The sequence below is a fragment of the Miniopterus schreibersii genome, assembly GCF_964146895.1.
Source record: "Miniopterus schreibersii genome assembly, chromosome: 1".
Taxonomy (NCBI): domain Eukaryota; kingdom Metazoa; phylum Chordata; class Mammalia; order Chiroptera; family Miniopteridae; genus Miniopterus; species Miniopterus schreibersii.
The window spans coordinates 39,427,611-39,560,485 of NC_138101.1; the positions used below are offsets into that span (position 1 = coordinate 39,427,611).

Consider the following 132,875-nt stretch of genomic DNA (forward strand, 5'->3'; position numbering starts at 1 on the left):
GATGATAAATTATAGTTGCCACAAATATTATAGTTAAATGTCAAATGTTATTTAATATATGTTCATTTTCTCTGGGAGCCCAGGGGTTTTCTTTTTAATTGGCATAGGTATATGATAAAATAAAACTATTAATGTCTTTTCAGCAGTACAAATTTTTAAGAAAAAAAAAAATTCCTCACCTGAGTGGAATATAAGATTAAGCTATGAAAGATTACACTATAGGAGCAATTGGAATCAAAAACATTTGAGCCTGGTCGGCATGGCTCAGCAGGTGAGCATCCACCTATGATCCAGAAGATCGTGGTACAATTCCCGGTCAGGGCACATGCCCCTGCTGCAGGCTTGATCCCCAGTTGGGGGGGTTGAGGGGGCAGCCAATCAATGACTCATCATTGATGTTTCTCTCTCTCCCTCTCCCTTCCTCTCTCTGAAATCAATATATTTTTAAAAATAAATAAAATAAAAATGTATTATTTTTCTTTCCCTAATGTCATATACTTTCTGCAAAGAAATTGTCACTATTAATTTTAGCAACATATCAAAAATTCGACTTCCAATGGCCTACATTTGAAAGTGTCAAAATACTCTGAACCTATCATAGGAATGTCTGAAAACCTACACCCTGAATTATTCTATGATAGGGTTGTCCTTTCATACCTCTAGCCCTAGAAATAATTCTAAACACACGGTTAGCTAATTCTTCCCTTATTACCACCCTCTTCCTCAAATACTGTGTGCTGTTCATTTCTTGCATCCACACAGCGAAACACCCCGTGGGCAAGGTCTGGAAGCCGTTCACACGGAAGGGGAAAGGCCTGGTGGCAGCTGAGTGCGAGGAGCTGGCGCGGGAGCCCGGCCCCGGTTTCCGGGCCAGGTCTGCTAATGTAATCGCCCCGCGTCTCTGTTGCCCCATGTATAAAATAAAAGTACGTGGTTGGAATTCGGGATCCCTAGTCAGTCCAGCTCCGGTTAGCCCCCTCGGGGAAGTCTGCAGCCCTACGCAGCCCTCGTTCCCTCCGGGTCACGCACCGCCTGAGACAGACGGGTCATCAGACGCTGCGACTTCAGGGTTTATTCACTAAACCACCCCGGCGGGCCCGCCCTCGGCGCCAGGCGCGGCCGGGGGCTCGCACCGTCCACGTGCGCGGAGGCCTAGGTGACCCGCGGAGCCCAGGGAAGGCGGCTGCGGGGCCGAGGTCCGAGGTGGAGCGCAGGGCGCCTCCTCCACGCGGAGCGTCTCCCCGCGGGGCAGGGCGGGCCCCGTTCAGGAGGGAGGAGGGCACCCACGAGCGCAGCGGCCCGCGAGGGGAGGCGCCGCCCCCGCCCGCAGCCTCCGGGGCGCGCGCCGAGCACTCGGCCGAGGGCGCGCCTGCGCTACGACGTCCTTCCCGAGCGCCCTGAAGAGTGGGCGTCTCCCCTGGAAGAGAAAGGCGGTGCCTTCCTCGGGAAGGCCCAGCCCTAGGGCGGGCTCAGTCTTCCCAGCGCCCCCCCCCGGGACACCCCCCCCAGGAGCCGCCGAGCCGCGGGGGGTGGGCTGACGGCAGCCCCGCGCCCGGCGCTCTCGCCGGGATGAGCCAGCCCGGGGGCGCCAGGAAATGTACATGCACGTAGCGGCGAGAAAAACCACCTGACTGACTGCCACACAACAGGCGAAGGCGATGAAACGACTCCGGTACACGGGGGAACCTGCACACGCGCCGCTCGGGGCGGGGACGCCGGACTCTCCTGGGCGTAGGGGCAGAGCGCCCTCTACTGGGGCGGACGACCGCGCCTCGCGGTCCCGTCAGTAAGCCCGCCTCCGCCCCGCCCAGGCTCGCGAGACTGAGAACAGAGGTCGCCCGAAGGGGCTCTGCGGAACTAAACTTCCTACACCTCTTGTTCCTACACGGAAAGGTTTTAATTCACCTGAACCTACTGGCATCGAAGGGCTGAGCGAATAGCGAGGCGCTCTTAACGTGACTTGGCTCACGGGACCGAGCGGAAGTCCCGGTTCACACGCCGCACCGAGAGCATCCTGGGGCCCGGAAGTGGGTAGGAACTCCCGCAGTCGCCCCGAGCGCCGGCCGACTCGCGCGGTGGGGGAGCGCGTGGCCGTTTCTGGAGGCGGGCCGCAGGAGCGCGGGACTCGTGCGCGGAGGTCAGAGGTGGCGGACGGGTGGACCTCGGCGCAGAGCCCGAGACCGCGAGCTATGGTGGGGCGGTCCCGGCGGCGCGGCGCGGCCAGGTGGGCAGCGGTGCGCGCCAAGGCAGGTCGCGGCCCGGCGGACGAAGCGGAAGACGACCTAGCATTGCCACCCTCACCGGGGGACGCCAGCTACTACCAGGATAAGGTAGACGAGTTCCATGAGGCCCGGTCTCGGGCCGCCTTGGCCAAGGGCTGGAGCGAAGTAGAGAGCGGGGACGAGGAGGAGGATGGCGAGGAGGAGGAGGTGCTGGCCCTCGACATTGCCGACGAGGACGACGACGACGGGGAGAGCGAGGGGGATGAGGAGGACGACGAGGATGGCGGCAGCTCAGTGCAGAGTGAGGCTGAGGCCTCTCTGGATCCCAGCCTGTCGTGGGGTCAGAGGAAAAAGCTTTACTATGACACGGACTATGGTTCCAAGTCCCGAGGCCGGCAGAGTCAGCAAGAAGTAGAGGAGGAGGAGAGAGAGGAGGAGGAGGAGGCGCAGCTCATTCAGAGGCGCCTGACCCAGGCTCTACAAGAGGATGATTTTGGGGTTACCTGGGTGGAGGCCTTTGCCAAACCTCAGGTGCCTCAGGTAGATGAATCTGAGACACGGGTGGTGAAGGATTTGGCAAAAGTGTCGGTGAAAGAGAAGCTGAAGATGCTGAGGAAGGAATCACCAGAGCTCTTGGAGCTGATAGAAGACCTGAAAGTCAAGTTGACAGAAGTGAAAGATGAGCTGGAGCCATTGTTGCAGTTGGTGGAGCAAGGGATCATTCCACCTGGAAAAGGAAGCCAATACCTGAGGACCAAGTACAACCTGTATTTGAATTACTGTTCCAACATCAGTTTTTATTTGATCCTGAAAGCTAGGAGAGTCCCTGCACACGGACATCCTGTTATAGACAGGCTTGTTACCTACCGAACTCTGATCAACAAGCTGTCAGGTGTGGATCAGAAGCTATCCTCAGAGATTCGTCATCTACTCACACTTAAGGATAGTGCTGGAAAGAAAGAACTATATCCAAAAGCAAAATCCACCAAGGCCAAACCAAAATCTGTTTCAGAGACTGCTGCTGCAGCTGCCTCTGCTGTTGCAGATCTTTCTGATGATTCCAATTTTGATGAAGCTGCACTGAAATACTATAAAGAAATGGAAGACAGACAAAAGTTGAAGAGAAAGAAAGAAGAAAATAGTGCTGAAGAACAGGTTCTTGAAGATAAAAATGCAAAGAGAGCCATTACCTATCAGATTGCTAAAAATAAGGGACTTACGCCTAGGAGAAAGAAGATTGATCGCAATCCCAGAGTGAAACACCGAGAGAAGTTCAGAAGAGCCAAAATTCGCAGAAGAGGCCAGGTTCGTGAAGTTCGCAGAGAAGAGCAACGTTATAGTGGTGAACTATCTGGAATTCGTGCAGGAGTTAAAAAGAGCATTAAGCTTAAGTAAAGTGTTTGCTTTAAGTTTGGTTTTTGGTTTTTTGGCAAGTTTTAGACCAATAAATTTTAATTTTAACTAGTGAAGTGATTGTTTTAATATATAATACCTAACGTTACATTTTAAAAATTCTTATAAACAGGGAAATTGGTTTGGGTTATTGCTAAATGTATTTGTTCCTTTAATTTATATTAAGGTCATACTAAGAACTGTGGGAGCAAAATGTGAGGTTAATACCTAACCTTACATTTTAAAAATTCTTGTAAACAGGGAAATTAGTTTGGGTTACTGCTAAATGTATTTGTCCTTTAATTTATATTAAGGTCATACTACGAACTGTGGGAGCAATATTTAGATGCTTGAGAAAAGAGATGGTGTTGAAAAAAGTTCTCCAATATCCTGTCAAGTATTACCTAGGAAAATTTCACAGCTAGTTGTGGGGCAACAAACTTAGAATACTTTCATAATTTTTCACATAAACTGAAAGAATGCACCTTTGGCAATTCTTGAGCAGGACACTTGTTAATAAATAGGTTTAATGTTAGGGGTTTTGTACATTTTGTGTGGTAAAAGCTTAGGAGTGAGGAGTAACTTTGGTTAAAAGTAAAGAGATATTCCTTAATTACATTGTTACATTTTCTAATAGTCCTTAATGTGGTAAATAAGGTTAAAATTCCATTTCCCCTTCTTTACTGGTGACTTGCAGTCGTTGCTGTTTGTACACTTCATTTGCTGAAAATCTGGTATTGATTACCACTAGGTAAGTGCCAACTTCAAGTGGTAACAATTACATTTTTCTTTAGTTGCTCTGGTGTTTACAGTAGGAGAGAGAGATTGAGATGAACTTAGAAATATTTAGCATGATGCCAGGGAAGAAAATGAGAGGACTAGTGAAGGAAAGCACAGAAGATGTCTTAACTATGTCACTGGTTTTCATTCAACATTGTGCTACCTGCTAGAGATGCAGAGATGACCAGTGGTTAATATTCATTAAATACTTGCCATGTACCGGATGTGTATCACCTCATTTAATCTTTCCAAAAACTTTGCGAGGCAGTGCTGTTCTATGGGAGATGAGGATGCTGAAGTTCATGACAGTTAAGTTTCTAAATGCACGTGCTTGGGATTTGGGCCCATGCCAGCTTAAATTGAGCCTTCATTCTCTTAACCTCTGGCTTGTATGTTTCCTCAGAGTAGCACATATGTCAAATTAGTCTATCTTGTTTTCTTATAAAGAGGTAGGAAATAAAATTAATATTTACTGAGTGCTAAGGTACACTTTGCACTTAATTTCCTTTTTCCTCACAACTGTTGTGTGATAAATTCTATTACCCATATCATAAAGATGAAACTGTGACAAAGAATTAACTTTCTCAAAGTCATATAGCTATTAAGCGGCAGAGGTAGGATTTCATCCCAGCCTTTCTGGCTTCAGAGCCCTATCCTTTTCTGATATATAAAAACTGAAGGTTTGGAGCTAACTTACTAGGGTGGTTTTGAGCTAATTACTTGATCTGTCTCATTTTCTTCATCTGAATAGTACAGTTATTATACCTACCTTGAAGAAGAGAGTTAAGAGCTGTGAAATCCTAGAAAAAATATATATTTTGGTGTCTGCACCCCCAATTCCTCACACAGGGATCCTAAAACCCTTGTAAATTCCTAAGTGATAACACTCAGGAGCATCTTTTGTTCTAATGAGGTGACTCTGGAGGGCTCTTGAATGGCTCCTGGGTGGGGACTGGTCACCAGAAAGACCTAGCCATGATGAGAAGTTTGGAATTTTCAGCCCCACTCTCTATTCTCCAGAAAGGGGAGAAGGGCTGGAAATGGGGTTAGTGATAGATTATACCTATGTGAGGAAGTCTCCATAAAATCCCAATAGTGTGGGATTGGGAGATTTACAGGTTGGTGAACATATCCACTTTATGGGAGGGTGATGTACTCCAGTTCCACCAGAACAGAAGCTCCTGCGCTCAGGACCCTCCCAGACCTCATCCTGTGTATCTTTCTATCTCACTGTTTATCAGGATCCCTTATATCCTTCTAGTAAACTGATATATGTAAGTAAGTGATTCCATAAGTTCTGTGAGCAAGTTAATTGAACCCGAGAAGGGAGTCCTGGGGACTTCTGGTTTACAGGGGATCTGCCAGAAGCACGGTAGATAGGGTCAGAATTGAGTTAAATAGTAGGACACCCAGCTAGTATCACAGAGAATTGTTTAGTGGGGGAAAACCTCAATACACCTGCTGTCAGAAAGTGGTGTGAGTGTGAGAGTAAAGGAGACAGGTGAAAAACAGGTTTTCCAATTCTAGAGCAGACTAGACTACCCAGGTTCCTAATCCACCTATATCACTACCTATGATTCTGCTTAAGTTACTTTCTCTCTCTTCCTCGGTGTTTTCATCTACAGTAAGGAGGTGAGTAGTAGTACTTCCTAGAGTTATTGTGAGGATTAAGTCAATATATGTGAAGCACTTAAAACAATGCCTGTTATACAGTAATCACCCAATAAGCACTGGCTCTTACTACAGAGTTGTGAGAATTAACTTCTGGCACAAAGCTGCTCAGTGAATGGTTCCTATTCATTACAGGAATATAGAGAATAAAGTATAGTCATATATATAGAAATGCCTGAGAAATTAATATCCTAAGTTTGGAAGAAGAGGGGAGCATTGGATGAACACATGAAAAGCAGTAGAAAATCTAGGACGGGAAAAAGCAAGGAAATGAAGTTAGAGGTTGAAAGCATTTGATGTTCTGTGTCAAATCCCTGACACGTATAAAGTTGCAGTGAGGAAAAAAATGTTTTAAAAGAAAACCCTTCCATTTAGGAAAGTGGGAAATTGAAGCCTGTTATATATTGCTCTGAGTATATCAAGCATTCCTGTAGAGGCCTCTCAACACTTGACTAATTCATTCTTGAATAGCTAGGATATAGATGGTGCTATCCTATTTTATCAACATAAAAAGTGGCCTTGCCTGATGTGAATTAATAGCAAAAGAAGTAACAAATTGCTGGATTTATTATTTACATCATCCAAATTTTATATGTACTTAAACATTTAAAGAGCATGGGGGGAGGGGGGTGAAAGAAGGCATAGAGGGGATAAATGGTGATGGGGAAAAAAAATTTAAAAAATAATAAAGAGCACTAAGATGTGTGATAGGTACTGTCCTAACACATGAATAATAAATTATTAACTACTCAATGTTATCATTTTTCATAGAGACTCACATTGTGTACTCTGGAGAGTCTCATGGATAAGAGTTCCAATAAAGCAGATTACTGGTATCAGGCACCAATACAAAGCAACACCCTGTTTTGTGTCAGCATGTTAGGCTATGGGCAGCTATTGAAAATATAAAATACTCAAAATTCAAATAGAAGAAAATCCCAAACTAGTGAGCCTGTGACTTACTCTGTCACTAACCAGCTGACTGGCTTTGGGCTAGTCGGATTTCTCTAAGCAGTTTCTTATCTCTATTCTTAACTATAAGGAGTTAAGTAAACATCCCTTTAATTTTTGTGTAGAAATAAATTTAATTGCTTATCAGACCCATACAACTACCTTAATGACAGCTTTTGGTAAACTAGAAAATTTTTTGTGTAATCTTAAAAGCTAACTTAGATAACTTGAATAAGCTATTCACATCTGACACAGAATATTTGATATATCTAAGAAATGGCTCAATTTGCTTATTTTTCCTTGCTGGTTGTATGAAGTAAAAGAATTTTAAGTTAATATGTTAAAGTAATATATTACTTTAAAGTTAACATTACCAAAATAATTCATGAGAGGTGAATATCAGTATAATTTACATTCCAGGGATCACAGTGATGGACATGTACCTCTCTCTGAATAGATGATCCAACAAAATCATGTAAGATTCAACTAGAGTTCCAAATCATTCAAACTGATTACTGTTTCAGGTAACAAATCAGAGTTTTAAAAATGCTTTTAGATTTTCTTTTTAAAAATTTGAATTTTGCTATTGCAAATTTAAACACAGAAACAGTATAGAAAATTTACCACCACCCAAATCAACAAATGTTAACGTGTTTTAAATTCCAACTAGTATATTTTCTCATATTGAGCTTTTTTTTTAATGTATTGATTTTAGGGAGAGACAGACATTGATTTGTTGTTCCATTTATTTATGCACTCATTGGTTGATTCTTGTGTGCCCTGATCAGAGATCAAACCTGCAACCTTGGCATATCCCATGACACTCTAAATCAATTGAGCTACCCAGCCAGGGCTTAGCCATACGTTTCTAATCACATCACGCTTAACATTCACAAAAAGGGAAGTTAAGACCAAATAAGTTTATTAAAATTCATATTCAGTTCAATTTTCCTGAGTCACTTCTATTTAGGGTCCCTGATGGCCACAGAATCAAAGAATTTTGATAGGATTTTAGAAAGAAGACAGGGATTTTTAATAAAAAGGTGTGTAAGGAGGGCAGGGTGTGCTGAACTACTAGAGGAATAAATTGGTTGTGTGTTGTAAAAAGGAGAAACTCAAAGATACCAACTTTGGGAGTAGACAAATAAGAATAAAATGCAGATAAAGTTGAAAAGCACCCCTTGCTTTATATCACAAGAAAACAGAGCTTGATTCTTCCAATGGCTTGGATTTCGTCACTTTAAAACTATAGGAAGATGCTCTGTGCATTTTCAAAAGGGAGCAACGACTTCAGGCTTGTTTTTATAATCTTGGCTTCCCTAAATGTGTGCAGGAGCTGAATCAGCCCTTAATGTCACCAGAGGTTATGCAGAGCTATGATTACATCATTGATCCGAAAGCTAAAAGCATTAGGAACTTGGAGTACCATCCACCTTTAAAGAAAATGCTCATAAATAGCACTCCCTGTAAAATTGAAAGGACTCATATTTCAGTTGATTTTCTGTATTCATTACACTGCCACTTAATTAATGACATAAAGCATAAATAGAACTGTTTTTAAAGTAGAATGGGATTTAAAAACAATACAAGATTCCACAGCATGTCAATGCTTCTAATACCTATAGGTATCTTGGCTAACTAGAAATGAGAAAGCAATTTAGACTAAATAGCATTTCGTACTTTGTTAACTTGATGACTCCCTTGGCTGCTTACTGGCCTTTCTCAAGAGTGATCTGTGAGGACGCTGCTCTCTTCTACCTACAATGGCATAAGTGTATATTGTCAGATTCTTTACTGAAACATTGCAGGACATCTCTGTGAACTTGACAAGAATATACTACTACTTCAAAATGCAAAAACAAGGTAAAAGATCCTGTTAAGGGTGGTGGTAAAACCATATCATACAGGGTTGGAGGGCTGGGTGGAAAAGGTGAAGGGACTAAGTACGGATTGGTAGCTACAAAATAGTCACAGGGATGTAAAGTACAGCACAGGGAATATAGTCAGTAATACTGTAATAGCTGTGCATGGTGCCAGGTGGGCACTAGACTTATGGGGAATCACCTGTAAGTTATGTAAATGTCTAATCACTATGCTGTCCACCTGAAACATATAATGTTGAATATCAACTGTAATTGGAAAAAAAAATTTAGATGTTTTTAAAGAGAAAATTGGCACAGACAACAACCTTTTAGAACAAATTGTGGATTTTGTGTCAAGTTGCAATAACAAACCTGTCTTTACCTGTAGTTAAGTCTGGGGGCTAAAACAAAATGTGGCCCAGCCGGGCGTGGCTCAGCGGTTGAGCCTGGACCTAGGATCCAGGCAATCGGGGTTCGATTCCCGGTCAGGGCACATGCCCGGGCTGCAGGCTGCAGACGATCAATGACTCTCTCGTCGTTGATGTTTCTATCCCTCTCTCTCCCTCTCCTTTCCTCTCTCTGAAATCAATAAAGATATATTTAAATAAATAAATAAATAAAATAAAATGTGAATAATGTGAATAGTTCTCCCCAGAAAAAACAAGCAAATAAAAACGTAATGCATCGGGAATCTTTAATTTTTCTCTTCAAGGTATTATACAATTTGCACTTCCTAAAAGGCAAATATAGGTTTTTTTAATCAATACCAAGACTGAAATGAAAAGCCCAACAAACTTCCAAAATTTTAAAGATATGATGGCAAGGCTTTTCTTTTCTCAATTGAGTTTGTTCTTAAGTTATATGCTGTGTTGCCAAAATAATAAAATGTAGCTAATAATTATTTTATCCCGTGCCACACCCTGTTCTAAAGGCTTTACTTGTATTCCTTACTTAACCCCCACAACATATCTATGAATAAGCAATATGATCATTTTTACAGAAGAGGAATCTAGGCTCAGATGGCACAACTTTCGAGCGGGCAGCAGCGCTGGGACCTGCGGATCAGGGCAGCGCCAGGAAGGGAAAAGCTACTCAGAAGTTTTCTGACTGCTTAGTTAGCTTCTTGTAAGCATCTTTTAACATACTTCTTGTTTAAAAAATTTGCTGAAAGCCACATGGCAATTTCTTGGGGTAGTTTCAAGAGGGACTTTCAGAGCACAACAATAAAAAGGTTTACTTTTCCCTTTGGAGAAGTAACTTCCAGAGGGGAAAACAGACCAGAATAAGGGGGGAAGCAGGTGGGCAAAATGTCAGACAACAGTGACTTGAATTAGAGTCAACGCGGGTCGCACGCCAGCGTTTCCCAGCCCGAGCAGAGCCGCGCCGCGCCGCTGGGAGCCACGGGCGGGCGGGACCACGGCGGGCGCTCCCGGAGCCGGGCGCGGGCGGGGCCACGGCGGGCGGGACCACGGCGGGCGCTCCCGGAGCCGGGCGCGGGCGGGACCAGGGCGGGCGCTCCCGGGGCCGGGCGCGGGCGGGACCACGGCGGGCGCTCCCGGGGCCGGGCGCGGGCGGGACCACGGCGGGCGCTCCCGGGGCCGGGCGCGGGCGGGACCACGGCGGGCGCTCCCGGGGCCGGGCGCGGGCGGGACCACGGCGGGCGCTCCCGGGGCCGGGCGCGGGCGGGACCACGGCGGGCGCTCCCGGGGCCGGGCGCGGGCGGGACCACGGCGGGCGCTCCCGGGGCCGGGCGCGGGCGGGACCACGGCGGGCGCTCCCGGGGCCGGGCGCGGGCGGGACCACGGCGGGCGCTCCCGGGGCCGGGCGCGGGCGGGGCCACGGGCGGGCGCGCGCGGGGCGGGCGGACCACACGCTGCCCTTCCAGAGCGCCGCCTTGCGGGACCCACCGGCTCGGCGACAGCGCTTCAGGCGCTCCCCGCAGAGCCCGGCGGCATAACGCGGACACCGCCGGCCCGTGACCGGGCGGGTCGCAAAGCCCACGCTGTCTGCGGCGACATGGCCACGCGCGCGGGCACCGGGGCCAGGGCGCTAGTCAAAGCAAATTCGAGGCTTCTGCCGGGCGCGCGAGACGGGAACGAGAGGCGCCGCCTCTGGTTTCTCGCACTCAAAGCCGCGAGCCGGCCGTTCAAGTTCCAGTGTGCGCGGGGAATGGCGGAGTCTAACACGGCGGCGGTCCTTATAAAATTAGCTCTCGCTGCCCCGGCGCCGGTTAGGCGGCTGCACCCAAACTCGCCTCAGCGCCCCTCGCCGGGGCGCCCACCTCTCAGGCCCAGGGAGCACCCTCGCCGGACCGCGCAGGGGCCGGGCCTGGGCGGCTCCGCGCGGGGCGCCCGCCTCCCCCCCGGCGGCCGGAGCGCGGCGGAGCCGGAGCGGACACCGCCCCCTAGGGGAGCCGCGCGCGGGGGGGCCGGCGGGAGGGGCGCCGGGAGGAGGCCGCGCCGTCGGGCGGAGCCGCCCCTCCAGCTGGCTCGGACCCGGGCGGGGCGGGCCGTAGGCCGAGCGGCGGAGCCCAGACGCCGGCCCGCGGCCGAGGAGAAAGGCGGCGGCGGCGGCTCCGCGCCCTGACCCTCTGCCCCCTGCCCGGGCCCGGCGCGAGGCGGCGGCGGCGGCGCCGGAAGGAGCGAGCATGGCCGAGACCCCGCCACCGCCCTCCGCCGGCGCGGAAAGTTACCGCGAGGAGCCGCCGAGGGGCGGGGAGCAGCGGCTGGAGGCGCCGCGCGGCGCTCCCACCGGGGGCGCGGACCCGGAGGGCGAGGCGGGGCCGCCGCCCGCCTCCCCGGGCGCGCAGTCGGAGCCCGACTCGCCGGTGGCCGCCCCCTTCTTCCTGCTCTACCCGGGCGATGGAGGCGCCGGCTTCGCAGCGCGCCCGCCGCCGCAGCAGCGCGCCTGGAGGACCCCGCCGTCGCCGGGCTCCCCGCTGCCCTTCCTGCTGCTGAGCTACCCGAGCGGCGGCGGCGGCGGCAAGCACCGTGAGTGGCGGCGGGCGGCGGGCGGGCGGGGGCTCGGGGAAGCGCCGCGCCGGGCGCGCGGGTGTTTACCTCAGGGCGCCCCGGCCGCAGGCTCCCGCCGGCGCGGCCTCCCCTGCCGTGCTCTCCGGCTCCCGGGCTCGCCGGGCCGCAGACCCCGGCCCCGGCCCGCAGCCCTCCCGCGGCCGTCGCGGAGGGGGCGGCGCCCGGCCCGGCGGCTCCCGGCGCCGCAGCCGAGTAGGTGTGGCCGCTGCGCCGCCCCGCGGCCTCGGTGGTACCGGGGAACATTTCACGGGCTTCCGCTCCCCTGCCCGGGGAAGGATCGGGCGCGGGCGCGAGAGGACGGGGGCGGGCGCCGGGCGGGGAGAGGCCTGGCCTTAAAGCCGCCGCCCCGGCCGCCCGCCCGCGCCCCCGCCCTGTGCGCCCCGGGCGGCCCGAGCTCCCCGCCGCGCGCCGAGCGGGCCGAGCGGGCCGAGCGGGCGGCCTGGAGGGGTCGGCGCCCGCCGGGCAGACGGCCTCCCGGTGGCGGCGGGGCGGAGAGCTCCGGGCGCGGCGCGGAACGCGGAGCGCCTGCTGCCGGGGTCCGGACCGGAGAGAGACGCGCCCAGGGATGAGGGCGGGTCTCCGTCTCTCACACAGCTAGGGATTTGATTTTTTTTTTTTTTTTTACCACCAAGGCAAATCTTTTCACTGCTCTGCACTGCCAGGAAACTGACTGCTTTTTCTGCCGCCTGGCCCACCCCTAGGAGACTAACATTGACTCTTTCCTCTGTGCATGTCCGGTGATGATCACAGTCGACCCTCACGTCTCGGTGAGCCAAGCGCGACGCCACTGTCAGAGGAAGCCGAGGGTCAGTGTTAGTGATCTGTCCTCAGTAACAGCGAGAAGGAATGGAGTGGACCCAGACTCCTAGCCTCCCGGCCTCAGGCTCTGGAAGCCAACACCGCATGTCCGGAACTGGGGGCGCTGCTTCCCCCAGGTTGCGGGCCATTGGAAGTAGTCCGCTGTCATTTTTATTGCTTTCCTTTATTACTTTCTCTTTATTTCTTTGTCACTCACCTACAAAAAGGGCCAACAGTGACCACTGACTAAGGGTCTTGGTAAAACCATGCTTTGTGTGTTGCAGTGGCCAACACTAATCTCCAGGTTAGAATCCAGTCGAGGCAGAAATGAGTCCTCTTATAAGCAGAGTTCAGTAAGAATATTCTCAACACTGCTTTTCATTTTCTAAGGAGTCTGCTTCTACTTTGTTCTTTAAGCACAGCCTCTTTTTTTCTCCTTAAAATCTTGTATTTCTGTGTGACCTGTTTATTAACCACATCATTATAGAATGAAGAAGACACTCCTGTTAGTTCTTTATAACTCTGTGTAACAGTTGTGGTACAAGGTTTGAAGCAGAATTTTTCAACTGTTGGCCAGTATAACTAGTGGGGATTAATTTCTATTTCAGTTAATTTTTATTTTATTTCTCCCTACAGTAACAGCAGGCATGTGGCACAGCTTGTTAGCACATACAGTTCTAATAGCTCCTAATGGTCTTTATTTCTGAAATAATTTATTGGTGCGTAAGTGCTCAGAAAAATTACTGGGAAAATGCCAGAGTCCCACTTTCACTGTTTATTTAACCCTCCCCCAAGGATATGCTTTCTCATTGATTTTAGAAAGAGGAAAGGGGGGGGGGGAGAGAGAAACATTGATGAGTTGCCTCCTGCGTGCACCCCACCACTGGATTGAACCTGCAACCTGGGTATGTGCCCTGACCAGGAATCCAACCTACCACCTCTTGGTGTACCAGAGGACACATCAACCAACTGAGCCACACTGCCAGGGTTCACTTCCACTGTGTTTAAAGACCAGTCACTCACTAAGGACATTTCAAATTAGTAAAAGATTGATGGTACATACTTTATTCAAATATAAAATTGATATAAAGTAGTTCTTGTTTTAGACTGAGTTTTAATTTTCACCTGTTAATTTTATATGTGCTTTAGAACCCATGCATACTTGGAAAAAGGAATACTCTGTTTATTAATAAAAGTACTTTCTTGTCACTCCTTATAGAGTCAGTGCAATAGTGCTCTCTCTGATGTACCTGGATATCAGAACCCTAGCTTTCGTGACTGTCCATTTGAGCAACTGAGACCAAACAGTTTTTAAAAGACTTCTCATTTCAATTACCTGGACAGTACTTGCATGCTACCTAAATATCCAATGAATATTGTGCCTCTTCAACACTCAGTTTTTAACTCTGGCTAATCTATTTGCCAAAAGTGTATAATATATAATAACTTTGAGAGACTATACAGGGAGGAACAAAAGTAGGTTTACAGTTTGTATGAAAAATAATACGGTAATTAATAATAATGCAAGAATCAACTGTTCTGTGTACTCACAGCTGTAAACCTACTTTTGCCCCACCCTGCATATTAAGGCATTCTCTTTTTATTTTAGAAATCCAGACTGTACTCAGAGATTTTAAAGTTAACCTTTACATTTGAGTTCAGAAGCTTTGTTTTAAAAGACACTGATGAAGATATCGAAAATGTGTGCAAGAAGGGTAAAGTTTTCAGGGTTTGTGACATATGCTTTGTCAGTGTAAAATCTTGCAGGATATACTGTTTATGAAGTATTCAGCGTGCTTAAATGCAGTGTGAAAGAAGGCTTCCGATGTGCCTTGCTGAGTTACGTCCCTTTTTGAGTCTTTGAGGGCTGGTAATCTGCTAAATTTTTGTGCTTCTAGCTTTTAAATCCCATAAAAGTTTCTACCATGCCATTTTTATTGATTTATAAAAATTACAAGTAAGACATGGATCTATTCTCATTTTTAGATGTTTTATAATACACAAGTACATTGAGTACAAAGTGAGCTTTCCTCTCTGTGGGTCCCTACTCCCCCATCACCACCACCATTTATTATCTGAGGATACCACCTTTGAGTTTTGTGAGTTTTCTTTCAAAACTTTTGCATGCATTCACAGGCATGTAGGTGATGCTCATATTTAATGGGGTGTCTTTCTCCTTGGTATATGACCTTCCACACCAATTTCTCATCAACTAAGAAGGAGCTTGTTTGCATGCCATGGTCCAATACTTTTATGCCTTCCTTTTCCATTCTAACTTTAGAAGTCATCTTGTGGATGGACAGAGTGGACAAGGGATGGCTTCTTCGTGTTGGAGGGAAGAGGCACTGCTGCCATCTGCACCATTACCAGCTTCTATTGACAGTTACTCTTTTCTTCTTCCAACTGTCAGAGGTGCCGCAAACACTTGTGTTTAAGGCAATGCCATGCCAGTAACTCACATCTGTGCCCTTTGTGTTTTCTCACCCAAGTACAGCAATATACAAAAAAATTGTCCCACTCACAAAGAAGCAACTTTCTTTCTGTATTTGTATGTGCTGTTTTGAGATGGGAAGAGGACTAGGAGAGGAATAGAAAGAAGGGGGGAAGAAACCTTGGAAATGACTGGCAGAGTTACTATGACTACCCACTATGACTACCCACTTCAAAGCCAGTGTACCTAACAGTGAGTGCCTTGCTTGAGCCCTGGAAAGTGCAGAGTGAGGCTCCTGGAAGCATTTGACTTTTTCACAGATGCACTTTAAGAATCTCTGATTTGGGGAAGGACCTTTCTTATATATGAACCCAGGGATGAGTAAGGTGAGAAAATTACTTTTATGTTCACAGGTCCATACACAAACACACAATATAAAGATCTGTATATATATACGAATGCATTGATTTTAGGTTATCCTCGGTAGACATTTCTATTTGTGTGTGTGTCTGTCTGTCTGTCTGTCTGTAGTCTTTCATTGTTTAAGAGTACTCTAGGAAACAGTATACCTGGTCAGGAGATGAATACACATTAATCAGTTAAACTGCTATATGTTTTTTAAATTTTGGAAAGACAGACATAATTTATTCTATTAAATACTGAGACAACTGTCCCAAACTGGGAGATATGGGGGGAGGGTTGAACCATCAGAACCCAAGAGTTTTGAGCATTCACCTTCATGTTCAACATGAAGCTTGCTTTGTGACTTTTTTAAAGACAGGGTTTTGATATAATTAATGTAGAGAAGTGCCGTATTTACAATACTATGTTTCACAAACCTGTTCGCCTTCAGCTCTTTTCCAACTGTGTTAAGAATGCAGAAAGCCACTTTCTGATCCATTAAGGGCTGTTTTGTCAAATGGCAAATATAAGCAAGAACCCATAAAAAAACCTCAGAAATGTAACATCTTCAGACAATATGTAATTGTAAATTAGTGATAACTGGAGTTTAGGCCTTAAGAGTATTGAAATGCCGGTGGGTCACTTTCCACACACAGCTGAAATAACCAGGGACATCCTGAGCTTCTGAGGTACAGGGAGTTGGGCCATGCCCACATTTCCTGCCTCATGACTGAACAACCTGTCTGCTGCTAACCTGATTCGGCTGTTAATCACCACTGGTCCCTAAACTATCACAGTTTGTCTTCCCAGCCAATGTCTCCCTTCTCTTCTGCCTCCTTTCTTTTGTTTTACCTACCCTTCCGGCCTGGCATTACCAAAAAGTCAGATCACGCTTCTGATGGACAAAGCACCAGTTTCAGAATGTTAGATGTAATCTCTGAGCCTTTGACTTTGTTTTGGCTGCTCCCCTCTTAATACCATATGTTCATTCTTTATAAACAAGAGTTTTATCTTTTTTTATTTCTGATCTTTACTTCATCCTGGATACTAAAGGATCCTAAAAGGCTCTTCGTTAACTAGCAAAAGTTTTACTTTAGTTAGGCAACCCAAACAATTATGAATAAAGAATGTGACTGGTAAGATGATAATGTACTTAGTGGCTACCATTTACAGAATATTTTTATGTGCCCAGCAGGGAGCTAAAAACTTCAATGGTATCGACTTTTTTGTTATATTTATAAGAGATAGTTATTTAAATTTCCTATAGATAGAAGAGCCAATACATAAAAATACTTAGTTAATAAAAGCTGAAAAGAAAAAATGGGGAGGAGGAAGAGTCCATATAGACTTCGCAAAAGTAGATGGATGTAACATGTTTTTCATAAGAATATTTGATTCAGCCCTAGCCGTGTTGCTTAGTGGTTAGAGTGTCTGCCTGAGGACTGAAGGGTCTTGGGTTCGATTCCAGTCAAGGGCACGTACCTCAGTTCAGGCTCAGTTCTCGGCCCTGGTCAAGGCACGTTTGGGAGGTAACCAAGTGATGTGTCTCTCTCACATCAGTGTTTCTCCCTCCCCTTTTCCTCTCTCTGAAAAGCAACAGAAAAAATATCCTTGGGTGAGGACTTAAAATATATATATATATATATTTGATTCAGTGTGTCTAGAGGGACTTACCTAATTAATTATTATAAAATACAAAAATCCCGACAGTAACTTTGAATTTAGAAGATTATATTCTGGAGATACAGATTCTGTGGATTTAGGAAAGGTCTCATCTCAAATTTTAGCACTCATCAGAAACACCAACAGGTCTTGTTAACATAGATTTCTGGCCCTATCCCCAGAAGTGTGTTGTTTTGTCTTGTCTTGTTTGTTGTCTTTATTGAGGTATAATTGATATATAACATATTAGTTGCAGGTGTACAAGATAATGATTCAATATTTGCATATATGATAAACTTCTGACTCCAAAGCTCATGTTCTTAATCACTGTATGCTCCTCCACCACGGCCTTAAAGAAACCAATTTGGGTAGAGGGCAGAAAAGGTTGCTGCGTGGGAGAGAGAGCAGAGGAAAGATGACCCAAAAAAAGGCAACTTTTCAGACTAAAAGACTAGTACTGGCCTCAAAACAGACTCACCTAACTGTATTCTTTCTGTCTTGCATCGTTTCCCGTTTTGTTTGACTTCTAACAGAAAACTGTGTGTTAAAGAGGTACAGTCTTAACAAGAAGCTAAGAGAACATATTTTGCTAGTGTAGATGACAGGTAGTAAAAAGTCTAGGTAGGTGGTGATGAGAGTATGGCAAAATGAACTGGGTGAAATAGTATTTCCTGTTGGCTAGTATTTTTGAAAATTTCTTAAATAATTAAGAGAGTTGCCTAAAAGGCAGCTATCTTGTTCTATATCATTGCACCATAGGTAACCTGTAGCCATCATAAATAAAAGTAGAATCTCATTTTAATGAATTTTGCAGGATATCACAAATGTTATATTTCTACTCAAACTTTATTAACATTGAAACATCTTTCTATAGGTCAAAGTGGCTCAGGTCTGAACTTTAAAATCTACTTTGGGAAGTCAGTAGTGCACCATAAGCATTAAAGGATTGGCTTGAAATTATGTGAAAGGAAATGCTTTTAGAGTTACAAAGCAGTGGTATTTGAGAGGGTAAGTATCAATATGGCCATGCCCTACGCTGTAACTATTTGAGTAATTGTGAAAAGTTCATAGTCTTCTAAAACAGGAAGGACTGCTGGCCAACATGGTATTCTTCACAGAGCCCATCTTAGTGATTGTGTGGTTCTGTACTTGTTCCATACCAGTGAACATGACACTCGGCATGTGTCAGAGAGAGAGGCGTGAAGGGTAGGGCAGAGGCAGAAAAGTCTGAAACCTCATAATCCTAGGAAAGGAGAGATTGGCAGGCTCTGACAGCAAGAGGCACATGGCAAGCAAGAGAAATTGCTTCAGTGTGCTGGCTTTTAGAGTACGGTTCTTCTTACTCTAGGATCTGTTTAGGGACTCCCCACAGACATTCATCAGCTTCCCTTGCCTTTTTTATGAACTTAGAAAACCTGGTCACCTGATGCGAATGCTGGTAAAATTCTGGCCCATCTCTTCCTTCCTCAAAGCCCAAAATATTCCCCCGCCTACCCTTTGCTCAGATTTTCTTTCCTGTCTCAGTCCCATGAACATTCGTCTTTACTGATTTTCATTCCATGTGATGATAGGGTTTTTGCTTTTTTTCCCTTCCAGAACTCTTAAAGGCAGAAGCATTTACAATGATGATAATACTGACATTTACTGACTGCTAACTTTGTGCCAAGTACCATGCTAAGCATTTTACTTACATGGCTTCATTGAACTCTGAAGTCGTTCAAGTTATTATCCCCATTTCATCAGTGAAGAACCAGGCTCAGAAATAGGTCATTTGCCAGGGTTACTCAGCTTCTCAGTGGTGGATCTAGGATTCACTGGGCATTCCGACTCCAGAGTCCACATGCTCCTCAGCCTGCCTCACCGTAACTGAAATGACGTCCTAAAAAGAGGCTCCTTTTCAGGCAGCAGCAGCACTCTGCTTCCTTGTTCTATTCAGTAAAACCCCATTCGCATGAATGAATGAATGAATGAATGAATGAATGAATGAATGAATGAATGAATGAATGAATGAATGAGAAATTCACAAGTCACCAGTTTGGTAGAGAAAATAGTTAAGCATGTAAACAACCCTGAATAGCTGTCTGTGTGGCAGGACTTAGGAACTTCTGAAACACCTGTAATTGCCTTTTTCTTGTCTGCTGCCTTGTTCTTTCCTCATATCCCCAGTGGCTAGCATGTGATAGGTGCCCTGTTCAAGTTACATGGATGATTCTGTTAGGTACAGACAAATAAAGCCTGTGTTAGAATGACCTGTCTGTTGGGGCATAAATATAGCTTCATTTTATAGAACTTGGGGGGTTTAAGGTTGAAGTGAAACAGGAGGGTGGAAATACACCACTGTAAGAATATGGGGTACTTTAGAGTGATATATCCATACCAACAAGTATCTTTTGAGATTCTAGTATTTGGTAGATACTATTTTAAGCAAATGTTTAATGGTGTGCAAGGCAAAGTTCTTCTCATGGAGCCTACATCTTTGTGAAGCGAGTTATTTAGTTTCATTTTATAGCTAAGTAAATAGAGATAAGAGGATAACGTTCCCAAGATTATCTACTAAGTCATTGGTGGCTTGACATCTCTAAATCATTGTCTACTGACATTTAACCATGAAATCAGCTTTAGCCATTAAGGTAGGAGTTATTTCTAGTCTTATTCTGATTAATTTTAGCAACTAACAAGATTATGCATTGTAATACTCCTGGTGGTGTTTGTTTCTAACAAAATACTAACTCAGCTTCTCAGTTGTAATCACTTTAAAGTACTTATTGCCATCCTTGGTAAATATCTACAAACTAGTACTGAGTCTGCCAAGTGTATAAACTAAAATTGTAGAAATATTAGCAGCATCAGAGGTAAACACAATAGATTTTTGTCTGAAAGAGGGAAGGAAGTGAGAGGGAGGAGAGAGGGAGGAAGGGAGGACTAGAGCATGTAAACAAATCATGATCGAGCCATTGAATAATCTTATAATTTAGCAAAACATCCGGGGCTTTCCACCAATGTCATTATCACGATAGTTTATCAAGGAAACCCTTTTGTGCTAATAGCAACTAGTGGAAGGGGAGGAGGGGAAAATGAGGTTTTCTTCTTAGATTTTAAAACCGTGATCCAAGAAGCAATGGGAAATGTAACTTGTGAGATTTACAGACTGATTTAGTTGCACAGGTTGACAAATTTTAAGAAGCACCGTTGTGTGCAGAATAGGAGACGACTAACTACAAAAGAAATAAGTGAAATGGTCTCTTACCCTCAAACCTGTTAGGAAGAATGGGCATACCTGCAAGAAATCTATTTCTGAAAAGTATCTACATAATATCATTTAAAATGAAAAAATTAGAAATAACCCAAATACCAGCATGGAAATGGATCAGAAAATTGTTTTATAAGGTAATAACCTTGTAATACAGTAGTCAAAAAGATAAATACAGCCACCACACTACAGTGTGGATGAATCTTAGAAAACACAATATTGAGGGAAAGTCTTAGAAGGTTGTAAAGAGCATGAAACCCTTTCTATAAAAGAAAACTTAAGCTGAATCTATTGTTTAGGCATCTGTGTATTTGTGACAATATTTTAAAAATAAGACAACAATTTACACCATGTTCAGAAATGATTTCACACAGCAGGAGAAAATGCCCACTTATTTAAAGCCTGAGCTAAACGTATAAGGGTGACTAAGTGGACTATATGGTTTGTGAAGCATTAAGATGTAAAGTATAAAAGCTGATAGATGTGTCTTTTTCAAATCTTAAATTTGTTGAAATTCTTGTTTAGGAAATTTCATGAGGATGTTGCCTGCGGTTTTTTGTTTTGTTTTCTTTCTATTTTCCCTGAGTAAGATACAATCCTTGGGAGAGAGTGCTAAAGTTGCAAAGTATAGAAGAAAACATGGACTGTGGGCCGTCGACACAGAAGCAGCTTGCAATCCCAGATCTGCCACTCACTAATTGTGTGACCTTGGACTTGGCTTAACTTTGGTTTCCTTGTATGTAAAGGGGGCATATCAATATCTGCTTTGCAAGATTCTTGTGAGGACTTGATACGGTATTTATAAAGCCTCTTCCAGAAAGTAGAAGTTCAGTAAGTGATAGTTACCTTAAGTAGTAATTGTTTCACATTGGATAACGGGGACATTGGGCATAACATATCAGTCTTTATCTTATAATAGTAACTGAGTAAATATACTTTAAAAGGAATGTAACTTCTAAGTTTGAAATATGAATCTCATTTGCTTTGAATCAGCAATAATGTGGAAAATGTGAGTTGTGTAAGCAGCTAGAACATGAACGTCACATAGGCCTGTTAAGTCTATTTAGGGCCACAGACTACCACAGCCCTCCTCACAACTAGTTTACAAATATGTGCCTTTATTCACAAGTGGGGTTAAATGAGAAAATAGTTTATTACATCTTGTAATTAGTATGTTCATGAGAAAAAATTGAGAATATGAAAAAAAAAAGTTCAAGGTTTGTATGTCTTACTGATGACTTAATATTGCCTTTATATTCTAAGCTAATATGTGTACTCGGTAAAGACCCACGTGTAAAAACAGTACTGACCAATATTTAGAATTATTTTACTAGTCTTCAACAAATAGTGCTTGTTTTTGTAGTAAATTCATTGCTTACGAACAATAAGTAGCCGTTCATGCTGAAGACTCAAGGGTGTTTACCTGAGAACAGGTATAACGAGATAGTAGAAGTACAGGTTTTCCTGCTCGCCCACAGTTCTTATTTCTGAAATGGCTGCTAATACCTCCTCGAATTAATAGATCTGGGAAACTCAAGGAAAAATCAGTGTGGGCAGGTTTTTCTCTCCTTGGCAAAAGTTTTAGTTGCCTTGGACTTCCCTCCGTATGTTCTCTTAACTGAAGAGAAGGACATTTGGAAGAAAAGTTAACCAACTTTCTCTACTTATTAACCTAGATGTTCTTGTCCTGGTATGTTGTAATCAACCTGAATTTCCTATTCAGGGGTTAGTAAATGCTTAATTGGTTGGTTGGTAGAAATGTTGCTTGTCATGGTTTGTGACAGGCTGACTTGGGTTGTGGGTGGACCACAGGCAACCTCAAAGCATTCAGATTGATTTCTGTATTCACTGTCCTATATTTTAAGAATGTGTCAGTGACGTAGAGTCTTGATGTCATGTGTACAGATAACCAGGCCTGTTTGGCACTGTGGTTCCAGGAACTATTCAGTATAAATTTAACTTAAAAGGTTTTAATGAGCGCTTCCTATGTTTTGAAGTATTGCATGGCTTAAAGTGAAACTATAAGCTATCTATCCCCTTTCAGCTTTAATATGTAACATGGACATATGTCTAGCTAGAAAGGAATCAAGCTATAATTAAATGTGAATATGTTAAATGAAGGCTTGTGTTCAGTATTTGGATATGCAAACTCTGCCTCCTCGAAAAAGTGATCTTATCTTACTGTTGTGTGCCCAGTGCCTGATCACTGCTGGCGGTGTGGAGGCAGTACTCTCAGTGAATATTGAATGAATAGGATAAATGGCTCTGGGTCCAGATGTAGGATAATGTTGGGAGAGATTTAAATAGACATGAATAAAGTTGGAATATTTTCTCTTCCTTAGTAACTTAGTAATTTTGTTCCTAATTTTAAATATGTGCATATACTTATGTACATCCTTACATTGTACCAGTTTGCTTTCCTCTAACCATATGAACATGCCTGCTTACCTATAGAATCGGGTGTTAGCATTTTTTTTGTTGAGGTTAATCTCACATTAAGATGAAGCCTTTGTGAAATTTTAATACTATTCAAGGAGAATTTTTTTTAGTTTTCAGAAATTAGTAAATCAAGGTATCCTTCCAATGAGAAATCTCTAGAATGAAATAAATCATCTTGGGATACGTTTCCTGAAGTTTTATGTTTCTCTTTACAATTAGACCCTTAAGTAGAAAGAAAAAAACAACTTGTTTTCAATCATCTGGAACATTTTCAAAGAAGATCTTTATTATTCATCTCCTTGTTATTGATGCAGCTCCGAAAGCAAGGCATGAATGCTCCCTTGCATGATCTAGCCGTGCCTGGGGGGTGGGTGAGTTGGTTCCTGGTTTAAGAGAATATGAAACTCTGTCCTTAGGATGTGCCAGGGTGGAAGAATTTTTAAAATACAAGTTTTATCCTCTGATTAGAAACAATACACGCTTAATACAGAAACTAAGTAAATGCAGCAACATCAGTAGGGGGTGAAATTGGCATTAATTGGGAAGGATTTTACTTTTTTAACTTTCAGGGGTTTTGTCCTTGCATTTCTGTCAAGTCTGAAATGTCAGGTTTTTGTGACTTTGGAGAAGGAAATTACAGATGCCTGAGAGTGTAGTATTTAAATTGAAAACCTGCTCGGGGTTTTCTCTAAACGCCACCTTCAGCAGAGCGGAGAATTTGGTAGCTAGGTGTGCAAGGAGGAAGGACAGGTGAGCTACGCGCTGGCTGCGGACCGTCCTTGCCCGGGGCCCGCGCCCTGGGGCGTCCCCAGGCTCAGCCCCCCGCCCTGCTCCGTGGGGAGGCCGGGGCTCGAGGCGCCGCGCTGTCAGGTCTGCCCCGCTCGCCTCGCGCCGTCTGGAGGGGGCCGTGCCGCCTGGGGGGGTCGTGCCGTCTGGGGGCCGTGCCGTCTGGGGGGGTCGTGCTGTCTGGGGGCTGTGCCGTCTGGGGGGGTCGTGCTGTCTGGGGGCCGTGCCGTCTGGGAGGGATCGGGGGGCTCGTGCTGTCTGGGGGCTGTGCGTCTGGGGGGGTCGTGCTGTCTGGGGGCCGTGCCGTCTGGGGGGTCGTGCTGTCTGGGGGCTGTGCCGTCTGGGGGGGGTCGTGCTCTCTGGGGGCTGTGCTGTCTGGGAGGGATCGGGGGGCTCGTGCTGTCTGGGGGCTGTGCGTCTGGGGGGGTTGTGCTGTCTGGGGGCCTGCGCCGTCTGGGGGCCATGCCGTCTGGGGGGGTCGGGGGGTCGTGCTGTCTGGGGGCTGTGCGTCTTGGGGGGGGTCATGCTGTCTGGGGGCTGTGCGTCTGGGGGGGTCGTGCTGTCTGGGGGCTGTGCTGTCGGGGGAGCTGCGCCGTCTGGGGGCCGTGCCGCCGGGACCCGCCCAGTCGCTCCCCCGCGGCGGCGGCGGCGGCATCCCTGGAGCATCCTGGGAATCGCGGCGCCGGCGGGTCACGTGGCTGCGCGTTGGTCCAGCTCATTAGTCAGCCATTTTGGTCGACACCCTGCTCGGCGCAGCCAATCCCGTCGGCACTCGGCATCCCGGCTCCTCGCGGCAGGTCCTGCGAGTGCTCTCTGCGGCTCCGGCGTCTTCAAAGCGAAATTGAAAACCCTGGTTTATTTTTCGGTTCATTTTTTTCCTTTTGTATTTTTTCCCTGCACAAAGAAGGGGCGTCGTTCACTCCCGCATGCAGAAGCCAGCCTGTTAGGGCCCGCGGAGGCCGGCGGCGGCCGGGAGGGAGAGCCGCAGGGAAGGGAGGAGAGAGGAAGCTGGGAGGGGCAGCCTCGGGGTATTTTGCTGTGGTAGAAACTGTGTGAGAAAAGAGGGCGCAGAATTGTTCACCTTGAGCGGTGGATGCTCAGACCGTAGGGTACTTCCCCGTGGTGCTTCCCCGACATCCCGCGCCCGGGAGCTCTGCTGCGGGGCTTGGGGCTGGGAGTCCGCCGGGGGGTTGTTTATCTTGCCGGTGAGAGGGAGTGTGCGCGCGTGTCCCGGCCCCAGCTGAGTCATCATGTCCGCGCTGACGCCTCCAACCGACATGCCGACCCCCACCACTGACAAGATCACCCAGGCTGCCATGGAGACCATCTACCTCTGCAAATTCCGGGTGTCCATGGATGGAGAGTGGCTCTGCCTGCGGGAGCTGGATGACATCTCGCTGACGCCCGACCCGGAGCCCGCCCACGAAGGTACGGTCAGGCCGGGGCTCCCGGCACCTCGCCCGGGCCCGGCCGGGAGCCCGCTCTCCGCTCCCCGCCGCGCTGCGCGAGGCCGCCCTTCCCGGCCCCCACCCAGCTCCCTGCGGCGGTGCCGGGAACAGATGCCGCCCTGCCCCCGAGGCAGCCTGTCAGAGGATGCTGGCGCTTGCTGAGAGTTCTTTGTCTGCAAGCCTCTAAAGAGAACGTTTGAGGTCACGTATCACATCTGACCCTCCTTGATAAATGAAAAATCTATTAATATTTTTTAATTTTTAAATTTTATTTTTGTTTAAAATATTAGAGTTGTCCTTTTTCTCCCCAATGACCCGTTCCACCCCGTCCCCTCCCCCTCCCTAGCCCCCCTCCCCACCATTGTCCGTGTCCTTGGGTTGTGCATAGATGCATATAAATTCTTTGGTTACTCTCTCCCCTCCACCCACCCGCCCTCCTCCATCTCTCTGATATTCGTCAGTCTCATCTATGCTTCCATGTCATTGAATCTATTCTGTTCATCAGTTTATTAAGTTCTTTAGATTCCATGTATAAGCAAGATCATGTGATATTTGTCTTTCGCTGCCTGGCTTATTTCACTTAGCATATTTGTCTCCGGGTCCATCCACACTGCCCCAAAGGGTACGAGATTCTTCTTCTTTACAGCTGCATAGTATTCCATGGTGTGAATGCCCCACAGCTTTTTTTTATCCACTCATCTACTGATGGGCACTTGGGCTGTTTCCAGATCTTACTAATTTTGATTATATACTGTTACAGACATCACAGTGACTTAACAGAGTGAATTACAACAGCATGATTATAATTGTACATGCTACAGTCGAAACACTTGAGAGATATCCTGTCATCAGGATATAATGTTAAACAGACCATGGTATCTGGAAAAATATTTGGTCAGACATTATTGTTTTTTAATAATATGGATAATTAGGTTAGGTGAGAAAGCAGTTTTACAATGTGCTTATTTAATGAATATGGACTCAAAAAAAGCATAATGCCAGAAAAGGTTAAACATGATTAATAAGGTAACCCCTACCCGTGGAATCTCGTGGCCATGGCTTTTGCAGGTTATTTGTGTTCCCTGTCCTGGCCCATTTGAGATTTCCTCTCTCAGTGCCTTTGAGACCTTTGTGGTCTCTTGACTTGTGACTTTCTCCCAGAACCTTTTCAAAATTGTGAGAGGTTTTCAGCTTCTACCCCTTAATTCTCTTACTACCACAAGGAAGAGAATTCATTTGAGCCATAGCTCCAAATTGTCTTGTTCTTTATGTAGTAGTGGGCTCTTAGCGAGTGTTTATTCTGTACCCTTAAAATAATGAAGACAGAAATGCTCACAAATGAGAGAGATTCCTCATAAACACCTTCCTGATGTTTAGGCATATCAGCTGCCCGGCGGGGAGCAGAAGGCGAATTGCACATAGCAGACTGCATTAGGAAAAAGTGATTTCCTGCCCTTTGCCTTGCCTTGCCATCTTTCCATGACTCAGATTTCACCCGTTGTGTCGATAAACTTTTTTTTTTCCCCAGTTAGACTTAGCCTTGGGTAAGTACTAGAGAGGGTTAACATCACAGGACACAAAGCAGTCATTTGGGGTGTGTCTTTGAGGGCAGTGTTTAAGTAGTTTTTAAAGATACTCTGCTTCTTTGGTTTGTCAGTTGAACACTTCCTTTAGCGCTAAGTTACAGAATGCACAAGGTTAGAAGACATCAGCTGGAATTCCATACAGTGACAGTACTGTTTAAAACAGTCTTTAGGGATGAAAATGAAAAATACATTTTTAGCAGACTACCAAGAAGTCTTTTTAGCAAATGCCTCAATTTGCATATTTTGCTTTAAAAAATATTCCCATATGTGTTGAAAGTTATTCAATGTGAGATATTCCCTTAATTGTAAAATCCATTGTATCACTGTCTCGAAAATAGTTTTGAACAGTGTTAGTACTTTGAGTATATATTTGGTTTTTTGAGCAGAAGTGAGCTATTTGATTTTTGTAAGCATTTGTAACAAATCTGTGACAGAAACTGTATGAGGACTGCAACCTAAACTATAAGTGGCACATCTTTGATTATAGTAAACAAAAAAATGAGAAGTTCCCACCTCTTAGAATCAACTATAGAGGATGTGGAGGGAAATAGAAAAATGCTGACAATGAATTTTGCCTTAAATTTGGCAAGAGAGGCAAGAATTTCAAATGGTTAGGAATGGAAATAATAGAAGAAAGCCCAGGCCCAGGAAAGCATCTATAGGTTTGGTGACCTAGGAAACCATGTCGTTTTATTTCCTTGCTCCACTGGCCAGTTCTGGATGTACAGTCATTTGGACCTAAGAAATGTCTGCTTTAACATTAATACTAGTGACAGGTTTAATTCAGGTGTCAGCATTTAAGTGGTGGCCACCAGGCCAGTGATAAAGTGAATCTCACCTGTTGACAAAATGGAGCACCTGGTGCCTAGACACGCAGGAGTATTCATAGAGTGCTTCCCGGCTCGTCCATAGAGGGAAAGACATCTAACCACACAGGTCCTGCAGTGGGGACCCCTGACTCCACAAGAGAAAGTGGGCAAAAAGCATAATGTACCCTCTTAAAACAATAATATAGACAGTGTAGCCTCAGCAATAAAAGCTTCGTGGTTTCCAACTTCTGTTTTCTGAAAACAGAGTTCCTGCCCTTCACTGTGCAGCCCACAATGTAGGCCTGAACCTAGAGTTTCTGCCCAGCTTAACCCTTAAACACAAGAGAATAAAAACATTCACTTCATTATTTTAATGCTATTGATGGTCGGGGAGGTTATCTCTGTTTTTTTTAATACACTTTTTTTAAAAACCAGGAGCAAGTCTATAAATCTTTCATTGTAAGTAAATTTACCCTAAAGACAAAAACCTAGGATGATTCCACAGGGGAGGAAATGTCAGGAAAGGCTTCATCCAATAAATGAGACTTGGGCTGGTCCATGTGTAATAACTAGGTGATCAAGCAGATAGGACGAGCGCATTTCAAACAGTGCACAGTGAGCTGGCTGAGCTGGGGAGTAGCAAGTAGTTAGGAGTGGCACCTGCCTGAAAGTAAGTTAAGAAGGTTAAATGAGATAATTAATGGAAAGCATCCTATAAACATTAGTTATTTGTGTAATAGTTACTCATGGAGGAGGAGTTTGAATTGTAACAATTGAAGCCAGATTCCTAAATACACTACCATTTTAATGTCTATATCTGTCTTCATTCATTCATTCATTTACTTATTTATTTTTAAATATGTCTTTATTGATTTCAGAGAGAGGAAGGGAGAGGGGGAGAGAGAGAGAAAAAAACATCAACAATGAGAGTCATTGATTGACTGCCTCCTGCACACCTCCTGCTGGGGACGAGCCCTCAGCCCGGGCATTTGCCTTGACCAGGAATCAAACCTCGATGTCCCGGCTCATAGGTTGATGCTCAACCGCTGAGCCACACCAGGCAGGCTATTTCTGTCTTTGTATCTAACCTTCGGGAACAGTCTTAAGGTGAACATTAGTAGCTTAAGTTCATGTTTTAGCATTGTCTTTTCTTGGACCTCCATAAACAAGAAAATAATTGGTTAAAAATAAAACTCAGTTATCAAGAAATACTTGATTTTCATATTAACCTTCTTTTAAAGTTGGGGACTCTGATATTGAGAGGTGATGCAGGGTGATCAATTTAATACAGTAAAATATATCATTTGGTTACAAAGACAACTATAAGCTTTCAAATTACTTTTTTGACTTAGAAAACTTCTCAAATAATAAGAGACAGACTGAAGAAGTGATATATTGGCCTTGATGGTTTGGCTCTGGTTAAGAGCGTCAGCCCGCAGACTGAAGGGTCCCGGGTTTGATTCCAGCGAATGGCATATATCTCAGTTGCAGGCTTGATCCCTGACCCTGGTCTGGGTACGTGTGAGAAGCAACCAATTGATGTCTCTCTCTCTCTCTCTTTCTTTCTCTTTCTCCCTCTCCCACTCTCTCTGAAAAGCAGTGGAAAAAAGATTCTCGAGTGAGGATTAAAGAAAAAAGGAATGATCTATTGGACAGACACATTGAGAAGAGAACCTTTGCTCACGTCTTTTGCTTTAGGGTTAGTGTAGAGAACTACATGATGGCAGACTTCATACATGTTGTTGCACAACTCTGCAGTTTCCCGCTGGTAGTTGTGTTTTGTTTTACTGTTCTCTTAGGATATCTGACATTTATACTATAATGTGTAAAGAGAGAGCTTATATGAAACATCTGTGAGTATACACTACATACAAGGAATGTGTTTTGGTCTGTCAGTTGGTCAGGAGTATTTATTGGGCATCCCTTGATGCAAAGTCCAGTTCTAGGGACTCGAAAAACAGCCCTTGCCCTCTCAGTTCACCATCAAGGTAAAAAGATGAAACAAAAATGTCAGAGGCTGCTGAAAATATAAAGCAAGTGTGAACTACTTAGTTGCCAAAGGACAACCCTGTTTCTTAGGAACCGGGATGTGGAATTCAAAGCCAAACAGCACTTAGAGTGATAACATTTCCCAAAGGATAGGATGTGTGCAGGTTTTTCCACTCAGTAGGGAGTACTCTGCCCATAGGGTATAAGCAAGGAAAACCCCCGAAGATGAAACGGAGAGTGTTTGTTACTCAGTGACTGGGGAGTGAGTGGTGCTGAGGTAACTCCAGTAACCTTTACTAAGGCGCTTTTACTCACCAGTGTTACTGCATGCTAGTATAACCCCAGCCTGCCTGGGAACTGGGTGTGTGTCTGTGAAAAAAGTGCACATCCCAGTGGGCATTTTGGTAGGTGAAGCCAAATGGCTGTTTACCAAAAATTCACTACAGTCTGGTGCAGGGTTTTTGTTTTTTTAATCCTCACCTGAGGATATTTTTTCCATTGCTTTTCAGAGAGAGTGGAAGGGAGAGAGAGAAACATTGGTGGGAAAGAGACACATCAATTTGTTGCCTCCAGCACGTGCCCTGACCAGGGACTTGCCCCTGGCCGGAATCAAACCTGGGACCCTTCAGTCTGCAGGCTCACCCTCTAACCACTGAGCCAGACTGGCTAGGGCTGGTGCAGGGCTTTTAATCCTGGGATCCATGATCCTAAAATTATATGTAAAATCTTATATCTGTGTTTTGGGGGGTTTTTTTCTTGGGGGGAAAATCCTTAGTGTTCATTAGAACCCCCAAAGGAAAAAAAGTAATGATTTAAAAACATGCCGTTATTATCATAAGATCAGACTTTCAGCCCTTCATTCAACATACGTTGAAGTATCCACTCATAATTTACGCCCCACACTGTGCTAGGTCCTAAGTGAGCAAGCACAGTGAGCAAGCTGGGTCCTCGGTGAGTGCCACTCAAGGTTGCAGCCCTTGTAAATTTTCTGTCACAGATTTCTCCATGAATTCAAACAGCACTGTTACAAATGCTTACATGAACCAGGCACCTCACTTTTGCTCACTTATAGGAATCTTACTCAAAAAACAAACATATTCAAAGTACTAAAATTGTTCAGAACTATTTTTAAGACAGTAATACACTGGATTTTATAATTAAGGGAATATTTCACATTGCATGACTTTTAAAATGGATAGGAATACTTTTTAGAACAAAATATGCAACTTGAGGCATTTGCTAAAAGACTTCTTGATAGGTTTCTAAAAGTGTATCTTTCATCCCTAAAGGCTGTTTTAAACAGTAGTCATTGTGTGGAATTCCAGCCGATGCCTTCCAACACTTGTGCACATTCTGCAACTTAGAGCCAAAGGAAGCATCCAACTGACAAACCAGTTGTTCAAAGATGCAAGAGGGTCTTAACTGATGAGTAGGGGGTGGGGTACTTCAGACAAGTACAGTGGCGGTCCTTGTAGTGCAGTGTTATAGAACCAAAAATCTTGCCTTAGGGAGCTCCAGGGAAGATTTCCAGTTGAAGTAATGTTTGAGCTCTGATCTAAAAGATATGCAGTAGTCATCAGCATTAACTGGAGGGGATGCAGCGGGGGAGGTAGGGAGACAGCAGTTGCAGAGAGACTCCAATGCCACAACTGAAAGATTTTCAGTATATATTTTCTGCCTTTTTCCTAATTTCCTTTCCATTTAATTTTCACCTTTTGGATTAGAAATATTAATAAATCCACATGCTCTACTAGGGGCAAAAATGTTAGGGGTAGTAGATTTTTTTTCTCTTCTGGCTGTGTACATTGTTAATTTTTAACATTAAAATCCGAAGTGTTTTAACAGTGGGTAAACAGAAAACAAAACAACTGTTACCCTTAATATTGAGCATCAGTAACATACTCATGTGTGATTACACTTCCTGTTTTCACTTCAAAGAAGATAATAAGCATGTAGTGCTCAGATTGGCATTCGAGGGTATGTAGTAAGTGGTAGAGGCAGGGTTCAAGCACAGGCGGCCAGGGTGCAGCCCGTGACGCAGCACTCCTGTGCCTGAATCCAGTGAATACATGTCCAGCAATAGATGTTTACACAGTAAGGGATGTCTTCTTCCCGGCCTCTGGTGACATGTTTCCAGCATTGGCCAGTGAGCATTCAAGTGAGGCCAAAAGCATGCTGTTTGGGGCTGGCTTTCTGATTGCCATCAATTAATCAGAGACCTTTGCTTTTTATGCTCTTGTTTTCCTTTCCCTCTTTCCACTCAAAGTGTGTGGAGATACTTCCATAGCTGTGCACCATTGCCAGACAGCAAACACTGCTGAGGCTGACAGCACCTCGATGGGCTAAACTGAAAATGCTCCTCAAGTGGGCATAGAGAACGATAGGAAAAGCTGTTTGTGGTAGCAATAATGTTCATGAGTATGGATTTTTTTGAGGTAGTAACTGAATTTAAACCTTGCTCTTTAGCCACACATTCCCATGCCTTTCTTTGGGTGATCTTGCTTACCCAGTGTTTTTCTAACTCCTTTTCAACATTTACCTACTCTGGGCAGCAGTCAATTCTGTACTTCACCCAAACCCTGATTGTTCTTGTTACCTGTTCCCTCTTGATACCCATCATGTTGACATTAAATCAGGAAAGGGGGACCTCCAACAACCCAGCACCCTCATCTCCTGAGTCATTGGGAGCTGTCTGTATCACTTGATCCAATGTGCTTGGAATCGCCTCCAGTGACATTTTTTTTTTTTTTTCTTTCAAATACATCTCTATTGATTTCAGAGAGAGGAAAGGAGAGGGAGAGAGAGAGCTAGAAACATCAATGATGAGTCATTGATCGGCTGCAGCCCGCAACCCGGGCATGTGCCCTGACCGGGAATCGAACCCCGATGATCGCCTGGATCCTAGTCGACGCCCAACCGCTGAGCCACGCCCAGCCGGGCTCCAGTGACATTTTTAATCTGTGCAATTCCTCTTCAGAAGGCCTCAGTACTGTGTACTGTTTATGGTACATACCCAACATACTTGAGGTGAACTCAGTAGTGCCCCATAACCCCAGAAAATCATTCATTTTCGAAGAAAAGAGAATTAGAATACCTTCCCTCTGTGTTGCACACAACTTATGGTTTCTAGGTTTTTAAATTTTTCTTTCTTTTTATTCATGTATCTCATATTCCAGATGCACTGTATCTTGTTTAGAATATAGCACTTTAGTGTAATATAATTTGCTGTTGTTTAAAATATCCATGAATAATATTTAGTGCTGATGAAAGTATAAGGAGACTCGGGCTTGGGCTCTGGTAGTAGAGTATACATTGGTGCAGCCTTTGTGGAAATCAGTTCATCGGTGTGAATCAGGAACCTTAAAAAAGTAATTCCCAGTGATTATACCAGACATCGATCCTAAGGAAATAATCAGAGAGATAAGGGAAAGGTTGCATAGGTGTGTTTATCATAGCATTATGATGTATTGTAGCAGAATCTTAAAAGCAACTTAAATAGCCTAACAGGGAAATTGTTCAATAAATTGTAGAACATCTATACAACAATCACTAAAAATGGTGTTGAAGAAGAATATTTCATGGCATAGGTTATTTAAAATATAGTAAGTTTTAAAAGCTGTCTCCCAAGCTACATGTACACTGTGATCATAATTTGTTATAAATGTAGGTACAACACATACACACAAGTATAAAGGGAAATGTACCAAAAATGTAAAAAGTGATTATTTCTGGACAGGAACTACAGGTGATTTTTATGATATTCTTTATACTTCTTTAAGTCTTCCAAATACTCTACAAGGGCATATATTAACATAATTAGGAAAAATGCAATTTTATTTATTTATCATTATTGTTGAAAGTATTACAGATGTCCCCCTTTTTCCCCCCATTGACCCCCTCCACCTCTCATCTGTTCTCTCCCCCACCCCCACCCCCCCAGGTCTTCACTGCACTACTGTCTATGGCCAAAGGTTATGCACATAAGTTCTTTGGTTAATCTCTTCCCCTCTCCTCAGCCCCCTTCCCTCTGAGATCCCTCAGTCTGTTCCATGCTTCTATGTCTCTGTATCTATTTGGTCATTGGTTTATTTTGTTCATTAGATTCCACATATGAGTGAGATCATGTGGTACTTGCCTTTCTCTGACTGGCTTATTTCACTTAGCAAATACTCTACAAGAGCATATATTAATATAATCAGGAGAAATGCAATTTTATAAAAGAAAGAAGCTTTATGGAAACTAGGTGTGCAATCAATCCTCCATCCACCCGACTCATTTATTAAGCACCTTCTGTGACAGAGTTTCACATATCCATGAACAGGATCAATGGCTTAAAAGTGGAACTGCTGCTTTGGATTCGATTCCCAATATAATTTTTACATATTTCTAGCAGACATTGAGTTTTTCCAGGTCACGGACCCGTGTTTACTTACTGCTGTGCTTTGTTTTCAAAGCTGTCCAAATGCTGCCTGCAGTGTCTACACTGCCCACAGTGTCTGCTGCACAGATGCAGTTGGTACAGCAGTTGATTTCCTCCTTTCCTAAGAGTTCAGAAAATAAAACCTGAGTCATTAGGAGTCTTTTTTTTTTTTTTTTTTGCACAGTATCATGTTATTCTTTTCTTTCAGTGTGGTATGTCTTCTGTCATCTGCCCTTGGTGAGATTACGGGAACATTTGTTGCCACCAGCCCAGTTAGCCTCAGATTTACATTGTTGAGTTCCCGGAGTTGTTGTGATTATATGAGCACAAGGCATCTTTGTGATCTTCACAAAGCAAGGAGATCGTAGCTTTTTATACCATCTCAGGCACCTAGGGGCAAAGTTCTTTGGACAAAGTTCATTTCTTCTTTTCGCTGCGCCCTGGGAATAGCCTAGCTAGACACCCTTTCAAGGTAAGTGTTACCCACCTGCCCCTGGGATTTTATAAAATCCCAAAACAAGAGAAAAAAACTGGGAATGGCATTTGATCCGTAGTTCACATTTAAACCACACAAGAGGTGCATGGTGCCTCTGAGCTGACCTCTTAACAGCTTCCTCTTTCCCATTTCAGGTCTACTTTCAGTTTCTTCCCTGCTCTTCAATACTCCTGCACTGGCGTCCGCTTTATGACCCTATCATTAATCACAGTGCCTTACCGTCATTCTATTGGTGAGCCTGTTCTGGGCCTTCTTAGAATGGAGCTTTTACTTGAATCTTTAATTTGTATCTTTCTTCATGGAGTTCACTTTAACTCTTCTTGGGTTTCAGCTTCCAACACCAGAAGGCCATTTGTCCTAAGCTAACCGCGGACATATTTATCATTTTCCAGAGGTAAATGCTGTCTGTACCAGATTAGATAACTACTACTCCGTGGTGGAGCTCAGATTGGAATGCAAGTTGTCGGGTTCCCCGGCCTGGGTGCCTATGAGACCTCGCCGGAAAAAGAGCAGATGCTGTCATTTGAGAGCACCCAGAGTATTCTCTGCTCCTCAGTTGTGGTTCTGAGTAGTTTTGGTTTTTCAGTAGTACCTCTTTTTTAGAGGGAAGTGGAGAATGTCATGGGACACAGTTTTTCATTGTGGTTCCTCTAACCCCTACCAATCCACTGTGACTGCTATGAAGCTGCTTTTGAGTACAGGGGAGTAAATGCTAAAATCTGTTACCTTACAACTTTTGGTATTTGAATTTCCCAGAGAACATATAGAAGGATTAATGATCTAGAAGCAAGAGTAGGGAGAAACAGGCAAACTTGCTGCTAAGTGGCCCCTAAGTCACTATATATTTTTCATCGTAATTAAATATTCCCAAAATAAAATGTGTATGTCAGTGTGTTGACAATAATTGGGTTCTTTTAGAAAATATATTTAGTATTGTTATGTATGTATTCTGATGAAGACTTTATTTTTCTAGTTATAGGAAATTGTATTATACAAAGTAGTATAATTCATCTAAAATTCTATCACCAGATAATCTTTTTTTAATGTATACACACAGAGTTCCCTTACAGGCTCATGTAATTATATGCATGTAAAGGTACACCATACCCATGTTGTGTGACCTGTCATTTTTCCTCTGCAGTGTCTTTCCACATCAGTACATGGAAATCTGTATCACCTTACTTAATGTCTTCAGTTATTTGTATGTGACATGGTGTCTTTGGCTCCCCTATTACAGGCATTTAGGTTGTTTCTAAATCCAGCTTCTACCAGCAGCTTTGATACATCATTAATGTTTATAGCTTGAACACTTGACCACTGCACTTTCAGAAGTGGAATTTCTGGGTCAAATAGCCATGTATTTTAATTTTTGTAACAGTTTCCAAGCTGCGGTAAACATTTTTTAAAAATTTTAATAGCATGGTATCATGAACTTTCACATAGGCTACTTCTTTACAACTCATTCGCTGCTGCACTTGGTTGTGGTTTCTCACACTGTATTAAAATCTGAACTTTCCAAAGGAAACAGTTGCGGTTTTTAGAACAGTTCATTCAGCAACTGTAAACTGCATGATACTGTTACATCTGGGGTTTTTTCTTTAAGCTGGTGCCAGTGTCCAAAGCAGAAGAGAATGAGTTTTAATGTACAATGAGAAAATTTCATGCTTCTCTAAGTTAGCTAGAATTTGCTTTCTGGGATGAAAATACTGCTGAGATTTCTTTTTTCTTTCTCCTAGAGCTGTGAAACCTAGGGTGTGTATTAGAAATACTGCATTTCTTCTGAGAATCCCTTAAGGTCTATTCCTGTGGGCAGCAGCTCCCCAGTTGAGGTGTATCAGAGGCATTATCTCTGCCATTGGAGCCATTCAGGCAAGAGAGCCAAGGGTCTACCTGTGAGGGGTGGGGGGAGGCTTTTCCTTTTCCCCTCACTCCCCATCAGGGCCTTTCCTCCCTAGCCTTCCAGTGTCACCTCCCTGCTCACCTGACTTAGGTATCTCTTTTATCTGCTCACCTGACTTAGGAATCTATTTTTTAATCTCCTCTGTCTCTCTAATACCATTCCCATCTGACCTTGTGTCACAGTTACTTAGTTTTCCTGAGGACAATGTCTATGGGCATTTCATCTTTATAACTTCTGTACAAACTGACTGTACTAACTGCCTTATAAAGGCCTTTGCCCACCATGCATGCTCAGTAAATATGAAATGGCTCAAGTGTTGATAACTGCATTGAAAAAACCTGTAGTTCTCCTGTGTCTTTCTCCTTTACTTTCACACAGAACACTTCACTTCTGACACTCTAGTCACCAAATGTGTGGGGTTTTTCCAACACCAAGCAGTTCTGGAGCACCAGCTGGGTATCCTACAACTTAATTCTGACTCTACCTGGAGATAGCGTCAGACCCCACATGAGACTGCCTTCCCACTTCCAATGCCAATCAGAAGTAGTAGTCCCCCAGGGTACTCACAATTTTTGTCCTACTTGGCTACAAATCAGAGCTTCCCATGACATTCTCCCCCTTGAATTTGATTATTTGCTAGAAGAGCTCACAGAACTCGGAAACATTTACAGTTGCCAATTTATTGAAGAATATGCTAAAGAATACAGATGAACAGCCCGATAAAGAGATACGTACAGTGATGTCTGGGAGAGTCTCAAGCCTGGGAGGGCCTGGTGCTTCTGTTCCTGTGGAATTGGGATAGGTCACCCTCCCAGTCTGTGGATGCGTTCACCAACCTGAGAGCTTTGGATCCCCGCACTGTTGAGATTTTATGGAGGCATGATCAATTATACACTCCATTTCCAGGTCCCCTCCCCTTTCTAGAGAAGTTGGGGGCAGGACTGAAAATTCCAAGCTTCTGATTACGGCGCTGTGCAGGAAACATTCAGGAGCTTACCCCGAGTTGACTTGCTCAGACAAAAGATGCTCCTTGTGCTCTTATCACTTAGGAATTTACAAGAGATTCAGGAACCCTTTCATCAGGTACTGGGGATGAAAACTGAATATCTCTTACTATAAATCACAGTATCAGAATAATTTAATGTTACTTATTCCAGGACCATTTGTATTTCTTTGCTGATATTTTTGTTTTTACTGTACTATGGGGAGAAGATAGACCTTGAACTATGTTACTGATTTATTAGAACAGGACCTCTTGGCATTTAAAAAAATTAACTTGACTGTTCATTTGTTAATTTTTATCATGTTACCAAGCTAACTATATTACTGTTAGTTTAACAGGCCCTCAGCTATTAAATTTGTCCTTTGGTCTGCTTACAGGGACTTATTTTTTTCCCTGTGTTCAGTATTTAGTTTTGTTTTTCAATCCCATTTCCTCTGTTTTCTTTGAATAATTATGGCACATAGAAGAATACAGTTTGTAGCCAAATCTGAATACTGGGCACACGTTGTGTCTTGTAAATGGTAAAGGTAACATTAAGTATCTATGATGTGCTAAGTACTTTAAATTTGTTAGCTTTTATTTTCGCAAAGTCCTTCAAAGAGTTATCTGTCATCTGTAGTTGGGGCTTCAGGAAGACTTTCCCTCAAGAAGCTAATAAACTTAAAAAGTATCATTTTAAATAAAAGACACCTAGCCTCACATTTGTCTCTAAATTTAACTGTAACTCTGTTGTCTATAGTAATAATACTCCTGTATAAAGAATATATGAGGAAGAAGAGAGATCTCACAACCATGTGTCCATAAGCAGTGGCGAGGTGCATAAACAATGGGGTGGCCATTTAAGTGCTGTTTCTCAGGCTTCTCAAGAGGGAAGGAGCTTCAGCCAGTTCCCTCATCCAAAGAAAAAAGAAGTGACTAGGCAGAGCCCAAGGCCTTGTTAGAATAGTGGCCCCGCCATCCCAGGTCCGTCTCAATGTAAAAGCCAGCGCCCTTCTCCCAGACCACAATGCTGTCGTCATTGAGTCACCATGTACTTACTGTACAAATATTTTGCAGTCCAACCCAATTAAATATTTCCAGAGCTACATAAATTAGTGGGCTGATTTATTCATTCTTAGACCTAAAACAGAATGATAGCCAAGAAAATAGCTAAGTGAGCCTCAAATAAGCTATGCTTCCTAATTTGGGGTCCTTATAGAGTTCCAGTATTGTCTCATCTCTTGACTTTAAAAAATGTCTGTGTTCATATACATCTTATAGTCAGTTAGGTGCAACGTTTTTGACCATTTAATCACAGTATGTGGAGTGGAGGGTGGTCCTGATGTCTTATTACCAGTCTCAGCACCACATGTGGTGACAGTCCCCTTGGCATTCCTAAGCGGTGCACTCCTTTTCTTGTGGGTAGTGTGTTGACTGAGAACTGACCAACGTCTGGCACAATTCTGATTGGTACAACTCAGGATTATGTATTATCCATAGCAAAATTTTAATCTGGTCCTATCTTCTGTATCAGCTAGCAAGCCTTTAGATTACTCCTCTCTACAATTTGTGAATATGTATTATAATGATACAAATTAATGTTATATAGTTTTTTAGACCTGGCAAAACATGCTCAAGTCAATAAAGTGTTATCCCTAGAAAAATGAAATCTTCTGAGGAGGAGACAAGAGTTGTCCATACTACCCATCCACTGCTTTGATTAATGTATTAGATTTTTTTGTTGTTGTTTTGATAATTTGAAGATATTCCAGAGGGCAAAAAATTTTTTTAATCTTTCTTAAATCTTTCAGCATGGCACCCATTCTCTATGACAGTAAAACCCTGAGCATGCCAAGGTAAAGTGGAGAGCAACTTTAAAGGGGAAAACACACCTTTTACCTTTCAGGGGAAGAGAGCTCTTTTAAATTGATTCCATTGCTCTGACACTTACAACTTTAAATTTTATTTTAAAAACAAAACATCTGGCTGGAACAGAAAAGTATTCTAGACAGACAAGCCAAGGGGAAAGTCGGAGAGATTCCCTCATATTTACCACCCATGCCTGCCCAGAAATTCACTTTCCAGAGCTCCACACAGATCTCAGAGGGTCTTTATATTTTGCTTTAATAACGTAGACTTTTAATTCATTAGATGACAGATACAGTTTATAGTTCAAGAAAATAAAGATTAAAATAGGAATATTCACCTTACTGACTTTCACAAGGTCACAGAGCAAGTCTGTAAGGCAAACTAATGCGGTGATTAAAAGAGTCATTCTTGTTAATTTATAAGGCTACATATAAATATAAATCTATAGCATATTGTCCAAGGAATAATTATATATAAATATATCTCTATATAATGTATTTTAACAGTAATTTACTATAAATAATAGTAGCTAACACTTACATTGCACTCTCTGTATGGGACACTTTCTAAGTGCTTTACACATACAGATCCACAATTGCAAAATCAAAAAAAACTCTAAAAACCAAAAGTGTTTTTCATAAATTTGCCTGAACTCATTTAGTACTAAAACATGATCTGAATTTACTTGAGGCTATTTATAGATTTTTATTATTTATTTATCTATTATTCCTCACCTGGGGATATGTTTCTATTGATTTAGAGAGAGAGAGAGAGAGAGAGAGAGAGTAACATCGTTGTGAGAGAGAAACATCAATCAGTTGCCTCCTGTATGTGTCCCGGCCAGGGATCTAACCTGCAACCCATGTATGTGCCCTGTCTGGGAATGAAACCCACCGTTTTGTTGTACAGGACGGCACTCGAACCAACTGAGCAATCAGCGAGGGCAAGGCTATTTATAGTTTTTATTCACCCTATTTAATTTGGATATTACCTGCAGAAATACTAATGTGCTTGATCGTGAAGTGCTGCCCCAGGCCCTGCTAGTTCTGCATGTTTGTGGGTCTCGGGATGTACCATTTTACCTTTCTAAAATTTGTGTGTGTGTGTATTTTTCCCCCCTGAATTTCAAAATAGATTTAGGCAGAAAATACTCAGGTAAAGGGTTTGGGACCTGTGTTTACTCTTACTCCTCACAACAGTGCTGTAAGATAGGTGCTGTTTTATTCTCTGTTATATAAATGAGGAAACTGGCTGAGGGAAAAGATGAAGTACCTGAACCAAGGTCACACGGCCAGTAAGGGGTGGGGCTAGGATGCGAACCCAGGCTTCTCTGAACTGTCATGCTCTCCTACCTCTGTTCTAAAATAACTTACTTGGGATGTTGATGAAAGTTTAGGAATGTAATCCTGGTTCTCTGTGCTGTACTCCTGTGATTGGTTTTCTAAGTCATTAACTTCTAGACTTTTGAATTGGGAGACAGTACAAATGTAATAGGGTATAGATACATTCTTTTTCTATTACCTGCCCTCGGTGTCTGACCTAACCAGTGGTCTGCATACATCTAGTTTCCAAAAAGTTCCTCTTTAATCACATACCACATCACATCACATATCACATCTGCTTCCCTGTTTTCTGAATCTAAATTTAAATTTTAACTTTTTATGTATTTGTGTTGCAGGATAACTGATTATATATTTGACACTAGAATATACTCTTACCTCCCCTTTGTTTAATAAACTAGTGAGAGAGCAGGACAAAGGATAAATTCTTTTCCTGGGTGGTGATTCCAAAATACTGCTTCAGACCCTGTGCTGGCTTTTGTGACAGACTTTTCAAGAAGGAAAGCGTATCATGGACAACATAGTCTTTGTCCATTTTCTCATTTTGTTGTGCTTTGCCCTCTAAGAGCTGCTCTTTATTTCCTGTGCACTACACTGTGAGATTCACACGCTTTAGTGAGTTTAAGTATGACTGTCGCAGTGGTGTGTAATTACAGCTTCAGAGTTACCCAAGGATGAAGCTAACTGATTTTTTTTTTAATTTTCTGTAGGCTCTCAAATTTTATTTCAGAATAGATGGTGATCTTACAGCTTTAAGATGGAAATTTCTGCATTTTAATATTTTAAACAAAAATAAAATAGAGAAAGAAAGAAATTTCTGTTACATTTGTAATCACATTCTTTCCTGTCCTTCAGCCTCACATGGACTGTTATAAGGGGAGAGAGTACTATACTTTTAATCTAATAAACATCTGTCTTCATTGAATTAAAATCTTCCTTTTGTTCTGAGAAACAAAAACTGGGGGGGGTGGAGAGCACCGGGAAAGGTTTCTAGATCTTTTTGTTGTTGTTAAGAAGAGTCACAAGTTAGCATATTTGTCCTGAGTCTAAAAAATATTCCACAGGTGTTTCAGCTTCGCTGAAGTGACAGAATAAATGTTGAATGAGGTCAACACTGTGGACAGTTAGAATGCAGAGAGCCACCTCTGAGTTTTCAGTGGGGGAAACATCTGCATTACTTTTTTATGGGATATGAACCTTTGCTGCCTTTTATTGGGAACTTTGAAATTATTAATCTCAGCTTTGAAGCATGTTTCATAGGATTGGGACCTGTGCTCAGTGTCATAGTGCCCCTTGGGATGGATAGCCCGGCCCTCCTCACTGTTAACCTCTGCACTAGTGGAAGGAGGTCTGGGGATCTCCCTTTCAGTGACCCTTTTTGAAACCTTGTGTTGAACAGCACTTTCCTTCCTTGGCTTTCATGACATTTTATCTTTCTTTTCCTTTCTTTTTGCCGTTTGCAAAGACTCTTGGGAGGATTTGACAGATTTGGCGGAGCAAATGCGCGATGATACAGAAGGTGCGTGCCACGCCAACCTCTTTCAGCCCTTGTTTTCTTTTCTTTCTTTTTTTTTTAATTTCTTACCATCTTTTGGTTGTTTTTCATAAGGGGGAATGTTAGCTTTAGGTTTTCCTTCCCATGGCAGTAACTGGAGCAGTAAGCATGTGTCCAGATTTTTCGTATAGATGCTTCATGCAGGATCAGGGTTTCCAGAGTCTTGCATTTAAAGTCTTTATTCTCGTGGTTTCAAGGAAAGCGGCATTAATCTGTGTTTATACTGTTCCCTTGGAATAGTTGAATGACATGTTCAAAGGGGACTTTATTTCAAGATTAGATGAAGCTTTTCTATGGCTGTGTTTTTCATTTGTGTGTGGGGAAGATGTGAAATTTTTTATCCTTCATGAAAATATATATATCCGTATTTATGTTACATATATATTTCTGTGCATCCCACAGCAGTCAGAACAAACATATCCCAGCAATCTAAAGTAATTGGACTGTTGCTCTGATGAGAGGACCTCCATGACATGAAGTGCTTTCAGCTTGGTCGTCATTCCTTTCTGGTGGAATTACTTTGAAAAGTCCCACGTATGTTCTAAAGTATGAAGGTTCCCCAAACCAGTAATTGTTTCTTCTGTAATTGGCACCTAATTTCAGGGAACTCAAGGTGATTCACACATTTTTTCCATTGCTTTTCGGGGGGGGGGGCGGGGAGAAACACACACACATGGATCGATTACCTCCCGCACTTGTTCTGACTGGGGGCTGGGGCTCAAGCCTGCAACTGAGGTGCGTGCCCTTGGCCAGAATCAAACCCAGGACCCTTCAGTCCGCAGGCCAATGTTCTTACCACTGAGCCAAACCGGTCAGGGTGTGATTTACACAGTTTAAAATAGAAATAGAAAGAACTGAAGTTTGGCTCCACTTGACTACATCGTTTTACATTCTCTCGCTTTGCCTGAGCAATTAAAGGTTGCCAGCTACAGCGCGCACACCCACCGCTCTGCCCAGACTGGCCTTGTCATGGCCTGTGGGCACCAGGTGCCTCTGCAGCCTTGGGCCCATGCTCCCTTCTCCATTCGCTGGGGTCCTGTGGAAACCGCAGCTTAAGGCGCTTTCCTCGTTCTCTAGTTCTTGTGTGTATCGTCCTAGTTAAGAATAAAATCCTTGAGAGCAGAGATCGTCCTAAACTTCTTGCTATTCAGATCAGACCTGGGGTGGTCACACCAGACACAACTAGTGCAGTTTCCCATCTCTAGCGCCGCCCAGGCGTCTCTGCAGCACTTGACTTTGAATGAGTAAATTGTCCTGAGTTTCATCTCATTTCCCATAGTGAAACTACCTTTTTATTACATCCTTGATTCTGCTTTTAATATAACTAGCTGTGTATAATTCAATGGGGGGAAAAAGTCAGTATTGTTCGTTGACAGTTCACAGACATGATTAAAAAAAAAAAAGCAGGGTATAGATTCATTCCATGAGTTTTTACTGTATGTTAGCTGCTATTATTTTTTACCAGGCACCAGACAGGTTTAAGGTTTCTACTTCTTTAATAGACTAGGTACTAAAGAAAAATGCTACATAAAAGCCAACTAACCCATGGCCTTCTTAAAGAATTCTTTTCTATGACTCAATCCTGATAGAATTCTGTTTTTCCTAATGCAGAGTAGTACTGCAAGAATCCAGCCTCCTATGAGAGTCAGCTGCCTCTCTCACTTTGTTTTTGCTGGAATTTTTGGAAATGCTTGTCATGGGTAGAATCAAAAAGGAAAGTAAGATGAGCTGTAACACTAGATAGAGCACATTAAAAAATCCAGAAGATGTGAATCGTATCAATACTTTGATGACCTTAGTGGATTCCCAGTCAAGTGGTGTATGGTATTGATGACCAAGAACTGTTTACAGAAAAACCTTTCTGGAATGTAGTTTAAAAGAATCAGAATGGGGGAGGGAAGCAGCTTTACTTGTTAACTTCTGAGTCATTTCATCCTTATCGTCTTTTATATCATTTTCTACTTCTGCCTCGTGTCAGTCATGTGAGATGCCAGAATTTTACTCTTACATAACTTTGAGTGTTTTCATGAGTACTTGTAGCAAGAATAAATATGAGTATGGAGAATTAGCCACACGTAACACGCAGGGCTGCTCTGGGTCTGGGAAGGATCCTGGTTTCAACCCTGGGAAAGCTGGCCTGGATCTTTTCAGGAGGCCTTCACTGCTGAGCTGTTTCAAATCTGTTTATCTGTTCTGTGAATGTGTCATAACAGATGGGTTTTTAATAGATAAAGTGTTAACACTGGCTTCCAGACTCCTAAAAAACATGCTTTTTAAAATAACAAACTCTAGGAGGTTGCAGATTGGAACCGTTAGATTTTATTTGTTTGTTTTTTAATTTTGGCAGGATTGAAGGTTTTTCTGGTGGACTGATTTCTCACAGTGATGGCTGGTTTTATATTCAGTGTCTGTAACTCGTGTCTAGTAGAACATGAAGCATCTTCTCAGGGTGATCAGTTACCTTCACTTCTCATCTCAGCATATGCTGTTAATTTGTGTCTGCATGTTTTGAAATTCGCTAGAAAATTATGAAGATTGAATGAAAGAATAAAACGCATAATTTATGTTCTTAGTTTTGCTCTAAATACTGAATTCCTTTCTATATTTATTATAAGCCTCGTAAACAGACTCTGTGAATCTTCAGATTACCACCCATCTCTCTGAGCATTGAAGTGATTGGGACATTACTTGAATTAGGGAAATAATACAGCTGTGTGAAATATTATCTGATCAAGATTAAGCATTGGTTCATTGAACTGTTTTCTTTTGGGTTAAGATTTGATGTCTACCATCTTGAAAAATGGAAGGAACATATCTAAGAGATTTTCTTAACATCTAGCACTGTGTCATATAGTCATTCAGCAAAGGTTTATTTTAAATTAGCTAAAATGATAATATTTATGGAGGTCCATAATATATTTAATAGCTAACAACATTTGTGCTTAGTTTGTCCACCCACGCATTTCTAAATACTTAACATGTGAACTTGTTTAATCTTCAAAACCCTATTATGATTTTAAGATGAGAAAAGTGGGGCCTACAGAGTAAGAAACTTCGGTCATTCTGAACATAGAGTAAGCTTTCCTTTCTATACCTCTCAATTTGTCATTTTAAATCTCTTATTAATGCTCTTAGGTATCGTTGGGAAAATCTCTACATGACAACTGTTTTGTTTCTCATAAAAGTTTTGATCTGTCAAATAACCAGGAAATTCTGAAGATTAACTGTTTTGTTACATACAAATTATCCCCACTTTGCCAAGAACTGGGTGCAATGTAACGTACTTAAAAGTATAACTTACTTTTCCTTCAAATATTTATAAAAAATTTTCAAGCCCTGGCTGATGTTGCTCAGCAGTTAGAGCATCAGCCCACACACCAAAGGGTCTCGGGTTCACTTCCCCGTCAAGGGCACATACGTGGGTTGCACGTTCAATCCCAGACCCCGGTTGGGGTATGTTCATGGGGCAACCAATCGATGTGTCTCCCACTGATGTTTCTCTCCCTCCCTTCCTTCAATGGAAGAAAATATCCTCGGGTTTCAAAATTTCTCTGTATGAACATTAGTCATTGCACTATGAAGAGGTAAAATGGGGTCTTGTTCAGATGATTGTTTTGCAGAACAGTGTGACTCACGGTCACTCCTAGCCTGACTTTGGGTTCGTTTCTGTCGTCACTGTTAACTAAATGAGCCACATGACTGTAAAGTTTACTGAAGATTTTTCATGTGAGAATTAGCAGTCTTGAAGAGAGATGATGAAGACCCACACATTCTTGCACTTTGATTTGAAGACCAAGTAATACAGTTCGTTATTGTAGCTACAGCCGTTTCTACAAGTCTTTTTAGTCCATGGCCCCTGCTGCGTTCCCCACCAAGCTGACTCACACCACCATCCATCCAATCACCAGAACTGGAGACGGGGAAGTTACTCACCTTTCTGTCTCCTCCCTCGCTTCCAGGGGCTCACCAGGCTGCCGAATCCTGGCATTGTGCCTCCGGGTCTTCCCTCTAAGCTAGTTCCCTCTCCTCCACACAGCACCTGCTGTTCTGAGGCTCCATTTCTTACTGGTGCTCCTCAGCTGTTGCAGCGGACCCTTCCTGGCGCCTCAGTTTTGAGTTCCCGTACCCTTCTAATTCATCTCCCCCGAGGCTGCTAGAATGGCTTCTCTTAGCATCAAACCTGTGACATCATACCTCACATTAGAATCTTTACTGGCTTTAAGGTAAAATCCACACTCCTTAAACTAGGCTCTTAGCAGCCTCTCCCTTATCTATTTCTCTTATCTCATCATTACATGCGTCAGAAACCTCTGGCATTTGTTGTTTCACGTCTCTTAGTATGCTGTGTTCCTTCACACGTCTGTGCCTTTACCCAGGCTGTTCCTTCCAGCCTCCTCCCTTCCCAGCTCTTCTGCTGCCCCCCTCCTTGCCTGACTAATTTCTGTCCTTTAAGAGTGAACTCACAAGTCTCATCCTCCATTAGCAAATATATAGCTCCTAGTGATTTCTATATACTAATTTTGTGCTCTGCCACCTCTGTGAATTATTATATTTTTGTAGAAAGTTTTGTTTATTTTGTCTGATTCTCTGGGTGTAAAATCAGATTGTACGAGAGCAGTAGTATTTGATCCACTCTCTTACAGTTTATATGTCTCCAATTTCTTCATCTTTAATCACATTGGTCTGGCACCCTTAGTACAATGTTAATAACCATGTTAATGGATGCTTCTTAATTTCCTTAAAATTCTGTAGAGTGAACACACATAAGTTTAAAAAAAATCCTCATCCTCTGAGAATTTATATCTACATACCTGCCCCTTAAGTCTGAATGAAAAAATAGGGGGCCAGGTCAGGTAGCTTTTTTCTGTGCATATTCCCATAGTGACCTATTCATATTTTTGTTAGTGTTCCTATTGCTGTATGTCTGCAGTGTTTCTCAAAACTTCCACAGAAGTACATCAGTGGCAGAGGAAACTATTGGACTTACAGGCTGCCTGAAATGCTACATTAATATCATATCATGTCTACTGTCTTAGCCTTAAAAATATGTATAAAGCCTGGCCGGGCGTGGCTCAGCGGTTGAGCATCGACCTAGGATCCTAGGCAGTCGGGGTTCGATTCCCGGTCAGGGCACATGCCCAGGTTGCAGGCTGCAGCCGATCAATGACTCTCTCATCATTGATGTTTCTATCTCTCTCTCTCCCTCTCCTTTCCTCTCTCTGAAATCAATAAAGATTTTTTTTTTTAAATGTATAAAATTTACATTTGATTCCATACAGTGGGTATTATATTTGGTCTAATACAAAAACATTTTAATTTACTTGTCCCGGAATAAAATTGATCTTTGTGAAAGATGAAAATGTTTACCCTGAAATTTCAGGTGTTCTCTGTAAGCTTCCCTGTTTTGTTCTCCAGACTTCTGTATTACCCAAGTTTGACAAATAGTAAGTACTTCGAAGTCAGGTACTAGGTCTTTTATCTCTGGATTCCCAGCGTTAAATACAGTATCTAACATCCAGTATATGTTCAGTATTGACCAAAGAAAATGAATGAATGTGTGGCTCATTGGGTTGAGCATCATCCGATGCACTAAGAGGTCGCTGGTTCGGTTCCGGACAGGGCATATGCCTCGGTTGGAGGCTCTATTCCCACTAGGGGCATGCAGGAGGCAGCCGATTGATGTTTCTCTCTCCCTCTCCCTTCCTCTGTCTCTCAAAAATGAGTAAAAACTTTAAAAAAAAAATAAAATGAATGAATTAACAAACAGAAGTTCAGTTTGAGATTAATAGTCTTAAATGTTAGCATTGTGAAAAATTAAATTTTAATGATTTTTTTTTCTCATAGAAAAAGTATGACTAATGATATTGTGAAAGTCATGCATTTAAAAGAATCATTTTCTGGCCAATACAGTATAACAGAACTTTATTTAACTTTTTATAGTTCAAAGTATAAAATATATGGAAAAGATGTCATAAGTAAGCTCAATGACTTTTCACACTCAACAATTTCCCATAGCTAATATCCATATCAAAAAACAGCTTTCCCAGCCTCCTGAAGTCCCTTCATGCTCTCATCTTTTTAACAGCATATATTAGTTCCACAGTCATTTTATACTTTAGTCAAGACAACAAATTCATTGAATCAAGAATTTCTTATTCTGTGACAAATCAAATTAATGATTTAGTATTCATAATTACTAGTAGCCAATACTACAAAATAAAAAAGAAAGAAAGAATTTTTAAGTACTGATTATTTTCAGTAGTTTAATTTAGTACTAAACAGAAAACATAATTAAAATTATTTGTAATGGCCATTACTCTTGTATGCTATGCAACACAAAAATGTTGATAATATGCATCAAATAATCAGTTTAACTTATGCTTTAATTAAATAATGAGCAGTAAATTCTTTTGAACTCTTATGTATAATTGTCAAATTACCCTGATTTTTGTTTGACTTTTCAAAATTTGTTTAGAGCAGTAGTTTCAGTGGGGAGAGAACCTGATTTTGTCTCCCAGGAGACATTCTGCAGTATCTGGAGATCTGAAGACATTTTTGATTGTCATTATTGGAGGGTGTTACTGACATCTAGTGGGTAAAGGCCTGGGTTGCTGATAAACTGGATTCACAGAACAGCACCTCCCCCAAACTGATTGCCAAAAATATCAGTAGTACCGAGGTTGAGAGTAATATTTTCTAAAGAATGGATAGATTGTGTTTGATTCAGTTTAGTTTAGATAGGGTCTATCACCATATTAATGGAGTCCAAGATATTAGGAATTTAATTTCTCTAGGTGCTAGTTCCATCTTTCTGTAGTTTATGTGCCCCAGACTACACCAGATGTGAACATTTCTGCTGTGATTATAAAAAGAATGAGATGAGGCAATGTAGAAGGGCTGACATTATCACTCTTTTCTGGAAAAAGTCCTAAAGTGCAATGTTTTGTACATACTCCAAGTCCAGCTCTCCCCACGTGACTGGTTCTTAACTAGGTTGGAATCAGGTTATGTGCTTTGAGTAGCAGCATTGTTTAAGTTTGTTATTAGCTCCCTGACTTATGGTCTACAGGCTTGAGGCAGAGGGAATGGTTCCCTGTGGGCAGCCAGTTATCCAACTGCAACCACATTTTCTTGCCACCTCTGGGAGGTGTTAAATGGAGACTCCAGTAGCTGTCCACAACCATTCATGTGTACCCACACACACCCCTGCCCTGCTTCTTTCTCCCATTGATTATGGGAGGTCAGAAACTACCATAAATGCTGGTAACAAAGTTGGAAATTAATATCTTACGAATTTGTTCTTCACGGCTGTTTTTCAGGGCATAGCTTCTTTTTTTAAAAAAAAAAAAATACTTTTGTGTCCCTTATGAACTTATTCTAGTCTTGACAACTTGACCTACCCTGAACAGAGAGAGCCACATTTCAGGCATGGCCCTAAAATATTTGTTGGTGTGCAAGAAAAAATTAATGGCAATATAAACCAATTCTGACATTCATAATAAAGTACTCTCTGTAAGTATTACCATAGAGAACACTAGAGTAAACCACGATTTGTATAATTGAAACTGTAAACCTACAGTAAGTCCTTAAACTTAATGGAGAAGATTAGCTTAGAATTCAGCTCTTTGATTCTGCTCATTTAACTGTGAAAGCAGATATACATGAAAACACTGTGAAGAAAATTGCTTGGGACAGTTAAATAAAATAATCCCTGTTTTATGTTGTGGCTTGTTTGTATTATGGGAACATAGGTTTATCAATATTTTTTGTCTTCCTAAGAAGAGTTAAAATGTTTCACAGATCTTTACGCCTTTTTCAGTTTTTATAGAAATTTGTCATATTTGATGTTTGGGAAGATGTGTCGTAGTGGAAAGGGTGTTCACTTTCTTGTCAGATCCAGGTCTGAATTCTGCCACCTATGAACTTTGGTCTTGGACCACTTAAGTTAAGGACCTGCTTTACCACCTGAAAAGAAGGGATACTACTTAAACGATAGAGTCACAAGAATTAAATAAGATAATCATGTAAAAGAACGGTCAGCAGGAGAGGATAAGCATTGTTTGGAGCCACTGATTCGGTTGTGAGCGGAGTGTAGTGGTTGTGAATGAGCACCGGGTTTGGAGTTGGAGAAACAGGGCCTAACCTCTGGCTCTAGCATCTGTCACTAGCTGTGTGCTGGGGCCAGCCACTTGACTCCCTAAGCCTGATTTTCCTTCCTTGCAAATTGGTGCTGCTGGTACCTGTCTCATAGAATGTTGTGAGGAAGGATTGAGATCATAACTGCAAGAAGCAGCCCACAGTACTTGATACAGGATACACACCAGTAAATCAAGGCACTGAGCGTTTAGATGGATAAAATATGGTACCTAGCCCTTTCCTCAGATAGTGTGTCTGGTTGATGGGAGCCACACACTCTGTGCTGTCTTAAAAAATTCGCAAATTGATTAAGTTTTAGCACTGCATTATACTAATGTTAATTATTTTTAATTTATTTAATAGTGCTTAATTTAAATAATGATAATTAGTATAAATGTTAATACTAATAATGTAAATAGTACATTTGTAACAAACTAAGTGCCTTATCTTTTCTTCTCATCGGTTTTATTTTTCAAGCACTTCACAAATTGTGTAGAGAATATGGGCGGTGGGGTGGAAGCAGACCAGGTGAAGGTTGTGGAATAGTGTGTTACCATGGGCACCCAGGCTGGGGTGGTGGCAGGTGCAGTGGCGAAAATATTAAAAGACTGTACTCAAAGCTCAAAATTTGATCAAATAATTTTTACTGTTTCATCAAGGATATTCGTAAGGGAAACTGACTTTTTTTCTTTTTTGTTGTTGTTGTTTTGTTAACAACAAGTACATGGCAAAGGAGACTACAACAACTAATAGTATAATTTGGTGCCCTGGCCTTGATTCTTGCCAAGACAACAGCAGTTTACCCACCATTTCTTTTGCACCATCAATTTAAGGTCAAGACAGTGAAATTATATTGAATTTTAAAATGCACTATATCCAGTAACCAGGCATCATCTTCTCCTTTGGCTGCAGACCCTAATTATCTCATGGCTAACGAACGCATGAACCTGATGAACATGGCCAAGCTGAGTATCAAGGGCTTGATCGAATCTGCTCTGAACCTGGGGAGAACCCTGGACTCTGACTACGCACCTCTCCAGCAGTTCTTCGTGGTGATGGAGCACTGCCTGAAGCATGGCTTGAAAGGTAGGCATGGCCTCAGAGTGCAAATGTGCGTTCCACTGTCTCCTTACAGTACCTGCTAAAGAAGAAAAAACATTCTTTATGGAGCCAAAGAGTAAGAGGCCTGAATTAATATCAGTCCATTGAAATGCACTCTATATGAGTGCAGGGATATGGTTGACTTGACTTATAGGGCTTAGAAAACAGATCATTAAATGCTAGAGCTGGAAGGACCATTACAGGTGTCTGGTCCAGTCTGGCAGTTGTGTTTGACAAGTTGCAGATAGGCCTGGAACGGGCTGTGACCTTCCCACAGCCACACAGCGAGTGGGCAGAGCACGCAGTAGCGCTCAGATCTGACTCTGCTCCCATGCTCTTCCCACTTAACCATAAGCTCTTGAATGCAGGGCCTGGTCTTGTTCACCTTTGCTGCTTTTCCTTCTTCCTTCCCAGTATTTGATAGCCTGTTTCTGGATTATATATTCTTTCCTACTGGACTGTTTTCTTCACTGTGCCTCACAGCTTTAAGTACTATATTGTTAAAATGTTTTGTTACAGAGCTAGTCCATAAGTTCTTGCTGAAAGAGGAAGGACTGAGTCTTGGAAAGTAAGGAATTTTTTTATTTTCATAAAATGTTACAGATTCTGACAGCATGAATAATTTTAGAAATAACTAGTAATCTAGGATTGGTTCCCAGAAGAGAGCATTTAATAGATGGGAGAAGGGTATATGTGCGTGTGTATGTTGAGGGATGTTTATGTTGTAAAGAATATTAAAATACTGCTTTGTTTTTATCTCCTTAGCTAAGAAAACTTTTCTTGGACAAAATAAGTCCTTCTGGGGGCCTCTAGAACTGGTAGAAAAGCTTGTTCCAGAAGCTGCAGAGATAACAGCAAGTGTTAAAGACCTCCCAGGACTTAAGTAAGTTTAAGGTTGAATTCTGTTTGTCAGGGAAAACATTCCTACTAACTATCCCCTTGAAGAGTGAGACCCAGTGATGATCATAATAATTTATTTCATAACAATCCAAAATGCATACTGTTCTTATGAAAATGCACTGTTGAAATGTAGACTATTAAGAGAAGTATGCCTGTGAGGGGTAATTATTATTATTAATTTGAGAGAGGTTGTCTTCATGTTAAAATACCAAACATTTTCTTGTTTTTTTTAAAGCACTTTGGGAATCAGTGAATTTTAAGAAATTAGATCAAGGGAGGTGGCATACTGGACTTGACTTAAGAAAAAGAATGTGTTTGATAGAGTTTGAAAACCAAGGTTAAAACAGTTGTCAAGTGAACCTCAGGAACTGACACCCAGAACCTGCCTTAGAACTTGAAAAAGAGTACTAATTACCTTCCCAAATTAGATTGGTTTAATTTTGATCAGATAGAGGTCTAAGTGGCCCTTGTCTACATTATTATTATTTGGGTACTGATATGACCCACACTAAACTTATGAGGATTTACTAACATTAATCTGATGGAACATTTTCAGTTGAGCCTCCCAGAGGCCTTGCCTTGAATTGTGGTCTCATTCAGTAATCAGTTCTTCACCGGAGCATTTGTCCCAGACATACCCACTGGCCCACACAGAATCCCTCACATGGGACATGGTAGCAGAGGCTGTGGGGAGCACCTCAGTGTTGTCGTTCTGCCAGAGGACCAATAGCGAGAGTAAGTGAGTCTGTCCCACTGTGACCCCTATTTCTGCTGCTTTTAGTTTGGTTTCTGTGTTTTTGTAGGACACCAGTAGGCAGAGGGAGAGCCTGGCTTCGATTGGCATTAATGCAAAAGAAACTGTCAGAATATATGAAAGCTTTGATCAATAAAAAGGAACTTCTCAGGTATGAACATCTTCCTGTTGAACTTTGCTTTTTTCTTGCTACATTCTCTATCATATGAAGTCAGATTATATAAATTTATCATCTTTGTTGATCAGAAACAGTTGATTAATAACAGCTTCACATATTTCAACTAATGCCTTCTTGCACACCTCACACACATAGTCAGGAATAGGTGTTTTCATGACGTGTGCTGTCACTGAAGCATATATATGGCTTTGCAGGGCAGTCCAAAACCTGACACCTCCAGAAAATAGGAAAGGCTTTGACACCTGAGCATCCACCCAGGTTCGATAAGACAGGAAGTTGACATGTGTAACAATACCATTCTGATCTCTTTTCTTTCAGCTGGACTGTTTATTATCTAGAGTCTATTCATGTACCTCCCTTCTAAATAAAGTATCCAAGCCATCTCTTTGGGGTGTTTTGTACATTTTTGCTGTTACCACAGATGACCATATTCAACCGCGAGGCAAGCGCTTTCCTCGTCTCGTTTTCACATTGGTTGCTGAGGTTTATTACAAGGTAGCATTCCATGGATCTCTCTTACAGCGAATTCTATGAACCAAATGCCCTCATGATGGAAGAAGAAGGAGCCATAATTGCTGGTCTCTTGGTGGGTCTGAACGTCATTGATGCCAATTTCTGTATGAAAGGGGAAGACTTGGACTCTCAGGTATGAGAAGGATACTCATTTACCAAGCGTGTCGCTCTGAGTGCTGTTCTCTCAGAATTTCAATTGATCAGATTATAGCAACCAAATTAGGGGAAATTCTTTAAGTCATAACTAGGATTTCCTTCCATTTTGATGTGAATGTAAAAAATTAGTTTACCTTTCAACTTGGCTTATTGATGTGTTCTGAATGTTTTTCCATTTCTTATCTTGACAATGATCCCTGTTAAAAATATTTTGCACAGGCTAAAATATACATATACGGGCTAACGTATATACACAGGCTAAATACTAAAAGTCAGTATAGCCTGGTAGTTAAGAGTGAAGGCTCTGGAGCCAAGCTGTTTAGGGGGAGGTTCCAGCTTCTTCCTTTTCTAGCTGAGTATGTCTCGTAGTTACTTAATTTCTTGATGCTTCAGATTCCTTATCTGTAATATGGGAATAAGAAGTACTGTCTCTGTCTATCTCATAGTGATTCTGTGAGGAATAAAGGAGTCAGTACGTGTAATATACTTACAGCAGGGCCCGGCACATAGACATTGTCCAATGAATAAACCTGCTGCCTTCACTCTGACAGTTTCTCACCCCTTTTGTATGAAACACTGCGGTGAATTTCTGTTATGTTTTACTCTGAGAAAACTAAAAAGGAAGTATGATATGTTGATGTGGATTTTAAAAAAGAAATAAGCTGAATGGTAAAACAGCAATCTTAAAAATTCTAAATGATAAAACAGCAATCTTGAAAAATGAAAATGTGGAAGAATAGATACCAAAACGTCACAGTGCTGATCTTCAGGTGATTGAGATTATGGGTGTTTTGCATTACTTCCTCTTGTTTACCTGTATTTTCTAAAACTTCTCTAAGGGTATGCACATTATTATTGTAATTACAATTTTAAAAGGTATTTCTAAAAGTGAACATAGAGGTTCAGGAGCAGAATACCTGAAATAAGCAAAAGAGAGAGAAACTGTAAACCTTATATTAAGTGTTCTGTAGACCTTCTTAATCTGATCTGGTCTTCTAGCCCTACTGACTAAATCTTGATTCTTTACTTACAGCCCTTGTCAATTCTTGATTATAATAAAAGTAAAACTTTAAAATTTTCACTTAAAAATGTTTAGTAATTGTCATGACTACATAACTGTTTTGAGTGTCTGGAAGGAGACATGTTATACCTTGGAAAAATAATCTAATTTTATATTAAATTCTGAAAATTCTCTCTGTAGGTTGGAGTTATAGACTTTTCCATGTATCTCAAGGATGGGAACAGCAGTAAAGGTAGTGAAGGGTATGTACAAAGAAAATTAGGTTTCTTTCGTAGTTAATGTTCTTTGATAGCATTTAAAGTTTACAACAATACCACTTTTTAACAGACTTACTGAAAGACTTTCTAATGGTTTAGCTTTATAGCATCTTGCCAAAACTGTCTGTTTTGTCTGCTAAACCCTAAAAGGGGTTTTAGTTAAAATGGTTTTCCTGCTATGTGGTTCAAGGGAAAATAGAATTAAAATTTTTATAAGAGCAACCCAATGCTTCATCTCTTCAAATAGTGTTTGAAAACACGGTCTGTCTTGACCAGAAGGATTGCATTTTCAGTTTGCTTAAAATTTACAGTATTAAATATGCATTGTGTGGCTATGTAAAATGTTAATATTAAGGGGTAGTAAATGGAACTGCACTACTTTTACAACTCTTGTAAATCTATAATTATTTCAAAATAAAAGTTTTTAAAAATGTTCATATACTTAGAAATTGGAGAGCAAAAGTACACCTTATGCCCTTTGTAAATTTAGCGGTTGAAAGCATAAGTAGTCTGAAGTTTTCTACCTTGGACATTGAGCTAAGATTATACGCTTTTCTTTAAGTAGTTGTAGAGGTATGTGGCCTTGAATTTGTCTTCGATTGAAAAGTCTGGCTGTTTAATTTTTGCCTATTATAGATTAGTTCGTTCCAGAAGTGAACCTCCCTTTGTCACACTTTATTTTTTCATGTGATAATAAACACTTGATCTTTATGAAAGTCTTTTATACCATTCATTCTGAAACCCAAATGACATTTAAAGGCAAATGCATATCCTTTGAGAACAACTATTATTACACCAGAGAAGGCTTACTTCATTTCCTACAACAAATGGAAAATTGTTATAAAACTAGTGAAGCTAAAAAAAATCTCAGTTGGGAGAAGAAAGTGTTTGTTCTTAAAATACCTCTGATAGATTGTAACATATCTACAGCCTAAATTGTTGATGTGTGTAAGCTATAACAAGGGCTTTATTAATAGGGATTTCATGCATCTTTTTTTTTTTTAACCTTCAAGTCTTTCTTGTTGATGTCAAGGGGGTTATACATCAAGTCTGTCTTCTGGTTCAGTGTATCTATGCCACAATTTTCTTTCTATGTTTTATGAAAAGATTGGGGGAAGGGGAATTTTGATGTTTCTGATATAATTTATTTTATTTCTCCTTTCTCTCTCCTCTTCCCCCCTCCCTTCCCCTCCGCCCCCTCGCAGAGATGGCCAGATCACTGCAATTCTGGACCAGAAGAACTATGTAGAGGAACTCAACAGACATCTGAAGTAAAGAATGAATAAGCATTATTACATACCGGGGGTTTTATTGCAGGGGAAGGGAGGGAAAAACTGATGAGTGGTGAGGGTAAATCGAGACAGTACTCAACACATGTATATAGAATTCCCACTTGCCAGCCACTTAGCTGGACACTGGAAAAATGGCATTTAAAAGTTTGGTGGCCTTTAGTGAAAGACAGTAATAAGATTAGTATGTAATTATACCTCTAGTGATTAAATAAGTACATTGTTAAGATTGTTAAATATGTGACATACTGTAAGTCCTCATTTAACTTCATTGATAGGTTCCAAGACTTTAAGCAAAAGGATGTATAATGAAACCAATTTTACCGTAGGCTAATTGATACAAACAGGAGTTAAGTTCCTGTGGTATCTCATGAAATATAAGTATGACACTATTTATTTACTCTTTTCATGCCTCAGTTTCTTTATCTGTAATTGGGGGTATCTGACACACAGGATTGTTGAAAGGAGTAAATGAAATAATGCAAGTAAGTCTTAAAGCTTACTGTCTAGTGCATTTGCTCTTTTACTTTATTTAGCCTATCCTTATTAAATACAAACTTTAGTGCCAGTAGTGGAGCTGCTAAGACACACATCCCCCTGTAAGCTGTCGTAGAGCTTGCAAGTCTGTCAGAAATTGTGGACATTACAATGAATGATAAGTTTGGTGGGAGGTTAAAAGGAAAGTACAGGGTATGGTTCTGTTTCTCCAAAGAAACCACTGTTTCTCTTCTCTTGATAGTGCTACTGTAAACAACCTTCAGGCAAAAGTGGATGCATTAGAAAAATCCAACACTAAACTGACAGAGGAAGTAAGTGTTTTGGAAATCCTTGAGTTACAGAATTTAGTAATGTGCGTTAGTGGGAGGTAATTTCTCTGGAGCCTTGGAAATAAAGGACTTGACTTTTCAGGTAATGTCTCCCATAGGACATAACCCCTTGTTCTGACTAAGAATGGTCAGCTGGCTTATCTCAGGGGTCTCAGTTGTCCAGTAGGACTATGCAGGCCTAGAACCTAGGCTGATCTGGTATCTTGGTTTCTTTTGTTTTGTCTGGGCTAGCTTAGAGTTAATGTTTAGCATGTAGCAAGGTATTCGTCATGTATTCATTCAACAGACATTTTAGGTACTACCTGTGTGCTAGAGCTAGACAAAGATTTGCATGAGGCGGGCATTGATTTATGTGTGCCAGGTTGGCAAGCTCCCCACCTTCACATGCCTGATCTTCTCCTTGAGGTGGTGGGTAGATAACATAAAGAAGACTGGTCAGAAGACAAGCAATCCCTGCTTCCATGATGTGCCATATGTCATGTGCTGCTGAGCAAGTCAGTCACTTGACTTCCAAGGCCCAGTTCCCTGGCAGATGTGAGGGTGTTTGCACTTCCTCTTTCAGCCTCGCAATTACTCTAAAGATCAGATGAGAATACATATGTGAAAACTCTCAGAAAAGTCCCTAAAATAAGAAAAGTCACTTCATGTTTCGCTTCTGATTAATATATTTTTTCCTAACCTACCAAAGCCTAAGCTACATATGTTTTTTTTATCAGTGGCATTAGATGTTTCTATTAAAAACCTTAAATTAAGATTTCCAGGTGGCAAAGACTTTATCTTATCTATTTCTAACTGTTCTGTTACATACAGTGAGATAAATTTGGTTTAAATAAAACCAAGTTAAAATAGTAGCTAGGAAATGCTGTTTAATCATTTTTTTCTTACAACAAACGTTTTCATTGTTACAACTTTAAAACACCTTCCTTATTCGGGATGCAGTGTGCAGATGATGTTTTGTTGAGTTGTACACTTGAAACCTACATGGTTTTGTGAACCAATGTCACCCCAATAAATTTTAAAAAAAAACAAAAAAACACCTTCCTTATTACTCAGTTCTGTGGGCTTCATTTTTTAGTATAAGTTCTTAAATTATATTAAAACTAATTTATGGATATGACCCTTAGAATTTGATCCCACAAGGCTTTCAAAATATGCTGCACAGAAATTTTTGCTGTGATTCTACTGCTATTATATTGAGGCAATGTGGCACAGCAATTAAGTGTGTTCTCTAGAGCTAGATTACTTGGGTTCATGTCCTAACTCTGGCTTTCTAATCCTGGGCCAGTTACTTAAGCCTCTGTTCCTTGGTTTGTTTATCTGTAAAATGGGATGATAAGAACAATAAGACTTTGGTGCGAATTAAATGACTTAAGGGCCTAGACCAGTGCCTGACACATCACAAGCACTCAGTATAAATATACTTGTTAATTTTATTCCCTCAGTCACAAGATTGTCTTCCTGACATAGGTTTACTTTACTAAAAAATACTAATTTCTTCATTCATTGACTTATTTTACCAATAAGATTTATTTTCTTGAAACTTTGAGCTTTTAGAGATAGGTAAGCATTGTGTGTAGGCTTAATAAAGAGCAGAGAAGGCTAAAGAGTCCTGCCTTTCCTCATTTCCATCTATTTTGGATTTAAGAGGACGAGTGTTAAAAATTTAAAAACAGACCTCTTTTCCCACCCTGAGTCCTGAACCAGCATAACAAAATGAGAAGAATTAAGCAGACAAAGGTATATAAATATGCACTCAGTTGTTGCACAGCTGACTTAGAAAGCCCATTTAGTTCCACAGTCATTTCCTAAGACTTTCTCTGATACTGGCACCTTGGAAGAAGCTGCCTGAGGGTGCACTTGGATCTAGACCAGAACTATTTCTTTACACTCCATCAGGTCCATGGAGCAGACGGAGAAGTGGACTTAGAGACTTGCCTCTAGAAAGCACACCTGAGCCCTCACTTCTCTGTCCACACACATTAGAGCAGGAACCAAGTAGAACCTGCACCCACTGCTAGTAAAGAGATAAAAAGGGAGCCTGGCTGAGCAGCGTCTAGTTAGTTCCGATTCCAGCCTCATTCACATTCTCTGGGAAGGATGAAGGCCAGTAGGTACAGAAAAGGAAAAAGTGTTTCCACTTCTCCCTCCTGCAGAACAGGGTATCAGCGTTTCCCCTCAGCAGTATTCTGCTGATAACGTTACCTTATCCTTTTAGGTGCTGAAATGAAAACTCTTCTTCAGTGCTTAATGGCACCTTTCAGAGTGAGAACCTTGGAATTCACTTCTTTACTTTTAAAAATCATCTGTAAAAAGTCTTATGGAGGGTTCAGAGGGTGGGTCCCAAGGCATAAGATGACCTCTTAAACGTTTTAGAAATAGGTATTGTAACTAAATATAAGTTACCCATGAGGACACCCTTAAGGTAAACGATCTTAAGTTAACATTTTGCCACTGGAAAAAAGTTTACACAAAGAGCAGCAAAAGGAGATATTTTAAGAGTCTCATTCTCTACCCACTGAGCTAGCCAGGCACTTCAAAAGGAGATATTTTAAATTTGTATCTAAGCTACTTTCAAAATATTTCTCCTAAATTCCCTGTAAGGACATTTTTATGGGGTTATAAATAGCTTTCTTTCCTTCTAAGAATATCTATGCCTGAAAATCATGTCCTAGCAGGTCATGAATTACCCTATCCTGTGTTAATAAAAGATTATTTTTCTAATTTTATCAACAGCTTGCAGTTGCAAACAACAGGATTATTACCTTGCAAGAAGAAATGGAACGAGTTAAAGAGGAAAGCTCCTACATATTGGAATCCAATCGAAAGGTTAATCTTACTGGATTTATAAAATATTCCTAGAGAGAGTGTCAGTGTGTTAGTGGGGGAGCCTCTAGAGGACTGTGTGGAAGCAGCAGGTATTCGCATATATCAACCAAACTGTTTTCACTGAGACTTCATGCAAAATCGGGTGAACACTGAAGGTCATGAGGGGTGGTGCCCCTTCTACAGATGCTCCTTGGCTTCACCACCATCTACATCTGTGTAGAGACTTTAAGAAACCTTCTAATTCAGTTCCTTCTGCTGTATTTAAGTGTTATATTTGTTATATTAAATGTTCCATTATTTTAGACCATTTTACTGCTTTGTAAGAAGTGTTTCTCTGCTACCACCTAGACAGATATTTTGCAAACCTTTTTATATATTGTACAGTTCTAAGCCTTCTTAAGCAGAGGATATAATGTAACACATTTAGCTCTTTGATGACTGAAAATTATAACTATCAACATTGGCAACTCTGTGCTAAACTATAGTGGTTGCTGCTTTAGGGAGCTGTGGAAGTTAATAGAGATTCTAACACCTGTACTTAAATATTCCCAGGTGGCTGTGGGTGTTATTTTCTGCCTTTTATGATTTTGTTGGCATCTCTTCTTACTGCTATTGGTATTGCTATCTCTAGAAAGGTCTTCCTGATCCCTTTTATCCTCGTGCCTCTAACCTACTGTGACTTGGGAATCCAAACATCCAGTTATTTAAATGGCCCCTAAAGAGTTAACTAGGTTCTGAGTGGGAACCGAAGTAGTTTTCTGTGAGTAACTTTTAACTTTAATGCATGGACTTTGTGAAGACAACTGACTGTTCAGAATAATTTTCTGATGACCTGATTATTTTTAGCTCTGATCTCTCTGGATGATTGGAGACATGAGGTATCTCTCGAGAAGGAATATATTACCTTTTGAATTTTTGGCCCCAATTCATGGTTGACAGTGAATGCTATTTAGAGGCTGGTTTTTAAGACTTCTACTGCTTGGTTTGGTAAACTATCTAAAGACTTTAAACAAAATGGCCAGAAATCCCCAGTCCAGCTTAAGAATTTTACTTTACTAAACCTCTTCAGTTTCTCTGTTGTCTTTGTTCATTGTTATACCTGCTTAGATACGATCGTTTTTCCGTAATAAATAGGAGTGCTGGTGTTAGCTAACTGTATAGATTCTTTAAATCCTTAAAAATACCCTGTTTTGTTTATCTTTTCAAGGCTTCTAAGCAAGACAGAACTTCGGAAGGGCAGGCACTAAGCGAAGCAAGAAAGCACTTAAAGGAGGAGACACAGTTGCGACTGGTAAACTCTGCTTATGCTCTGATAGTTTAGTCACATGTCAGAAAGTAGCAGCCTGCTTGGGCTTTTACCTCACAGACAAGATTGAGTATTCTCAACAGCCACAGGATTTTGCCCATCTTTATTTTTTTACTTTTATAGTTTGCATTGCAAAAACATTAGAAATATAGAACCTACTTTTTAAACTATGCACTCTCACCTCCCCACCTCATCCTCACTCCTGCGAAGGTTCTGATGTGTCTCCTTGGAGGGGGCAGCTCCTCTGCTCGTTCCCGAAAGTCATTAATGTAGAATCGTACTCTCACTTTTAGCTGTTATTTCTGCATTTATTCTTGTTCTTATACGTAAATGGAAAAATGTGTCATTAGTGTTATAGTCTTCAAATATTTTTAAAATGAAAAAATATATATATAACAATGTATAATAAGGAATATTCTCAAACTATTTTACCCAAGTATTAGTATATTAATACACTCATGGTATTAGTATATTAACTTTCCCTGCAGTTTAGATAGTATGACAAACAAAAGGATCCCCCCAGTAGCGTCTCTAACAATACAGAAAAGACTAAAACTAAGGGGTGACCGTATTATATACACTAATAGTATATAGAACAGAATTTCAAGTTTTCTGAGAAAACAACATTGTTTTGACATCCTTGATATAGTTGTCATTTTCCTTCTATGTGTTTATGAATCATCTCAGAATACTTTCCATAAGGAAACTCCTGCCAATAATAGGTCAGCTTTATAAGAAGCAGTCTGATCCTTTTCCTGTCCTGCTAGCCGTGCAGAGGAGTGCCTCAGTTAAGCGGCATGTGACAGAAACTTTACACAAAATTTACCACATCCTTGAACCACAATAAGATCAATGTTAAAAAAGGAAAGAAACCAAGCAAGTAGGCAAGGTCCTAGGTGTGCCCTGCGTTAGCCTGAATGCAGAAGAACCTCAGGTGTTTGCAGCTTCGATCATCCAGATAATGTTGCAGTAGTAATGGTTGGAACAAAAAGGGGGTCATGTTAAGTGAATATAAAAATTCAGCTAGTGGTATTGACTATTCACAGTAATTGAAATGTTACCCTGGGGACACAAAGTATCTTTGGGGTTTCTTGGGCTCTTGAGATGTCAACAACATCCAAATTGAAGAGGACTGCAACTGCTTCATTTTGTGCTGGCTACTGTAACAGTTTATATATATTTGTATATGACATCCATTATCTGTCTTAATATCTGATGAAGTGCCTCAGGTATGTGTGTGTTTTAGGCATATTAAATAGCACTACCTTTGGCCTATGGAGCTCTTCAGATTTGTGAATTATTGAGAAAATGTTATTGTAATTATCCTAATTATTCTTGTTAATGTCTCTGCATTGAATGAGAGCTTATAGCTGTTTTGTCAGAATACTCAGACCTGAAAGTTTGGTGTACCTTTTCCTGTGGAATTTTTTGGTTTTCGCTTAGATGAGGAGAGAGAGTAAGCACTTCATTTACCTTTGGGGCAGGATGTGGAAAAGGAACTGGAGATCCAGATCAGCATGAGACAGGAGATGGAGTTGGCCATGAAGATGCTGGAGAAGGATGTCTGTGAGAAGCAGGACGCCCTGGTGTGTCTGCGGCAGCAGCTGGATGACCTCAGGGCCCTCAAGCATGAACTTGCCTTTAAGCTGCAGGTGGGGGACACAGGAGGAATAGGCTCACTGCTCTCCAAAATCCCAGTGCTTCCCCCTGCCCCTCTTATTTAGAATCACACTTTACATGCAGGAAGAAAGAGTCGCATCTCGTGTTGAGGCTGCCGGTAAACCACTTTAGGAATCTGGCCCCCGCCATGGCCCTTTTTCAGATTGTAAGATAATTTCTACTCTGCAGTCTAACCTGCCAGCCGAGTTATATATTCCATTAGCTTTTATCCTAGAATATGCTAAATTGATGTACCTTCTGGTGTTGACTTTTGTGACAAAGCTGCATATAACAATATTAATTTTAAACGTTGCTTTTTGTTTTTCCTACACTTGGGAATTAACTGATTCCCAAATACATGAGCGTTTCTATTTCTCTATTTCCCACTTACCGTTAGGTTCAAAAGGCATGTGTGGTTTATTTCAGGATTTTATGTTACATATACATCCTTCATAATTCTTTTCCATAACAGAGTTCAGACTTAGGAGTAAAACAGAAAAGTGAACTAAACAGTCGCTTGGAAGAGAAGACCAATCAGATGGCTGCCACCATTAAACAGCTTGAACAAAGGTAAAGTGCTGTTTCTTTAGTTACACTTTGAGCCTGCAGTGCGGGGAGGGAAGGGAACGTCCTGTGCACTGGCAAACAGAGAGCATGTGAAATTCTCCCAGCTTAGTGTCAGGCTTGCTGCAGAGAGAAAGCCAGTAAAAATTTGTGTTTTCTAAGATGGCGCTGAAAACTTTTTTAAGAAATGTCAGCCGTTCGGGACGTCTTTGAACAGCAGAACTGTACCCTCCCACTTAATCCCATTTCAGTGTCTCGAATTAGGAGAGGGACCCTTAGCAAGGATGAAAGGACTTTCAGTTTGTTTGTGATTGTTATTTTTTTGTTCCTCACTAAAGTCTTTGAGTACTTTGGTGCAAGTCGATGTAGGGGCACTGAGCCCTCTAATGACTGAACCCCTTTCTCTCTTCCCCCTTGGACGGCTCTCTAGCTTCCACTGTCACCCCACCACCACCAGACTCTTACCTTTGTCTGTGCGCAGCCCTGTCCTCCAGCTGAGGCTAGTCCTGCCTTCTCACCCTCCAACCAGCTGCTTCCTACCAGCACCCTCCACTCGCAGGGCACGACCTCTCCCTGTGCCACTGTCCTGTTTTCTCTTTTGGTCTGAAAACATCATTTTCTTCCTGATTCCAGGAGAAGTTGCTGAGACTTCAAGCTCAAATGAGCCACGGCAGCCACCACAGTCACTCAGCATCACCACCTTTACACCCATTGATCACCCTTTTTGCACTTGAGCAAAACTGAACTGCCTACTGGTTCCTGGACAACATACTTCCCATTTTTCCCATCCATCTCTTTCCTAATCGTTCCACCGATTAGAAATGCCCTTCCTCTCCCCACTTCTTCGCTTCAGATACATTTTTTACATTCAGGCTCAAATGCTACCTGCCCAATGCTCCCCCTGATACTTCTTTCCAGCTAAAAATAATCTGCCAAGTCCACCCTTGTTGGGATTCCCAGGGCTTCATATCCATACCTACCCGTACTGCTGCTTATAGCTCTTCTCATTTCTGCCTCACCTCGTACCCTTTATATATGTATTGTATCTTCTGATGAGAGTGCTCCCTCATTGGATCTGTCACAGTGCCTTAATTTACAAGGTAGATCCATGAATGGATGCAGATGCATGGATGGATGCGGATGCATGGATGGATGGGTGAATGGATGACACCTTTTATTCAGATGATTCTTGACCAGGGAGGGTCCCAAATGGCCCTGAATATTAATGTTAACTCGAAAGTTATTTGCAAGTTAATAAATAAGCTTGAAATCTCTGCTTTGGCTGATTTTAAATAAAAGGTATCAGTCTATCCAGGAAGTTATCTAAGTGCTTGCTCATAAGCAATTATATGTTTAGGATTCAACAAATCAATTTTAGTGTTTGCGAATTATGTATCTGAAATGTATAAAATTATTTTTCAGTGGTTGTTTTACTTGACATTTAAAGCAGACAGAATTAAAATAATGACCTCTTTCCAAGTATTAAGCTGACTTACTCTCTTGCTATTTTTCTCTTTCCTGTTCATTCCTGTTCTCATTCCCCTTTCACTCCATTCTTATTTTTATTTTATTTAGTGAAAAGGATTTGGTGAAACAGGCAAAGACCTTAAATAGTGCAGCAAATAAATTGATCCCCAAACATCAGTAGGCATTTTGTAGTTGGTCACCTCGCAAGTCTGACATCACAACTTAATTATAAAAGGAAAAAATCTGAAAGCTATTACATTTAGGCTCTGATTTATATAAAACACCACCAAAAACTGACTTTGAATTTGTTGGACTTTTTAAAAAAAAAACACAACAATTTGATATATAGGCTGTGTTTTCTCTTCTTTATTTTCTCCCCAGAGTTAGAAAGTATTAGTATAAGTTCTTAATTAAATGCCAAATAAACTTTGAGAAATTACTTCTGAGTTGACCAATAAATAAATACTCCATTTTAAAAAGAAGCCTAGGGAATTGAAGCTTTATACATATATTACTGATGCCTTTACAACCCAGTCCCTGACAACATCAGATTCTAGGTACATTGTCTGCACCAGCGAGCCTGTTCTGCCACTTCGATGTAATGAACTGGAGGTGACTACCATATGGACTTGGACTCTCCTAAAGTAGTTCTGTGTCTCTTAGGCCATGACCCTTTTCACTTCTGTTATATAGGTTTAAGCCCCAAGCCAGGATAAGTACTTAGTATTTCACTACAGTTCTCAGTAACCAAGCCTGCTTGCAATTTCTTTGCCTTAGTGACTTTGGGGGTGGGATAAACAGCATCCTTACATTTCTTTAAAGTACATAGAGATAAAGTTAGCAATTAGGTGACTATAATAACGTAATACTGTGGAAGCTTGGGAAAGCTCTCCTAATACTTGTCATCTTCTACCTCTGCCATTTTCCTGCAATTCCACTTCCTATTTAGGTAGTTCAGAGAGAACAGTTTTAATAAAAACACTACTCTCCCGTTAAAAAAAATACACTACACACATTTTAAACCCATCCTGCTTTTCCTTTTGGAGTAGAGATGACAAGGTCCTGACATGAGTGGTGGTCTCCTGCCTTTTACTCCTTGCTAGCAACATTCTCTTAAAGAGTTTTTGTTCCTTTTTATTTAGATGGGGATTTGTTCAAGTTTCTAGGAAACTAACAATCTAATTATTAGGAGAAACCACTCCAGAGTATGAAGTAGGTAAATGATAAAAACATTTTTTTTTTATTTAGTCTAAAAAGTTCCCAATAGATATCCACAAATAATAATCAGTAGGGTTTCTTTAAGTGGCCACAGATTTAACCCTTTCTAGGCTTTACATTGTAAATAATCCTATAAATAAAGTGATTTTTTAAAAATGACTTTTGATTTTGGGGGACAGGCTTTAATAAGCCTTCATCCGTTCAAAAAGTCATGGCAAATTTCTTTTCTCTTTTTTCATTCTGTTATTTGCAGCATTTCAGCTGCTCAGGTTGGGACAAAAATAACCCTTTTGCTTCCTGTTCCTGAAATTCTGTACCTTCCTGGAAAAACCAGACTCAAGAGAGTACGCTAGATCTCACGTATGCTTTCACAGGTCCTTGCAGACTTGAACCAAAGTCAGGTCAAAGAGCACGTGGCCAACCTCATGGAAGATCCTGTGCTCTTCAACTTATTTTACTTCTTATAATTTTGCACCTATTTTTATCTTTAACGTTTTGTGGTGAATTACCTTTTCCATGATCATTTGGAAGGGGTGCTCAAACACCAAAATAAAACATTTTAAAAACTACACATAGCATGCCTCCGATTCTATTATCTAGAGCCCTGAATGTTTCACCTCTTAGAACATGCTTCTTTTAGGTGCAAAGTTACAGGATTCATGGAAGAAAACACTCATTAGAATCTTCCAGAGAATATAGTCAGGAATTCTGTGCAGGGCCAGGGCTGAATTGCTTGTCCACTTATATACCACTTGGCAGGAAGAGAACAGGAAAGAGACGGCCTAATTCTGACAAAGGCTTCTCCTTATATAATAACCCAAAGCCTGGGGAAGGATTGATGTACAATGTCCAATGATTTAGTACAATTTGGGGCTTTGGGGAAGGACCAGGAAAATGTTCCAGTTCCATATATAAGAAGGTAGTTGCCCATTTGAAAGTTCTAGTTATGTGTATAAAGCAGAAATATAAAGTACCAAACCAATTAGGAAATAAAAACAAAACAAAAAAAATGGATTTAACTTTAATTACTGTGTGCTTGAGGTTGGCTTTGGATATGGATTTTCTAAAAAGTGGTGTTTTGTTGTTTACCCTCTAATGGCTGTAAACTGTAGTACTAGAATAAAAAAATTGGAAAATCACTTTTCTTCTGCCTGGTTCACCTTCATCTGGCTTCTCTTTAGAATTTGTTTCTCCTCCATCTTTTCCCCCCATAATTTCTTCCCCTGTGTCTTGCAGAGTTTTTTGTTCTCTCTCTGTTCCTCCATGCCTTCTTCCTTGGGTTGTTTTGTGTTGTGAACTTGGTCTTCCTCCCCACCATGGCTTTTGTTTTTTATCACAAGTTCATATGGCTCACATCCAGATTGCGCCAGGCCGAGCGAGGCCGCCAGTCTGCTGAACTGGACAACCGGCTCTTCAAGCAGGACTTCGGAGACAAGATCAACAGCCTGCAGCTGGAAGTGGAGGAGCTCACCAGGCAGCGGTGACGAGAGGGCGCTGGAGCCGACAGGGTGGTCGTGGGTAATTCTAAGGCTGGACAGCAGGAGAAGGGGCCTGATGATCCAGCCGTCTCCGTCTGTCTTTGCAGTGCCCTTTCTCTGACATTAGAATTCAGAAAGCTTCACATACCTTACCATTCCCAAAATCTTGTTGACATCCTTTGTGATCAAATAATTAGGAAGTTAACAACCCAAGGCCCCAGGTATATGGGAAACAGTAAGAGAATTAATAGCCAACATAACACTAATAATAACTATTTTCTGAATTCTTACTGTGTGCCAAATACTTTACTAAACACTTCACATGCATTCTCTCCTAACATCTTCCCATTAGCCCTATTAGTAGGTGATCTTATTACCCCCACTTTCAGGTGAAATTAAAACGGGGGGTTAAATTTGTCCAGATTTAAACAATTAAGCTAGTAAGTACAACGTTCTAATTTTAAAACCTGCCTCTCACTGACTCCAAGCCCTTAACCCACTCCTCCATATTATCTCTCAAATGAGACTGGAATCTGTGCTAAAGCTACTGACTTCAAACAAATAGAACTTGGGTGTTGGATATAAAAGCACATGGCTGCTATCGACACTGGTGGTGAAGGTGTAGCTGGGGATTGAATGCTATAGCTGTAGAGAGAGACAGTTGATTCACACAAAATGGGACTCCGTGTCGGTGCTTTCATACTGAATCTTGCTGAAAATTTACAAATTCTGTCAGTTATAGTAAGTCCTACTAATTGTCATTTGGTTGAGCACAGCTCTTAGTTAGGAGTTCACATGAAATACTGACGTTCAGAGTGGCGACCCTCAGACACTGGGAGATCCTAAAGTACAGTCCTTGTCTAAGAAAGACTGAACGTGTTGTCTGTGTCTTAGTGTTACTGCCTGTATTCTATTGTATTTTAGTACTTTGAAGCCTTGCTGTGCGTGTGTGTGGCAGCTTTCTATTAAAGAGGTGTGGGAGTTGAAGCGCGGGCTTGAAGGAAGGGCGTGGTGTCCGCATTGGAGAATGCGAGCAGAACCCACCATTTATCCTTTCCCTCTGCCACCGGCCCCAGGAACCAGCTCGAGTTAGAACTGACACAGGAAAGACAGAGAAGGCTCCAGAGCAACAGGAGCATCTCAAGGAGGGGTTCCCAGAAGCCTGGACCCCAAACGGTAATGACTGTTACTCCCTTGTGCATTTATTTAATATTCAGAGGCTACCTTGATGGGCTGGGCAGCGTCCTCTCATGGACACTTGCTAACTGCTGTGGCCTTGAGCATGCAGCTAGCAGGCCAGAGCTGGTCTGAACACACGGAAGCTTGATTCCGAGTCTACCTCTGAGACTCTCTCACTTGATTTCACTTGGAAAAAGAGGGGAGAATAGCCATGCTTTCCGGTTGCCCTAGTGTCCTTTTTAATCTGTCAAGATTATTTTGGTATCTTAACAAAAATAAGTGTTTCGTGGACTTCTGTGAGCTAATATTTTTAATAATACGGTATAGCAATCCCTCCCCAACCCCAAATCTCCTTTAACAGAATTGTCTTAACTGTGGATTTGCTTCTGTAGGCCTCTTTCAAAATCTTAAGGGTTTTAGCTTTAGCACACTCAAGGCACTTCTTTTTGGGAATACCAGAAAAAGACAGAACTAGGGTTGGGGAAGGGAAAGTGATGTGTAGATTGGTGTAACGAGCAGAAGTAGAAGTTTCTACAGAAGAGTCTCAGGACAGAGACCTCCAGCACCTGTAGCATGGAGGGAGCTAAAGTTGGGTAAGATCGTCTCTGGGACCCTGAAAATAAGATCCAGTCTCTTCAAAAAATAAAATTAGAAAAGCATGAAATACTTTTCTGCTAAAGACAAATATAGGGAACAAATTACCTTCTTTATACATTTATATATAACAAAGCAGAACAAATTTTATAAGCTGCTTATTTAAAATTTCTAGAGTGTGCTGCTAATTTGCTGTAGGGTAGAAAAGAATGATAAATGGAAATGTATTAGTAGTCATTGCTACTAATTTGCAGTGTGCACAGTACCACTGTGTAGCCTGCTGTCTTTATTTTTTAGTTTAGCAACCATCAAATGTACTCGTAAGGGCTTACAGAGATTTACTAAAATCTTGGCCTATCTTATCCTGTTTTTCCAGGGAGGCCTTGGGTTTCTCAGTCTTGAGTTGCCCTGCAGTAGGGTTTCCTACAGGGTAGATATTGCAGTGACCTCCCTTCCTTCATACTCAAGTGGTCTCAGAACATGCATTGTACTTTTGGAGGCTGATAGGCAACACTTCAAGGCAGGATGCAGTATGTGTGCCACAGAAAGAATGTGTCTCTAAAATCTGTGGGTAGGAAATGCACTTTGGAACTTGACACTGGTCCTTCAGAGAAGAAAAGTCCTTCAGCTGTGTAGGTATAGAAGTCGTTGTGGCATTGAGTGGCCAGAGGATCACACAGTCTGCTGGATGGGGCCCTGCTTGGTGTTACCCATTTTCTAGAGCTCAGCCGGCAGGAGGGAGTATATATCTATATATCTACTTCTTTCCTTTTTCTTCTGAGAAGTAACTGACACCTTGGGCCTACTTTGCAAGTAAATAAAGAGTACACATTCTGAATTTTCATTTGAATCTCAAGAATTATAGAAAATATCTACTCTGAAAATCATTTGCAAATTCTATCAGAATAATCTGTTAAGAAACGACTTGGAGCAAAGAATGAGGGAAAACACCTTGAACGTTTAATTCCTTCCCTAAAGAACGCTGCTTAGCTTTTATACCCAAGCTAAAGGAAAGAAGTGTCTGCAACATCATCATTGTTTAGCATTCTGAATAATTAATAAATTGGGCTGTTTTCTTTTGGCAGGATGGGAAGCACAAAATTCAAGAGGAAAATGTTAAACAGCCCCTGGAAGAAAGCCACAGGTGCTTGTTAATAAAGTATTAACTAAGATATAAAGTTATTTTGGGGTGGTGGGAGAAAGGGAGCTCCGGATATACATTGGCAATGACAAGACTGGACACTGACTTTAATATTAATATCCTAGAAGGACATTTTGAAGGGGAAGTGAATAAATAAACCAAATAAATATTGTAACACATTAAACCCATGTAGTCCATTTTAGAAACAAAAAGGGTGATCAGGCTGTCTTCTGACTTCCCTAGTTAATTCCCAAACTCAAATTATCACTTAAAAGATTATCCCTAATCTCTGCTGGATTGGTATCACAAGAAGATGAAGCACACATCATGGCATTTCTTAGGCTCTCAGATGTACTCGAGTATGAGTTGCTTCCAACTGTGTGCCAGGAGAAAGGCAGCCATGTTTCAAAGAAATCCTCTAATTGCCCTTATTTCTGTTCTCTTAAGGGTCTCAAGCAGTTTAACTTTATTTCTTTTTCTCAATTTCTTCACTTGATTTGTTCACTGTGATTTGTTCACTGTGATAGGGTCGTTTCAAGGAAATTGACTTTTAACAATTATCCTGGCAGGTAGAAATATAACAAAATATTAGATAGTGCCACTGCGTTAAAACACGAAGGAGGTCCAACTGTTTGACATCCTGGACAAGACAAAACCATGGAGACAGTGGTCCCAGGGGTTAGGGGGAGGGAAGGAGGACAGAAGGTTTTTTAGAAAGTGAAAATACTCAGTATGATACTGTAGTGATAGATACCGGTTATTTTACATCTGTCTAGACCCACAGGATGTAGAAAACACGAGTGAACCCTGAGGTAAACTATGGACTTTGAGTAATTATGATGTGTCAGTGTAGGTTCATTGATTATAACATCATGTACCACTCTGGGGCAGAATGTGGATATTGAAGAGAGTGAACAGAATATATAGGAAATCTCTGTACTTTCTGCTCAGTTCTGCTGTGGACCTAAAATTACTCTAAAAATTAAAGTCTGTTATAACAACAAAAGGTTAGTAACAAGGGAAGATACCTTAGAAGGGTTCTGGGACAACTATATAGTGTATATTTTTGGCATCTGCTCCTGTCCAGGCTTTGATACCTTAAGAATGAGGTGGTGTGTTATCTGGAGCAAAACCAGCTGCTGGAGACAATAAATCACCCAGTGTAACCGCAGGCTGACTACGGAGGTGCTCAACCCAAACAGCCTTCCCCACCGCCAAGGCCGAGATGATTCCAAAGCCTTTACCTTTACTCCCAAAGAGCCCAGTCTGACCCAGGACCAACTTTGAATGACAGCCCACTAGTATACCAGATCGGCCTAGGCCATGAGATTACCCAGAACTTGAAAGTGCCTGTCAGGGTCAGCTCCTTCTAGACTAAAGTCAAGTTGCTACAGTCAGGAGTGTCCCACCTGCCAGGCTCTGATTTTGGCCCTGGGAATATAAGACACCACCTATATCTGTGTTGTGCTCTGCAGCTTAAAAAGTGTTTCACATGCATTATCTCCTTACAAATTTAATTCTCCTTACAAAAGTGTATTCCTACTTTACAGGTGAGAAAGTTTAAGGAGCACACAGACAAGCTGGGTGGCACACCCAAGTTGCCTCTTCTTACCTTCTCTGTTTAAGTCCCTTGGCTCTGCACATAATAGCTGCTCCCAGGGCGTGTCCTGGCCAGAACTACAGTCCTAAAACATAGCCAGGCTTCCTAGGGTTATGGTCCAAGGAACAGCTGAAAACCCTGTCACACTGGAGATCACACTGCCACTCAGCCCAATAGAATTGGAACCACTGTGGGTCTGTCATACATTTTCTCTAAAACTGAAAGTAGACCTTGCTTTCCTCTCAAGTTCTGTTTGAAGTTGGGAAAATCAGCGTTAGCTCAGCTAGGTCTCATGGAGTACCCCTGATGGGTACTCGTGGCAGTCTCATTCATTTCCTTTTCCCTGATTAATTTGCTAAATTTCACATGTTAACATTATTAGGGAAAGGGGACTAATACATACCATAATGAATAGTTTTCTATAATTTTTGATAGGAAAAAAGCTATTAAATCATATGGCATTGGCCATTGGGAGTTTTACAGGTTTGGAAGAATAAGCACTGACTGTTTACTTGGTAGTAAAAAGGAAACATAAACTGTAACTCCAAATCTATTTTCAAACAGGCAGCACAGTGTAGACCAAGCGTCAGATCCCAGTAATAAATTTAACAACCAAGATTTCCTCCCCTTGGAGGTCAAGATTCATGATTATATTGGTTCCAGCAACATAAAAGAACCGTGGTATTGCTTTTTTGTCTGCTTTTGGAATGATACAAATGAAAATATAATAAGTTGCTGTATTTACTGTTTTTAATTTTCCATTCTAGGCTGCAGTCTCCCCCTGTGGATGAACAGGTAACTGAGTCTCCTGTTCTGAAAAACATCTTGTAGAAATTATGTGGCTGGCTGTACCATGCCTCGCTGTAACAAACAGCATGGAGGTAGATGAATGCATACAGGCCTCTCTGTCCTGGCCTTTTAACAGTGTCTCAAACAAACATGCATTTGCCTGAACCTCTCACAGGGAGCAACACAGCTTAGAGCAGTCTCCTAAGTAAATACCAGTTCTCACTTCTTACTTGAAATTCCCTTTGACACCCAAGAAATTGGACCTAAGAGAGCTCACTGTACCTCCCTTTCTCTTAGATTTCCCTATATAAAATGGAGAGAACAAATACTTCTCATTCACTTAGAAATAAGCAAACATAAGTGATTGTAAAATATTTTGCATATAAATAGTGTATGACAACCCAGTGAGAAAGATGATAAATGCTGCTATGTCTGAGTCACCCCGTCATTTGTTTATTAGGATATAAAACAAAGCCTGCTGCTTCCCATTCTTGATCGTAGAGTAACGCAAGAAGGATGAGCTTTTTTATTTTTTTACTTTTTACATTACAGATTACTTTCTTTTTATAAATAAAATCATATTACTTTATTATGAAAATTAAAGGAGCCCCAAGGCTAATGATAGTATTATCAGAGCTGTGTTAAGGTGGTGGGACTGTATGTAGTTTGCTAGTTTCCAGATAGTCTGTAGTGTGCTTGTATTAATTCTGTAACTAACAATGCATATTCTGAAGTTATTACTGTTTCCGGGGCTAAGGGAAACTAACCAGCTCGCTGTGTGGTTTAGGATCAGCCACTGCTCTCTGAAGAGCCACAGGTGTGCCAGCTGTGCCAGAAAGGTGGCAGCGTAACACAGGTAACGGTGGTGAGAGCTGAGCAGCTTCTCACAGGGGCGTCCTGACACCACTAGCCCTTCCAATGACAGGGGCTTTGCTGTGGAGAGTTGGGGGTGGGGGGAGCAAAAGGAACACACATTTATTTATCGTGCACCTATTTTTTTCAGTTTTATTAAGTCGTGTTGGTAAATCCCCATTAAAGTAAATATAAGGGATGAAAATAATTGAACACAAACATAAATTTATAAGGAAATATTTCTTGAGCGCCAGCTGTGTGGAATGTGCTGGAGAAAGTGAGGAGCAAAGGGCAGACCAAGACCCCTGTGCTTGTGAGGCTGTGTCTGTTGTGCCATCATTTCATAGATGAAGAACCTCGGGCTCAATGATGTTAAGTGCATTTCCCAAAGTTACTCAGCTCATAAGTGGCAGGGCCCTGATGGAGCCTGAGTTTCTCTCCAAAGTCTGCACTCCTCCCAGTGGTCCATCCTGCTTAGAACAGATAAGATAGGTTTGGGGGAGGGGGTTCTTTGAAGTATTTGGGGCAACAGCCTCTGAGAGGGAAGTGAGCTCTCTCCAATAAACCACTTGCTTTCCCCTCAGATCCTCCAGGGTCTCTGCCCAAGCACCCTCCCAGTTTGTTACCCTAAAGTAGGCAGAGGGAGAAATATTCAGCAAGAGTAAGTGTCTGGCAACCATAGTGGTGCCATGCTCATAGTAGTGCTCCGCCCGCCCCCACTGTGCCCCCACCACCACCCCAGCATCTCATAGAGTTCATAGAGTCTCAAGAAATGTCAGGGACAAAGGAGTGTGAACAACTAGTGCTTGGAAGAGAGAAGGAAACATGCCCAAAATATGGATTACAATCTGCCTGCTGCCATTTGTGATCATGCTGGATTTTAACAAACCAAATTGTAATATGGCCTAGTCTTAAATGAACAGAATCAGATAAAGGTGAAATGCCTTTATAGGATTGGAAGTTGTGATTATAGAAATATAGATTCTAAATCTGGCCTCTCCCAAGCCATGCAAAGTAACTCAGTGTGTTGGGGAAATTCCTCCCAGGCTTTCAGCTAGAAGTGACCCCCTATCTCCACTGCAACCCTCAGGAAGATGGGTTAGAGAAAGGATTCACAGGGGAAATTGGGGCCTCTTGCAGTTCTGTGTGCAACACCCTACCACAGCCTGACCATTGGCACCGTCATGGTGACCCACCTGCTGTCCTACCACATGGCCTCTGAGAATGCAAAGTGCTTAATAAAGAGACTAATGTCCCTGTAAACAGAATGCAGGAAGCTGTGCTTCTGCCGCAAAAGATGTGCTTGTAGAGCATCACAGGAAAGCATTAAGCACAACATTGTATTAGGAATTACAGTTTCAGTTCACACTCATTTTTTAATCTTGGGCTGCGGCCCAGCCCATTGCTAGGTCACTGCCTGCCTTATTTGGAATATGCCTAGGCACTCGCAAACTAATTTTAGAAGTAGCCCACCCAACAGTGAGCAAAGTGAAGGAAAGTACTTATTCTAAAGGTAAAGAACTTGTGTACTGTCTTGCTTTTATTTACATCTCCAAACTAGACTAAGCTTTCCTGTAGGCAGAGGTGGAGTTTGGTCAGGTGACTCCCTGGTGCAGCACCAGCGCCCAGGCTTTGGATGTTGGTTCTGGCCTTTACGCCCTGTGTGCCCTCACCCCTCCTCCCCCACCTAACCCCTCTCCTAGGACGTCTGTAGGAACTGCAGGGGGACCTTCTGTGGCGCCTGCTCAACCAACGAGCTGCCTCTTCCTTCAAGTATCAAGCCCGAGCGAGTGTGCAACCCCTGTCACGAGCAGCTGATGAAGCAGTACTCCAGCAGCCCATCGTAAGGCCGGGGGCCAGGGCCTGGACCCAAGTGTCTGCCTGTGTTCGGTGTCAGGATTCCCGGGAGTCCAGGCCTGAGAGTCAGCGCATGGTGGCAGAAATGATCTGAAGAAACCAGGTCCAGGGAGAAAAGGCAGAGGTTGGGAGAGCTGGAAGTTTTTCTCCTTTTCCCTAAAGACTGCGAATAAAAGTCACTCGGTTGAACCTCTCTTCTAAATCTAAACCCCACTTTGAAGGGTTTCTTTTATGGCATATCTTTGGAAGAGCTATTTATTTTTGTGAATAGTGATTATAACACTGGGTAGATACAACAGGAGAGAGGGTCCTTAGCAAATAAGACTATGAAAGAAAATGATCATCTTCCTCTATTACATTTGCAGTTGGAGGGGGGAAAATAATTGTTGTCTAAGATCAAAATGACAGATGTTACATATTTTCCCAGGTGCTGCTAGATGTAAACATTGTTTCCTCTTCAACCCCACTACCTACCTCTTTAAAGTATCTCTACCGAACTGTGAACCCAAACTCAGGGAAAAGAAATTAAAGAGTAATATAAATTCCGAATGTACTTAGCAATATTTTAACATGTTACAGTTCCAAGACCAGAATGTTCTGGTCATGGCCTGTGAGCGTGTTCATTATCAGAACAAGGTGGAGGGACAGTTGCTGTTTTTCCACTTAATGACTTCAAAAGTAAATACCTGCCCTTTTCATAGTCTCCTACTACAAAACAAGCCAACTCTTCCCCAGGCCCTCCCTCCTCTCCAAGTCATAATGCAAATTGTTAGTTTTAAAGATGGGGTTTGACTTTTGTAAATGGGAAGTATTGAAAGCAAAGCTGTCAGATGTTAAGTAAAACAATTTAAAATTAGTGTATAACTGTGAGCTCAGAATATTTATTAAAATCTTTCTTGACTAAGGAATCCTTTATTCTGAGCCAAGAATTAGAACTGGTAGACAAGTTTCCTGGAAAGTATGATACTCAGACATCGTTCAGTAACAAGCCCTACAGGGGGAGGAGAGGGAAGTGCATTTAGCAAGGGAAGGAAAGAAACGGTACATGCTGCTCTCACTATGTTACATGTGTCTAGATTGTTTGATTCCAATTAAGACCTAAGAAGATAAGATTCTGGAACTGTCGTATTTGATCAATTGTGTTTCCTAAAAGGAGTTTCAGCCTGGGAAAGAGTTACTATTTCAGAAGCCTAGCATGTTACTTGAAGCTGAGTTTTAAGAGTCTAAGGAAAAATAAAATCTAATAATTGGAGCCTAGTTTGTTGTCTTTTTTTCCCCTCTAAATAATATTTGGTTTTTTGTGGTGGTTCAGTCTCCTTATTTTTGGCTACCTATATATGCCAGCTGTGTTCTAGGTGCTACAGATGATTTGGGGAATTATCCTAAATTAGCAAAAGTTATTTTACATGCCCTGGCCAGTTTGGCTCAGTGTTTAGAGCTTCCGTCCGAGGACTGAAGGGTCTGGGTTTGATTCTAGCCAAGGGCACGCACCTTGGTTGCAGACTCAATCCCTGGCCCAGGTCCGGGCACAATGCGGGAGGCAACGAATTGATGTGTCTCTCACATTGATGTTTCTCCTTCCCCCACACACTTTCTGAAAAGCAATGGAGAAAATATCCATGGGTGAGGATTTAAAAAAATAGTTATTTTACAATTAATTTAAAATTAAATTGAAAACAGGCAGCTCTGGACATGGACTATAAGACGGAGTAAGTAATGAGACACTTGACATTTTATTTTGAACTGCAAATAACCTATTTAGCCTTTCTCTTTAACAAAGCTCCAAAGATCTATTATTAGTGCAGCAGCCCACAAAAGCAAGGAGACCAAGGCATGAATGCCTTGACTTAATGTTAAACCTATTTTCCTTAAAAATTGTGCTTTCCACCATTTCCAACAGCATCAACAAGAATCAGCCAAAGAGGCAAATAGCTTTTATACTGAAAACTACAAAAACATTGCTGAAAGAAACTAAAGATACCAATAAGTGGAAAGACACCCCCTCTTGTTCATGAACTGGAAGACTTGATGTCGTTACGATGTCAGTACTACCCAAAGCCCTCCACAGATTACAACGTAATCTCTGCCAGACGTCCCAACACCGTGGCAGGGGCAGAAGGAGAAGCACCCGTGCTGAGATCCATGTGGAATCCTAAAGGGTGAGTTGGAAGTCTCGCTTCCTGAGTTGAAAACTTACTGCAAAGCTACATGGTGAAAACAGTGTGGTACTGAGATAAAGACATCCAAGGAATGGAATGGAGAGCCTAGAAATAAACCCTCACATACATGGTCAAATGATTTTTTAAAGGGTGCTAGCACCATTCAAATTGGGAAAGGACAGTTTTTTCAACAAATGAAGTTGGACCTTTATACTGTGTACAAAAATGCAATGGGCCAAATCTAACATAAAAGAACTTTAAAACTCTTCAAAGAAAGAAGCAAAGATTTATGGTATTGGATCTGGCAATAGTTTCGTGGATAACATACCAAATTCACAGGCAACTAGAAAAAAATAGGTCGATTGGACTTCATAAAAATTAAGACTTTTGTGGAGAAATTGGAACCCCTGTTCACTGTTGGTGACAAAGTAAAATGGTGCAGCCACTGTGAAAAACAAGTTTGATAGTTCCTAAAGAAATTAAACATAAGATTACCTTATAATACAGCAATTCCACTTTTGGATAGATACCCCAAAAAAGTGAAAGCAAGGACTCGAACAGACAAATGTCCGTGTTCGTAACAACATTATTCACAACAAAAAGGTGGAGAAACCCAAGTGTTCACCATCCAATGAATGGATAAACTTAACATGGTAGATCCGTACAATGAAATAGTATTCAGCCTTAAAAAGGAAGGAAAGTGCCTGGCCGGCTGGCTCAGCAGTTGAGCGTCAGCCTAGGGTCCAGGAGATTGCGGTTTGATTCCCAGTCGGGGCACATGCCTGGGTTGCGGGCTCGGTCCCCAGTCGGGGGGTGCAGGAGGCAGCCGGTCAATGACTCATCATCGATGTTTCAATTCTCTACCCCTCCCTCTCTCTGAAATCAAAGATTTTTTTTTTTTTTAATTCTGACACACTATACAACATGGATGAAACTCGACGTTCTAAGCGAAATAAGCCCGTGAGAAGGACAAACATGATTCCGCTTGTTCGAGGTTCCTAGAGCGACCAAATCCAGAGGCAAGTTCAACAGTGGTTGCTGGGCGCCGGGGGAGTGGGCTCAGTTCCACTTGGGGAAGATAAAAAAGTTCTGGCGGTTGATGGTTGTAGTGTGTGCACAATATGAGTGTACTTAAAGCCGCAGAAATGTACACTTAACGTGGCAAAGTTTGTTAATATTTTGCTACAATATTTAAAAATCATGGTTTTGCCCTGGCCCGTGTGGCTCGGTTGAACGGAGTCCCATGCGCCAAAGGATTGCCAGTTCATCCCCGTCAGGGCGCACGCCCAGGGTGCAGGCTCTCCCTCGCAGGGGGCATGCAGGAGGCAGCCCATCGATGTCTCTCTCCCCCTCTCCCTTCCTCTCTCTGAAAGCAATAAAAATATTTAAAAATAAAAACCGTGCTTTCCAAAAGGGCAGATACAGAAAAGTAAGGCATGCATAATGGGTTGGTTTCAGACACTGCAGTGTGCTGAGGGCACCTAGAAGGCGACACTCGGGTAGCAGTGGGTATGCCCAAAGGCCCATCTTCACTAGCAACCAAGGCTTAGTTTCTGACAGCGTTCTCCAGTAAAAGGAACCAGGGCTTCCCGGGGAAATGGCTAATTAAGGGAGTGCTATCAAAGCCAAGGGTGAGGGTGCGTATCAGGGGACACGGGGCCAACGCTGAAGCCATGTGAGCACAAAATAACAGTGTAGGGTTTAACCCAAGGGATAAAACATAATTCATGAGCCCATATTGACAGGAGGGGTTAGATAGCGGGGGGAAGTGCCATGCTTCCTACGGAAGAATTCCATGTAATTTATGTAACTACTATTCCATCAGAGGTGGAGCTTAATTCCCCACCTCTTGAATGTGGATTGTGCTTAGTAACTTGCTTCAAAAAAAGGAGAATGTGGGCCCCGGCCAGGTACCCAGTTGGCATCCCGATATGCCAAGGCTGTGGGCTCGATCCCGTCGGGTAAGGCACATAAAATCAACCAGTGAGGCATAAATAAGTGGAACAAATCGAAGTTTCTCGCTCCCTCTCTCCCTTCTGCTTTCTAAAATCAATAGATTTTAAAAGAAGTAGAATATAGAAAGAGAAAAGGGGAATTTTGAAATTTTCTTTTTCAATTACAGTTTATATTCAACGTTTTGTTTTAGTCTCAGGTGTACAGCATAGTGGTTGACAATCATATACTTTACAAAGGGTGCCCCCGATATTTCCAGAACCCACCTGGCACCATACAGGGGCTTTACAATATTGTTGTACTTTACATCCCTGTGACTGTTTTGTAACCACCAATTAGTATTTCTTAATCCCTTCACCTAAAGTTCCTTAAAAAGGGGAACTTTATAGTAACCTAGCAAACACTATCTGGGCCAGGTGATCAAAATTCACATCGTCAGTGGTAAGTCCTGTTGATGACATGAACCCTTCATAAGATGTAGTGAGAATGACACCTTTGTGTCCTTCCTGCCAAAAGGCCATAATCCCACTCTAACCATGAGAAAAACCGCAGAAAACCCCTATTGAAGGACATTTTACAAAATACCTGACCAGTAGTCCTTAACATTGTCAAGGTCATTAAAAAGAAAAAAAGTCTGAGGTTAAGAAGTCATGATAACTAAATAAATGGGGTCCTAGAACAAAAAGGATATTAGAGAAAGCTAATAAAGTCTGAATAAAGTGTGGAATTTAGTTAATGGTTAATATACCAACGTTGATTGTGACAAATACACTGTAGCAATGTAAGATGTCAGCAATAGGGAAGCTAGGTGAGGTATATACAGGAATTCTATTTTTGCAACGTTTTTGTATAGCTAAAGTTTATTTAAATTTATTTTCATACTGAACATAACTATAGGTCTAACTTAATAGAACTTGACTCAATACCCTAAATGCAGTTTTTTGTTGTTTTTTTGTTTTTGTTTTTGTTTTAATTTATCTTTATTGTTGAGTATTACAGGTATACCATTCCCCCCCCCAATTGATCCCCTCCACTTCCCTCCCACCCCCTTCCCAGGCCTTCACCCCGTTATTAACTGTGTCCATGGGTTATACATATAACTTTTTTGGTTAATCTCTTCCCACCCTCCACCCCCCTTCCCTCTTTCCCCTGAAACATGATCGTCTGTTACATGTGTCAATGTCTCTGGATCTATTTAGTTCGTCAGATTCTTTTGTTCATTAGCTGCTTCTTAAAGAAGACCCTTCAACTTTTCCTGTAGTGCTGGTCTGGTGGTGATGAACTCCTTTAGCTTTTCCTTGTCTGAGAAGCTCTTTATCTGACCTTCAGTTGTAAATGATAGCTTTGCTGGTAGAGCAATCTTGGTTGTAGTTCCATGTTTTTCATCACTTTGAATATTTCTTGCCACTCCCTTCTGGCCTGCAAGGTTTCTGTTGAGAAATCAGCTGACAGTCATATGGGTGCTCCCTTGTAGGTAACTAACTGCTTTTCTCTTGCTGCTTTTAAGATTCTCTCTTTGTCTTTAACCTTTGGCATTTTAATTATGCTGTGTCTTGGGGTGGGCCTCTTTGGGTTCCTCTTGATTGGGACCCTCTGTGCTTCCTGGACTTGTAAGTCTATTTCTTTCCCCAGGTAGGGGAAGTTTTCTGTAATTATTTTTTCAAATAAGCTTCTTTCTTCTCCTTGTGGAACTCCAATAATATGAATGTTGGGCCTCTTGAAGTTGTCCCCAAGGCTTCTTGTACTATCTCCATATTTCTGGATTCTTTTTTCTTTTTGCTCTTCTGGTTGGGTGTTTTTTGTTTCATGTTCCAAATTGCTGATTTGATTTTCAGTGTCCTCTACTCTGCTGTTGATTCCCTGTCAATTATTCTTCATTTCAGTTTCTGTAGCCTTCATTTCAAATTGGTACTTAATGTTATCGATTTTCTCAGTTATTTCCCTAATAGTCCGCTTAAACATCCTTATAACCAAAATTCTGAACTCTCTATCTGTTACCTTGCTTGGATCTATTTCATTTGGTTCCTCTTCTAGAGATTTCTTCTGTTCTTTCCTTTGTGACATGTTTCTTTGCCTCCACATTTTGGCTGCTTCCAGGTGTTTGTTTCTATGTATTAGGTAGAGCTGCTATGTCTCCTGAAATTGGTAGAGTGGCTTTGTGTAGTAGGTGTCCTGTAGGGCCCAGTGGCTCAGCCTCCCCAGTCACCTGAGCTGGGCCTTCTAGGTGCTCCCCTGTGTGGGCTGTGTGCACTGTCCTGTTGTAGTTGAGCCTTGGTTGCTGTTGGCATCACTGGGAGGAAACGACCCCCAGGCCAATCAGCTGTGAGGACCAGCTGCAACTACAGCCAGAGAGCTGCTGTGCTGGAGACACCCCTATGGAGCAGGATTTACTTCAGTGGGGCTTTGGTGCTCACCAATGAGCCCCTTGAGTGTGTCACTCGTGGGTGTGATAGGGTTGTAATCCAGCATGGTAGAGTCTGACCACCAGGTGCACTGTCTCTGGTGCCTGCCGGGAGGTGCAAAGTCAGCCTGTGCCAGTGCCTTGCCCAGGGCCACCCAGCATGAGCTACACAGCAAACCGTAGTTGGCTGCTACTTGTGCTGGGCTTGGAGGTGCCCAGGAGAGGCCCAGCTATGAGCCAACGCAGCTGCCGCTGGTGCCAGGCCTGGGGCCACTTATCAAGCCGCATGGGGCAGCTGCTGCTTGTTTGAGAGATTTTAGGAAAGTCCTAAGCATGAGGCTCGAGAGGCCACTTGCACAGAAAAGCCCCTGGAAATGGCCTGGATGAGCTGCAGGTGGGGAGGGGCGGGGCCTCCGGGAATCAGGGGGCGGGGCCAAAGGTGAGAGTCAGGTGCTGGCGACTCAAACATGGCGCCTGCTGCCGGCTGTGTGTGGGGAGGACTCGCCAAGGAGCCATGGCCTCCGCCAGCCCTTCTGCCTGGAGGAAGCCGCCCCTCCGCCTCTCGCCCGGATCTCAGGCAGGTTAGTTCCCCCCGAGTGTCCCGGGTCCTTTCAGGCTGCTGCCCGGCTCTGGGCTCAGAGGGAGCGTCCGAGTGAGTCCGTGCCGGGCCCTTTAGAGGAGCTGCTGGGGCTCCCGTGGCCTCCGCGACCCTCAGCGACAGTCCCCGCTGGGTTCACAGCCCGGAGTTGTGGGGACGTCTCTTCCCGGCCCTGGAGCCCTGGGCTGGGGGCCTGCTGTGGGGCTGGGACCCCTCCCTCTTCTGGGAAACCTCCACCGCCGAGATTCCCTCCCGGGTTTCAACCGTGGCACCGGGTGTGGGCCCTCCGTACGTCTTTGTGATTCAGCCCCGATCCGCCCACATCTGCGCCCCTCCTACCAGTCTCGGTGCTTCCTCAGATTCCTGGTTGTAGACTTTCTGTGCAGCCGGATCTCAGGAGGCTCTGAGTGAGGGCGGTTCTGTATTTAGTTGTCATTTTGATGTGGTTGCGGGAGGCGGGGGCAGCTGTGACCTACGCCGCCAGCTTGTTGTTCCTCTCCCTAAATGCAGTTTTAATTTCCAAACAGAATCTGAGGATTTTCCTAAGCCTGAGGATTTTAAATCAGACTTACAGCTCAGCCTAAGATCCTTCACTCAGTATTTGTAGTGAAGTTATATAAATGTATAATGAAAACTTAATGGGGATTTATTCTGAGAAAGGACTCCAGGTGTTGCCTAGCGATTTTCAAGTAGTTCTCAGGGCCACTGTCACAGCCTCATTTTAGCTTTGCTCAACAGAAAATGCCACCCCTTTTTAAAGAACTGTATTTCAGAAATGTGGCCACATTTTTATAGTAAAACATCTTTCAACCTCATATGGTCCCCACCGCCACCCCAGATGTTCTCCCAGGTCGAACCTTAAGGATTCTTAGACCCTCGTTTGCTCGGGGACGTCCGTCACTGAGGTCTTCCATTTGTCCTCAGCATCCCTCAGGACAGCTGACTTTGGAAGCATGTCGTCCTTCCAAGTCAGAAATCAAGTGTCTGACAAGCACAATTTCTATACCTAGCATATGACAGACTTGATCCCAAGACAGCCCGCGGCCCCGGCCGGCGTGGCTCGGCTGGTTGGGCCCCTCGGCACCCACAGGCGGCCGGCTCCATTCGGGGCAGGGCGCGGGCGGGTTGCGGGCTCCATCCCCGGTGGGCCCTGCCCGAGGCGTTCCAATCTCACCCCAACGCTGCTTTTTCTCTCCCCCTCTCCCTTCCTCTACATACCAATCAAATTATATAATTTTTTAAAAAGACAGCCTGTTATCTTGAAATATAAGACTGGTTAAAAGAACCAGTTCCCAGTTGCAGGCATGGCTGGGAATGTCACCTTCCCAGAGGTTAGTAACGAAGCGTGGCGAGCAGAGGGCTGGGCCGCCAGCGGGCAGGGAAGAGCCCCCCGGGGCCGCCAGCGGGCAGGGAAGAGCCCCCCGGGCCGGCAGCGGGCAGGGAAGAGCCCCCTGGGCCCGCAGCGGCACTGCCTCGCCGTCAGGGGCCGCTTCCCGGGCACCGAGTGTCCCTCACACTCATTTACAAGGCTGATCACAAGTAATTTACTTACAAATTAGAGCAGGTTAAAAATCAGCCCAATATTATCAGTTGTATTTCATTTGCTTTCTTGAGGGGGCAAGAAACGAATGGGATTCCAGCTGAGCGACCAGGGACCGAGTGCTTGTTTCTCTGTAGCTTTAGGTCTTTGTCCCCAGACGTCACTGCCAAGCGCGGAGAGGCGACGCGCCTCTGCCCATTAGCACCAGGCATGTCTGGGGACAAGCCTTTGATGGGCTCGTGCAGTTCCACCTGTGGGATTCCCATTAGCCTGCGTCACTTGCAACGCTGCTTCTTAGATGTTACGTGGGTGACCCTAGTTTCACCGACTGCGCCCATATTCTAGAGTCCACCCTGGCTACCGGTCTTCATGCCTTCTCACCAGGTGCTTTCAAAACCATCGCACTGGGATGTCCTAATTCTGACACAAAACCTAGAAGCCACAGAAGGGGAGATTGAAGAACTCCACCACAGGCCTGGCCGGGCGTGGCTCAGCGGTTGAGCATCGACCTAGGATCCAGGCGATCGGGGTTCGATTCCCGGTCAGGGCACAGGCCCGGGTTGCAGGCTGCAGCCGATCAATGACTCTCTCATCATTGATGTTTCTCTCTCTCTCTCTCTCCCTTCCTCTCTCTGAAATCAATAAAGGTATGTTTTTAAAAAAAAAACAAAACAGTGACAAAGTGTGTGTGGGGGTGTATTTAAAGCTAGTTCATTGCAAGAATAAAGGGCTCCCGCTAACTAGTTAACAAAAAGACCAAAGGCTAGAAAAGTGGTCACTAATCAGCAAAATTCAGATTGTGGAAACTTCTAAGTTAATCTTATTTCTTCAAAAATAAAGGAAAAAGAAAATGGAAGAGGAGACATACAGATTAAAGTAGGAAACAGGCACTTTAACTTCACCAGAGAGATTTGAATGGCCCAAAAGCTTATGAAAAAGTGCTCAACATCATTGTCAAGGAAACCAAATTAAAACCGCAATGGGATACCACTATCCACAGAATGGTTAAAATTACCAGATGGTGTGGCCGTAGACCTAGTGGGATGCTTACATCGCTTGTGGGGATATAAAGCAGGGTGACCACTTTGGAAAGAGGTATGTCAATTTCTAGTAAAATTTAAAATTCACCTATCTTATGACTCAGGATATTCTGCTAAGTGCTCAAAAGAAATTAAAAGACAGGTCCACAAGAAGGCTTGCACAAGAGGTTCATAGCAACTTTATTTATAATAGCCCAAAACTGGAAACGGCCCATTGTCCGCCAGTCGTTCATCTAACACGTGAAAAGTTAAACTGTGGCACATTCATACAACGGATTACTACTCAGCAATGAGAAGGAACGAAGCTGGAACACACGGACGGATCTCAAAGCACACTGAAGAGACTGACACAGCACACCCTGATTCCATTCACACGAAGTTCTCGAGTGGCCAAACTAATCCACGGTGAAAACGCAATCCTGACGGGGAGAAGGGATGGGCGGTGTGGGAGCCGCGCGGCCGAGCAGCGGCCCGCAGCTTGCTCGGGGTTTGGGTCACACGCTGGACATCGAAGCTCATCCGACGGTACACTCGACATCTGTTCACTTCACTGAGTTCACCAGGCGACGTGTTGACAATGTGTACGCCCAAAAGCGTGAGTCAAATACAGGTGTTTTTCCAACTTCCTTTCACACACATGAATAGATCCATGGATGTACAGATAATAATGTATGGCAAAATATTACCATGTAGAATCGAGGTGATAGGCACAGGCATGCTTATAACTGAACTTTTCTGTACGCTTAAAACTTTATATTAAAAAACACCATGGGTGGGAAAGAGGCATAGTAACCAAGAGCAGTGTGTGGACTATTTAGATCCTGACTCAAAATTTTTTTTTAAAAAGGACATTTCAGAAAAATATTTGGTGATAAGAAGTTAGTATTTTTAGGAATGATGGTATTTTTAAAGTCTTTTTTAAAGAAAAGTATACCCAAATACAGATAAATGATACTATGGTTTGGATTTGCTTTAAAATTAACTAGATGGGGATTATGAGAAAACTATGGGAGAGGATATGAAGAGAATTCACAGAAAAGGAAATCCAAAGCTCTAAACGTGAAAGGCTGCTTCACAAGAGGATACCTGTGTGTGTGTGTGTGTGTGCGTGCGTGCACACCTCTCAGGCTGGCATCAGTTGCCAATACACTGTCAGTGAGGCTGTGGGGAAATGGGCACATGCACTGTTGGTGCAAACTAAGGAAAAATATAAAGATATAAATTTAATTTGATATAAATTACAAGTGCACATACTCTATCCTACAGAGAAGTTTATGTACAAAATGACAAATTTATACAAGGTATTTCAGCATTATAACAGCAAAAGATTGGGAACAATTTATACGTTCATTAGTAAGGGAGGGACAGGTTCAATTGCTTACACCCATAGTATACAATCATTTTTTAAAAATGAGGAAAGCCCTTGCCAGGAAGAGCCCCATCCAGTACACCAGAAGGCGGAGGTTCCACCCCCAGTCAGGGCGTGTGCAGGATGCAGCCGAGGGATGCTTCTCTCTCCCTCCCTTCTTCTAAGATTATCTTTTAAAAAATGGGGAAAGATTTTGTATAATGATATCAAATGATCTTTGGGATGTATTAAGTGGGAAAAGGGTACAGAACAGTATGTATATTATGCTATATATTTTAAAAAATGAAAATGTTTATTATATTTGCTAATCTATCCAGTAAATATCACTGGAAGTTTACATTAGAAACTGATGACAGGGCTGCCTAGGGGAAAGTAAGTGGCTGAAGTACAGGATGGGAGAGAGACTATACGCCTTCCTATCTCTAGAATATTTCCTTCAAAAAATAAAATATAAACAATTTTTAAAGTTATCCCACTATTTTCATATCATCAAGGCTTAAGAACCAAATAAAACCTTCTTATAGCCCCTTCCTAAAATTAAGAAAACCACCCACCTAAAAAACTGGGCAAAAGATCTGAACAGACACTTCACTAAAGACAATATGCAGATTCAAGTATATAAAAAATATGCTCAACATCTTATGAAATTATGGAATTACAAATTAAAACGAGATACCACTACACACGTATTAGACTAGCTAAAATTCAAAACACTGAGAACACCAAACACTGACAAGGATGAGTTGCTACAGGAACTCGCACTCATTGCTGGTGGGGATGCAAACTGGTACAGCAGCCTTGCAAGACAGTTTAGCACTTTCTTGTTAAAACTAAACTTAGTCTTACCATATGATGCAGCCACCCCGCTCCCGTGGCATTTACCCAAATGAGCTGAAATATTATGTACACACAAAAACCTACACACAAATGTTTATAGCAGCTTTATTCCCTTCGTACAAACTTCAAAGATGATCTTCTAATCTGCTGAATAGGGGGGCAGGGGCTCCATTCCTACCACATTAGAGCAATTTTTTTTTAAAGACCCTGGAACTTAGGCCTGCCTCTAGCGCTGAAGTAATACCATTATGCTCTATAATACAGGTCCTACCAATGTAATGTAAACCCTTTCACATAATTTAGGGGAAACTCTGAAAACAATGGAACATTTTAAATTATAAAATGCTTAGGACGTAACCCAGAGAAAAATCCCCAAGTGAGAGTCTACTGAGGGACGGCTTAGGGCAGAGGATGCCAATAGGGCACACTGACTAATGAGCAGGGTCCTTGCCTCAAAAGGTCATGTAGATAGAAGTGGCTGTCTCCTGCTTCACCCCTCCTCCATAACCCCCCACCGCAGATATATCTAGGCTTTAGAAACTTCCACTCCATAGCAGACGCCGTCTCCCTTCCCATCTGGCAGAGGCCTCCTTCGCCCAGAGAGGGACAAATACTCCGGTTCTGCTTCATTCCCTGGCCTCAGTGCGTACATCAGGTCAGATCACAATCTGGAGCAATTTCCTCCTTAGTATCTGTCTGTTACTTATCAGAGTCCCCCCCCTACAACTCCTTGCGAAGGAGCTAGCTAACGCAGGATATGGGTAACCTGGACATACCCAATCCCGCTATTTTTGACAGCTGTATCACACAGGAGATTATAAAGACACACATAGAAGAGAAAATCACTGTCATTACTTATTTCAATAGCAAAGGATGATATACAACCCAGTTTTGTCAAATTTTGGGAAAGAGAAATAAGTCTTTTGATTGGATAGAAAGAAAAGATCATTTTTATTCTATTACGTGCTTTTTTCACTTGCCTTGTCAGCAATCATTCATTTAGTAACCTAAATTATAAGCAATAAATTCCAGAGGGAGTCTAGAAAAGTGTATGAATTCATAAGGTGACTTCCCAAGAATGGCCACCCACCTTTTTTATTGAGAACTCAGCCACTAGTGTGGCGAGAAGACGCCCTTTGCAGGCTCACCCACCACACAATACTTTAAGGCTTTGGCTCTCATTCTTTCCCCAGATATGCAAATGAAACTCATTGGCTTTAAAACAATTGCGCATGAATTGATTCCTCACCAACCCCAATCCCAAAAGACCCTACAGATTTTTTCCACAGCAAATTAAGACGCCTACTGCTAAAGGGAGAAAAGATCACATTCCAATAGATCACACAGCTACAGACACCAGTTCTCACAGCTCAGGACACATGTACGAAACACACAGCCATCTAAGTAGTAACACTGAAGCTGTTAAGCTGGTTGATTAAGTCATGTTCTTACTGGATGACAAACACAACAGAAAGTTAATCATTTCTCCTTATACTAATATACCAGGACTTGAAGTAATAAAAATATATTTGGTTTATCCACACACTCCAAAATAAATACTCTTAGGTAATCTGCAGCCTGAACCAAGCCTTCATTTATTAACTATTTACAGTACAGTGATTTTGTATCTTAGCTGGTAATCGAAGATGGCAATGTATGGAGTGAGAGAAGACATAATCTCTCTTCCAGTTATCACCTCAGAAACCTGGGCTAATTTGATTTAAGATCTAGAATTGCATCTCCTGGTAACTACATAGCAGTAGTCGCCCTGAGAACAGGAACAAGGCAAAGAAAGTATACAGGACTTTGATTCTCCTACACAGGTGCACATAAAATTAGTTTATTAATGACTACATTTTGAAGCCAGCCATTTTGATCCAATATTTAAATAACAAGCTGTTTAATATGAAAGCAGAAGGTACTGCCACAATGTGACAGAAATACAGCTTTATCCATAAACCCTTCACACAATTAGACATTAAATGCTATGTTTATTTAAGCAAGGCACCCCTACTTATTCTAAATACGGGATGTGCTACCCCACTGAAAAAGCACACGAGGGGACTTAGGTTTTTTCCTGTCTAGAGCTGGTTTAAATTCAAGTGAAGCCATTAATGTCCTTACCAGTTGGGACTGTTTTGACACGTCAGTCACTTCACAGTTTTGAAACATCCCTAATGTTTACCCAAAACCAAAAGGGGGGGGGCAGGGATGTGTTCAGACAACTTTTGAGACTAGAATTCCCTGTTAAAGTATACAGGCACTAATGTTAAACGCCAGCAGCACAGGCTTAGGAAGGCAAAACATTTCTAAAGCTATGAAACTGCCAATTAGTTGTCCATTATAATCACAACCTGTGGTATTTATTTTGTTTTGAATCTTTTTTTTTTTTTAATTCCTAACCCTAAAATTATAACTACTCTGCCAAACCATGATTCAAAGGTCTGAAACCTTTCTTTGCTTTGGTGAGTATTTGGTTAAAAGAAATCAGTATTTTATTCCATAGAAGTTTTATATCAGAGCTCTCAAACAAATCATTTTTAAAATGGGAGAAAGATTTTAAAGAACAGTGCTGAATAAAAATATGCAGTCTTTACATTGGGTAACATATCCTCTATGAAAACAAATTATTTAATCATAAAATAAAGACCAGATTTTTAAATCAGATCCTATCCTGGACAGGTTAAACAAAATTTAAATTTGAGGTTCATTTAATCCCAAACTGAATCTTTCCCTTTTCCTTCTAAACAGTCCACTAAGAAATTTTTCTTATAAGCAATTAACCTAACCCAAAACCCCAAAATCCTTTCTCTAACAGTTGCTGCTAAAACACTGGAACTTTATATCCCATATCCAAGACAGATGTGCAAATGAAATGCTTCTTGCTTCATCCTGAAAAGAAAACAAAAAGTATTGCACATTTACTAAAAATGAAACTGTTGAACATGTTCCCACCCATTTAAAATAACAAATTCAGTAATTTTTTTCTTTCCAATTTTGTGCAACTTACTGACAAACCAATTAAGTTGAGGTGAAGAAAATTAGGCATCAGAGTATATTTTTACAGATTTAGCTAATGTAAATATTTAGTATCACAGATAGTGAGATACTACATCCAAAAACAGCCCATGACAACTATTATAAAGAAATGCCCCATGTGTTTTCAAGACATCATTACCGTAAAGTGTCTCAAAGGAAGGCACCACTATATGGAGAAAAATGATTACAATAAAATATACTAAAAGATCTGCCCTGGCCAGTGTGCCTCAGTTGGTTGGAGAGTTTTCCCATATACCTAAAGGTGGCGGGTTAGATTCGTCAGCGAACATGCCCGGGTTGTGGGCTTGATCCCCAGTCAAGGGCATGCAGGAGGCAGCCCATCAATGACCCTCTCATCACTGATGTTTCTCTCTCTCTCTCCCTCCCTCTTCCCCCCTTCCTCTCTGAAATCAATGAAGACATATATATAAAAGAGAAAAGACATCAAGACATATTTAGTAGATCTGTCACAGGTAAGTTAACCCTATGAAATCATGTACTTCCCAGTACAACCATTTTCATAAACACCATTTCAGGAAAAGGAACAGTAGTACATCAAGTGTATGTATCACTGATATACCCTGGTTTCAAAATTGCCATTTTAAACATCTTAAAAATATCTTAAAACTGAGGATATGTGTTTAAAATTTTATAGAAAGAAAAACGAATGCAAACACATTTCCAGTGTATTATGGTTTATAGCTATTAAAGGTGAAAAATTATTCTTAGGCACACAAAATGATGAATGTTGAGAAAGATACAACAATATTGTATATGGGGGAAAAGTACTCAAAGCCACTACACTACCATAATGAATTCTGTTTCCCAGGAGAATTTCATTCCTTATATTAATGCTTCAATTATCATGATCTGTTTCATCTTTATTAAAGAGAATGGTTTCCACCATATTACAAATTAGTGAGTTAATGATTAATTTATCAATTGAAACAGTTTCCACAACTGGACCTCTTAAATTTACCTTATTATCTGGAGTCCCTGGAAGTCTTACTTTCCCTTTGGACATGAATTCAGGAACAATTCAATATACCTATGCTCTGAGAATAACAAAAAAAGGTTCATTTCAAAAAGCTGAAAAGGCAGAATATTGTAGCCATTTTTCTCATAGTTCAAACAGACACTCAAACCCTTCACTCATTTGTTTTCTTAACTAAAATCAAAAAACAAAATTTAAAGTCCTAACTAACTCTGAATAGAAATATGCAGGATAATTAGGAGGTAAGTAAATGCTTTCATTACAGTGTAATGTTTCGTCCTTACACTTAACTTACTGGTAATGACAGAGTACAGTTTTCCTAAGGAAACATTCTAGGAAAAATCCAAAACGGAAAAAAGCATTTGTAACCAAAGACACACATCAAAAATGACCATGAAAATCGTAGGCAGCAACTTACGAACGTGGGACCGATCCCTGAGCATAGCTGCAACGGCGTCCTCATGGGTCTCGAAGTGCACATCAGCTTCGCCAGTGGCCTTCCCGCTGGAACTGTATTCCATGGTGATTCTAACAGGCTTCAGTGGAGCAAAAAACTAAACAACAAAAGAAGCCAAATGGAACATAATGGTATTAGGTCCAGTTTCTAGAAGTCTAGTGGGTCTGTATTTTCTTTCAGACTTTGATTCATATACTTTGATTGTTTTCAGGAAACCACTTCTACATCTATTCTGGCTTTTCTGATCTTAGAACTCAAGGTTCATTTCAAATATCTGGTCACAGAGAACTTAACCTATAAATACAATACTATTATACAGGTTCTCAAAGTTTTTTTATACCAACAAAGATAACTTTTATTAATTCTCCTATATGCATCCTTCCCTGTTTCTAAAGACTGCTTGTCCATCACATATATTTTATGTTTTAAATATATCTTTATTGATTTCAGAGAGAGGAGGGAGAGGGAGAGAGAGAGAAATATCAATGATGACAGTCATTGATCGGCTGCCTCCTGTATGCCCCCCACTGGAGATCAAACCCGCAGCCCGGGCATGTGCCCTGACTGGGCATCGAACCATGATCTCCTGGATCATAGGTCGATGCTCAACCACTGAGCCACGCCAGCAGGGTATACTTTACTTAATAATTCACTTTTACCATTTATTTCATCAGACATGTACCTGATAACCAGATTCTTATCAACACTACATCAAAAGAGCTACCACACTGAGTGGTTATCATTCCAAACCAAAGCAACAAAATGTAATGCCTTAATGAGACTGTGCAAGCTTCGTTTAGGTAAAGATCTGATACCTAATAGGCTTCTTGAAATAATAAAGACAACTCTGAGGGCCTACTATCAACTGAAAACTCTAGGTTTGGATCTGCCTTATGTTTATGTCCAGTTCATGAAGTCAATAAGGGCTTTGTTGTTTTAGTTTTTCATTTCATACAGTATCTATTATGAAATAAAAATATTTTTTAAAGTATTTTTCTCAAAAAGTTATGGAATTGTAATGCAAGACAGCTACATGGTCTAATGAAAGCTCCAAGCATTCAGGAGCTCTGAATTATTGTCTAGTACACAACTGTTCTGTGGCAAATTCCTCTGGGTCTCAGCTTCCTAACCTCAAAACTAAACAGGTTGAACCAATTTAGAGAAAAACCAAACTTTCTTTGAATACCACATCTTCATCATACTATTTTTTTTATCTGTAAATTCCTCTTATCCACTATACATTTCACCTTAAAATGTAATAAACCCATACTTCTCAGGCTAAGAAAATAAAACAAGCATCCACAACCATGAAGATGTAAATCTTACTGTCCAAAGATATTCCAGAATACTTTCTTCTCTACTTTCCCAAAATTAATAGAAATTCGATTTTAGAACTTTTATTCAAACCTACTAAGATTAGGGATCTTACTGCCACATACGTTTATAATGTCTTGGGCATTGGCTTGGAAAGGCAATCCTCTCATGTGAACAAAATGTGAAGACGTAGTTCCAAAATCAACAGGCTCTGGAAGCTTTTCTGACACCTCCTTAGGCAATTCTGAGAAGTGGAACAAAAAGCACTGTCAAGAGCATAAAAGCTTCAAGAGTTATTAACAGATTACAAAATCCTCAATTCCTCTTGAATGAGCAAGGAAGAAGGGCCTTAATTTTAAAAGCCAAAATGATCTGAAATTTCTGCCATCTTACAAATAACACTTAAAGACCCATAATTAAGGGCCTCAACCCATTACTAGATTCCAAAAGAACATCTTTCTATAACAACAGAGAGGAGGAAAAGTGATTATTAATGAAAAAATAAATAAAAGAAAGAATAACTTTCTGGGTATTAAGCATAAAATAAAATAAGTATGGCCCAGCCGGGCGTGGATCAGAGGCTGAGCACTGACCTAGGATCCAGGAGATCAAGGTTCAATTCCCGCTCAGGGCACGTGCCCGGGTTGCGGGCTCAACCCCCAGCCGATCAACGACAACTCTCTGATCAATGATGCTTCTCTCTCTCCCCCTCTCCCTTCCTCTCTTTGAAATCAATAAAGATATACTAAGTATGGTAAAAGGATAATCCCAGGGCACCAGTTTAAAAAGGATTTATCAAACTTCAGATTCCAAATGTTGCTTTGAGTTAGGAATCAAACGAATGACTAAATACAAAGGCAAACAAGACTTTTTACTTCAGTCAACATTCCTGCTTTCTCTCCACATCTTTTCCCACCTTAGTTTAAATGTTGACATCTTACGTCCTTGTTATATTTGTGCCACCCAGCTTTCTGATATAGAATCTACAAAATTAAATTTAAAACCTTATGAAGTCATTAAGCAATTCTGCATATATTCAAAGAACATACTACATTCAAAGACATATTAAATCTTTAACTCAATTCCCTTGTCTGACAGTCTTACCATTTCATACAAACATGGTAAGATACGTATTTTAACAAATATCAAAACATACTAGACCCAATGAGTCTCAACAAGAGGCAGGTCCTTACCTATTTCCTTCTCACTTTCAAAAGCTGTCACAGGTCGAATATCCTCATTTACTTCATGTTCTTCAAAGACCACTTCTGGATCAGTTATATACTTAGCAGTAGGAGATGCCATTTTCTTTCCCTTATAAGAACCAACGTGTGTTCGAACTTCGTTCCTTCTGCTTGGAAATATCTCTATATATCTATGTCAAAGCAAAAGAGAACAGGCACAAATGGTGCAAAGTAACTTTACAATGAATTCATTTGAAATAAAACATGCATATATAATATTTCCAACAGCTTATGAAACAAGTGTCCAAAGATAACAGGTGGTAGTGGGGGGGGGGTAAGAATAGATATTAGCCCATGTAAAAGTACTCTCAAAAGAACAGATCACTGATTTAATCCTTCCCAAGAAAACAGTTTTCTTCATATACATTTTAACAATATTTTCTACCTTGTTTTGCTTCATGAGAACAACTATGCTACGGTTAATGGTGTGTATGCAAAGAATTAATGTGGTAAGAAGAGTTTTGTTTTTCACAGATGGTTAACAATCTACTGAAACCTTAAAACTCAATTATGTGAAAATTAATTATATCCATATAAGATATTAAAAGCCAGTATAGGAAGAGCTCACTTCCTCCAGAACTTCACTAAGAGTTTAATGAGAATTCATGAACTAAATGTTAGTTCTGATCTGCTTGGCAGAGAGATTGTCTATTAAATCCAAGCTTCTGGATCCAGTTTTCTTTTTCTCAACACTACTTTTCCAAAGCAGGTTATTAAGCTTGAATTGTAAAAATCATTTCTATTTAAAGACCTATAAAGATTAGGTGGGTACCACTTCTTAATTTATTGAAGAGATTTCTACACTGCCTTAATATCCCCACATAAAATAACTTTGATGTGTTCCAAGATGCATTACAGTATAAAGAGTGCTGAAAGAAAAGGGGGAGGTGGCTTTACATATTCTTTTTCACTTAAAAAAATTGAATAACGATCTTTGAACCAATTCTATAAGTAATTCTGAAATTCAATCGCTTTTTGTTTTTTTAAATTTCAAAGAAGTAAAAAGGCCAGAAAGCAACAACACGGTGATTCAAAATTTGGTACTTTTGAGTACTCCAAAATTAAAGTTAAAACAAAAAAGAAGCCACCCATCAGGATGTGCATCGTAAGGTGATGTGATATAGTTTACAGAATCATCTATAGAGTATCCACATCAAAATGTTAATTTGAACCAATTCAAGACTTTAGCTCTAACTTCCAGTTTCCAGGGAGTAAAACAGGATACAAAGGAAAAAGTTAAATGAACCATGAGGAAGCAATAAGATAAATATAGTACATGAGACACTGTACAGGACAAGTGACCCAATTTCTTCAAAAGTCAACAACGTTTAAAAAGGGAGAGGGAATAAAAAAATAAAGACGGGGATTTGCTCTACTTTAAGAACTGCAGACATAACAATCAAATGCAGTGTGAACCATTTCTAGATTTTGGTGCCAAAAAAACCCAACTGTAATGACATATTAGGTATAATTAAGAAAATGTGATTATAAACTGGCATTAGATAATAGACTGTTGGGCCCTAGCTGGTTTTGGCTCAGTGGTTAGAGCATCGGCCTGAGGACAAGGGTCCAGGGTTCGAATCTGACCAAGGGCACGTACCTCGGTTGCAGGCTCCATTCCTGGCACCAGTAAGAGTGTGTGCGGGAGGCAACCAGGCAAAGTCTCTCTCTCATATTGATGTTTCTTTCTCTCTCTCTCCACCGCCCCTTCTACTCTCTGAAACAGCAATGGAAAAAGTATCCTCGGGCGAGGACAATAAATAAATAAATAAATAAATAAATAAATAAAATTGTTGGTAATTTTATTAGATGTGATAATATTGGGATAATGTAAGAAAATGGATTTTGTAAACTGATTTTAGAGAAGGAGGAAAAGAAAGAGAGAAAGAGAGAAACATCTATGTGAGAGGGATCTATCGAACAGCTGCCTCCCCGTGCACCAGGGCCAGGGATGGAACCCACAACCTAGATGTGTGCCGACTGGGATTCAAACCCATGACCTTCTGGTGCACAGGATGAAACTCCAACCAATTTAGCCATCGAGCCAGGGCAGAAAATGTATTTTAAACATGCACACTGTCTTAACTGGTTTGGCTCAGTGGTTAGAGTGTCAGCCCTCAAACTGAAGGGTCCAGGGTTCGATTCCAACCAAAGGCACACACCTCGGTTGCAGGCTCAATCCCTGGCCTGTTGGGGTGTGTGTGGAAGGCAACCAATCAATGTTTCCCTCTCACTCCATTCCACTCTCTCTGAAAAGCTATGGAAAAAATATCCTCAGGTGAGAATTGAAAAAAAAAAAGCATACTGAAATAACAAATACAGCAAAGTAACGTGTCACTAATTTGTTAATCTTAGTGACTGGCATTTGAAAGATCGTCATATTATCCTCTCCACTTTTTTTTAAAATTTACCTTTACTGTTAAAAGTATTACAGGTGTCCCATTTTTCCCCTCATTGACCCCCTCCCCCTCGCTCCCACCCCCTCCCCAGGCCTTCACCCCGTTACTGACTGTGTCCATGGGTTATGCATATATGCATATAACTTCTTTGGTTAATCTCTTCCCACCCTCCACCCCCCTTCCCTCTTTCCTCTGAAATATGATCATCTGTTGCATGCGTCAATGTCTCTGGATCTATTTAGTTTGTCAGATTCTTTCGTTCATTAGGTTCTTCTTAAAGAAGACCCTTCAACATTTTATGTAGTACTGGTCTGGTGGTGATGAACTCCTTTAGCTTTTCCTTGTCACCTGAGCTGGGCCTTCTAGGTGCTCCCCTGTGTGGGCTGTGTGCACTGTCCTGTTGTAGTTGAGCCTTGGTTGCTGTTGGCGTCACTGGGAGGAAACGACCCCCAGGCCAATCAGCTGTGAGGACCAGCTGCAACTACAGCCAGAGAGCTGCTGTGCTGGAGACACCCCTATGGAGCAGGATTTACTTCAGTGGAACTTCGGTGCTCACCAATGCGCCCCTTGAGTGTGTCAGTCGTGCATGTGGTAGGGTTGTAATCCAGTGTGGTCGAGTCTGACCACCAGGTGCACTGTCTCTGGGGCCTCCCAGGAGATGCAAAGTCAGCCTGTGCCAGTGCCTTGCCCAGGGCCACCCAGCATGAGCTACACAGCAAACCGTAGTTGGCTGCTACTTGTGCTGGGCTTGGAGGTGCCAGGAGAGGCCAAGCTATGAGCCAATGCAGCTGCCGCTAGTGCCAGGCCTGGGGCCACTTATCAAGCCATATGGGGCCCTCTGCTGCTTGTTTGAGAGATTTTAGGAAAGTCCTAAAATCATGAGGCTCGAGAGGCCACTTGCACAGAAAAGCCCCTGGAAATGGCCTGGATGAGCTGCAGGTGGGGAGGGGCGGGGCCTCTGGGAATCACGGGGCGGGGCCAAAGGTGGGAGTCAGGTGCTGGCGACTCAAACATGGCGCCTGCTGCCGGCTGCGCGGGGAGGACCCGCCACAGGAGCCATGGCCTCTGCAGCCCTTCTGCCTGGAGGAAGCCGCCCTCCGCCTCTCGCCCGGATCTCAGGCAGGTTAGTTCCCCCCGAGTGTCCCGGGTCCTTTCAGGCTGCTGCCCGGCGCTGGGCTCAGAGGGAGCGTCCGAGTGAGTCCGTGCCGGGCCCTTTAAAGGAGCTGCTGGGGCTCCCGCGGCCTCCACGACCCTCAGGGACAGTTCCCACTGGTTTCACAGCCTGAAGTTGTGGGGACATCTCTTCCCGGCCCTGGGCTGGGGGCCTGCTGTGGGGCTGGGACCCCTCCCTCCTCCGGGAAACCTCCACTGCTGAGATTCTCTCCCGGGTTTACCGGGCGGCACTGGGTGTGGGCCCTCGGCCAAGTCTCCACCCCTCCTATCCTGGTCTCGGTGCTTCTTCAGTTCCCTGATTGCAGGGCTTCTGTTCAACTAGATTTCAGGAAGTTCTGAGTGATGGTTGTTCTATACTTTAGTTGTAATTTTGATGTGGTTGTGGGAGGCAGCTGGTACAGCGGTTACCTACGCTGCCATCTTGTTAGGACCCCTTCTCTCCACTTTTCTGTGTTTAGATCATCTGACACTCATATTACGGTGCATTCATCAGTAGTATCTGCTTTACTCACCGGTTACCAATTTCTTCCCTGTGTTTCAATAGGGCTTGGTTGGCCATTTCTGGTTCTTCAAACTGCACATAGGCTTCTCCTGTCTTTCTTCTTCCTCTGTAGTCCATTACAAAAGTAATGTCTACTATATTCAGTCCTAGAACACCAAAAAATTATTACAAATTAGTGTTGCTAACAGGAGCTTTTTATACTTAACTAGTAACACCTACACATCTATATTTCCAGAACGTTAGGGTCCAAGCAGTCTACGTAAAACACAATTCTCTTTCTCTCTCTTTTTGCCATTATATAGAAGGAAAAATAGAGATTTAGACTAACATCACTATTAACGATGCATGTTTCACAGCTAACAATTAGCTAATAATGCTATTAAATCACATAAATTGTTATTGTCTTAATATCGACACTGCTATGAGAGGCTATTTTTTCTTAATAGTAAAATAAACCCACATGAAACCATTTTGAAATCTGACATCCCCCAAAGATCAGCAGGATAGTCAAAATATTTACATAATCTATGAATACTAGAAATCCAAATGAAGAGTTCTCCCCTAAACAACCTAATATAATTATGACAGCTTTACAGTTATAAGAAAACAAAATCTTAATTTTTCTCTAGTCCAAAGATTCTACAGGGTGACCATAAAGCCTAAAATACAGATACTACTATTTTGTCATTCATTGTAATGCAGTATCAATAAGTCACTTACTAAGCGAAAAAAAAGAACCTAATATAACTGCATGCAGTTACCTAGGAAAAGGTTAACCTAAGATAAAGGAGACAATGGGGGGAGAAAAGATATGAGGCTCCAAACATGGTAAAACTGAAAAGCACCTGCAAAGAAGTCTACAATGTCTTTCTCATTGCAACTATACGGAAGTCCTCTCAGGCGAACCACACCATCATTTACCACAGGTGAAGATTTGACCTGCAGGTTCTTCATTAAGGCATCCACATCTTCATTGTTTATCTCATATACTACAAGGCAAAAGCATAAAAGGTATGTCAAATTTACATCATAACAAAGGAATAAGCCCTTTAAAAAAATCATACTTGGTGGATTATCCAAGAATTTAAAAACTAATATTTTTTAATCTTTATGTACTTCTCTGGAGAAAATAACAAATGACATTTATTGAATACTTACTATGCCAGTGTCACTCATTTAAACATCACAACTTGTGAGATAAACTTGGTGAACTTCGTCATTTTATAGATAAGAAACAGAGATGATTTCTGTGCTTCATTTCTGCACCCTGTAAAAGGGTGTACTCATAATATCTAAATACTTCACTACTGCTAAGGTTCAAATGAAACTGCCTTGGAAAACGTAAAGTATTACGTATGCAACGATCCCGAAAAGCACAAGGCGACCTCACGTACCTTCCACATACCGCTGCCCCATGTACAAGCGGTGCTTTTCCAAGGCTTTCTGCACGTCCTGCTCCGACTCCATTTCAATTAAGGCATCACCCCTTCGTTTCCCATCTCTGTTTAAGAGGAAGTGTATTCCATTCTCACCGTTGCGGATTCTGCAGTCTAAAGATATGTGAGTAAAAACCAATTAAAACCAGAAATCAATCTTTTAACTCAATTATATGTCACTGGAATGAAATATTCCAACAAAACATAGCAGGGACCAAAATGCCTGCCATAGTCCTTACACAAACCCCCATCACCGAAGCCACCCAAATGACAATGAGGTGGCAGTCTCTAAAATGTTCACGTGAAAAAGATAAGCAAACTTTACTGCACATAAGCTTACTGTCCCCTTATCATCACATGGCAACTCAAGATAGGCTCAACAAGAAAATGTATCATGTCCTTCTCAATGCTCCTATGGTTACGTTTACGCTTAAGTGTCTTCTTTTCTTACAATCATAACCAGAAAAACTCTAAAATATCTCCTGTAAGAATAATTCTGCTACCATAATTGAACTCTTCTCCTTTTTTATTACTATGAAAAGACATCCCCTTATTGCTTACTTCTTATAATGGCTTTACAAAATGCCTGACCACACAATGCTATTACACTGTTTTTCCAACATTTAAGGTAGCATCTTCTAAAACTCCCTTAAAAGGAAAATTAAAAATCAGTCAGATACAGAAACGAAAAAACTAACCACAGATATGTAAGCCTTCCAAACATGTTTTTCTTTCTTTTTTTAAAATTGATTTCAGGGAGAGAGAGAGAGAAACATTAATGATGAGAGTCATTGATCAGCTGCCTGCTGCACTCCCCCTACTGGGGATCAAGCCGAAAACCCAGGCATGTGCCCTGACTGGGAATGGAACCCTACGGGCCTGTTGGTTCATAGGGCTATGCTCAACCACTGAGCCACACAGGCCCAGCCCAAACATATTACTAAGGGAACTATGTCACTTGATAGTAAGTAATCTTGTGTTCTAAATGTATATTACATAAACAGCTACTCTTATGTAATATTTCCACTAACAGGTTTGGCCTTTTGACCTGTCCATAATAAAACTTGAGAGAAAACTGGTTTTATTAAGTTTTAGTCTTAGCATTAAATTTTCCGTTGCTTTATTAAATTTTTTATTGCATTCAATCTTTAAACTTGGTATACGTCACAAATGGCACACATGAAGTCACTTGGTATGCACATGTAACCAACCAGATGAGACAATTCTCAACCATCAAACAGGCTGTTTATAGCATAGTTTAACTTGGATTTTGTGGGACTTTCTTCTGCTCAGACAAAATTACATATTTAAAATATACATAAAATATACCTGAAAAAAAGCTAAGCACATCTTCGACAGTGCACGACCATGGTAATCCTTGAGCTCGAATGAGATAAACATCATCCACTTCCTCTCCTAACTTGGATGGAGGCAATTCATACTCGGGGAGAGGTGGAAGGTCTTCCAGGTAGGTAGTTTTAGACTCCTTCAGAGAGAATTGAAGAAATATAAAAATATTTTTTTGACAACCTACTCAGAAAATGTTCACTTCTACAAGCTAATGCTCTAGATGTTTTTCTTAGGGGACAGGTACCTTTTCAGAGGCAAGAAGTAAGCTTCCCAAATTTAACTCATCCTGTTTTGGCTTAAATTGTACATCCTAAAGCAACAAGCTGGCATATCCTAATGGTTTGGCAGGACACAAAGTATATTCAAAACTTGCTTTGAAATTCTTCAGTCCCAAATTACACCTAATAATAAAGTTTCTGTTAAGGCAGAACAAGGTGGTGGGGGTCCCTTCAACTTGTGTGAGTGCCTCCTACTCACTGTGAGCCTCATCTCAAAAAGTTTCCCATCTAAGACACGCACACAAGACAAGATGCTTTAAGTGCTATAAGATACATTATAAGAATTCAAAACAGAGCACTAAGAGAAGAGTCAAGACATGATATGAGATGGGCCTTGAAGGGAAGACAGACTTCTGACAGTGACATACAAAGGAAAGGGGATTCCAGTTGGGAGGGGAGGGGAGGAAGCAGTGTGAACAAAAGCCCATTTGGCTAAACGGCAGGGTCCAATGAGACCCCAAGGAAGATGAGCTGGCAAAAGGAACTCGTACCATTCAGCAGAGGGGCTTGAGCGTTAAGCTCAAGGTGTCCCTTCACCTGGTGGGCAAAGGAGAGTTAATAAAAGAGCAGGACGCTTGGAAGACCATCTGCAAATGGTGTGCCAGCGCAGCCCACTCAAGGAAAGGTCCCGAGAGGCAGAGCAGCCGTGAGGGAGCGGAGCCCGAGACACGCCCGAGGGACGCGACTGTGCTTCTGCGCAGGGGGCAGGGGCGAGGGGCGAGGGCTGAGGGGCGGGCACGGGATGAACGGCCGCGGACGCCCGACTTGGGGCGGTGAACACACCGTCCCGGGCACACGCTGCCAGCGCTGGGGAGCTGGGCACCGGGGCCGCCCCAGCAATTCAGTGTAAAAACGCGCACAACAAGGACACAAAGAAGAGCTCTGTTCTACAAAGCCAAGTAAAAGATGAAATTTAACAAGATCCCAACAGGCCCCGAAGGCTAACAGGGGAAGACACCTCGAGCTGTAAGACCCGCCCTTGCGCTGGGCGGAGGCAGGAGCCCCGGGCGCTCCACGGTTCCGTGAAGACTGCGTCCGACTGTGCGGGGCCGGGACACCTGCGAGCGTCTAGCGGGGCCCGAGCACCGCCCCGAACGCGGAGGACACTCGGGCGCCGCGCGGGGCCCGCGTTCGCGTGGACTTCCACGCGCCTCCAAGGGGTCAGCGGCTAACGCGGACAGCGCGTCCCGCTCGCCGGGGCCCCACGGACGCCGCCACAGCCAGAGCCCGGGAGGGAGCCGGGAGCCGGGAGCGGGCGCGGCGGCCGCGAGGCCCCGCCGAGGGGCGGGCGGCCGCTTCCCAGAATCCCCCGGGCGCACGGGCTCCGCGGAGCGCGGGGGGCGCGCGGCGCCGGCCTCCCCGCGGTCCCGGGTCGGGGGGCACCGGCCGGGCCGAGCCGAATGAGCGGAGTGGGGCCCAAGGCATCGGGCGCTCGGCAGCGAAAGTGCGCTGACGTCTCCCACGTGCCAGGCAGGGCGCGCGCTCCCCAAGGGCGCAAAACACTTGCAATGGGAGTTCCTAGGCGCAGACGCGGACTCTGAAGGAAACGGGGGGGACCCTCCTCGACCCCAACCGCCGCCTCGCCCGCCACGTCCCCGTCCCGCTCCGTCCCCCAGCGCCAGCTCCACGCGGCGCCGTCGCGGCCACCCGGGCCCTGAAGGACCTTCCGTCGGAGGAAGGGGGGCAGAGGTGACCTTCAGCGACCTGGGCAGCCCGCGGGCCCGGCCGCGCGCCACGCGGGGCAGCGCCGGGGACCAGCCTCCCCGGCAGGAACGCGGGCCCCGCACCGTGGCGCGTGAACCCGCACGTCCGCGCGCCGGGCCGCCCGGGCCTAGACGCGGACCGGGCCTCCCGGCTCCACCAGCCCACGGGCTGCGGCGGGGCCGCGCGTGGGGCGTCCGCAGGCCCCGAAACCTACCATGGGCCGGCGGGCCAGGGCCTCAGCACGCGCCCAGCCAGGCTCACACTGCAGCCGCCCGGCCTCCCGGGGCGCAGGGCGCGGGGAAAGCCGAGGCCCGGCGGAGCGGGCCGTTCCGCGCCCGATCGGGGCTGGGCGGCCGGGGGCGGGGCGCGGCCGGGGAGGGTCTGTCGCGGCGCCCACGTACCTGGCTGTAGCCCCGCGCCGGGCCCGCGGCCGCCGCCAGCGACTGCGGCAGCAGAGGGGCGCGCAGGGCCGGGTAGGAGGCGGCGGCCGCGGCGGCGGCGGACGTGGCCGCGGGGGGAGGCCCCGCCAGCCTCCCGGCGGGCGCAGGCCCGGTGTGGAGGCCCCGCGTGTGAGAGGCGGCGGCCGCGGCGGCGCCGAGCAGCAGCAGCAAGCGGCGGCGGCCCGAGACGCCCGCGGGGAAGGAGCCGGCGGCCGAGTACAGGGGCAGGCAGGCGGCGACGGTGCGCCGGCAGCTGCTGCAGTTGCAGCCGCAGCCGCAGCCCCGGAGCAGCGCCCCGAGCACCCAGCGCGTCCCGGCCATGGACTCCGGAGGCGGCGCGGGGCCTGGAGGCGGCTGCGGCTGCAGCGCGAGCGGCGGGGACGCGGGCTCCAGGGCCGGGGCGGGGCGCCCGGCACATGCGCGCAGTCTCCCGGCCGCGGGGGGGCGGGGCGGGGGCGCTGCTCCGCCCTCGGGGCGGGGCTCCCGGGGCGCGCGGGGCGGGGCGGGGCGCGCGGGGCCTGGCGTCACGGCCGCGCCCGAGCCGCGGGAGCTGCGTCTGCGTGGGCCCGGCGGGGGCGTGCGCGCCTAGGGCCTCGTGCTGCCCCCCGGAGCGCGTGACGGGCGCAGGGCCGCTCTGGAAGGAGTTGGGGCCCCGGTCCTGGCAGGGGCTCGTCGCTGCCCGCGGCTGCGGGGTGGCCTGCTCCCACGCCCGCGCCCGCCCCGCGTGCTCGGGGGGAGGTCGTGGCCGGCCGTGCGCGTCTGGACGGGCGGAGGCGGTGGACCGAGGACCCCGGCCCGAGGTGCGTGCGGCAGCCCCGCCTTCCCCGAGACGGAGCCTCCGCGGGGCGGCGGGGCAGAGGGGCAGAGGGGCCCGCCGCCGGCTCAGACCAGTGAGCGGAAGGCAGTTCTAAAGGGAAAAACAGGAAAAGCTAAAATTTCTAACTTCTTATTGTGAAAACCTCAAAAAAAAAAAAAATAATAAGTCATCGTGTCAGGAAATACCGGCGTTTTGGAAACCCTGTTTCTCCCCCCGCGTCCCTTTCCTCTGCGGGACTGGTTTCAAGCTAACCCGGAGGCCCCGTCAGTCGCCCTCTCAGTCCGCGCCTTGAACCGATGAGGACTTTGAACGACACGCGTGATGCTCAGATTGGTGGTTCTGAAGGCTCAGGTGGCTGTGTGTAAAGTTTGAGTAGTGTCCTCGCCTATTTGAGGGAGAGGGAAGCCGAGGATCCCCCTCCAAACCCTTTCCCCACGGAGACCAGCGGGGACGGGAGCAGCCCGCGGGCTGGCTGGACCCCGAGTGGCAGGGAGGGGCCGCCCACGTGCCGCGTGGGGCCTGGCGGGGCTTCCGACTCGCCCTCCCCAGGGGCTCGCCGGCGGCCGCCCCGCGCAGGGTTGGGGGCTCTGCCCGCTCGCCCTCGCCTCCCTTTCCTTAGTCATGGGCCCTGAGGGGGAATCCGAGTGGGTCGGGAACTAAGTACAGGGAATGAGCCTTGCAGACTGTAATCAAGTAACACCTAAGTGTTAACACTGAAAGTTGTTTTTTATTTTTTAAATATATCTTTATTGATCTCAGAGAGAGGAAGGGAGAGGGAGAGAGAGAAACATCAATGATGAGAGAGTCATTGATCAAGCCTGCAACCCGGGCCTGTGCCCTGACGGGGAATCGAACCCGATCACCTGGATCCCAGGTCAATGCTCAATCGCTGAGCCACGCCCGGCCTGGCGAAAGTTGTTTTTTAAATTAAGGTATAGTTGAGAATTTTATGTTAGTTCTAGCTGGTTCAACATTTAATACCTACAATGTGATCACCATGATAAAATCTAGTGACTATCACCATACAGAGTTAAGAAGGGGACAGCTAAATTGGGACACTATAAGGGAGAGAAGAAAGTAGCTTTGAATAATTATTTCTTCATCTAACAAACATATGAAGTGCTTTCTGTGTTCCAGGCACTATGCTGTACCTTTTGCATTGAAGAATATAAAGTAATAGGCTTGCAGACTAAATACCAAAGTCATGTTTATACGTTTGTTTTATTGATTTCAGAGAGAGAGGAAGGGAGAGAGAGAGAAACATCCACGATGAGAGAGAGTCACTGGTCCAATCGAGCCCACAACGGGGGCTCATGCCCTGACCGGGAATCAAACTGCAATCTCCTGGGTCATAGGTCAATGCTCAACCGTTGAGACACACCCGCCGGGCTCAAAGTGGTGTTTAGATTTGTATATGTCAAGATTATATGTAAAGAGACTAGCAAGTTTTGTAAATTAAATGACTAATGGAACATCAGATTTTAAAATTTGTGTTAATTTAAACTCAAATAACTAGCAGCATACTTTCGTGTTAAACTTTTGTTATGGGGAAAAAAACTTTGGCAAAAAATTTACAGTGAGTGACTTTTTGAATAGGGTGACAATGGAGCTAAAGAGGGAAGATTTGAGAGTTGTTTTTTTTATTGACTTTTAGAGAGAGAGGAAGGGGGGGAGAGAGAGAAAGAGAAACATTGGTGTGATCGGCTGCTTCCAGTATACACCCTGACCTGAGACCGAACCCGCAACCTGTGTATGTGCCCTGACCCAGAATCAAACCCACCACCTTTTGGTGTATGGATGATGCTTCATCCAACTGAGCCACACTGGCCAGGGCAAAAGTTTGGTTTTTTTAGGAGCTAGAATTCAGCAGGATTTGAAGCTAGGTTAGGGGAGGGAATGGTGTTTCCTGTTACTGTTACTTAGAATTGGGAAGGGTGAATGGGGTGATTTTTAAACCCTGGGAAAGTTTAGAAAAATATATACATACAGAGTAGTACTAACAGGGTGTCAGCCTACTTCAACGAGAATTTCTGAGGTAGAGCTAGTCAGAATTGGTGGAGACACCCCAGATTTGGGAGAAGAGAGGAGTAGGAAGGAGAAAAACAGTCAAATGAAGCCCTCTTAGTTCTAAAGAGCACATTATTATGAGCTGGGAGAGGAGCGGGAAAGGAATGACTGTTCTCATATCTAATAAATTAAGGAACTCACTTTATTGTCTGTGTCCCCCCCCCAATTCTTAGAGGTGAACATTTTTCTTCTGATATGCAATGAGGCTGAGTTCATCTCAAAGGGTCCCATCCCACAGCCTTCTTTGCATTTGAAAGAAACAAAAAAATCATGAAAATGGATGTCAATAAGCCGAGGGTGGCAAAAGGAAAGGGAATGGAAGTCAAGTACCATAAAGAAATGTTGCCCATTTGTGTAACCTGTGATTAAGGTGCTATTCGTCATCCAAGATTAAAGGAAGAAGTTTATTACATTGAGTAGATAGATACAAGAGAATTTCCAACAATTGGAGCTACCAGTTACTTCCAAAGGAACACAAAGAGGTGCATTTTATCACTATGACTACTTCATTCTTTTATCTGACCAGAACAGTGGATCCATTGGAGCCACAAGCTCAAAGACTTGTGTGCTGCAGTGATGTGTTCCTTACGTTAGCTTTACCAGTTGGCCTATATTCACTGTTAACAAATACCTGCTAACCAATTTCTGTGTCTCCCCCAAAGGTTGCATTTGGAAAACCCTTCTATAAAGGAATAAAATGTACCTGTTTACAATCGACACGTGACAGACCAACAAACCTAAATACTGCAGCGTCCTCCCTTGTTAAAATAGGTCCCTGGGAAAGACAGTAGCTGATTAGTTACTTGAAGGAAATGTACTGTCAAGAAGTAGTAATTTAAGGAAAAATAAAAGGGTTATTTTAAATTAATAGCCGATTTTTTCCCCATGGCAAATATTTTTAAATGAACAAGACTGGAAATATGAACTATATTCCTGAGGGAGTTCTCAGAGTACAGTGTCAACACGATTATTACAAGGAACTGATTTACTCCCGATAGATGAGGCAGTCACATAATTGAACTCTGGATGTTGAATCAGTACTGCTGTGTAAAACTCACATTGAGAATATTTAGAAAGTGGAGTGGTGGGTTATGGCATCCTCTGGCCGTATTTTCAGAAATGAGGTCGTAGTGTTTTTTACTCGTCAGATACTGAGCTGTCTTCCTAACGACTAGCTTTTCCTAGGAGGGCCCAAGGCAGGGTGCAGTCAGAGACCAAGGCTCTAAGCATCACCTGACACACACAAGATACAAAATACCAAGAAGTCTTTGTTAGTAGGCACCATTATTAATCATCTCTTTAAAATACATGAACATAGTTTTTTAAATATCCATGGAAGATTTTATGCACACACACACACTCATGTGCACAGATGCACAGAGCAAGGTGTGATTCTAACCACTGTCCTCCATTTCTCAAAGATCGATAGTTACCAGCTTCTTGTGTATCCTTTAAGAGATGGTCTGTGCAGCGTTTCATCACTTTTAAATTTGGCAATCCCACTGTTCTTGGGGTTTTGACAAGTTTTCCACCTGCTATCAAAGGATATTCTGAAGCCAATATGTTCCTAAATTGAGAGCAAAAGGAAAAGGAAGCACTGTAGACAAATGAGATCCTGTGTCACAAGAAACAACGGATACTGGGGAGAAAAGGTATGAAAGGAAAAGGTAAGTCTGCTATATTTGGAAGAATACTTTTTTTTCCTATTTAACAACATAGCGTAACTAGGAAACATAAGACTTCGGAGTCAGACACTGGTAATTGACTGTGTCACTGTGTTACTTTGGTGATCATGTAATCTCACTGGCTTTATTTCCTAAATTATAAAAACAGATGATGTTAACTATCACATAGAGTTGTGAGGTATCGCGCATAAAACCTTGTAAATGGTGACTATTATTATTTTCTTAAATATTGTTTAAAGGAAATGGTTATTGTTGTACTTTAATTCTTTTTCTTCCCTTCTAATTCCACCTCAGTATTTATTTTTTTAATTGAAATATAATTGACATATAGCCTCCTTAATATTTGTTGATAATATATCTAAGGATTTAAGCATCCTCCCCAGGAAAATAAATTTTCCTTGCAAATGAATTCTATGGAATTAAAAAATACCACACTGAAGGTTAAGTTCTAAGAGACCTCTTCAAGTATATTCTATGGTATAGACCAGTATATCCTACTGGTCTGAAGGACATCAGAGGAATGAGAATCATCACTGAAAAAAGATCTTGGAAGTATCTATTATATACTATATTTAGTCTGTTTCCCCCCACTATATTTAAAACAAGGCTGTGTATCATAATAAAATCTTTATACCTACGTGTTACATACATATATGAATGTGTGTATATCACATATATATGTATAGTATGTACCTCACACATGTAGATATAGACCTACACAGTTTTTTGCTCATAATCGGTATTTAATAAACATTTATTGAATTTAAATCAGTAGACTATTTTATATGTATGTGTGTGGGTTTAGTGATACACTGCTGGTTTTATAAATAACACTTCTATTTGACCAAGAAGTAACAAAAATGAAAAAGCTAATGGTGAATTGGACATTGGGTAGGATATTTTCCCAGTAAATATAGAAACCTATATTTTCTCATAATCTTCATATGTATTTTTAATTTGACTGCATTTGTAGGCTCCATTTACAATAAACACTTACTAGTGGCTGCTAGAAGTACACATATGGCACCTAGTTTATATTGAGGTCTCTTAAGCAAATACAATATCATTTGTAGGGAGGCAAGAGAAATGATTCACCTAGTAAATAATTCCATTATGCTCACTTGTATTTTATTTACACAAAATTAATTATTCCACCTACTACTATAATCACAAATTAATCCTCAAGATTATGAGGGGGAAAAGGTTAACAGTAATTCGTAGGGCCTGCTTTCTAGGTTTTTTTTTCAAGTAAGAACATAGTTGGAGTCTAAGCTATCACAAGAGCTAGCCCTTTTTAGAAAAACTCAGCAAAGTAATTGTATTTCCAACTCCACTCACATTCCATGCCACTTCTTACAACTTTGCAGATGTTTCTGTGAGCTGCAATGTTTCCTTTCCCTTCAGAATTTGTATGCTGGACTGTATCTCAATGGCGTCCCATCCTTCAGTGTGGTCTGGCCCTTTGAGATAGCCCTCCACAGTTTTGTGGGGTTTTTTTCACTCATTACAATCTCTGTTGGTAACAATTTTCTTGAAGGCTGACCATGAATCTGACCTCATGCTTTCAGTAAGATCACGGAGTTAGGACTCATCTATTCTGAGAGTCATTACTTTCAGAAATATTTACCAATGCACTAAGACACTAAGAAATATATACTAGACACTAAGAAATATATAATGCAAGTAGTCTCCTCTTCCAAGTCTCAGTCTAGTAAGGAAAACGGATAAGAAAATCAACTGCAGCACATTGCAATTACTGCTATTAGGAGGAATATCAGGGTATCAAAGACTTCAAAAGAGGGACACTTTCACACTTATGGATCAAAGGCGATTGACACCAAAGCTGGGACTCTAAGGAACCAATAAAGATTAGCAAAATGAAGAAGGAAATGCTGTCCTAGTCAAAGGGAAGGGTTTTTAGAAAAATCCAGAGGCATAAGACGACCTAGAGAATTAAAGAAATTGCAAATGGTCTGTGGCAGGAATACTAACAATGGGAATTTTGAAGACTAATGGAAGTCAGATCACTGAGAAGCCTTATACATGCATTATAAGGAACTTGAACTTTAGCTGGGAGATAATTGGGTGCCCACTGAAATAGGAAAGTGATATAAGCATATTTACCGTTAGAAGTTGGACTCTGGCAATAGTTTGGTGGAGGAATTGTAGGAGTACAAGAGACCTGTTATCCAGAGGTAGTAAGGGGGCTAATGCAGTAATTCACAGGAGAAAACAGGAATGCCTAGACCATGAGAACTATTTCAAGAGCTATTTGGACTGCCTATGGAAATCTTACTATCGTGCAAGTATGCTCTATAAGCCTTATGGCAGCCCTGGAGCTAACAGACATATATCAAAAGTAAAGTATTTGATCTTGTCACAAATTGGGGAAATATCAGACCCTCCAAAAATTGTTCTGCTATGTCAATTGATCATAAAGTCTTCAGGATAGGAAAGAATTTAAGGTTATTGAGAGATTCTAATCCAGTGATTAAATTCCTGCCAAGAGGGGATTTAGCCCATGTTAAAGAACTCCAGTGAGAACAATCCACTATTCCCTAAGAAAAATCTCAAATATTTCCTCTAACTTAAAAAGAAAAAAACAAACAAAAAAACCAGGAAGCTGTGTAGGGTCTTGCAAGTCAAGAATATAGGTGTTATCCACATTTTCCACTGACTTCACTCCCACTCTCTTCCTGAAATTCATCTCTGTATAGTGATGCATAATTTATATGTAGGGCTGACTTTATGGGAAGGTAATAAAAGGAAGCTATTCCCTAAGTAAAGTAATTTGGGGGTCCAAGAAGCAAAGCTTCTCCTTCCTCAACAACCCCCACCCCCAAGCTATCATGGAGTCTCAAGTACCATCATTAGCATTTCTGAAGAAATGGCACATTAAACTAAGTCGCACGTGGGTGTTAATGACGTATCAGATAGATTTCATCCTGACATTGGGGACCCTGGGAAGTACAGAACCACTAGCAAAGGAAAGAGCACCAGTACTGGAGAAAAGCAAAGCAACACTAAGGCAGGATGGGCCAGAGCTTCCCAGTGGTCCACAGACAGAAATGTGTGGTTGATGGCACAAGAAGGACCTGGAATTTGTTCAAAATACTGTTTGTAGGACTCCTCCTAGTAATATGTTTGTCTCAATAGATCTGGGGTAGATTCCTGGGCAATTCTAATATGCAGCTAAATTTAGGAACTGTTAGGTATGAAGCTATAGATACAGTTTTATTAAAAAAACACCACAGGACCCCCATCTCACAAGAACACAGAGTCAGTGTCCCTGTTCAGCGTAGGGCCATATTGGTTTGTTCATACAAAGCTGCTGTTCTAACTTCTCTGAGGTGAAGCTTATAGGGACAGTCAGTGGCACATTAGATGTCTGGTGAAATGTGTCACTGACTTTTTGAAGGCTGCTAAGACTGCTCCAACAACAGCAGGCTTTCAGCGAGCAGGGTGTTGATGAGCACAGAATGATGCATACACTTTGCCTTTAAAACTTATTTTGGCAGTTGTAATATCTGTGTCTCTGAGGATGAGAGTTTTATGTAACATTTGGTCTTTGGCCCTCATAATAGGTTTGTGACGTAAGTGGTGGGCTTAGGCTCTGTTTTTTCTTTAGAAAATAGGCAAGGACGTAAAAATGCCTTGTTGTAGTCATTCTAGTGACAAAAACGTTCTCATGTTATAATTGAAGCATTCAGAGCAAAGATGTAAAAACAGGCCCCAGCCGGTTTGACTAGAGCATCGTCCCGATACACCGAGGTTGCGGGCTCGGTCCCTGGTCAGGGCACATACCAGAATCAACCAATGATGCATAAATAAGTGGAACAGCAAATCGATGTTTCTCTCTCCCCCTTCCTCTCTCTAAAATCAATCAATAAAAAATACATTTTAAAAAGATACAAAAATGATAGCATTTCTTTAGCCCTTTGCAGTTTACAAAACTCATTTTCATGTTTGATTCTTCTAACGGCTCCGTACTATTGGTAGGATAGGTGCTAGGATACCAGTTTTATAAATGAAGACAAAGCTCAAGCTTTGAGGAACTTTCCTAAGATTTATGAGTATTATAAGTGTTTTTTTTAAATCCAGCTGTGAAGTGAAGCAGAACTTTTTACATTGTTTCCTGTTTTCTAAATACTTCTAGTAAACTCAGTATATTAATTCAGAAATTTTAATAATTTTTACAAAGACTTGTTTAGTTGCTCCTAGACACGTAGTACAAGTTGGATGATCATGAAAGCCACTCCCGTTTTCAGTACCTTAATTCCCAGCCCCATTGATCCTAGCTATAGGAGAAAGAGCACCCATCTGTATTACATTCTGAGTTAGAGTGTATACCGCACCCTGGAGAACATTGCTTCAGTTGCAGAGTGTGCCACATGCCCCTTAGCTGTTGCCACAAATGCATCTTCAATCGGCCTTTCCACCATTCTATCAACCAGTGGCTTTAGGGTGAGGAGGGACGGGGTAAGACTGGATGAGCATGGTCCCCTTGTCTTCATCTCTATACAGACTTCCCTCAGCAGAATTGGTGCTATGTGGATTACCATGACAATGGATAAGCCTTCTGTAAACCCATGGATGGTGGTTTTGGCATAAACTTTATGTGCAGAGAAGGGAAAGATATAGAGAAAGTGTCTATTTCAGTGAGAACAAAATGCTGCCCCTCTCTCGAAGGAAGTGGTCTGACATAATAAACGTGCCTGCAGATAGGCGACAGATCCCCCTCAGGGAATGGCTCTGTGCAGGAGGCTCAGTTTTGGTTTGCCCTAGCAACAAAATCACATCTGGAGCAGTGGCTACAACTGTAATCGCTATCTGGTTACATTCTCCAAGGTCTGTCTGTCTTCTCCAGGCCGAGTTAGGCAATTTGAACAGGGATGTGGTAGGAATCACCACTCCTGCATCTTTCAAGCCCTCATTGGTGGCACAAATTGCTGCACTCTCTCCAGGAATGCAGTTTACTATATTCATAGACAAAGGCAGTTCTAGTGGCTCCCAGTTGGCCTTTTCTGACATAATAGTGAATCCAAAAAAATGATGATGAATCATATTATTGTCATCTCATTCCCACCAGATCCAGACCAGCCAATGATTCCATATCATCACTCAAATTCTAGTGAGCTAGTGAGTCTAGCTTTTCAATGTAAACTATACATTTCTTTATCTGTAATTCCTCTCTGCATCTTAATGAAAATGTTTATTCTATTTTTGTACTCGTATTAAAACAAGTTGTATGTTCATTAAGATTACAAAATATTAATCCAGTGGTCAATTTTAGTATCACTATTAGTGGGACAATGCGATATAATGCATTTGCTAATGTGATACAAGATGAAATACACATTTGTATTCTAGAAAAAAAAAAAAAGTTGAATCTGTGTGAGCCTTTGTATTGAATTTCCAGTTTACAGGAAATACAAGGGTAGAGGAATAAGCTAAATGACTTTATGAGAAAGCCATTGAACAAATTCAGAATGTGGAGCATTCTGTGGAGCAAGGACTTAGCCAGATTTCTCAGGCCAAAGCTTATCCCCTCCACACACCGCTGCATCTTAACATGTGGGATTGTGTTTCATTCCTCTCCCATAAATGGCTCTGGTACTGCATGACATACTTTTATTTTCAAAAAGGACTTAAGGAGGAGGTATTTCTGCTATAGACTGTGTTTTGTTTCTTGCTTAAGGAATATTTGCCAACCAGAAGTAATAAATATATTCTCCTGAATTTTTTTCTAAAAAATTAATTAATTAAAAGGATTAAAGGGGGAGGGTAATGAAAATAAAAAATTAAAATGTTTTCCAAGTACTTTTAAATTTTCTGCTTTAACAAACACTTTGAGTTTCATAAACACTTTTTAGTGTTTACCACATCCATATTTTCCAGTCTTCAAAGTAAATTGAAAAGAATGATCACAACTGTTTTGAAACTTAATCAGTTCTAATGAGAATAATACCTATGAAAGGGGTATGAAAACCTCCACCTCCCTACATGGAGGGAGCAATTTTTATTTACTAACTTTTAAAACTTTGTAATATGGAAAAGTTGAAACATACAGAAGGGTCAAAATCAACTCCTGATCAACTTTGTTTCATTTTTTACATATACCCACTTCTTCCCAAATTCCTAGATAATTTATTATTTGTAAGAGTGAATATCTTTCCCAAATTAAAGAATCGCTAGGAATATCCTAATGCATGTCATTGATCAAATAACACATTTTATGAGGTTGGGTCACCCAGGATTTCAGCTTCAAGGTGTTTGTAATCCTTTCCTCAAGTGCATTTTCTCAAAGTCTGGAGGCTTAGTTCCTGAGGGACGTCTTTCCTAGAGCCCCTACAACAAGATAACTCTGATCAGCTGTTTTGAGTACACCTACATTTTTAGAGCAGAAACAGATGATGGTTCTTTACTAATAACACTCTGCAATTTGGGTTATTACAGCTGATTTTAACCATTGGTCTAAATTCTGGGCAATGGAATATGAACTGAAGTGATTTCTGCCATTACCAGGTCTTTCCCTTAAGGAAATTGACATGCTTTCACTTTGTCCTTCTGGTTGGGATGCAGAGGTGATAGTGTGGAAAAGAGCAACCAGCTTGGACCCAGAGACAAAAGCCACATGTTAAACGTGGTAGTGCCTCTTTACCAGCCCAGGACCACCTATCTGGGCTGTTAGGTGAAAGAGATATAGGTGCTTGTTTTCTTCAGCCGCTGTGTTTTAGCACTTTTTGTTATAACAAGCTTAGGTTATCCCATAATTAACTAATACACCTATAAAATATTAAGACTGAAACCAAATGATTAGGTTTTCTTTTCTATAAGCACCTTTTATTTACATAAGAAGAACCATAATTTCTAAGCTCTTCAAGGACAGAGATCATGTCTTACCATTTTTGTATCCCTAGATATATGTATATCTAGGGATATAGTAATGCCATTCCATTTTTAAAGAGATATATATATATATAAAATCTCTTAATAAATATGTCCAAGGAGCTTCAGACCTCCCTCAAATTTCTCTACCAAGAACATCTTAAGTCATAATGTGGACTAACCCCATGCTTATAGCATTTCTTTCAAAAGAGAAATTGAAGTAGCCAGAAATGGCAGTACTGGCTTCCCTAAGACCATATGGCAAAATTAGAACCAAACCAGGAAAAAAAAGCCTGCTCCAGCTCTAGTGCTGTTGCTTTACCACTGTTCTATAGGCAGTCTGTGGCAATGGAAATGAAAATCACTGTCATCTGAGAAAAGAATAGAAAAATATGCAGGTCTAGTCAATTCCAATGCCTGACCTTGCCCAGTTCTTTGTCATATGACTGCTATGAGCTGGCATTTTTAGAAATGCGAAATTTTCTATTTGAAATTTAGTTTCGTTTGCCTAGACCTGAATAATAGGTAGTTAGAGCTGCAGGAATGTTGCTATAGTCTGTCAATACAATAAGTGATTTTGTGAAAGCAATCTTGATATTAACTAACAGTAATGCCACTCCATTTTTTAAAAAGCAAAGTAGTTCTTTCATACAGCTAAATAGGAACTTAAAGACTTTCATACTTAATATTAACTGTGGGCCTGATTTTTCACTGATTTTCTAGGCTGTTTTAGGCAAGTAAAATTGAGATCAATTTTTAGGAGGGTTAATTTTAAATAGAACTTAGTTAATTATTGCTTGACAACTACTGGTCAATCTTTTTAAAAAGTATAATTGACATAGTGAGTAGATATTATAAATTATACTGTTCAGCAAGAGAATAGAATTCTATTAATATATTGAAAAGTAAATAATTTTTTTCTCCTTTTGATGTACCATTTGATAAGAAGGCTTGTCTACTTTTGTCAGAAAACAGAAATAAATTCAGTTTTTGTTTTGCTTGTATTTTATTTACATTCAAGACAGTATATTAGATAATTTTTAAAGCTAGAAATTATACACCATATATTTTGTTTAAAGCAACTATACTAGTTCACGTTCGCTGGGTTAGATCATGACAGTAAACTGCTTTTGGCAGAAACAAGCCACTTCTAAGATATAATATTTTTCCAGATAGGGAAATAATTATCAAGGAACCTTCAATTAATTTCCATTAGTGCCTCAATATTTGAAATAGCTGTGGTGCCACTGAAACAGTCTTTAATGATATGTATAAAGCCACAGCTAGAGAAGCAGTTTACCATTATTTCATAATAAGCTGACTACAGAACCATAGCTTGGTTTGTGTCCATATGTCTGGGGCCAGGGTTGGAGACAGAGTTCCCGCCCAATAGGTTTCTCCCCCAACAGCTTCTGCTGATCCCTACATCAGTGTTTCTGAAAAGTCTGTTCTGTAGATGCCATCCATCAGATCACACCTTCTGAATCGGCACCGCTGTTTCCCACCTGTCCAAGGATAAGAAGACAGTCACTGCATGTGTCATATAACGGAGTCCGGGGCTAATGAATGACAGCAGCTTGCGGAAATCTTTCCCACTCCACTCCCATCATCCACTGAGAAAATTTAGTTCACTTGAAATAGTGTTTGAATACCAACCAGACATCCTTTGTTATCTGTGCTCATGTTTTAGGTAAAAAGTCAATCTAGCCATTTATCAAGAAAAGGGAATTTAAAATGGAATATCAGGTCCTAGCTGGTTTGGCTCAGTGGATGGAGCGTCAGCCTGCGGACTGAAGGATCCTGGGTTCAGTTCTGGCCATGGGCACGCCCCTCAGATGCAGGCTGGATCCCCAGCCCTGGTCGGGGCTTGTGCGGGAAGCAACCAAATTCATCCCCCCCCCTTCCTCTCTCTGAAAAGCAATGGAAAAAATATCCTTGGGTGAGGATTTATATAAGTAAATAAATAATAAAGTTGATGGTATGAAGAAATGGGCTAAATTAACAAAAGAGATAACAATTCTACTTTGCGGATGTGAATGGGAGGATTACAAAACAGTAGTCAAGTTTACCTTATTTTAATAAAATCTACCATTACAGCTTTTTTGAATTATAAATCTGATTGGCAACCATCTGCTTAGAAGTCCCTCGTGGTTCCCTACTGCTGGTCAGATGAAGCTCAGATTACCCAGGCTGCAGAATTGATCTTGATTTGGTTCCAAACAGATCTGAATAGCTCCAGTCCCTGCTGATCTCTCTTATGAACTTATGTTCCAGTTGCACGGAACTTTAATCTGTTTTCTGAACAGACTCTTCTTGATATATTTTTCTTCTTTTCATATTATAAAAGGAAAACACAATCCATCAGAAAATGCTGAAAAGAAAAAAGTTAAAATCACTTCCATAGTCTCACCACAGTTAACAAAGTTGTGTTTTACTTTTTGAAAATAGACAAATGGAGCCACAAGCCAAAGGATATAGGCAGCCTCTAGAAGCTAGAAAATAGGAGGAGATGGATTCTTCCCTAGAGGCTCCAGGAGGAACACAGCCCTGCTAACACCTTGAGTTTAGTTCTGTGAGACCCATTTCAGACTTCTGAACTTAAAATAAGAAATGTAAAGTAAGTGTGTGGTATGTTCCTTTAAGCCACCAGGTTTGTGGCAATTTTTACAGCAGCAATAGGAAACTAATATAATACCTTAAGAAATTTAAGGTACATCAGAAAAGCATACTATATGCCTATTTTAAAATTTATTTCAACATTAAAGTCCAGTGATTACATTTGGCCTCATAGTTTTTTGTGGGAGTATTTGGGAAGTCTCACATTGCTATAAAAATTTTATAAGCAGTATTTTATCATAATCTTTGATTATAAATTAAAAATAAAAAGCTGATCATATAATGAGGCTGCACACCAAGAGACGTACTGATTTTGTTCAGTACTGCATATCTAGAACCTGTAGAGTCCTGGGCACGTGGTAAGTGCTCAGCAAATATGCTTGGAATAAGTGAAATCAGGTTCTTAAACATCCTTCTGAAAGAAAATACACAGCCGCCCATGCACAGGTAATTACCGTGCCCTTCTGATTAGTACACAAACGTGGGCTTCTCTCTACTGCCAAAGATGTGGGCAGACTCAAGCTCTCTGGCCCTTTTTGTGATACACACACACACGAGAATAAGTGATTAAAAAAAAAAAAGTTGTAAAGGAAAGTATACATTAATGAAAGAAGAACCCCTTCAGAAAGGCACCTACCCACCAGTGTTGAAGAGCTCGGCAGCTTTCCTGAGGCCTTTGGCAGGTGGATCCGCGTGGCGCTTCAGCCACGTCCTGCGTGGAAGCAGTTTGCGGGGTGCCCCCGCGGTGGTGGGCTCCCCGGCGCCGGGTCCCTCCTCCAGGCGGGTGCCTCCAGAGCTGAAGACGGGTCGCGGCCACGCCAGGGCCTCGCCCACGGCCTGAGGGCCTCGTTTGGGGTCAGCCACACGAGTTAACTCAAAGCAGGCTATTTGGAAGAGGCACCTCTCTGGACTTCCATGAAATAGAATGTGGGCAATCCAGAAGTAAAGGAAAAAAAATTTTCCCTATGTAAGGTGTTACAGAGTCCATGGACATTCATCCATTTCCCCTAATTTAGACACAATGCCAATGAAGTTAACTTCCCCGATAGCCAGCATAGATAAGCAGTGAGTTAGCAGCAGGAACACGGCACTGCACACTAACAGGAAAACAGCACATAAAAAAGCTATGAGAAGCCAGAAAGCGTGGCCATCAGGAGCCGGCGGGAGGTTATAATAAAATTGCCAGTGTAGCACAACAATTGCCCCTTTGAAGGGTGATCCTTTCATTGGGACACATTCCATTTCAATAAATCTGGTTCAGATATCAGCTTCACCACTCACTGGTGATTTCAGTTTCCCGCCTGACACAAGGGAGATAATAATAGTACTTACCACATAGTGGAAAGGGCCAAATTAGATACAGCAAGTAAAATTAAAAAACAGTGCTTGGACATAGTTAATGTTAGTTTTTTATTAATTTTATTATAATTATTACTATTTATAAGTCCATATAATCTTGAGAAAGTTATTCACTTTCTCTGATACTCAATATCCTAGCTTATAACATAATCAACTAAGGAAATACATATATAGAACCTGTTTTTTAAGCTGCCAGATATTAATTATATTTTTACAGGAACAAATTATTCCCTTTTGTAACCCCAAAGAGTTGAAGTGAAATGGACAAAAAAAGGTGATAATGGTTATAATAATTTTGAAGCATTAAAAATGCATTTAATTTTATTAATTTAGTCAACTAATATTTATAAAGGAGGCCTGATCCTCCCTAGGACTTCTCAGCCTGATACAAGATAATTCAAACACTTCAAACATAAATAGTATAATAGACCATGGAAGGAGGAAAGAAAGCACTGTGAGGGGATGAATCAGAAATTATAGTGAATAAAGTGGATATTAAAAGCTCAGAGGCACTGCCTCTCTTTATGGGGAAGAAAGCATTCTAGACACAAACGGAAGGGGTAATAGGCATGTCATGTCTGTGAAACTATCTACTGGGGATTAAGTGAATGAGAGAGAAGCCTATAAAAAAAATTAAAAAATAAAAAGGTGGGTCTAGCCAGTGTGGCTTGGTTGGTTGGGCTCGTCCCAGCCCCAGGAGGTCACTGGTTCGGTTTCCGGCCAGGGCACAGGCCGGGGTTTGGGCTCATTCCCCAGTAGGGGGCGTGCAGGAGGCTGCTGATGGATGTTTCTCATCAATATTTCTCTCTCTCCTTCTCTCTTCCTTTCTCTGAAATCAATAAAAACACACATATATATAAAAAGTGGGACCCTGTGTGACTTGCTAAGAGGTTTGACTGATATTTGGAGTCTGGGATTTTTGTTGCAAGAAATAAGAAAAAAACACACACATAGTTTGTAGGACTCACAAAATCAGCAGGAGGCTGAAGACAAGATTTGGGAAACAGAAAAATGCCGAGGAACTCCTCCTGCAGGTCTAAAAGCACAAAGCACAATAGCTGTTCTTTCATTGGAACAGCCGGCCGGGAGGCCACCTCCACCCTGTGGGATGCTTCTGCAGGCTCCCCTGAACACTTGGACGTGTCCGTGGCTTTAGCGTAACCATCTCCGGAGTCAGTGCCCTGGGCAGGAGGATCCAGTTTCTCCCACTTCAGCTTCCATAGTAAAAGATGGAGCACCGCGTCCTACCCAAACCAAACAACAGCAGATTCTCCCAGTATAGGAAAGGGAGTTGGAGAACAGACGGGGGCTGCGGGGGGGGGGGCAAGAACAGAAACAATTTTTATAAGGAGCAGCAGTAGCAACAACAACACAACCAAAGGACCCAGTAGAGGACTTTAAATAGGCAGTGATAAACCAGAGTCACATGTTCAACAGGAGATGGCTATAAAATGGCTTTCATGTTGCTAAAGGGGACACATCGAATGATCATTCTCCGTCTTCTGATCCCCAGGTTGCTATTTTCCTTCCCCAGTGACATTTTTGCTATTTTCTTGCATCATCAAAAACATATATATTTCTATATATTTTATCCTTTTGGTTACTAGATGGATAGGATATTGCTTTTTATATATTTTATACTCAACTACTATAACATTTTATTGCTTATATTTTCCCGTTGATTGTCTTTGGCTAATCAATTTGCCTGGTGTGGTAGGCAGAATAATGGCTCCCCACATGTTACCATGTCTAATCCGTGGAACCTGTGACTATTGACAAACACTCTTTCTTCGACCAAACCTTAGTCAGGCTCCTCTGAGCCATCTTCTGAACTAGGCCTTGACCTTTGGGTTCCCATGTTTGTCTTTGCATTACCCAGTTCCAGCAAGAATCCTGCTAAGTCAGTGCAGCAAGGAACCCCACCCTTGATATCTAATTACTGTTAATATCTGATCAAATTCCTCAACCCCCACTATTCCCCAGGTGATATCTGATCACCCTGGCCTGCCTTTAGCAAGAATCCTGTCAAGTCAGTTTAGCCAGAAATCCTCTTTTGCACTTGATGTTTCTTTTCCTTTTAATAATTTTCCATCCACTGGCCCCCACCCTATACCTTGGCTATAAATCTCCACTTGTCCATGTTGTATTCAGAACTGAGCCCAGTTCTATACTGAGGTCTACTTTCCTCTATTGTAATAGTCCTGAATAAACTGGCTTTACCCCTTAAACACAGCTCTGGTTTTTCTTTGACTCTGTGTTGTTACTTTATATGGCAAAAAGGATTTTGCAGATATTATTAAATTAAGGATCTTGAGATGGGGAGATTATCCTGGATTATCTGGGTGGGCCAATGTAATCAAAAGGGTCCTTAAAAGATGGAAGAGAGAGGTAGAAGAGTCAGAAAATGAAAGGTGATGATAGAAGCAAAGGTTGGAGTGATACAGGGCCATGAGCCAAGGATTGTGAGCAACTTATAGAAGCTGGAAAAGGCCAGGAAATGAATTCTATCCCACAGCCTCAGAAAGGAATGCAGCCCTGGAGACACCTTGACTTCAGCCCAGTGAAATCCATTTTGGCAACAATAGAAAATTAATAACCTAGCCTTTCCCTCCCCTCCTATTTTTTAACAAATGATATATTACATTATTTTTCTGTATCTTTGCTTTTTTCTTTAATATATCTGAAAGATCATTTGAAATCATTTCATACAGATCTGCTTTGTTTAACAGCTGTAGTAAATTCTGTTCATGTACATGTTCCCCTATTTTAAAAAATTGTGCTGTGGTCTTACTGAATTACAAGAGCTGTAATAAATAAGTACTATAGCGGTAATATGTTCTAAATATTTCCTTCAATTTGTCAATTGCTACATTCTGTTATTAATATTTTTCATTATTGGCAATATTTTTAATCAAATTTATCTGTATCTTCTGTGAATATCTGTGTGGATTTGGATTCTGGAGTTAGGGCAAGTTCAGAAGGCTTTCTTCTTGATGAAATGATAAAAAAATTCTTCAATTTTTTTTTAAAAATATATCTTTATTGATTTCAGAGAGAGGAGAGGAGAGGGAGAGAGACAGAGAAACACCAATGATGAGAGAGTCATTGATCGAGCCCACAACTGGGGCCTGTGCCCTGACCGGGAATCCAACCCCAATCGCCTGGATCCTAGGTTGACGCTCAACCACTGAGCCACTCCCTGCTGGGCTGCATCCATTCTTTCTATTATCTTCCATTGATCTAGCTTTCTTTTCAAGCTTTTAAATGTTGTAACTATAATGTTTTACTATCTAGTAGGTTATTCCCCCCACACTATATTTCAGCTTTTCTGAAAAGCCTATTTTTTTGTTTGAAATTTCCATCCTGTGAGTATTTTTATTGGGCAGAGAATTACATTAAATGTATAGTTTAATTAGGAAGCACTGATGTTTTCATACAATATTGGTATCTTACCGTTTATTTAAATAGACTTCTTGATGCTTGCAAGAAGACATTGTTTAGTGTGAAATGGCATTCACTTAGGCTTTGAAAGACATTACTAATCATGGAGACTAAGAGCATCACCCCCAAGCTGGCCACTGGCATGGGGAAAAGGTTCAGTCCAAAAATTGAGGAGCTATTGGCTCAGTGAGTTGGCATCCCTATCCTGGTAATTTGAATCACAAATGCAGAAATTAGTTGCCAGTTTGGGGCAGGACAGAAAAAAATAGGAACATTTATTATAGTCAGGCTGTATCAATACAGAGTAGAATAAGGTCCCTGAATTCTGCTGAGTACTCCAGAGCTGTCTTCAGTCTAGAATCACTCACCAGGTCTCCTTGAGACCTATTTGGCCCTATTAAGGCACCAGTTTGGGGGGTTCTTTGACATTCACTCCCCATTGTTGTTCTATGAATGTTTGTACAATAAACTCTACTACGAACAATCTAGCTGAGTACATTTATTCCTCTTTTAAAAAAAGAGCCTCCCAAGAAAAGATATCTTACAGTTACGTATCAGTTTACAAAGTGCTATCACAAATGATTCCCATTTAATCTATCAACAACCCAGTAAACTAACGAACTTCAGAGATGAGTTTTTCAGGCACCGAATCATTAGAAGCAAGTAACTTACAAGGTTGAGTAACTGAGGCTAAACTTTCGTTAAAGGCATTGGATAATTTAGAGGCAAATTTCTTTCAGCATCCTCTGAGCACGCTTGAGTGTGAATGTCAAGTCCTGGACTGCTGTGGCCAATTCACCACCAACTGGAGGGTGACACTGGCACACGGAGAGAGGCAGAGTCAAGGGAACCGCAGAGAGATGGAGCTGGAGCCACCGAATTAACACCAACCTGACTCCTTCCTCATCTCTGAACTTCGTTTCTGTGAACCGTTAAATTTCCTCACTGTTTCACCCTGTTAAGGGTACAGTTTTCTGTTGTCTGGTACTGAAAATATACGAACTGATAAAGCATCAAAAACATTTTTATATGCACTCACAAAGCAGAGACTAGGACCTTGGGGAAGAGAAGTGCACCCCCGATTGGGGAGAGGGGGGCTGAGAAGTCTGGACGAAGGATGCTGCAGTCAGTCCATGGGTCTGTGTACAGAGGGGGCCCTGGGTAGCTAACTGATTGGGAGAGGAGACAGGAGGAGAAAAAACAGGTCAAAGAAAGATAAAGATACATTTCATGTACTTACAAGCTCAGCTCCTTCTAAGTTGTTTGAATAGTTTTAGCTTTGTTAGGAAACTTGGAGCATAGCAAATAAAAATAGTCATTTCTGACTTTTATAATTAAATACCAAATAACGCTGTCTTAGAGCAGTGTTTCTCAAGTTTTAGTTTCCCCCCATAACATGTTTAGATGTTTGTCATATCTCAGCATGGTTTTTACCCAATATTTTCCTTTAAATCAATGATTCTCAACAAGGGGTGACTTTTCCCCAGGAGGACATTTGTCAATGTCCAGAGACATTTTCCGTTGTCACAACTGGGTGCTGCTGGCATCTAGTGGATAGAAGGCAGGGAATACTGGTAAGCATCCCACAGTGCACAGCACAGCCTCCCACAACAAAGAATTATCCGACTTACAATGTCAGCAGTGCCAAAGATGAGAAGCCCTGATTTAAATCAGCTAATTTTCCTTTAAACTTCATAATAACTAACATTTATTGAGCAACAGTGTATTTTAAATATTTTCCTAACTGCTTGGCATGCAACATCCCACTGAGTCCACACATCAACGCTATGGGTAGATGCTACTATTAGACCTATTTTACAAGTGAGAAAGCTGAGGGTTAACTCACCAGGGATCATACAGTTAGTAAGTAGCTGAATCTGGATAGTATGATGCTAGAGATCTTGAGTTTAACCAATAGGCTCTACTTTATAGCACTACTATAAATGAAAACCTGGATCATATGCCTTAATTGGTAGAACATACAAAATCAATAAGAGCAAAATGATAATTAAACTCTAGCTGGATATTGTTTCCTGCCGAAGTCTGAGTCTAAAGCCTGTGTTCTCTCTTAAAAAGGGAGACTAAGCGCTAGAGAGGCGTTAAAGACACACGGTACTAGCATCAAACTCCTTGATATAACTGGAAAAGATGAAAGTGAAAAGGAAATAACTTTCCTAATATGTGATCCAGTATTATATAATGCTGTGTTTATTTACCACTTAAAATCCCAACTGTTCCATAATACACAACCCTGGGATGCTGCTGATTCTACAGGACTTAGATAGACCTGGGTTCAAATTCAGGACCTTCTGGTGTCGGTTACATTAGATGTGGCTTAGTATCTTCACCCGTAGGACTGGGACAATAGCATCTGCCTTAGAGTTGTGGTGAGAGTTACATGCGATACAAAGAGTCTTGCAAGACTACTGGCAGAAAATTGCACGGCAGAAAATAAATATTAGCTCCCCTCATTTCCTGAAGATTCTGTGGTCTCTTTCCAGCACTGGCTTGGATTCTCATATGCTTTTATGATAATACAAGTGCTCTAAGAGCCGTGGCCGGACAGGCAGCCACAGTTGGCTCCAGAGTATGACCGAGAACAAAGAGCTGCTTTCAGTCCTGTGCAGAGCAACCCCTGGGGCCTCCCGGGAGGAGCTGACCTTTTGAGCCGGGCTGTGTGGCCGCCTCCCCCTCCCCCCCTCACTCCCACGGAGGTTTTTTGATGATCCCGGGAAGATTTATGGAAATGGCAAGCCAGCAGTCCTGTGACAGTGACACTGACAGATGATGCCAGTCGCTGGAGGTTGCCAGAGGGAGGGAAAGGCAGGGGAGAAGGGAAAGCTGTCTTCCTAGGAAAAGAGTTGTGGGTCCACCTCGACTTCTTCATACATGCACACATACCTGCTCCAGTTTTAGACCTGCACTTGACCACGCAGTTATTGAGTTCATGGCTAAAGGCTGTGCTTTGAATATTCACAGACCCTCCTACAGGCCTGAATTTTTGATTCTGTGGTTATCAACTGAAGCACAGCCCAAATGAGCATTGGAACTACTGTCTGGCGGTTTATTCTTTTGTTTTATACTGTGATTCTAAAGTTTCTCCCCTACGTGATTCCTGATACTTATGTGCTTTTAAAATACTCCTTTAGAAGGCTTGAGATTTCATGCCATAATTAGGGATAATTAAAATGTAAATACAACTAGAGAATTAATCCACTGACTGAAACTCACACTATTTTCTCCCTACTAGGATGCAAGCTTCTTGGAGTCAGCGACTTCGTCCGTTTTGGAGCTTAGTGTATAACCCCAGCACTTACATAAATAACCAGCATATAGTTAGTGCTCAGTAAATATCTGTTGAACGAGTGAATGAGAGTTCACACTAAGGTATAAATGGTTGTAAAGCAAGCATTCCCTCTGTCCATGTAGATTTTCTCATGCCCCGGGGCTTTCACGGGCTTCGGCACCCTCCTGCAGGCCTTCTCTCTGCCTCTTAATCCTCGAGGCACCCCACACCTGGAGAAAGTCTAAGGACCCTGTAAGACTCACTTTTTTGGTAAAACTCTGTCCCTTATTTTTCTCCTCAAATTAAGTGACATTCTTTCACCAGCTGAGCTCCTGTGGCTCTTTGCATGCAATCTATTGCAAGGGGAATGATTTTGTATTGTGATGATTTGCTTTTACGTCAGTCTCTGCGCTAGAAATGAGCTCCTTATGGGTTGCGATGTTGTATATTTCCTTTGTATCCCCACTCTTAGCACGAAAGCTGGTTTGTGGCAGATCTGTAATAAACATGACTGACCGACCGACTGAATCTGAGCCCTGCACCCTGTAGGGCTCCGGGAAGGTCTCCGAGAGATCCCGTGTAAGGAGTGCCTCCCAAGACCACTCCCTTTAGGGGATAAATGGTGATGGACGGAGACTTGATTTGGGATGGTGAACACACGATACAGTGTGCAGATGACATGTTGTCGAACTGTGCACCTGGAACCTGCGTAATTTTGTTAACCAGTGTCATCCGATAAATTCAATAAAAAGGGGAAAGAAAAACCAAAACAAATCAAGATTGCTCCCTTCATTTATTAAAATAAATCTTTATTGATTTCAGAGAGAGGAAAGGAGGGGGAGAGAGAAACATCAGTGATGAGTCATTGATCAGCTGCCTCCTGCACACCCCTGACTGGGGATCGAGCCCACATGGGGCATGTGCCCCGACTGGGAATCGAACCTCCATTGCCTGGATCTTTGGTTGATGCTCAACCGCTGAGCCACGCCCGGCCGGGCATGATTGCTCCCTTTAAAAGCTCCATTTTGGATAGTAAATCTTCTACGGTTTTACTGCACCCCTCTATCCTGTGTTCATGCGGAATGACTGGTGTGGAAACACAGAGTACAACCGATAAGGGACCTGGAACTGCCTGATCAAATTTCAAGGTAAGATTGATTACCTTGGTCTTCTCTGTAATGCTCCCTGGTTGCCCTGATGCCACACAGACCTTAAGGACAGTGATATTTTGGGAGGGTTGGAATAGTTCTCTGGAGGAAAAAACAAATGGTTTGACTGTCTGGAACCAGATTCCAGTTGGTGCAGGACAGGGGAATTATATTGTATAAAGCTGTGTCTCATGTCTCCAGCTATAAGAGGATTGTGGCCTGCTCAGGTTGCTATGGTTGTGACTATGACAACTATGGAAAACATGAGAGAGATGCCAAGGAGAGGGTGTGGTAATGGCCACGAGCAAGAGAGAATAAATGGCCAAGACTAGGGACTGCCTAGAGTCCCTGGAGTTCAGTGGTCATATAGGCAGGGATTCAAGACCATGTTGGGAGATCTGACTTGCACATTTCATCATTTCCATTGATGCAAACCCCGAACTGCTCAGACCTGATCCCTTTCACTTACCCATTCTCCTTAGGCCACTCTGAGGGAGGGAGTGGAGAAGGGAATGGAGGAAGCAGCCAAGTACTTAGGGCACAACCCAAGGGCTGCAGCTCCTGAGAACAGGCACTGTGTAATTAAGCCAACTGTGAATTTGTGTGGGTGAAAGTAACAGCTGCTGACGTTTAGGATATTTTAAGTTGGGATCCTCCTTGTGTCTACATATGGTCCTTCATGCTAAAGGACCTCCTGGGGAGAGTTGGGCTAAAAAGAGAGTCCTTGAAACTACATCCTCATGTCCTGGTCTCCGAGGGCACATCAGCAGCAAGGTTAAAAGTGAAGCCGCTCATCTGACATACTCCGCAGTGGCTCCTCCACCCCCCAGCCCACCCCCCACATCGTTGCTAGGCTTTTTTGAGATTAATGGGGAGACTGACTCATTTAGTCCCCATATACTTTCAAGCTGCTTAGTTACCCCGTCTTTATGCACAACATGCACTCCAGGCAAACAAGCTTTTAAGAGCACGGCAGATTGACGCAGCAAGCAAGCCTAGAAGATTAAGCCCCCTGAGCCCATGTGCTAGATGAAGCAAAACAAAACACAGCTGGTGGAGTTAATTTTAGGCTTGCTGACCTTGGCAATGTCCTATCAATTTGAGAAAAGCAGCTCTGAATAGGTTCAAAAAGGACCCTGCCTCCTCCTCCTCCCCAATAAATAAATTCATTTATTGAGCAAGTGCAAAGCCCATGCAAGAAATATTTTATAATTTTTGTCCTGTGGACTAAGAGTCTCAAAATTATACTGCAAGTAGCATCTTCTGAAAAGTTCTAAAAAACTGGCTTCTCACAAACAAAAATCACTATGTTGTGGTGCTTCAAAACAAAAAAAGTGGATTGGCAATGGTGATTGGGGAAGTAGAAGTTTTAATAAATTATGCATTTATAAACAATAGCATTTAAGTGCAAGGAGTAAATACATACTATTCACTTCTGAATGCACAGGGTCCAATTCTCTGACCTGCAAAATCGATGAGGTTCCTGTTATTTACACTCACGGACATTGACAGTGATACAATTTCTAATTTTGCTTTTATTTGGTGGATTGCCTGTATTTCCCAATGACCTATAGGACTTATGATGGCGGGGACTATATTCGTACTTTTTGCTCACAGAGGCTCACAGTAGATAATACTTGAGTGGGGACCTTGCCTTCAAAAGAATGAACAGCTTGAAGAGGAGCGTACTGGTTTAGGTTTGGGACAGATGGAAGATCCCTTCTTCCATTGTAACATTTAAATAAGAAGTTTTGTGTTTTGATGCTTTATGGCTTTTAATGATAAATGAATGCATCGAGAGACAAGCTTCATGAACCAACCTTTTGCACTTCCATTATTTTCTATTGTGTCAAAATAATATGTCCTTGAGAAGCACTTGTAACCATACAGAGGCTTGTCATTAATGCAGTAAGATACAGAATTAAAATCTAAAGGGCACTGATAAGAATCAGGTTGAATTGCTATGTGTTAAGTAGGACTGTGTAGCATGCTGAAATTCATTCAGAATCCACTCATTCTAACTTAGGTCATCCTGGGAAAGGGAAAAAGACTTTACTGAACTCACATTGTATTTATTAACTATGTGATCTTGAACAAATTACATATATAACCTTTCAGCCTTAGTTTCCTTACCTAAAAGGGGGGGAAATAACACAGTATCAACCTCATGGAACAGTGTAAGGAATAAATGAAATAGAGATAAAATATATGAAAAGCTTAGCAGAGTCACTGGCCCATCAGAAATATCCAATAAATGGTAGCCCTAAAAATAATCTTATGTAATAAACTAATTCAATGGAATAAGTACATCAATCTAGATATTATATAAACCAAACACTCCTACACAACAGAATGCATTTTATCAGGTTACTAAGGATTTGTTGCCCTGGTATACTTTTTTTCTAGCCTCTGTTGTTCAGGTATCTATTCCTTCAGAGTCAGATCATATTTCTGAATCAGAAGAGAACAGCTACTTAAGAAATATTGAGGCCCAAAGTTAGCCACAAGGTTTGAACTTGGCATTTATCTCGCTGGCATTAACAGCATTTGCTTTTAGTTTTACAGGTACAAGAACATCTTTATAAATAGGCAGAAAAAGCTGGCTAATGTGTGGGCAAGCGAAGAACTCTCTACTCCATAAAATCATCTTCTGTTTCAGCAAATTTTCAATTCCCATCATTAATAACACTTCTGCTGGCCTTTTCAAAAGGAGACCTGCTATTTATTTGTCTTTTCAAAACTAAACGAAAGTAGACAGCACAGTATAACAATTCTCATGTAGTCATCACCTGGCTTCAACAATTATCATGGCCAATCTCAATGCATCTGTACTCCTAGTCTCCCTTCTACATTATTCTGAAGCAAATTCCAGGCATGTTATTTCATCTGCAAAGAACTCAATTCATATTTCTAAAAAGTAAAGGCTCTTTAACCACATCATCACCACAATAGTCAGTCCATAGAATCATCAGGTATCCAGTGTTCAAATTTTTCAGTTGTGTATGAATGACATAAACATTTGTTATTGTTCTTTTTCAGATTGCTTGTTTGAACCAGGATGCAAATGAGTGTATATATTATAATTGGTTGATACGTCTCTTGTTTCTTTCAGTCTCTAGATTTCTCCTTCAGCTCTATTTTTGCCTTGAAATTCACTTGTTGAAGAAATTGGGTTGTGCATAGTTTCCCCACAGTTCGGATTTTGCTGATTGCATCTATGTGGGGTCACTTCACAAGTTCTTTACCATATTCTTCGTTCCCTGTATTTCCTGCAGTTTGGTAAATTCCACCTAGAGGCTTGACCAAATTGAGGTTCTATTTTGTTGGCAAGATATCTTCCATTAGGATGCACAAGAAGTATGCTTGTCTCTTTTGTTTTGATACTAGCAGTTGTTGTTCAATGCCCAGATCCACTTATCTATTAGGAGCTGCAAAAATGGTGGTATTATAATAACAATTCAATCATTCCCACTTCACTTTTTAACTAAAGTACTCTGCAAGAAGAAATTTCCCCTCTTCTACAATTTGGAAATTTTGGCTTTAACTGGTGTTATTTTATCTGGGAGGGGAACATATTAACAGATTGGAAGTGATTAATTTATCTGATAAAAAGGTATGATGAATCATTTTCGTTAAGGTTGTAGAAAGCTTCACCTTGAGGAAAAAGAATATAAGTACAACTGAGGGAGAGGTGGTAAACGGTGATCAGAAACCTGAGATACCTGGGAAGAGAAGTAAAGAAAGAAGAGACACAGATGCATGAAGGTGACGCTTCGCTAAGTCTATTCCTATTTGGCATAAAAATTCTGATTTGGAAGCTCATCTTGTGGCTTCAAATACTGTTTACTTACTGAGGACTCCTGCATTCATACTTCTAGTTCAGACCTCTCCCCAGGCTTTGGACAGTATCTAAACTCTACCTGACATCGCTACTTTGATGTCTAAAAAAAAATCTGAGATAACATATTTAAAATGAAATTTTTAGTTTTACCCCCAAATTGTGACTCATATTTTCCCTGTTTCAATAAATGGCAGCACCATCCACCAGTTGCTAAAACCTCCCTAAAATAAACAAACAAAAAATCCAGGAATAATCTTTGGCTCCTCAATCACCAAGTGCTGTTGATTTTACCTTGAAATTATTTTCTTTTTTTATTATTAATGATATTACCCAAAACCAAATCACAACTGTTGAGAAACAACTGGATGATTACAATAGTCTTCTGGCTTATCTTCTGACACGTGGGTCCCCTCTGGTCCATTCTCCACAAGAAGGGAGAGGGATCTTTATACAATGTTAATCAGGGATCACAAGCTGATAATCATTGAAGCTGTGTGATGGATTCATTAAACTAATTTCTTCCGCTTTGCATATGTTTAAAATTTCCCAAATTAAAAATGTTATTCAGATTATTTTATTTATCTTATCCTCTTGTATTATTTATTAATTGTTGTATTATTTTCCATATGAGCAACTGTAAGCCTACTTTTGCCCCATCCTGTATGTATTGAAGAAGAAATTGAAATTAGAAATGTGTAAATATACTCTTGTTTTGATTCTAGATTTCTCAGAGTTTTTTAAGTGCTAAATAATTTTAGGTGACAGCTATTGTTTGATTTAAATGACTAATCTCTGGAATTATATTCCATATTATTTACATGACACTTCTCTCATTATTAGAGCCAATATATTTATGTCTTATCAGCTGTTAATCTTAGGAAACTCTCCTAACTGAAGACCTCGTCAGGTATTTTTGCAGCTTCTCTCCTTCGCCAATCGCTGCCCTGACAGAGTGTCATAAAATTCATCTAAATTGTGTCTGACCAAAAGCAAGGCTGCACAAGCCACCCTACCGAATCAGGGAGCAGATGGGAACTGTCAATTATTTGAAGAATGCCCCTAGCATGACAGAACTTTAGAACTGGAAGATATCTTAGAGATCATGTAATAATCCAAGTCCCTCATTTTAAAAGGGGTAAACCTGCTGTTCTAATAGGTTAACAGACTGACTCTTCCTTAAGCTGGTATCTCAAGTTCACTTTCATAAGAGCCTTAAGGAATCACATAGCAGCTTAGCATGTCAAGATCTGGAACACCGGGCTTCTATGCCATAAAACCCATTATTTTCATTACATTCAGATAACCCTCCTGCCACCTTCCCTGCAACTCTTGAGCCTTTAAATCTTCTCAAACAATTCGTGACCTCTGTGTTCCTGTGATACTGTCAAGATTTCAATACTTTCTTCTGTTTTTAAAAGCGGGTCGATTTACCCAAATACCAAACCACCAGTGAACAAGTTCAACCGAAACACTGCACGCCGGCGCCTCCTTCGAGCCCGTCAGTCCGCGGGGAGGAGCGGCGCGCCGGCTCGGGCTGCGCGAACTCACCGGGGGGGCGGTGCCGAGCGCGGTGAGCGGGCGCCCCAGCCGTCGGCGCCGCGCGGGGCTCGGCGTTCAGGGCCCGCGCGCCCCCCGCAGACCAGCCCGCAGCTCGCGGCGCCGCGGGGCCGCGGGCCGCCGTCTCCACTCCTCGGGCGCTCCGCGCACCTCGGCGCGTCCCCCCGCAGTCCCATCCCCACCGCCGGCCGGGGCGGCCGCCTCCCGGG

At 42.2% G+C, this 132,875-nt stretch overlaps 3 protein-coding genes across 13 annotated transcripts; 2 read left to right on the plus strand and 1 right to left on the minus strand.

Annotated features, from left to right (window-relative positions):
- Positions 1–1,650: 1,650 nt before the first annotated feature.
- UTP3 (UTP3 small subunit processome component) lies at positions 1,651–3,683 on the plus strand. The gene has a single exon (XM_081132223.1). It carries the CDS (start codon positions 2,190–2,192, stop codon positions 3,615–3,617), a length of 1,428 nt encoding a protein of 475 aa, XP_080988349.1. The 5' UTR covers positions 1,651–2,189; the 3' UTR covers positions 3,618–3,683.
- Positions 3,684–11,408: 7,725 nt separating this feature from the next.
- On the plus strand, positions 11,409–76,986 carry RUFY3 (RUN and FYVE domain containing 3). Of its 10 annotated transcripts, none has more exons than XM_081132134.1 (19): positions 11,409–11,868; positions 41,983–42,036; positions 51,121–51,294; positions 52,075–52,192; positions 53,013–53,114; positions 53,664–53,787; positions 55,012–55,073; positions 56,294–56,359; positions 57,117–57,186; positions 59,938–60,030; positions 61,238–61,321; positions 62,821–62,988; positions 63,468–63,565; positions 67,605–67,724; positions 68,799–68,898; positions 70,581–70,639; positions 73,004–73,031; positions 73,813–73,881; positions 75,581–76,986. In XM_081132134.1, exons 1-19 carry the CDS (start codon positions 11,526–11,528, stop codon positions 75,722–75,724), a joined length of 2,076 nt encoding a protein of 691 aa, XP_080988260.1. In that variant the 5' UTR covers positions 11,409–11,525; the 3' UTR covers positions 75,725–76,986. The 10 variants fall into 10 exon arrangements, 9 of the variants coding, with proteins under 9 accessions (XP_080988260.1, XP_080988259.1, XP_080988256.1 ...); XR_013998436.1 differs by having other exon boundaries at positions 11,442–11,868; positions 67,605–67,762; XM_081132130.1 differs by lacking the exon at positions 73,813–73,881 and having other exon boundaries at positions 11,443–11,868.
- Positions 76,987–89,198: 12,212 nt separating this feature from the next.
- On the minus strand, positions 89,199–104,363 carry GRSF1 (G-rich RNA sequence binding factor 1). Of its 2 annotated transcripts, none has more exons than XM_081146670.1 (10): positions 103,923–104,363; positions 101,519–101,675; positions 100,148–100,303; positions 99,599–99,742; positions 98,764–98,899; positions 94,629–94,810; positions 93,561–93,679; positions 92,083–92,218; positions 91,650–91,725; positions 89,199–90,523 (listed from the first exon to the last, which is right to left on the minus strand). In XM_081146670.1, exons 1-9 carry the CDS (start codon positions 104,280–104,282, stop codon positions 91,676–91,678), a joined length of 1,440 nt encoding a protein of 479 aa, XP_081002796.1. In that variant the 5' UTR covers positions 104,283–104,363; the 3' UTR covers positions 89,199–90,523; positions 91,650–91,675. The 2 variants fall into 2 exon arrangements, with proteins under 2 accessions (XP_081002796.1, XP_081002797.1); XM_081146671.1 differs by lacking the exon at positions 103,923–104,363 and adding an exon at positions 103,736–103,891.
- Positions 104,364–132,875: the final 28,512 nt, after the last annotated feature.

Excerpts from the sequence above, each read along its gene's own strand:
- GRSF1 (XM_081146670.1), bottom strand. The coding sequence starts at position 104,282 with ATGGCCGGGACGCGCTGGGTGCTCGGGGCGCTGCTCCGGGGCTGCGGC. Across the intron at positions 101,676-103,922 it reads CGGCGCGGGGCTACAGCCAG|GAGTCTAAAACTACCTACCT; the intron begins GTACGTGGGCGC and ends TTCTCTCTGAAG. Across the intron at positions 100,304-101,518 it reads TGTGCTTAGCTTTTTTTCAG|ACTGCAGAATCCGCAACGGT; the intron begins GTATATTTTATG and ends ACATATCTTTAG.
- UTP3 (XM_081132223.1), top strand. The coding sequence starts at position 2,190 with ATGGTGGGGCGGTCCCGGCGGCGCGGCGCGGCCAGGTGGGCAGCGGTG.
- RUFY3 (XM_081132134.1), top strand. The coding sequence starts at position 11,526 with ATGGCCGAGACCCCGCCACCGCCCTCCGCCGGCGCGGAAAGTTACCGC. Across the intron at positions 53,115-53,663 it reads AATAAAAAGGAACTTCTCAG|CGAATTCTATGAACCAAATG; the intron begins GTATGAACATCT and ends TCTCTCTTACAG. Across the intron at positions 55,074-56,293 it reads AGCAGTAAAGGTAGTGAAGG|AGATGGCCAGATCACTGCAA; the intron begins GTATGTACAAAG and ends GCCCCCTCGCAG.